Here is a 144,179-nt window from a genome sequence, read left to right on the forward strand (position 1 = left end):
GGCTCACTCCAGAATCAGCGCAAGTAACTGGAAGACGGAATTCTGAGGTTGTGGGGTTAACTGTATGCCCCACAGCAGAAACCGGTGGGCAGGAGATTTCAAGTCGCCTGTCCACCATTACACCCGAAGGCACAGCAGCATATAGAGCTCGGAGTCGCCGCAAGAAGGGACACCTGTAATAAGGCTCAAGTTGCCTGCCATGCGGATATTGTCCTACTAATAGGACAGAGAGAGAAAGTGAGGACCTTGTGTGAAGCCTTAGGCATCAAGGGACTTATACCACAGAGCAGTAAGGAAGACTTCCAACCCCACCTGGCTAGGGGGATTCCGAATCGCTTCCAGGCTGGCCGGACCTCACCATCACCTGTGATCTGTACCCTGGACTGTGGCTGCCTTACACCAGTAAAAGGTAAAGAGACTGCAACCTTGTGTCCTCTAATTCTTTCTGGCACCACACCATCTTTGCCTACTACACCGGGAGCCCTGGGGACTAGGCTTCACCTTTGGGAATAACATCATCCCAGTGGACCCCTTTAAGCAGCGTCGGTCATCCCTGACCGAATACCACAGGTGGTGTCAAAAACAAACTTTATTCTTTATTCACAACAACCCCTTTACAGACCTTCCCGTTAACTTGGATGCCCAGGGCCATGGACCGGTTCGCTGCAACCGTGACCACCCCTTTAACTATCACAGGACCCGGTACCGAGAACCCCCAAGGCCCTAGCGGTCGCACCACCAACACATGAGGGATTGCCTGTTTGTCAGACACTAGAGGTGAAGACAGCTGACGGTGGGGGTGTTAGGTGTCGGACAGCCCCCTACGGCTAGTCATATATAATCTATATTATATATATGTGGTATGCGTACAGCTAAGGATACGGACGCGTACAGCTAAGGATACGGACCCGTGCACATTAGCAGCGTTCTCTGTGAACTGTGTGATTGGTCGCAGTCATATTCACAAGTTTCTTCAGCTTCGACATTTTTTTACAGATGCTGGAAAACTGTAAAACTTAAGAAATGTGCCTTATCTTTTCCCCAGTTCTTCGCTGGGCTTTACGTGTGGCAGCGTACCCGTCCTGTAAGGGCATGGCTCAGGCTGGTACAGTGCCAGTCTCCTGGGTCATAATGGTGGGTTATGTGGCAGCATTGGTCCTGCCCACAGAATGATAGAAGGTGTCACAGGTGGATCACCCACTTGTGGTGGCAGAGCCTCTGGGTGCAAGCAGCACGCCATAGGGCTACATTGCCGGCCACTTCTGATGGAAGCTTTCCTCTGGGCTTCTCCTATGGTGACGTGCGGGGCTGGAGGGAGAGGCAGGTAGAGTGACACCAGGTCGCAGCCGAGGGAGTGGCGGCCGGGAGGGCGGAGGGAGGGACCTGCCGCACTAAGTTTGCCACACAGCAGCCATATTGCAGTAAGGAGCACCCGGGGAGAGCAGGGCACCTCGGGCAGTGTCTGGCATTGGGGTGAGTCTCTGTGCTGCAACATTTCTCCCGTTTACCCTCAGTGAGGAGAATCCGGTGGCGGCAGGTGGCATCAGGATTACGGACCTTTAGTGCCAGCAGCCTCGGGCCAGTTCTCCTTATGCACTAGAGCTGGTGGGTGAAGCACCTGTTGTGGTGAGCCCACCAGTATGAGGAGCTCTCCCCCTGTGTGGAGGGTACTTTACCCCTGGGGAGATTAGACACCCTGTATGGAAAGTAGTCATGACCCTGTGTGGGGGGAGGTTGGCCCTGTGTGGGGGAGTATGACCCTGTATGGGGGGAGTATGACCCTGTGTGGGGGAGTATGACCCTGTGTGGAGCCTACTAACCCTGTGCGGAGGGTACTGACCCTGTGTGGAGGGTACTGACCCTGTGTGGAGGGTACTGACCCTGTGTGGAGGGTACTAACCCTGAGTAGGGAATACTACTGATCCTGTATGGACGTAATGCTCCATATGGAGTACTGACCCTCTGTGGGTTATTGACGCTCTGTGGGGATGGGCTGACCCTGTGTGGGGTAGTGTCCCTGTGTGAGGTACTGACACTGTGCGAGGAATGTTCACCCTCTGTGGAATACTAACCCTGTGTGGTGAGCACTGACCCTGTATGGAATGTACTGACCCTGTGCAAGGAATACTGAATCTCTGTGGAGTACTGACCCTGTGGTGGGTAGCACTGACCTTGTGGGCAGAACTGACCCTGTGTGAGGGGTACTGACCCTGTGTGGGGAGTACCGACCATGTGGTGGGTAGCACTGAACCTATGGTGGGTAGCACTGACCCTGTGTGAGGAGCACTGACCCTGTGTGAGGATTACTGACCCTCTGTGTGGGGAGTACTGACCCTCTGCGTGAGAAGTACTGACCCTGTGTGAGAAGTACTGACCCTGTGTGAGGAGTACTGACCCTCTGTGTGAGAAGTACTGACCCTTTATGAGGACTACTGACCCTGTGTGAGGAGTACTGACCCCCTGTGGGGTGCTGACCCTGTGTGAGGAATACTGACCCTGTGTGAGGAGTACTGACCCCCTGTGGGGTGCTGACCCTGTGTGAGGAATACTGACCCTGTGTGAGGAGTACTGACCCCCTGTGGGGTGCTGACCCTGTGTGAGGAGTACTGACCCTGTGTGAGGAGTACTGACCCCCTGTGGGGTGCTGACCCTGTGTGAGGAGTTCTGACCCTGTGTGAGGAGTACTGACCCCCTGTGGGGTGCTGACCCTGTGTGAGGAGTACTGACCCTGTGTGAGGAGTACTGACCCCCTGTGGGGTGCTGACCCTGTGTGAGGAGTACTGACCCTGTGTGAGGAGTACTGACCCCCTGTGGGGTGCTGACCCTGTGTGAGGAGTACTGACCCTGTGTGAGGAGTACTGACCCCCTGTGGGGTGCTGACCCTGTGTGAGGAGTACTGACCCTGTGTGAGGAGTACTGACCCCCTGTGGGGTGCTGACCCTGTGTGAGGAGTACTGACCCTGTGTGAGGAGCTCCTGCCGTTCCCTCTCCTCAATTACAACTTGGGTATGTTCCCCTGTATACTGGCTATGCATCTACACGCTGCACATGTATATTTATGTTAACATCCTTTTACCCAGATGGCGTAGTAGATTCCATTTCCATATATTGGTTTTGGATATATATTGGGTACTCTTAGTCTCTATATATATTGCATTGAGTTATATGAGGAGTGTTTTTCGTGTCTCCCTGCGGTCCATGGTGGCCATTGGTTGTTTTATCCCTCACTGTCAATTTCCTTTGTTATATTGATTATCTATTTAATAAAGTTTATACTTTTTCATTACATGGATTCGTCGCACCATTTTTCCGCATTGGTTGTTGTCTGGCATAGTGCATAACCCAGGTAGCACGTCCTCTGTGTGCGCAGAGCATGGCCAGCGTCTGAGCCCATTTTATACACTGCAGAGTTAGAAAGTGGCAGAACAAGTTACTTGTCAGACAGGTAGAGGTGGGGCTGCCGAGTGCCTCCATTACAGCCTGCTTCACTTCCACCGCAGAGCATTGCCTCACGCTGAACTCTGCCTAAATAAGGGGTCATTCACCTGGAAGCCACATTGTATTTGTGAGAGACCACTGCCAGTCAGTAAGGCAGAGTGCCCGCACATGGCATCCACCTAGGAGTTGTTATATACTGACATAATGGGGCGTTATTCCTTCCCACATTACCCCATAGCTAGTGCTGCTACTGTGGAAACATTTGGGTGTCTGACAACTGGAGAGTGGCGAAAGGGGGGATATTTTGGTATTGATACGAGGCAGGTTGGCACAATGTGACCTGGAGTTCTGCGTCCCCTATGTGCCAGGGTCCGCTGGGGGCGAATTAATAAGGAGCATGGTAAGATTCCTAAGTGCAGAGCGCGTCCTCATCACATGCTGAGTGGGTCAGCGGCCACCCGAGTATGCTCAGCATTATGGGTGTGGTGGAAGTGACCTTTTAAAGGTTGTAATTGGACTTTCTGCCGCTGGGTGAGGCACGCTCCTGCATAGTGACTTGTCTAACATATGATTCATAGACCTTACCGCAAAACCTTAAATGAGCTGCTTCTCATAATAGTCCTCACATCCTGTAAGGCTGGACTGCAGCGCGTGTCATAAAGACACTTCAGAATCTAAGTTTAGTCCCTTTTTTCTTTCTAGGTGAAATAGTGGTCCTGGAATCTAGATTTTTCTAATTGGCAAGACTTTGAGACAGAACCAACCATGCCAAAACCGGTAAGTGTGCAGGATGCCATCTAATTTCCTGTTTGTTTTCTTACATAACAGAATAGTATTAATTATGTTGTGTCATGTCGGACCCTTATACCGTATTAAAGGGGTTCTCCAAATCGTCAGCTGCTTCCATTGCTTGACTGTTAGGGCTACAGGGATTACATTGGTTGCATTGTAAATGAGAGAGGATCTCCGTGATCTGATATCCCTTAATTTTGTTCTATTTTCTAGTCCGTGCTCATTTCGGGTGGATATGGGATACTTAGGATTTCAGTGGTGCTTAGATCTGCCTCAAGCCACCGTTGTTCTGTGTAACAAATTGGTGCTGTCAAAAACCAATTAGGAAGATTAAAACAATTGGATCGTCATAAAATCAATTATTTGTATGGAATGATTTTTATGACACATGGAAGAATGGGGAAGTGAAGGAGACTTGTGATTGGCTGCGCTGGGCTCAGGTGCCACATTCACTTCCTCATTCTGTAGTGTCAGTGATGGACAGCTCTCTCTGACAGTGCATGTCTTCACCAGGATGACAGCACAGCAAGCTAATGAAGAAAGCTGGATTTACTATTACTTTATGCTGTATAAAACCTTTTTTGACTTGATATACATATGCTGTTTTTAATTCATTTACGTTACCCAGCTTGGAGTGACATTCTGTATTTGCAACATGCTCGGCCTGTAGGTCGGGAGGTATATATAGGCATCATTTCCCAACATATCCAATGTATGTCTCCTATATGTGCCACCCAACAGCCATAAATTAGCATACATTTTTGCAGTGACCCTTTTTTCCCGACTAGCTTCCTATACAGTAAAAAAAAAAGGTATATCAATGCAAGGTATTCCCTGTCCTTCCCTGGGTAAATGGGAGCTGCGATGATCAAAATTAGGCTATGGTCACACTAGCAGTATTTGTTCAGTATTTTACATCAGTATTTGTTATACAAAACCAGGAGTGGAACTAACAGAGGAAAAGTATAATAGAAACATATGCACCACTTCTGTATTTATCACCCACTCCTGGTTTTGGCTTACAAATACTGATGTAAAATACTGACCAAATACTGATAGTGTGACGGCAGCCTTAGTGTTTGGCTTGATTTTTCTCTAATGTATATAGCCACCTTACAGTGACACTGCAAGATAATTGTGATAAAATTACCTTGCCACGTAAACAGGCTAGTACCCTATGAGCAAGCAAAATGCTCATTCATCAGGTGAAATGATCTCTCTAGATCACATTTTCATCCATTACAAATGTATAGTGAAAAATTGCTGTTCACTTTTGATGATTTTTTCTTGTAGTCCTATTCGTATGTGCTCATAATGTTTCTTTAGAGGGCATCACCCACATACAATGAGTGCCGAGCTATAATTCATTTTCTCAACAATAGATGTAACTGGTGGCCTGAATGTTATCAGGATTTGCAAGCTCACACAATGCACCTGTCATCAAAATAAGAGTTACGATTGCCTGCTGACCAATGTAGAATTTGTGTTTGTGCACATAACGAAAGGCTTTTAGACAATGACACAGCCCTGCAATTACATTTGGTCACAAGACTTAGCAATAAAAAAGTCATGTTCCAGTACTGGCTCTGAATCTAGTAACAACAGAACAGAGAGTATTGTGCCAAGTGGTGGCCCAGTGTTGATGGCCACACTCTTAGCAGGACTTAATATTAAAGCATTATATATATATATATATATATATATATATATATATATATATATATATATATATATATATATATATATATTATATACACACTGCTCAAAAAAATTGAGGGAACACTTAAACAACAGAATATCACACCCAAGTAAATCAGCTGTTGTGCAAATGGAATGGACAACAAATGGAAATTATTGGCAATTATCAAGACACACTCAATAAAGGAGTGGTTCTGCAGGTGGGGACCACAGACCACATCTCAGTACCAATGCTTTCTGGCTGATGTTTTGGTCACTTTTGAATGTTCGTTGTGCTTTCACACTCTTGATAGCATGAGACGGACTCTACAACCCACACAAGTGGCTCAGGTAGTGCAGCTCATCCAGGATGGCACATCAATGCAATCTGTGGCAAGAAGGTTTGCTGTGTCTGTCATCTTAGTGTCCCGAGGCTGGAGGCGCTACCAGGAGACAGGCCAGTACACCAGGAGATATGGAGGGAGCCGTAGGAGGGCAACAGCCCAGCAGCAGGACTGCTACCTTAGCCTCTGTGCAAGGAGGAGCACTGCCAGAGCCCTGCAAAATGACCTCCAGCAGGCCACAAATGTGCATGTGTCTGCACAAACGGTTAGAATCCGACTCCATGATGATGGTCTGACTGCCCGACGTCCACAGATGGGGGTTGTGCTCAAAGCCCAACACCGTGCAGGATGCTTGGCATTTGGCACAGAACACCAGGATTGGCAAATTCGCCTCTAGTGCCCTGTGCGCTTCACAGATAAAAGCAGGTTCACACTGAGTACATGTGACAGACGTGACAGAGTCTGGAGACGCCATGGAGAGCGATCTGCTGCCTGCAATATCCTTCAGCAAGACCGATTTGGCAGTGGGTCAGTAATGGTGTGGGGTGGCATTTCTTTGGAGGGCCGCACAGTCCTCCATGTGCTCGCCAGAGGTAGCCTGACTGCCATTAGGTACCGAGATGAGATCCTCAGACCACTTGTGAGACCATATGCTGGTGCGGTTGACCCTGGGTTCCTCCTTATGCAGGACAATACCAGACCTCATGTGGCTGGAGTGTGTTAGCAGGACTGGCCCGCCCATTCCCCAGACCTGAATCCGATTGAACACATCTGGGACATCATGTCTCGCACTATCCACCAACATTGCACCACAGACTGTCCAGGAGTTGGTGGATGCTTTAGTCCAGGTCTGGGAGGAGATCCCTCAGGAGACCATCCGCTGCCTCATCAGGAGCATGCCCAGGCATTGAAGGGAGGTCATACAGGCACGTGGAGGCCATACACACTACTGAGCATCATTTCCTTGTCTTGAGGCATTTCCACTGAAGTTGGACCGGCCTGTAATTTGATTTTCCACTTTGATTTTGAGCATCATTCCAAATCCAGATCTCCATGGGATATTAATTTTGATTTACATTGATCATTTTTATGTTTTATTTCTCTCAACACATTCCACTATGTAATGAATAAAGATTTGGAACTGAAGTAATTCATTCAGTGATATCTAGGATGTGAGATTTTAGTGTTCCCTTTATTTTTTTGAGCAGTGTATATAACTCTCTATATCACTAATAATGAAACTACACTGGGCAGGGCTGTGAAGTACATGGGAACTGATCTGCAGCACCTGAGAGCGGCCACTACACATTTATGGTATCCCAACTCCGATCTTCCATCTGCTGCAGGACCTGCAAGCAACTGAACTATCATCAGCGTTGCCACTTTCTGGATTACCACTGATCTAATATGTCAAAAATATCTAAAAATGGGTTATCAATGTCAAAGTCCTGGACAACTGATTTAAGGATTTATTGAGGTATCACTTGTAAGCTTGATCGCATGAACGTTTGGTCCCGATCATTGCCCAGTGATTAAGGCCTGGGCCACTCTGCATCTTTTTGTAGTGCTGATTGATTTTAACTAATAAGTGACTGCTGCAGTCCACAACTCAATGTATTGCTTCCAGCAGTAGTTCAAACTGTTAAAACAACCTCAGTAATGATTGTACTAAACCCTCAGGGTGGTTGCAGCATTTAAAGATATTAAAAAAGCGCATAGAGACTTGCTCTAGCCTCCATCAGCATCCTTGAAAGAAATGTATTTACACTTTTAGAAAGACCATTTATTTTTCAAGTTCCGTCTTCCAGTTTTCTTTTTATCCTGAATGAATAGGTATGGCTCGGGGATCACAATTTGCCAAAATTCTTTCTTTTCATCTTGTTCCTTCTTTTCTTTTTTAAGGTATTTGTTTTGTGCCTATGTCTCGCTTGTAATGAATGAGTACGTACACCGTTCCGTGTATCATTTGTTGCTATGTTGATGCCTTTACCTCTTTTTAAGCGCAGTTGTCTTTTTACAAAGTTAGCGGAGAGGACAGCAACGGGGGAATAAGAAATCTAGAAATGCATTTTCTGGTGAGACCAAAGAAGATATATAGAAACTCTCAAAAGCTAGCAGGTCGCTTTCTGTAGAAATGAGAGAGCCTGCCTTTTCTAATGTCGGATTTTCCAGATTACATCCTAACAAAACAGCTTACTGCTAACAAAGGGATACATGTTTTGATCTTAGGAGAGACAGTTGTTAATAGGATTAAGCGTGGTTGCTAGGAGCTTGACAGAATACAGTCAAACCCGCATTGTCATGTCTGATCAGAAGTAGTGATGACTGAACATGCTCAGATAAGGTGTTATCTGAGCATGCTCAGGTGCTAACCTAGTGTGTTCGGCATGCTCAAATAATATGTTCGAGTCCCCGCGGCTGCATGTCTCGCGGCTGTTAGACAGCCACAACTCATGCTGGGGATTGCCTAACAAACACTTGTTTTGGATGTAAAACACACACGAGACATGCAGCCGTGGGGACTTGAACATATTATTCAAGCACGCCGAACACACTAGGTTAGCACACAAGCGTACTTGGATAATACCTTATTCGAGCATGTTCGCTCATCACCAATCTGCAGAACATAGAAGTCTAATTATTGCACTGGGTTGAGGCTGGTATATTTACTTTAAAACTTAATAATTTGCAGATAGAGCTGAAGGCAGGGAACTGTTCAAAAAGAATCATACTGCCATTGAGCTATGGATTTCAAAGTAAGCACACCGGTCTCATCAGGTTTATGAGATCTCTTTAATAATATATGACTTTTGTATTGTGAAGTCTGGTGACTTACCCGCTTTAAGTACAACAGTCTATTAGAAAATGCGAGCACTCACCATCCGCTAAAATCCACTTCTTTATTACGACATGTAGTCAAAAGGCAGGACAAATCAGGGAACAAAGGTGATTCCACAAGACGACGGCCGTTTCGCGCTGCCGCGCTTCCACGGATCACTCGTTATTCTAATCTTTAATAATTGCATTCTTGATTCAAACTTTTTTATCCTTTTTTTTTTTTAAGGCCAGGCAATGAAATCTTTCATAGAAATAAATAGATAACAGCCTTAAAAGTCAGATGTAAAACAAAAAATTTCTAGTCACATGGGATACCTGGCCTGTGGGATATGTCAAGCCCTTCCTTAGTCATAGATGTAACAGCAAATACAGGTAGTCCTCGACTTACGTCGTTGATCCGTTCTTACACGGCGTCGTATACCAAATTTCGATGTAAGTCAGACCATACATTCATACAGTACTGTACCATAATAACAGTACAGTACTGCAAACACTTAGCCTATCCAAACACCTATCCTAACACAGTACCCTACATAATTAGGGTGTTATGGCGTGCAGGAGACTCGTTTTCCTTGTGTAACCGGGTACAGTGTACAGTACTGGACTCTATTGCATGTAGTTCGACTTACGACGCAAACCGTGTAAGTCGGAACGAGGCTTTGTATAAAGCGTTGTAACCACGAAACGATGTAACTCGAGACCGTTGTAACCCGAGGACTAACTGTATGGCCAAAGTTTATTTGGTGTAACGACCGCTAATAATGGCTCATGTATAGTACATATAATAATTGCCTTACCACAAATAGTGTTCTTTCAGTGTGTAAAAATATCCGCATTCAATCATAATAAGGAAGGTATGATGTTACCCACTCGTGTACCTGTACAGATATAACAGACAGGAGGCAGAAGGAAGCAAGTGTGGCCCATCATTAAGGGTCACAATAGTAAATATAGGAATCATTTAAAAAATTAACAATGGTGAAACCAGCAAAATGTAAATGGCATTTGGATTGAAACATGTTATATAGTTGTTTATTGCACCCCATGTAAAAGATCTAAACAAACAAGAGAAGGTTTAGCAGCAAATACAAGAAAAGTCTGTATGTGGTGTGACGATGTGCTGGTCAGTGTGTGTCTGTACCGAAATGCTTAATTGCTTAAAAATAACCGAGACTGACATTTTTTTGTCTGTTTGAAGACAAAGTACTATTTTCATGTAAGTATGTAAATAAGCACAATATTATGAACTAGGTCTAATAAGTCCTTTTTTTGGGGGGGGGGGGGGGGTAGCCACTGATTGCTGCTAATCATTAATTGTGTTGCTCTTAGTTTTCGTAACGTTCATGTCATTTACTTTCTACCGGGACTGTACTCTCGTACAAGAGAGAATTAGGTTCTCCTACACAGGAAATAATTGCTGATCTTCTGGACATAATTCTGTAAGTATGGTACTTCAGTTAATGATATAACATGATAACTAATGATTATCCAAAGTATGATACTCTCACCCAGTAACAGAAGAGATATATAGATGAATATAAATTACAATAAGTTTATTAATCAAAATTTTAAACAATTAAATCAAAATAAGTTTATAATAGGAAATGCCTCCGAAAAGTGACACACAGTACACCTGGCATAAAATGCGAAGTGATCCAATAGGTACATAGCATAATGTCAAGCTAATAGATGAAATCATTCCAAATCCATCATCTACTAGTAAAGTATTGTGATTCCCTTTCTAAGACACCTGCCATGACCCTAGATCACCCTCCACAGTCGTGCTCAAAGACGTCCCCCGGAAAGAAAATGCGCCTTGGGGTGAAGGGACGCAACGCCCGGTATTTCTTTGCTCTGGTGACCATCGCAGTATTAAGTATTTATGCCAGCTTGTATAGGTTTTACACTTAGGGTACAGCCGGGGAGCGTGATCGAGGGTCCTGGCAGGTGTCTTAGAAAGGGAGTCCTAGTACTTTTCTAGTAGACACTGGATTTAGAATGATTTCATCTATTCATTTGACACTAATCTATGTACCTATCGGATCACTTTATATTTTATGCACGCCGTATTATGTGTCCCTTTTCTGAGGCATTCCATAGTATAGCCTTATTAATATTCATTTTTTTTTTATAATAAACTTATTGTATTTTATATTCTTTTATGGATCTCCTCTGTTCCGAGAAGAGATCCATAAATTGAAAGTATCCATATGAGCATATCACACCTTGGAAAATGGGTTGTTATATAATTCATTGAATTGCCATGCTTTGACACGCATTCGGACATTTTTGGTTAATAATTCTGAAAGTGTAGACTCCATAAAGAAGGACTCAATTTTGAGAGAATCATTGCTCAGCTATTAGGTCCCCTTGAGTTTGTATACTGTGATTTACTGGCCATGATAAACCAACATGGAACTCTAGTGCCCAAGGTTTAGCTGCAGCGTTATTCTAGTTTTCGTTTCACTTTTCTCTGTAAATGGCAAACTTCACAGTGATCCAGGCAATTAGGAAGATAATGTCCTTGTAAAACCTAGATTGCAATGGAATAGAAGCTCTGAGGATAATCCAGTGATACAGTGATTATTAACAGAACCCAACACATCGGTGAGTGATGACATCGGTATTTCATCACCGAGGTCCCATAAATACCTTCCATATCTTTCCAAACATCACTGTCTTATCAGGTGTTGTAGTAATGGACAGGATTCCAAGACGGCGCTTGTTGCTTGGTAGCAAATCAGTTTCTGATTCATTAACTAATAGAGGGGAAGAATGACGCAGATAAACATGAAAGTGACTACTTTTATAGATTGTACTTGGTGCATGATTCAGTGGGAGTATCGGGATGTGTCCAGCTATGTGTATTGTACTGCATTGATCACACGCCCTAGGTACACAGGAACCAAGTTACCGAAGAATGTGAGGGCAATGTTCAGGGAATGCCAATGGTAAAGTTAATCATAGACTATTTCTGATTGCGGTATGTGTGTATGTAACTATGAGCACATAACATATATTGCTGCAGACTGTAGGAGCCTTTTAGACCATATGTAGAAACCAATATATTACTAGGAATCACAAAGAAATATGTGAAGTAATGACCAATGGTCAGTAACCTATACATTTGTTTAGACTTGACAAAGCCCCTAATAGGCTGCATTTCCAAAATTATGCTCATCGTCTTTATATAGTATTGCAATATTGTTATATTTAGTAGTGCATTGTCGTACTGTGTGAATGTCCAAGCTTCCTGTCATCATGTCAACCTACATCCGGATAGCTAGAGGGGCATAAAGAGAATTGAAAAACTCCAAATCTCTGCTAAAAGAGCACATTTATTCTGATCTCAACTTTTGATCGAATGGATCGATATTTACATGAAACAATTTGACAAATTTTTTTTTTTTTTCGGCCTGGACCATTTATGTAAAGGTTATTCATATTCCTCTCCATAGAGGTGCCTTTGCATGACTTGTGGTATTAAACATGTTTGGTGGTTGTTTAATAGCCTGATTATACGAGCTGAATGCATTTCCCATGCACACAGAATGATCAGTAGTAGTGCATTGTTCTCGGCAGCACGTCTTGCTTACACAGGATGATGTGCTGCCCAAGAACGATTTAAGATAATACATATATAATTTTGGCATTCTCTATTACATACATATATCTATATATTTTAGGCAGGTGTGGGAAAAAGTTCTACAAAGTGAGAAAGCTTTTAAAAATAGAAATTAAAAAAAGTTTATTTTTATCAATTAACAAAAAGAGATCTAGATCAAATGAATATTTGGTGTGACCACTCTTTCTTCAAAACAGCATCAAAACATCACTTCTTCTAGGTACACTTGCACACAGGTTTTGAAGGAACTCATCAGGGAGGTTTTTCACAATATCTTGATATCTTGGAGAACCAACCACAGATCTTGTAGGCAAATTCTTTAATCTCTTCATGTAACAACAGAAAGTCTCAATAATATTGAGGTCACACCTCTGTGTGACTGTATTATCACTTCCGGACTCCTTATTCATCTTTATGCGAAGATTGAAGTTAATTGTTATTTTTTTTATCAATTATCAAAATGATTAACTAACTAAATGTAAAGTGAATGAACAAAATAGAAATCTAAATTACGGTAAATCAATATTTGGTGTGACCATCCTTTGCCTTCAAAACAACATGAAAACATCAGTTCTTCTGTATACTGTGTTTGGCGTTGCCCTGCTACAGAACAAATTTAGAGCAAATCAGACAGGCATGGTATTGCATGTACCTGCCCGTATTTCTCAGCACTGAGGCCACCAAGAAATGATCAACCTTGAGGACCGTAAACGCAGGCCAAGTAAACTGCAGCATATAAAAGAGACATAATGCTTATTTCCTCAAAATCTTCAAAAATCAGAAGATGTTCAGCAGTACCATCAGCTCAGAACTGGCAACCAGTGAGACTCTGCTACACCCATCTACTGTTCAGAGAAGTCTGGCCAGACTTGTTCTTCATGGAAGAATTGGGGCCTAAAACCATACCTTCGTATGTGGAAACAAGGCCAAATGTCTCAACTAGACGCAAAACCATAGGAGCGAGGTGCAGAAAAATGGCATTAGGTGCTCTGGACTGATCAGTGAAAATGTTAAATATTTGTCTATAACAGAATGTAGTATGTTTCTGAGTGGTACACTAAAGAGTGTCTGCAGGCAGCAGTGAATCATGGTGGAGGACCCTTGCAAGTTTTGGTCTGTATTTCAGCAAATGGGGTAGGGGGTTTGGTCAAGATTAATGATGTCCTTAATACCGAGAAATACAGGCAAATACTTATCAATAATACAATACTATCAGGGAGGCGTCTGATTGCCTCCAAATTTATTCTGCAGCAGGACAGTAACCCCAACTATACAGTCAACGATAATAAGAACTTTCTTGATTGGAAAAAGGTTGCAGATTTATCAAAACTATCTAAAAGACAAACAGTCCAAACACAGCACGGTTTTGATTGTACCAGACCTGTGTAAGAAATTAAAGTTGAGCTTTGATTGTGTTTTTATGGACAGCAAAGGCAGTTTTTCTTTTAGGCAGTTTTGATAATTGAGGCCACGAGGAGTCCTGGAAGTGATGACCTAGTTCCCACAGAGCCTTGATGTCAACATCATCAAGTCTCTCTGGAATTACATGAAAGGACAGAAAAATTTGCAAAAGCCCTCCTCCACATAAGATCTGAGGTTGGATCTCCTAGATGTTTGGAACAACCTCCCTGCTGAATTCCTACAAAAACTGTGTACAAGTGTACCTAGAAGAACTGATGCTATTTTGAAGGTTAGGGTTCATTTCCATTTGCGAGAAACACGTCCGTGTCTCGCATGTGAAAACAAAGCTCTGGCGCCAGCTCTTTGGAGCGGAGCGTGCAGCTCCATGTGTTGCTATGCAGCCGCACGCTGCGCTCTGGAGTGCCGGCGCCAGAGCTTGGTTTTCACATGCGAGACACGGACGTGTTTCTTTCAAATGGAGAAGAGCCCTAAAGGTTCATCACACCAAATAGTGATTTGATGTAGATTTATCTGTAGTTCATTCACTTTGTAATTTTTTTACTTGATTATTTTGTTAATTCATAAAAATGAGGCTTCATCACACAGGAAGTGGGGAAATACACAATTGCAGTTAGCTGGTGTAGTTATGGAACATTAGTGAATTTTTAATGCAAGCATATTAGAGATTAGTTTTGATTGCAGCACTAATTAGATTGGGATATAGATAAAAATGTCTGATCGTCGGACCACCCTTTTAACTTCTATTTTTGACACAATTCTTCCCATACCTACCTAATACTTTTGCACCCATATTTACATATGTATATAAGAATGCCAGAATGATACGTGAATTATGTGTTTATTCTTAAATGTTAACGTACTCAGTGCAGTTAATAGGAAGGAAAGTCCCGTAAGAGTTTTTTGGATTGATTTGAGTGATAACACTTTTTGTTACACATTGAATGTCCAAGTTAATCTAGTCTGTTCTCATTGAAGCTGTTTGCATCTGGCTGATGCTTCCTTGTCTTTTGTACAGATTAGTTTCTATGCTACCCAGTGAGCCTCCCACTCTATATACATCTACATCACCACCAGGCTATAAAGCTAGCAATAAACACATGGTGGTGGTTTGGGAGGCCTGGAGAAACTAGCAGGTTTCTTTTAATATATATATTAAAATGTCGCCCTTTAGGTGCATTTACATTGCATTAATAGATTGTCCATTGCGCATAGACTGTCGTTCTCGGCAGAAACTGTCCTGTTTACATGTGCTGCAGAGAACAATTATGGTATTTTTAGGCAAACATAATCATTTCACCCATTGAACAAGCGTTTTGCGCATTTGTCATGTGATTGGCAGCCTGTTTACACTGCCTGATCATCGTGAAATGATAATTGTGCAGTATAAATGCACACTTACGCTGGGGTCACATTAGGGCATCACATCCGATGTGAGAGCTTCGAATGCAATAAACTAAAGACACTCAGCTTCTGCTCTGCTGCGAGTGGGAGCTTAGTGTCAGGGTTCTGTCCTTTGATCCTCCCGCATGATAGAATGACAGCACAGGTGCAGAGGAGACGGAGAAATTAATTTCTCCATCTCCTCCATTGCCGCGGGAATCGCACTGCACTCAGGTGACTCATATGGGTGCGTGCGATCCAAATCTTGCATGCAATCGCAACACGCTCCATTTTTTTTCCATCCGAAAAAAAAACACCAATGAGAACACAAGTTTAGGATTAAATTGGAATAAATGCAGTAATATTTTTAATCGGATTGCATTTGTCCGATTTAATTGCAAGTGGGAGTGAGCCTTTAGATGTCTCCTCTCAAGACTAAAGGTAGTTAAATAACTGCTACTTGTACCCGGCTACTTTTTTGCTGAAAGATAATTTCACATAAGATGGGTTGAGGATAATGTGTGCAAACTTTAACCCCTTCACCCCCGGAGCTTTTTCCGTTTTTCCGTTTTTGTTTTTCGCTCCCCTCCTTCCCAGAGCCATAACTTTTTTATTTTTCCGTCAATTTGGCCATGTGAGGGCTTATTTTTTGCGGGACGAGTTGTACTTTTGAACGACATCATTGGTTTTAGCATGTCGTGTACTAGAAAACGGGAAAAAAATTCCAAGTGCAGTGAAATTGCAAAAAAAGTGCAATCCCACACTTGTTTTTTGCTTGCCTATTTTGCTAGGTTCACTAAATGCTAAAACTGACCTGCCATTATGATTCTCCAGGTCACTACGAGTTCATAGACACCTAACATGACTAGGTTATTTTTCACCTAAGTGGTGAAAAAAAATTCCAAACTTTGCAAAAAACAAAACAAAACAAAATTGCGCCATTTTCCGATACTCGTAGCGTCTCCATTTTTCGTGATCTGGGGTCAGGTGAGGGCTTATTTTTTGCGTGCCGAGCTGGCGTTTTTAATGATAGCATTTTGGTGTAGATACGTTCTTTTGATCGCCCGTTATTGCATTTTAATGCAATGTCGTGGCGACCAAAAAAACGTAAATCTGGCGTTTCGAATTTTTTTCTCATTACGCCATTTAGCGATCAGGTTAATGCTTTTTTTTATTGATAGATCGGGCGATTCTGAACGCGGCGATACCAAATATGTGTAGGTTGGTTTTTTTTTTTATTGATTTATTTTGATTGGGGCGAAAGGGGGGTGATTTAAACTTTTATATTTTTTTAATTTTTTTCACATTTTTAAAAACTTTTTTTTTTTACTTTTGCCATGCTTCTATAGCCTCCATGGGAGGCTAGAAGCAGACACAGCCCGATCGGCTCTGCTACATAACAGCGATCATCAGATCGCTGTTATGTAGGAGAATTGCAGGTGTGCTGTGAGCTCCGACCACAGGGTGGTGCTCACAGCCACCGGCGATCAGTAACCATAGAGGTCTCAAGGACCTCTATGGTTACAATGGAGGAGCATCGCCGACCCCCGATCATGTGACGGGGGTCGGCGATGCGCTCATATCCGGCCGCACGGCCGGATGCGGTAGTTAAATGCCGCTGTCTGCGTTTGACAGCGGCATTTAACTAGTTAATAGCGGCGGGTGATCGCGATTTCACCCGCCGCTATTGCGCGCACATGTCAGCTGTAAAAAACAGCTGACATGTCGCGACTTTGATGTTCACCGCCGGAGCGCACATCAAAGCGGGGGTCCCGACATGTGACGTACTATTCCGTCACATGTCGGGAAGGGGTTAAAGCAGGGCTGTGGAGTCGGAGTTAGGTTTGGTTGGAGTCAGAGTCGGTAGAAATGTACCGACTCCTACTCCAGTTTTAAAAAAATTGTATTAATATTTAATAATTGAACTTTCATATGAATTTTATAAATGTTACTCAAATATATATGTTCTATCAAACTATGAACAACAGTGATAAGCAGTTCTGCTGCAGATAGAGACATTTCTTAAGGTACCTTCACACTAAGCGACTTTACAACGATAACGATATAGCGATCCGTGACGTTGCAGCGTCCTGGATAGCGATATCGTTGTGTTTGACACGCAGCAGCGATCAGGATCCCGCTGTGAGATCGCTGGTCGTTGTTGAAAGTCCAGAACTTTATTTCGTCGCTGGATCTCCCGCTGACATCGCTGAATCGGTGTGTGTGACACCGATCCAGCGATGTCTTCACTGGTAACCAGGGTAAACATCGGGTTACTAAGCGCAGGGCCGCGCTTAGTAACCCGATGTTTACCCTGGTTACCATTGTAAAAGTAAAAAAAAAAAACACATACTCACATTCCGGTGCCCGGCGTCCGCTTCCGGTGCACTCCTCCTGCATCCTGTGTAAGTGCCGGCCGTAAAGCAGAGCGGTGACGTCACCGCTCTGCTCTGTGGGAGATGCCGGAGATGTTCGGCGCTGACACAGGATGCAGGAGGAGTGCAGGGAAGCGGACGCCGGGCACCGGAATGTAAGTATGTGTTGTTTTTTTTTACTTTTACAATGGTAACCAGGGTAAACATCGGGTTACTAAGCGCGGCCCTGCGCTTAGTAACCCGATGTTTACCCTGGTTACCAGGGGACTTCGGCATCGTTGGTCGCTGGAGAGCCGTCTGTGTGACAGCTCTCCAGCGACCACACAACGACTAAACAGCGACGCTGCAGCGATCGGCATCGTTGTCTGTATCGCTGCAGCGTCGCTTAGTGTGAAGGTACCATTACTTCTTGTGTGTCACTGTTCTCCACTGCCCTTATCTAATCTTATACTTGGTTAACCTCATGCTGCCCCAACCCCCCTACTTACAATGTATGAAACTGAAAGTGAAAATGTGTTGCAAATTCTTAGTAGTAAAGCTCCTCCTCTAGACTAGATGTTTACTAGGTGTGCGTCTTCCAAGCATCTCACAGCTGCTACTCAGAAGAGGAAGACTGTAAGAAGTATTATCCTTTCAACAAACTTTGCATCAGTTAACTGTGAGTACATGAGGAATAACAGTATTACTGACCACTATATCAGTTGTACGACCTGGCAATAATTTTGTACAATTGTTTTTAGGAAAAACAATTGTCATTTGGATTGTGAATGCATAATTAAAAACCTGAGAATGTCAAAGAAGCGTCACATTAAATCAGCTGTATTTGAACATTTCACCATCACTCAAGATAGAAAACATTATGTCTGTCAGTGTATGACAAATGATCCAGACGAAAACAAATGCTGTGAAGCCAAGATCAGTGCTTATTCAGGCAAAGATAAAAATGCTCCTACCAGAGCTTCTAATCTAAAGAGACATTTACAGCGCTTTCATCCAGAAGTACTGAAAGCAGAGGATGAGAAAGACTGCATCCAAACCAATGAACCAGTGCCCAGCTCTTCAAGCCAAACAAAGGAGCAGAGAACTTTGCAGCCATCAGTTGCAAGATATTTTGCCAGTGACAAAGTTACTGTGACAATGACAGTAGATACATTTAAAAAAAAGATCATAGAGCTTCTTGTAAAGGATAGTGTGCCTATTTCATTATTTTCACGACCAGCTTTTATGTGTCTGAATGGGGAAATGGCCCGCAAGCTTGATGTTTCTCTGGAGAGAGAGAGAGTATTAGAAAATTAGTAATCGAAGAAGCTTTTAAACAAAAGGAAGAACTTAAAAAAACTCTCAAGGGACGCTTTCTGTTTCTTAAAATGGATGCCTGCACACGTCACAGAGTGAACTATTTTGCCATCAATGTCCGATTTGTTTGTGACAAAAATGAAATAGTTACCAAGACATTGGCAGTAAAAGACACCAAAGCTCATCACACCAGTGAGTTTCTCCTGGTCTTGGGGGAAAAGGTTCTGCAAGACTATGAACTTAAAAAAGAGCAAGTTCTTTCTGTCATAACTGACAATGCTTCAAATATGATAAGTTCTATTAAGCTAATGAATGAGAGTAATGATGGTGACCAGCAGCTAGAAGAACATTCTGGGTCCACAGACACAGAAATGTTTGAAATAGAGGAACACAGTATTGTAACTGAAGAGCAAACTGAAGTTGCTTCAGATGAACAGCAACATGATAGTTTAGATGATCTTGTTGAAACTGTGTCAATACGTTCTTTCATTCATCACATGCGCTGTGTTGTGTATACACTACAGCTGGCTATAAGGCTATGTGCACACGTCAGGATTTCTTGCAGAAATTTCCTGAAGAAAACCGGAAATTTTCTGCAAGAAATCCGGCTTTTTTTAATGCGTTTTTTTTCCCGTTTTTTTTCCTTTTTTTAGCCTTTTTTGCAAGCGAAATTAGCTTGCAGAATGCTAAAGTTTTCCAAGCGATCTGTAGCATTGCTTGGAAAACTGACTGACAGGTTGGTCACACTTGTCAAACATACTGTTTGACAAGTGTGACCAACTTTTTACTATAGATGCTGCTTTTGCCGCATCAATAGTAAAAAGATATCATGTTAAAAATAATAAAAAAATAAAAAAATGGTTATACTCACTCTCTGCAGACAGCCGATCTCTTCAACGGCGTCCGTTCCTATAGGTGGTGTGTGCAGGACCTTCGATGACGTCGCGGTCACGTGACCGCGACATCATCGCGGTCATGTGACCGCGACGTCATCGCAGGTCCTTCACACACACCATCTATAGGAACGGAAGCGGCAGCATGCACCGCTGAGGCGGGAAGACTCCGGGGGCCATCGAAGGTGAGTATATGACTATTTTTTATTTTAATTCCTTTTTTTTTACCAATTATATGGTGCCCAGTCCGTGGAGGAGAGTCTCCTCTCCTCCACCCTGGGTACCAACCGCACATGATCCGCTTACTTCCCGCATGGTGGGCACAGCCCTGTGCGGGAAGTAAGCGGATCAATGCATTCCTAGGTGTGCGGAATCCCCGCAATTCCGCAAATTTAATGAACATGTTGCTTTTTTTTCCGCGATGCGATTTTTTCGCAGAAAAAAATGCAACATTTGCACAAGAAATGCGGAATACACTTAAAATAATGGGAGGCATATGTAAGCATTTTTTTCGCATTTTTATAGCGAAAAAAACGCGAAAAATACTGAACGTGTGCACATGGCCTAAGAGACAGTTTGCAGGAAGGACATGCTGCTGCAATGATTGGCAAGGTGAGAAAATTGGCTACTGTTGCCAGAACCCCTAAAGTTGACTCAATTTTGAAGAGACGTGCTGGAAAAGGGGCAATTATTGATCAAGCGACACGATGGGGCAGTACTTACTTAATGATTCAGCGCTTGGTTGAACTGAAAACCTTTCTTGTAGACATGGCTAACCCTCAACTGACGCTAAATGAAAGTCAGTGGAATCAGGTGACTGAGCTGGAAAAATTGCTAGAGCACCCATTTACACTGACTAAAAAATTACAAGCAGAGGACTTAACTCCAGGTATTTTCTTAAAGGAGTGGAAGAACCTGATGTTTCGCCTGTCCCAAAGAGGAGGGTTAATTGCAAGTGGCTTTGCTACATCAATGAAACGGAGAGAGGAGCTACTATTACAAAATAACATTCTTTTGGCAGCTGTTTATGTAGACCCAATGCATCGGATTCTTCTAGATTATCAACAGCTATCTAAAGGAAAAGAAGCTCTGTTTGAAATAGCAGTAAGGATGAAAGGGTTGCAGGACAGTCAGGAGGAGCAAGAAGAATTTGGTCGTCCTGCCACATCTTCACCCTCATCAACTGATGAAGAATTTAATTTCGAAAAATATTTGGATCACAAGGACCGTGCAAAGCGTTCCCGCATAGAAGAAGAGTCATCCCCATGAAAGAACACAGCCAGTACATTTCAGCAGAATTTTTCATGTGCACTAAAAGAAATTGAGAAATTTGACCGTTCATCAAAAATAACAGTGCAACAAGCGATTCCTCTGTATCCTGACATTGTCAGAGATGTTGCCCGAGTGGTTACTGCTTTACCACCAACCCAAGTTAGTGTAGAGAGGTTGTTCTCTGCTCTCAAAATAATTAGATCAGATTTGAGGGCATCCATGAAGGAGGATCTGACAGAGGCAATACTTTTTCTGAGGACAAATTTATAGATTTCTTCTTATTAACTGCATAACAGTGTTTATTGCATATTTACTTACAAGAGTTTAGAAAAGTTTATAAAAGTTATTTGCTATATTCTAATTGTATTCTAATAAATATAGTTTTTGCTCTAAGTGGTCTGATTACTTATATGATGGTGAGAAACTGAATAAGCACAATGTTAATATTTTACAACAGTAAATTTATTGTTATGAATTGGCCATTTATGAAGGAGTCGGAGCTGGAACCTGATAAAATCCAGGAGTCGGAGTCGCAACTGTGGCTTACCGACTCCACAGCCCTGCTTTAAAGCGCTGGGGAATATGTTAGCGCTATATAAAAATAAAGATTATTATTATAGGACAGCCAAGGGCAATCTACTCCCGTGAAGCCCAGCCACAGACCCTGTGATTTTACCTACAGTGCCTACAAGTAGTATTCAACCCCCTGCAGATTTAGCAGGTTTAATAAGATGCAAATAAGTTAGAGCCTTCAAACTTCAAACAAGAGCAGGATTTATTAACAGATGCATAAATCTTACAAACCAAAAAGTTTTGTTGCTCAGTTAAATTTTTATAAATTTTAAACATAAAAGTGTGGGTCAATTATTATTCAACCCCTAGGTTTAATATTTTGTGGAATAACCTTTGTTTGCAATTACAGCTAATAATCGTCTTTTATAAGACCTGATCAGGCCGGCACAGGTCTCTGGAGTTATCTTGGCCCACTCCTCCATGCAGATCTTCTCCAAGTTATCTAGGTTCTTTGGGTGTCTCATGTGGACTTTAATCTTGAGCTCCTTCCACAAGTTTTCAATTGGGTTAAGGTCAGGAGACTGACTAGGCCACTGCAACACCTTGATTTTTTGCCTCTTGAACCAGGCCTTGGTTTATCTTGGCTGTGTGCTTTGGGTCGTTGTCTTGTTGGAAGATGAAATGACGACCCATCTTAAGATCCTTGATGGAGGAGTGGAGGTTCTTGGCCAAAATCTCCAGGTAGGCCGTGCTATCCATCTTCCCATGGATGCGGACCAGATGGCCGGGCCCCTTGGCTGAGAAACAGCCCCACAGCATGATGCTGCCACCACCATTCTTGACTATAGGGATGGTATTCTTGGGGTCGTATGCAGTGCCATCCAGTCTCCAAACGTCACGTGTGTGGTTGGCACCAAAGATCTCGATCTTGGTCTCATCAGACCAGAGAACCTTGAACCAGTCAGTCTCAGAGTCCTCCAAGTGATCATGAGCAAACTGTAGACGAGCCTTGACATGACGCTTTGAAAGTAAAGGTACCTTACGGGCTCGTCTGGAATGGAGACCATTGCAGTGGAGTACGTTACTTATGGTATTGACTGAAACCAATGTCCCCACTGCCATGAGATCTTCCCGGAGCTCCTTCCTTGTTGTCCTTGGGTTAGCCTTGACTCTTCGGACAAGCCTGGCCTCGGCACGGGAGGAAACTTTCAAAGGCTGTCCAGGCCGTGGAAGGCTAACAGTAGTTCCATAAGCCTTCCACTTCCGGATGATGCTCCCAACAGTGGAGACAGGTAGGCCCAACTCCTTGGAAAGGGTTTTGTACCCCTTGCCAGCCTTGTGACCCTCCACGATCTTGTCTCTGATGGCCTTGGAATGCTCCTTTGTCTTTCCCATGTTGACCATGTTTGAGTGCTGTTCACAAGTTTGGGGAGGGTCTTAAATAGTCAGAAAAGGCTGGAAAAAGAGATAATTAATCCAAACATGTGAAGCTCATTGTTCTTTGTGCCTGAACTACTTCTTAATACTTTAGGGGAACCAAACAGAATTCTGGTGGGTTGAGGGGTTGAATAATAAATGACCCTCTGAAAAAACTTTTCCCAATTTAAAAAAAAAATAAACAAAGAAATAACATTCTTTTTTGCTGCAGTGCATTTCACACTTCCAGGCTGATCTACAGTCCAAATGTCACAATGCCAAGTTAATTCCAAATGTGTAAACCTGCTAAATCTGCAGGGGGTTGAATACTACTTGTAGGCACTGTATATACTCCAATACAGGTGTATTGTTGTTTGTAGAACATTCGATCAGATGATTGCAGGTTCAAGTTCCCTAAGGAAACTAAAGAGTTTTTAAGTTGCCTAAGAAGACTAAAAAAGTGAAAAAAGCTTCAAAATTCAAATCAACACCTTTTCCCCCATTAAATATAAAGATGTGTAAAATAATAAAAGTAATAAACACATTTAGCACCGCTGTGTCAGCTCAGCACACAAAGAACTAGCTATATCATAGGAAAATTAAGTAAGTTGAGGGTCTCACAACAAAAAACACATTTTTTTAATATTTCAACTTGAGTCTTTTTTCTCCAATAAAATATAAAAAAACTGTTTGATATACTGTATCCGTAATTGGACATTTTGCTCCCATTGATGTTAGAGGGGGCAATACACGGTATTAAGAAATGGGGTATGTGAACTTTTGATCAGGGTCATTTGGAGGTTTTGGGTTGTCATTATGATTTAAAAAGAGAAAACATAGTAGTTTGACAATAAATGGCTTCACCCAACCACTAACCATGAGTGGACAAAACGTTTTGGTGTTCTCATTCATATTCTCTGAAAAAAAGGCCAAGAAAGTAAAAATTCTGCCGAGGTATGTAAACTTTTGAGCACAACTGTATGTCTATGAGATTTAAGAAATCTCATGGTTTTTTTTACCTCAGTATTTTGTGCAAAACTTTGGGTTTTGCAGAATAGAGCATGTCACTTTTTCAGCATTTTTCACCTTTTGAAAGTAAAGACAAATGAACCATGAGAAAAATGCAGGAAAAAACTGAACAAAAACACTGCAAAAAACAAGCAAGACCAGCTTTTTTGCAGCAGGTTTTGCTGCAGAAAAAAACGCAGAAAAAACGCAACATGTGAACATAGCCTATAGGTGTGATTTTCCAACCACTCAAGATATGTTCTCTCTCTCTCTAAGGCCGGGGTCACGCTTGCGAGTTCAATGCGAGAAACTCACACAAGTCTCTCTCATCAATACCCGGCACTGCCCTCGGGAATGGAGCATGCGGCTGCATGTATTTCTACGCAGCCGCACGCTCCGGTCCTGAGTACCGGCGGTAGTGCCGGGTATTGATGAAGAAAACACCCTGCAGTGCAATAGCCCTTGTCACAGGGGCCACAAGCGGCCTGTCTGCTTTCCCCACAATGGCTGTGGATCCGTGTATTTGTTAAACAATTTACCATCCACTTTCTGCATGAAAGCAGCAAAATAGTGTAAATAACCCTATTAATAGTTTCCCTATTACATTTCTATATTAAAATAGAGAGAGAAAAATGAAGTTTAGTTTCTCTTTTACACCTTCCCTTTGGAGCCTGTTTCCACCTTCCTGGACACGCCAAATTTCTAATATCTGACTTGTCACTTTATGTGGTAGCAATGCTTTTTCCGATCCCAGTGTTTCTAAAACTACGCTCCCATGATAAGTATTTGGGGAGTTTTTAATGTTGCAAAATTTCTTCACCTATTAGATCAATTTGTTTAATTGCATATTTATTGATTACAGTTTTAGTGCATTTTTGCCACTGCGGTTTTGTCTCATTTTGGCATGTTATTTGTTAAATTAAAGCTGCTTTGTTTTTGATTCTTCCTGCTATTTGGCTTTGACTAAATCTTTATTGATACAGTCGTGTGTGAATTACATGCACTTTTAGTGCGTTTTTTTTTTTTGTGCATTAGATTTCTCAGTGTTACAATATGTAAACACATTAAAGAAGTTGTCCACTACTATTTCATTGATGACTTATGCTTAAGATAGGTCATCAATGTCTGATTGGTCGATCAGCTGTTCACTGGGTCCACGGTGGCCGCCTCTGGCCGGAACTGCTCGATTGCAGAGCTGCTCTGTCTTCTGGTAGTGGCCCCAGCAGGGAACTGCACATCTGCCTCCTATTCAAATCAATAGGAGGTGATGTGCAAGTGTAAGGAGGAAGACCGGGCTGCGGGTACCTGTACTGAGCCGGGTCCAGAACTGTCAAGGCTTCGTCCCATGTTGCCCTGGGGGAAGGAAAAGGGGACCGGACAGGCCACATGATCCAGGAAGAGGGGGCGTGTTTAAGCCGTAAACAGAGAAAAAAGTGCGCAAAGCAACAGTTTCCTGCCGTCAGGAATAGCACAGCAGGGTGAGAAGCACGCTCCACCCCCGAGCCCCGGCGCTGCAACGTACGGCAGCCGACACCTCAGACAGTACGTGTAGAGCGTTCTGCATGCCCAGAGGCAGTTAAGGCTGCGCACATGCAAAGAAGTGTGGGTTGGTTGCAGGTTAGGCCGTGGTACCGTATGCCGGACAGCACGCCTGAGCTCACGTTTGATTCCAGGATTGGTGCAGCCCTCATTGCTTTGGCTGCACGGGCTCATGGACTAGGGGTTCAGAGGGTAAAACCGGAGACCGCCCATTGCCGCCAGAAGCTGGATCGCCGTCTGTGGGACCCCATCTGCGGACACTACTCCGGCCGCTGCCAGTACTACAACCCTCAACGGATCAACTGCGATGGAGAACCATAAGGACACAATAAGTTTGATAATTAGACTGCTGTCATCTTACATTTGCTCTTTTTTCAAAATTAACTGTTTATCTCCCTGTGCAAGGAGTTTTCCCTTTTGTGTTAATTAAATAGTTATATTGTTAACCCTTGCTCTGCCTCCCTTGTGTCACTGTATCCCGCAACCTGCTTACACAAGAACGGCTGATATGCAGCTGTGTCTGGTTTCGGACACCGACCGATCAGACATTGATGATCTAATTGGTCAACAATAAAAAAAAGTATTGGACAACCTCTTTAAGTATTTGCTGCAGACACTTCTGTATCAAGAAGTGTCTCTTGGCAGAAAAAAACACTGCAAAAAAAATGTGCGTTTTGCACTGTATTTCTGTACATTGTTTATTCATTTTTTAAAAGCATTTTTTACCAGTCGTTAGAATGATTGAAAAACGCTGCAAAATCGTTGAAAGAATTAACGTGCTACAAATAGGAAACCGCTTCAAATCTGTAAGGAAAAAATAATCAGTGAGTGCATGAGATTTCAGGAATCTCATTTACTTTGCTGGGACACTAAAATACTATGTTTATTGCAGCAAAAACGCGCAGAAAATATGTGACATGTGAACACACCCTTACACTGTCAGGAGGCCTGTTTGATCCCACTTTTTACATGCAAGTGGCAATACTCTTAATTGCAAACTAGTCCGGCGACAGGTTCGCCATGACAAAAATAGTGAAAATGTAGCCAAAAACGACATGTTGTGTATATACAACCCCTGGTAAAAATTATGGACTCAATGGCCTTGGAGGATCACAGACATGGCACAAAACTAAAGTCATTTCAAATGGCGACTTTCTGGCTTTAAGAAACACTAAAAGAAATCAAGAACAAAAAATGCTAGTCAGTAATGGTTACTTTTGTTTTTAACCAAGCATTGGGAAAAAATATGGAATCTCTCAATTCTGAGGAAAACATTATGGAATAATCATGAAAAACAAACAAACCAAAAAACACTCCAAAACATCACTAGTATTTTGTTGCACCGCCTCTGGCTTTTCTAACAGCTTGCAGTCTCTGAGGCATGGACTTAATGAGTGTCAGACAGTACTCTTCATCAATCTGGCTCCAACTTTCTCTGATTGCTGTTGCTAGATCAGCTTTGCAGGTTGGAGCCTTGTCATGGACCATTTTCTTCAACTTCCACCAAAGATTTTGAATTCGATTGAGATCCGGACTATTTGTGTCTTTTTTCAAGGAATGTTTTCACAGTTTTTGCTCTATGGCAGGATGCATTATCATCTTGAAAAATGATTTCATCATCCCCAAACTTCCTTTCAATTGATGGGATAAGAAAAGTGTCCAAAATATCACCATAAACTTATGCATTTATTGAAGATGTAATGACAGCCATCTCCCCAGTGCCTTTACCTGACATGCAGCCCCTTATCCTCAATGACTGTGGAAATTTGCATGTTCTCTTCAGGCAGTGATCTTTATAAATCTCATTGGAATGGCACCAAACAAAAGTTCCAGCATCATCACCTTGCCCAATGCAGGTTCGCGATTCATCACTGAATATGACTTTCATCCAGTCATGCACAGTCCACGATTGCTTTTCCTTAGCCCATTGTAACCTTGTTTTTTTCTGTTTAGGTGTTAATGATGGCTTTCGTTTAGCTTTTCTGTATGTAAATCCCATTTCCTTTAGGCGGTTTCTTACAGTTCGGTCACACGTTGACTCCAGTTTTCACCCATTCGTTCCTCATTTGTTTTGTTGTGCATTTCCTGTTTTGGAGACATATTGCTTGAAGATTCCGGTCTTGACGCTTTGATGTCTTCCTTGGTCTACCAGTATGTTTGCCTTTAACAACCTCCCATGTTGTTTGTATTTGGTCCAGATTTTAGACACAGCTGACTGAACAACCAACATCTTTTGCAACATTGCGTGATGATTTACCCTCTTTTAAGAATTGAATAATCCTCTCCTTTGTTTCAGTTTACATCTCTCGTGTTGGAGCCATGATTCATGTCAGTCCACTTGGTGCAACAGCTCTCCTAGGTGTGATCACTCCTTTTTAGATGCAGACTAATGAGCAGATCTAATTTGATGCAGGTGTTATTTTTGGGTATGAAAATTTACAGGGTGATTCCATAATTTTTTTCCTCAGAATTGAGTGATTCCATAATTTTTCCCCTATGCTTGGTTAAAAAAGTAACCATTACTGACTACCACATTTTTTGTTCTTGATTTCTTAAAGCAAGAAAGTTGCCATTTGAAATGACTTTAGTTTTGTGCCATGTCTGTGATCTGCTTTTTTTCTACAGAGTCAAACAACTGAATGAACATCCTCCAAGGCTGGTGATTCCATAATTTTTGCCAGGGGTTGTATTAGAAATGGAACTATATATATGTGAAGGGAAGAAACAGCTGCTTTATGTGCTGTAATAACAGTACAGTAGTTGTCATGTGTTGGTGATAATATGAGTGTATACATGTATGATGTTTGCTACAGCAGAGTTTAGAATTAAATTCTACTTACGGTAACTTCATACCAACCTTTGTCCAACTATGAACTCACAAGCTGCTGCACAGGTAATGATTAGTGAGACATGCAAATATCAATGGCTGAAATGGATCCTGTGAGCAGATAGCTAAGGCCCTGCTACTATAGTCCAGAGACATACCCATGTGAAAATCAGCAGTCAGACTTTGTAATCTCACCCTATTGATCGATTGACATTTTACTCGCCATGTGAATGTATCAGACAGCACACCAATTAGATGGGCTTTCTGTTTTCTGAAAAACCCTGTCCCCAAGGGCATTTTGTCTTGCCATCCTCAGGTGCGGTGCTGAGTCTCTGCTCTTGCTCCTTTGCTCTGTAGTAGTCAGTCTGTGAGCTTAGCAGCTCTTCTTGAGTAGTCGGCATCATGTCAGAGCTCGCTAACGTGACACCTGGAGTAGCGGCAGAAACTCAGCCGTGGACAATAGTGATAGGAACTAAAGTACGGTCTCCGCTGTGTTCTTACTCACCCTCCCTGAGTCTCGGCGCTGCTCCCACTATCACGTCTTCAGTTGAGACCCTCCTGCCGACTACTCGAACAGAGTTGCTGAGCTCGCTGATTGGCTCCAGACAATAACAGTGGTAGAGACAGCACTGGAGACAGGGTTTTCTGAAACCTGGCAACCTTCGAAAAGGGACTCTGCCATCACGGAATAACTTCAAACCAAGTACAGGCCTTCAGTGCATCATGACGTCACCAAAGATTTTACGTGCACCTTCCCACCTACTTGTTTTCCCTCTATCTCCACCACCACTTCTTCTTTGGTTGACAGCTCTCGATTCATAAAGATTGTTTTCCATCTATCAGGAGGGAAGGTACCCTAAAATGTTTGGCCACACCTCGGTGCACAGAGCGCCTGTACTTGATCTGTGAGAGTCCCTTTAAGGCATAGCTGAGCCACTGGTTACAGTCGTGACTGCTACAGCACTGCCCGCGTGACTGGCAGAGAGTGACGTGCTGTAGGGTTTTCATTTCATTTTGTCTCTGTCAATTAAGCTGCTGATTTGGGGTTTAAGAGTTTTTACAGACTCTACTGTCCAGGCATTACTTGTCATACAACCATACTTTCGGCGTGCCCTTTTTTTACATGGACTGAATGCCCAAGTGAAAATAATTGCACTATGAACTATTCTCTTCTGTGTTTTGGATGAGACTCACCCATACAAGTGTAGGAGTGCAGAAAAATGATCAGATCTTATACAACTCATCCATGTAGCATCTGTCTTTTATGCACACATTGCAGTTCTTTAGTTCTTTAATAGGATCAGCCCATGGCAGCACAGTGGCTCAGTGGTTAGCACTGTTACTTGCAACACTGGAGTCCTGAGTTCAAATACCCCCAAGCCCCTCACCTGTTGTTCACATCCCTGTCACTTGCAATAATCTGTGGAGGAAGATTCTCATACACGTCAGTGTCCGCACCATAGCCTGAAACGGCTCAGATACATAGAGGAGATACTTGGATTTATCAGATCATAGTATCATTGTATTCAGCTTCCTATGACCTACATGCTCATATAGGAGGGTTAATCCTACTGACAGATTCCCTTTAACCTAGAAGAAAATACAGTTCTCTAACATTTATTACCTTCTGATCCATAACAACAAAGGCCATAAGGATGTAAAAAATTAGACATACGGATTGCAAAAAAATGAAAAATCGTCCCGTTTTCTCGAGAAGAAAATCAAATGATTTTTTTATATGCTCGTGTGAACTTACCAAATAGTGAGAACTTTGTATTTCGGCATACATCTAATATGACAATTACATAATACATTAGATTGGATAAAAATACATAAAAGTAATGTAAGTGCTGTTTATAAAATGCTAACTTGGGAAAATACAGTGGGGCCGCTATATGAAACCATTCTTACAGGTCGCTGGCAACATCGGATGTATAGGGTTTCTGTGATGTATTTGAAATACCGTAATATATCGAAATGATGAGAAGTTGCCAAAAAAGTTGTATGAAAGTGCAGTGTTGACATATAGCACCCTGATTGTTTATAGTAGGGGATACAATATTCCTGATAATACACATCTTGGCTTCTGCAAAGCCTCTTTTTGAGTCTCTACCCACTATATGTCAGTAATTGGTTGACACGGGAGAAGGAGTGTTCATCTTAAAGGAGTTATCCAGACATAGGTATGTGATGACAAGTGATAGGTCATCAATAGCAGATCTGTTAGGATCCAAGATCCAGCCTTGCCACTGATTAGCTGTTTTCTTCCCCTATTCTATTTGCAGCAGGCGCCACTGTCCACTGCTGGGTAGTGCAGCGCCCGCTCTTATTGTTTGCATTGAATCTGTGTTGCAGTAACGGGCTACCGCCACTAAACCTTTATTGGAGCTGTGCTCAAAGTGTTTATATTAAGTTGCCGGTTGGGGCATCTGCTGTTGGACCCCCATTGATCTGCTGTTGGACCTCCACCGATCTGCTGTTGGACCTCCACCGATCTGCTGTTGGACCCCCACCGATCTGCTGTTGGACTTCCACTGATCTGCTGTTTTGGTTACCTATACTGTAGCCAGGCCATCAAATACCTATGGTGAGAAAACCCCCTTCAAGCAACCATTCCGATAATATTTCTGCATCAGAATCAGAGTCGAGCCTGATGCAATGATAATGATGCATTGCCAGAGATTCCAGTGGACGTTGCTTGGTGTTTCTGACTGTCAGCAGCTACACACCAAGGAGCACTTGTGTTTTTATTTTTCAACTCCATAGCAATCTTAGCATTTAATATATCATATATTTCAAATACATCAATTAACTAATATGATTATGGCTAAGTAAGGCTACTTTCACACATCCGTTGGTACGGGGCCGTCGCAAACTGTCGGCCCGACGTACCGATGGACGTTGTGCTAAATTTAGCACAACGTGGGCAGCGGATGCAGTCTTACGACGCATCCGCTGCCCAGTGTGATGAGCAGGGAGGAGGGGCGGAGTTCTGGCAGCACATGCACGGTCGGAAAAAGTGGAACCGACCAACAAAAAAGTTACATTGAATGTTTCTTTGTGCGTCGCGGCCGCCAAAAGCACGACGGATGCGACGTGTGGCCATACGTCGCAATGCGTTGCTAATGTAAGTCTATGGAGAAAAACGCATCCTGCAGGCAACTTTGCAGGATGCGTTTTTTTCTCCAAAACGACGCTTTGCGACGTTCGTCACATGACGCAAGTGTGTAAGTAGCCTAATACATTTTTTGCATTTTGACACTCAATGTGCTGTCCGTGTGTGCAACAGATAGCAGACATTGCCGAAAACATCACAACATCCACTTATCTGACTCATCTGTTGGACGGCACCAGTGCGTGTAATAGGCCCCTCAACCCGTGTGCAAGCATACTGTATGTCTGGGTATGACTGAGCCACGCACTGCTCATTGTAAAGTTGTGCTTTCAATATTTTTTTACTTTGGCTGCTGGACCAGTCATGTGCTGAATGATGTTAACCATTCCATGTAAATTATGGGATGAGTTCTGACATCAGCAGAAAGAGAAAAATCAATGGATTGCTAGATGTAAGGGAGGTCTTAACTAAACACTTTTTTTTTTAAATCCCCCAAACACACAGTTGCCTAACTTAGCAAAGCGTGCATGTCTTCTCAACATAAAGTGAGATAAAGCACCACTCCAGCAGTTTTTTTCATCATAGCGCTGGATTGGGGCCACTAATGTAAGTTCCCTGACCCTAGTATTATACTTACCAGCCTTGCAAACACTGGAGTGATTCATCAGATCACAAACTGCTGGAGACTGACTAGAGCGGCGGAGATAACAGATGAAGACAGTGGCTGGTAAGTATGGTACTAGAGGCAGGGAACTTGGATTAAGGCCACGTTCACACATTCAGTATTTGGTCAGTATTTTACATCAGTATTTATGAGCCAAATCCAGGAGTTGAGCAATCAGAGTAAAAGTATAATCTACTATATAATTGTCTAAGGGTCACTTCCGTCTTTCTGTCTGTCCGTCTGTCTGTCTGTCACGGATATTCATTGGTCGCAGCCTCTGTCTGTCATGGAAATCCAAGTCGCTGATTGGTCGCGGCAAAACGGCCACGGCTAATCAGTGACGGGCACAGTCCGGCGGCAAAATGGCCACTCCTTACTCCCCGCAGTCAGTGCCCGCTCCATACTCCCCCCCCAGTCAGCGCTCACACAGGGTTAATGGCAGTGTTAGCGGACCGCGTTATGCCGCGGTGTAACGCACTCCGTTAACGCTGCTATTAACCCTGTGTAACCAACTTTTTACTATTGATGCTGCCTGTGCTGCATCAATAGTAAAAAGATCTAATGTTAAAAATAATAATAATAAAAAAAAAAGTTATATACTCAGCGTCCGTCGGCCCCCAGATCAGGAACAGGCCTTTCCCGCTCCTCGCGACGCTCCGATGACCGCTCCATGCATTGCGGTCTCGCGAGATGACGTAGCGGTCTTGCAAGACCGCTACATCATCATCTCGCAAGACCACAATGCACTCTTGGGACCGGAGCGCGCGAGGTGCATCGGTAAACGCTTCGCCTTGATCCGGGGGCCAACGGAAGGTGAGTAAAAAACTATTTTTTATTTTAATTCTTTTTTTTAACAGGGATATGATGCCCACATTGCTTTATACTGCGTGGGCTGTGCAATATACTACGTGGGCTGTGCAATGTACTACGTGGGCTGTGCAATGTACTGCGTGGGCTGTGCAATATACTACGTGGGCTGTGCAATATACTACGTGGACTGTGCAATATACTACGTGGGCTGTGCAATATACTGCTTGGGCTGTGCAATATACTGCGTGGGCTGTGCTATACACTGCGTGGGCTGTGCTATATACTGCGTGGGCTGTGCTATATACTGCGTGGGCTGTGCAATATACTAGGTGGGCTGTGCAATATACTACGTGGGCTGTGCAATCTACTACGTGGGCTGTGCAATGTACTACGTGGGCTGTGCAATATACTGCGTGGGCTGTGCAATATACTACGTGGTCTGTGGAGTATACTACGTGGGCTGTGCAATATACTACGTGGACTGTGCAATGTTCTACGTGGGCTGTGCAATGTACTACGTGGGCTGTGCAATGTACTACGTGGGCTGTGCAATATACTACGTGGGCGGTGCAATATACTACGTGGCCTGTGTTGTACACTACGTGGCCTGAGTTACACACTACGTGGGCTGTGTTATATACTGCGTGCGTGGGCTGTTATATACTACGTGAGCTGTGTTATATTCTACGTGGGCTGTTATAAACTACATGGCTGTGTTATATGCTATGTGGGCTGTTATACACTCTGTGGGCTGTGCTATATACTACGTGGCTGTGCTATATACTCCGTGGGCTGTGTTATATACTACGTGGCTGTGCTATATACTCCGTGGGCTGTGCTATATACTACGTGGCTGTGCAATATACTATGTAGCTGTGCAATATTCTACGTGGCTGTGCTATTTACTACGTGGGCTGTTATATACTACGTGGCTGTGCTATATACTACTTGGCCAGCCGCGAACAATCAGCGACAGGCGCAGTCCGGCCGCTTATTGGCGCGGGATTTGAACCAAGCTTCGCTAATTGGTCACGGCCGGCCGAATCCTATGTATTCAATGTATTATTCTAAAATCTTCATAAATAAACTACATACATATTCTAGAATACCCGATGCGTTAGAATCGGGCTACCATCTAGTCTACTATATAATTGTCACTTCCGTCTGTCTGTCTGTCCTCCTGTCTGTCTGTCACGGATATTCATTGGTCGCGGCCTCTTGTCTGTCATGGAAATCCCAGTCGCTGATTGGTTGCGGCAAAACAGCCACGACCAATCAGCGACGGGCACAGTCCGGCGGCAAAATGGCGGCTCCTTCCTCCCCGCAGTCAGTGCCTGCTCCATAATCCTCAGTCAGCGCTCACACACGGATAATGGCAGCGTTAACGGACCACGTTATGCCGCTGTGTAACGCACTCTGTTAACGCTGCTATTAACCCTGTGTGACCAACTTTTTACTATTGATGCTGCCTATGCAGCATTAATAGTAAAAAGATCTAATGTTACAAATAATAAAAAAATAAAAAATCGTTATATATTCACCGTCTGTCGGCCCCTTGGATCCAGAACAGGCCTTCCCCGCTCCTCGCGACGCTCCGGTGACCACTCCATGCATTGCGATCTCGCGAGACGATGACGTAGTCATCGCGAGACCGCAATGCACTCTTGAGACCGGAGCGCGCGAGGAACATCGGTAACCGCTTCTCCTGGATCCGGGCCAACGGAAGGTAAGTATATAACTATTTTTTATTTTAATTACTTTTTTTTAACAAGGATATGATGCCCACATTGCTATATACTACGTGGGCTGTGCAATATACTACATGGGCTGTGCAATATACTACGTGGCTGTGCAATATACTACGTGGCTGGGCAATATACTACGTGGGCTGTGCACTATACTACGTGGCTGTGCAATATACTATGTGGGCTGGGCAATATACTACGTGGGCTGGGCAATATACTACGTGGGCTGTGCGATGTACTACGTGGGCTGTGCAATATACTACGTGGGCTGTGCATTATACTACGTGGGCTGTGCAATATACTGCGTGGGCTCTGCAATATACTGCGTGGGCTGTGCTATATACTGCGTGGGCTGTGCAATATACTACGTGGGCTGTGCAATATACTGTGTGGGCTGTGCTATACTGCGTGGGCTGTGCTATATACTGCGTGGGCTGTGCGATATACTGCGTGGGCTGTGCAATATACTGCGTGGGCTGTGCTATATACTACGTGGGCTGTGCAATATACTGCGTGGGCTGTACTATATACTGCGTGGGCTGTGCCATATACTGCGTGGGCTGTGCTATATACTGCGTGGGCTGGGCTATATACTGCGTGGGCTGTGCGATATACTGCGTGGGCTGTGCAATATACTGCGTGGGCTGTGCAATATACTACGTTGGCTGTGCAATATACTGCGTGGGCTGTGCTATATACTGCGTGGGCTGTGCAATATACTGCGTGGGCTGTGCTATATACTGCGTGGGCTGTGCTATATACTGTGTGGGCTGTGCAATATACTACGTGGGCTGTGCTATATACTACGTGGGCTGTGCTATATACTACGTGGGCTGTGCAATATACTACGTGGCCTGTGAAATATACTACGTGGGCTGTGCAATGTACTGCGTGGGCTGTGCTATATACTGCGTGGGCTGTGCGATATACTGCGTGGGCTGTGCGATATAATGTGTGGGCTGTGCGATATACTGCGTGGGCTGTGCTATATACTACGTGGGCTGTGCAATATACTGCGTGGGCTGTGCGATACAATGTGTGGGCTGTGCGATATACTGCATGGGCTGTGCTATATACTGCGTGGGCTGTGCTATATACTGCATGGGCAGTGCAATATACTGCGTGGGCTGTGCTATATACTGCGTGGGCTGTGCAATATACTACGTGGGCTGTGAAATATACTACGTGGGCTGTGCAATGTACTACGTGGGCTGTGCAATGTACTACGTGGGCTGTTATATACTACGTGGCTGTGCTATATACTACTTGGCTGGCCGCGAACAATCAGCGACAGGTGCAGTCCGGCCGCGAATTGGCGCGGGATTTGAACCACGCTTCGCTAATTGGTCGCGGCCGGCCGAATCCTTTGTATGCAATGTATTATTCTAAAATCTTCATAAATAAACTACATACATATTCTAGAATACCCGATGCGTTAGAATCGGCTACCATCTAGTAGAAACATATGCACCACTTCTGTATTTATCACCCACTCCTGGTTTTGGCTTTCAAATACTGATGGAAAATACTGACCAAATACTAAATGTGTGAAAATTGGCCTAAAGGCACCACTCTAGCGGTAGAGTAAAAACCTGCTGGAGTGGGGCTTTCAACTGCAACTACTCTTTTTTTCATAAATCAATAGTGCAAGTGAAGATAAGAATAATTTATCTTCTTAAAGAAATGTGCTCCTTTCCCTTCTTATCAGTCACTTCTTATCTTTCACCATTCACTCTGCTGTCTACAAATCTGTTTTCAGTCTATAATGGAGAGGAGAAGAGGAAAAGCTGGAGCAAGACAAAAGCAGACAGGTATAAGGAGAAGCTTCTCAGGCTGCTACTGGAGAGGAAAATTCTAATAAATATTCGGAATACAAGTCATATCATGGCCTGAAATACTGTTATTCCACATAAACACGGGCACCGATGTGACCACTTATTTACAAAAGTCTCCTGAAAGTGCAGTTGCACTTTAAGACTGCGGTCAGACGGCTGTCAATTCTGATAATGCATATAACTCTTGGCTCAAACTCTGTCAGAGTCTGATCTGAGGGTCATCTGCGTGTGATCCGATTCTTCAGAATGAGAGAATCACGGCACTGGTGCGGAGAAAATGGAGAACTTAATTTCTCCATTGCCTGAGTCCCAGGATGTCGGACATCCGAGGGCAGTCTGATGTTTCACATGCATCCATAGACTTCTACGTGTGCGCATGGTCGGATCGGATGCACTTGCAGCATCCTGCGATTTATTTCTTTTTTCTCATGCCGAGTTTGCATGAGAAAAAAGCGCTAGTAGGCATTGCCCCATAGTATAACAGTGGGACGAGTGCTATCAGATAAAACCTCAGAGAAAACTCGGCCATATTATACGCTCCTGTGAGCTAGTCCTTACTCCTATGAGAACAAAGATTAAGCAAGTCGAAACTCGAGATGCTGAACCTTCTTTTCCCCCAAATCTGCCATTTACAAAACTACCGTAGATATTGATTGTCCACCGTTGCATGTAGTCAGCAGTGTTCTTTCTACGCTTTTGTTCCAAGCCTCCCCCATGTTGTAATCTGCCTGCCCTTGGATGTTGCAAGCACTAATCGTGTGACAATAGAAAAGGAGGGCTGCGAGACATTCCCCAAGTGCCACATTTCTAGGAGAGGTAAAGTCCAGGTCTCGAATTTCCTTAAACATGGACATTTATCGTATTTGTATAACCTCCTTTTTGACTCCCACCTTTCCCAAGCCTGACTTCATTCCTAGTACTACTTTTTATTACCTAAGTTAATCATTTTCTTGTTTTTCTAATCCAAAAAGTATGCGACACAGCAGAATTTGTAGCCCTCGCTCCTCAGCACTAATGCAAGGGCATGCCTAAACCCCTATGTCTACACGGTAGGTGCACTATGTGCAGGAACAAGACAGAAGGCACATATTACATTGCATACACTGTACGTGGAGTAAGTTTTATTCTAAGACCCTTAGATCAAAGTTTTTGAGCTGAAAGCCCAGTTAGAGATCAATGAACAATCCTAAAACAGCCAAGAAGTGTTAACCCTTGGGGTGCACATGCTCTATTCAGAAATGAACCCCAAACTGCATATTTCCATCTCGCGTCACATGTGTCGGTGAAGCAGTGTCCTAACCTGGATCACAAACCACTCAGAGGCCTATAGTGAGGTGTCAGTCATCTGGAGAAGCTGGCCAGGACTGCATTGGACTAGTCAGGTCTCTCGCTGTAGTCCCCAGCCGACTTTTCATACAATGTTTTCTCTGAAACACCGCACCATTTCAGAGTAAAACCCTACCCCAATATCACAGCCAGGCATGGCTGGTTCCAAAATCCACATAAAAACAGCTCTTAGAATAAAAAAACAACAACACACAACACTCTTTGAAAATCTCTTTACTGATTTCAATGGGAAATCACACTTATGATGCACATTGCTGTTTTTTAACCCCTCAAGGACCTTAGGACACAGCTTTTTTTATTGTCACATCTCAGGAGCCATGGTATTTTTATTTTTTTCTGGGTGAGTTGTAGTTGTCAGTGGCAGTATTTTGGAGTACATATTAGTAATTAGCTAAATTTGGAAACTCTTATACGAGAAGAAATAGAAAAAAACAGCAGTTCTGTTGCAGTTTTCTGATGTTTTAAATTTTCCGCTATTCATGTGCTGCACAAAATAAAGTGTTACGATTATTCATGTGATGTGCACAGAACAAGCGGTGGATTCCACGTTTACCACGTTGCCTTCTATCCTGACCTTTTCCTGTAGGCTAGAATATTACTCTGCTAGACACCGTTTCCACTTTTTCCACTGATGAAGGTCGTTTGAGACTGAAGTGTCTGTATTTATTTATGGACCGCAATTAAAATCCAAAATTCCTTTGAGTGCCAAGATTTTAACATATCTAATTTTATGGCCTGTCCATAAAGTTTCTGGACAGTGGGCAACCCTGCCTCCAATTGGTGCTGCTCCACTAATTCTGGAACAGTTTCTTTTTCTTCTATTGCAAAGTTAGGCTATGTTCACACGTTCAGGATTTCCATCCTTTTTTTTTCCTGACTGAAACTGCAGGTCTCTGCAGAAAACGCAGGTGCGTTTTTTGGTGCGTTTTTGGTGCGTTTTTGGTGCGTTTTTTGGTGCGTTTTTTAGTGCGTTTTTTGATGCAGTTTTGTCTGCAGATTGTCTGTGTTTGACAGAAATAAAGTTTACTGCAGTGGGGGGGGGGGGGGGGGAAAGAAATGATGTCATTTCCTTGTCCAACCCTTTTCTTCTTCCATCCTCCATTTTGGGACTAAACACCAAAATGAGTGGACGTGTTTTGAATGACAGCGCTCCGCGTTTTGCGCCGCATGCGTCACTGCAGCGCACGCATCCGGGCGCAGAGGACGCAGCAAGTTGCATTTTTGCTGCGTCCAAAATCAATCAAAAAAAGGACGCATGCGGTGCAAAACGCAGCGTTGTGCATGCGTTTTGCTGCGTTTTACTTTGCGTTGTGTGTTGCGGCGCCGACGCTGCGGCGCACAACGCAAATGTGAACATAGCCTAAGTGCCACGTGCCACGTATTTCAGTGCCACGTGCCACGTATTTCAGTGCCACGTGCCACGTATTTAAGTGCCACGTATTTAAGTGCCACGTGCCACGTATTTAAGTGCCACGTGCCACGTATTTAAGTGCCACGTGCCACGTATTTCAGTGCCACGTATTTCAGTGCCACGTGCCACGTATTTCAGTGCCACGTGCCACGTATTTCAGTGCCACGTGCCACGTATTTCAGTGCCACGTGCCACGTATTTCAGTGCCACGTATTTAAGTGCCACGTGCCACGTATTTAAGTGCCACGTGCCACGTATTTAAGTGCCACGTGCCACGTATTTCAGTGCCACGTGCCACAATTTAAGTGCCACGTATTTCAGTGCCACGTATTTCAGTGCCACGTGCCACGTATTTCAGTGCCACGTATCACGTATAAGTGACACGTGCCACGTATTTAAGTGACACGTATCACGTATAAGTGACACGTGTCACGTATTTAAGTGCCACGTATCACGTATAAGTGACACGTGTCACGTATTTAAGTGACACGTATCACGTATAAGTGACACGTGTCACGTATTTAAGTGCCACGTATCCCACGAAGATTTTCCATGGAGAACAGACACATCCAGAGATATGTCTGCTCTCCACGGCTGCAGCAACACACTGACAGGAGCCATAGTTCCTGTCGGTGTGTCACTGCGCATGCGCGAGCGAGTTAACCGGCGGTCATTGACCCCGGCTCTCTCGCTTAACGGCAGTGCTGCGTGGGAAAGTTCAACGCAGCTGTACTGCCGTTAACTGAGACGCCGGAGTCATTGAACTCCGGAACAGTACGCGATACACTGCTAGGAGCTTCGCTCCTGGCAGTGTATCGCCGGAGAGCAGCCGATCGGCGTGGGACACTCGTTTTATGGATTCTGCGGACAGGGAGTATGGATTTGATTTTTTATTTTGTGATTTTTTCCTGGAGGATCGAGGGCTTCGCCTACAAGTGTGCTGTTGGTGAGTATATACTCTGTGTTATGTGTTGTATGTACTGTGTGTCATGTATGTGTATTGTGTGTGTTTTGTGTAACTTTACCATTGTGCTAAGTCGCTGGACACAGGGACAACTCTCCCATCCTAATACCGGATGGGAGTAGTAGTCCCATACGGCGACTTGGCACAATGGAGGCACTATCGTCGCATGGGGACACACAGACATACCAGATCAATCAGACGCCCGACATCGATCCCCATGCGACGGTATGCCTCCATGATGACAGTCTTCAGGAACGACACTCCGCCCACGCACTTCCGGCCCCGCACTTCCGCCGGCTTCCCCGCACTTCCTGCAGCTGCGGTTCTGCACATCAAACCGCAGTAAAACCCGCAGATATATTTTTGATCTGCGTGTTTTACTGCGATTTTGACCTCACAATGGAGGTCTATGGGTGCAGAACCGCTGCGGTTCAGGAAGAAGAATTGACATGCTCCTTCTTTTTTCCGGGAGCTATTCAGCGCGGCTTTTTTTTTAAATTTCCGGACCATGTGCACAGTGTGTCCTGTTTTCCATAGGGTACAGTGTACTGTACCCTGCATGGAAAACAGCTGCGGAACCGCAGCGGCAAAACCGCCGCGGTTCCGCGGTAAAAAACGCACTGTGTGAACATGGCCTAAAGCTTCCTCCACCCCAAGTAATGTGTAAATTTTCCCTTCAACAAACTGGGTGTATGCTGAAGTACTTCTATGTGGACTTGGCCATGTCTTGAGAAGAAGAAGAAAAATCAAATGCCCTTAGGGAAGTTCTGTCCTATACGGCCAGTTGTTGAAGGGACAATTTATTTCCAGGGGTCATAACTGTGGAATGGAGGAAAAAAACAAAAACTGTGCCAGAATCCGCAGCAATTGGCGGAGGTACTTTGTTTTTAATTAGGAAATCCAGTGAAAGATGGTCTTTCCTTTTTTAAGATATTTATTTGTAGTCAGTGTGAAAAAAAAAACATTTTAGTTTACATCCCAAGGCTACATAAACAAATCTAGTCCTGGTATTACAGCACTCAACTTGTCCATGGAGAATGAATGGAGCAACAGTGAAGCATGTACTATTCATACACTCAGTGTCGGACTGGGGTGCCAAGGGTCTGTCAGTAACCAACTCCAGGGCCCCACTTTTCAGCTACATGCAAATGTGACATTATTCTCAATCACATTTCTATAACAATGAACTGGGCAGATTGTTACATAAATAAGATGCTGCCTCCGCTTGTACATAGTGAGTCAAGTATATAGTGCCAAGTACTGCCCATATAAGAGGGTGGTGGCCCATCAGTACACAGGGGCCCATGGGAGGATTCGCCTGTTGGCCAGTCCCAAGTCGGCATACACTGCCTTTTCCCAGTGGCGGTGTTTTTCCACTTCACTTGGTTTTTGGGTGTTTGGGGCTTATTAACTAAATTGCAGCATACTGTAGGTATTCTATTCTTTAGGGTTCGCCCACACAAGCATATAACTTGGACGAGTACTATCCAATGTTTTATCTGATAGCACTCAGAACAGTGTTATATAACGGAGCAGCGCAGATCTGTGTTTTTTCCATAGACTATTCTTGTCTGTATTAAAAACGCAGGCAAATCGGGATGGCATTCACTCATTCAGTTTTGCGGGTGCATGTAAATCATTGGACTGCACTCGGATTACACCCCCATCTTCTCACCTGTGCTCTCGGATCAGACTCTGACAGCGTGTCATTAGCATAACTGGCCCGACCCTATGGTCCTGTGAACAAGCCCTTAGGCAGCTTATGGCATTTTTCTCCCATAGACTTCAATTGTTTGTTTTTTTTGTTGTCTTTTTATGTTGCTTTTTTCACATTACAAACCATGTGTCACAAAGAAAGAAGAATCTATATGACCTATGAATCTCGTGACTTGTAATGTTGAAAATGGAACAAACAAATACAAAAAACACTAAAACATCCTGGCATTTTTACATGCAGTGTTAGGCTAATAAAATTGCCGTAATTTAAATACTCCTGCCAGACGACTTCTGTTTTCCTGGTAACCCTAAAACTGCCACTTTAACATGACAAACAAGAAAAGTCCAAAAGTGAAACTTGGTGCTTGGGACATTTTTTCAGCTTTGTAAAATAAAAGCCAGCCTGTCCCAGCCTAGTAAAGGATATCCTGCACACAGGATGTGTTCGCACACGGCACAATGGAGGCTTTGTGTGCGCACCTTTTCTACGAATCCGTATTTGATGTCAATAGATCTTATGCAATCAGTGTAGCGATAACCGCCATTTATACATATGGACGCTGGAGAGTGTCTGTGCCAGACCTCAAATCCGTTTAGACAACAAATAAGTAGGCAGGGAAATATTTTACCCAAAACACACAATACACAACGTGTACATATTCTATACAGTACGGTGCTTAAGGGGGAACTTTCACTGGATTTTTCCTATTTAAACTGAGTGCCTACTCCATTTGTCGCTGTTTCACTGATTCTGGAACCGCGTTTCTTTTTTTTATTGTGCCCCTCAATGCAAAGTTATGCCCCCCTTCCCCGTAATAAATATGACAATTTTCCTTTCATACAGCAGGGCGTATGCACTATACACTGGGCTCTCTGTGGGTATTTGTTTTTTCCCCTTTATGACACAAGTTCTGTGGTATATGCCACTTGGTTAAAGAGAGATGTGCTATACCCATTGCAAAAACTGTAGACTTAATGTCCACTTAAAGGGGTTGTATGTTCAGAGTAAAATTTGGTGGACAGCAGAGGCGTAGAGGCGTAGCTATAGTGGGTGCTGGGGTTTCAGTTGCACCTGGATCCTGAGGCCTACAGGAGCCCAAAGGTTCTTTTGGCTCATATGAGAAGACCAATACTAAAAACGACCTGTCATAGCTGACATTTTGCTTTGGAGCCAAGGAGCTTCAAGTTACGATACTTTAAAATGAAAACCAAAGCAGTACTTTGTTCTGTTTATAGGGCTGTGATGTCTTGTCTACAACACATGGCCAGTATGAAACCACCGATGCCATAGACGCAGCAGCCGCCATGTGTGGCGGACAGGATGCAGCCCTGTAAACATAGACTGATGGGGAGTTGTGGAGGACTCCCACAGATAATAAGTAATGCTTCTATGGTTATTTTAGAGCATTACATGGCGGCCTAAAACGTTTCCCTCAAACTAGACAACTCCTGCAGCCCACACACATATGTAAGAGCAAAGATAGCTGGACCGATTTGAGTGGGCTGGGGGTTTGGGAACCTCCTGACTCCCTGCTCACAGACATATGTTCAGCTATCTGAGTACTTTTCTTACTTTTCAAGTTGTGGGAAAATAAGATAGTGCGTGTGACTTTTTTCCAAAGCTTCTCCTGATGGAAAACGCTCCAAAGTAGGCCATGTCCAATTAAAAGGCTGCAAAAAATGCTTGTGGAAAAATACTTCAAAAACGCCTCAGTGCTGCTTCAGGAAACGAAGAACACCTCCAAAAACGGAAGGAGCAGTTCCAGAAGCAGTTTTCACTGCCTCAGAGCAAAATGTTTTGTGACCATACCCAAACAGTCATTGATTGTTATATTAAAGCAACGGTTTATCAAGCGATTTCTAGTGTAATGCAAGTCACACACAGGAGACTGCGGGCGACAACCGGTGATTGGCGTCCAACAACACAGATACAGCGTACGACAGGGAACATTGATATTTCCTGTGAGAGGCCCATAGGCAGCAGATTGCCCGTACCCCCCTCATATTAGCAGGATTCTCGTCTCCTGACACATAGATCTATGCACAGGTGCTGAGTACTAAGGCCAAGTGTCTTTTGTTTTGCAGCTTCATCTGTCAGTCTGCTCAGGGCTTCAATTTACCAGGTTTTAAAAGATGCGTAGGTGTTTTTAATCCCATCTGCTTTTTAATCCCACTTACCGTACCTTCAGCTTTAACTATAGTCACCACTGCAGCCAGCTCAATGCTTAGGCCAATTACAGGAACTCTTGGGATACGACTTTTTGTTTTACAGATTTTGGCAAATGTGTTCAGATTTGTAATATTTCAATATAAAAGTGGAATTTTCTTCAGTTAATGTAACATATATTTTATATATCAGTATAGAAAAAGAAGAATATGTGGCCAGTTTTTGCTCTCGATGCTCCCCTGAGCATACAACTTTTTATTCTTCTTGTATTTTTTTTACAGAGATGTTTTTAATGTAGCGCTAATTATTACTAAGGGGGCGTGGCCCACGGGATTCTCCGAGGGCGTGGCTTATTACACTCTGAGACATGCCCCTTGTTAGGACCTTAGCTGTTTGCACCAAATATAAAGGGCAATATCTTGCTCATATGACAGATTTAAAAACAAAAAATAAGTTAAAAAAATGGGAATACTCAAGGGAGCAGCAGGAATAAAATAAGAACTTTGAACTAGTGAAGTCCTGGGCCACTTTAAGATGCACAGGAAAATGTCCCAAATCATTGTAACTATTCCATGTCATCCTCAAATAGTAAAGATGCATGTGTTCGCTCGGCTGCCAGCTTGCTCTCCCACACAGGGGAGCGTTTGTCTCGGCCAATTACTCTTTAATTCTCTATGAGAGAGACATTTCTGGAGGTGGCTTATCTCAGAGAGAACAAAAGGATCAGCAGTCCCAAATCAGACGTGCAGGATGCGTCTCTTCCGACATTATCTGTCAATGATATTTGGGGGACCCAATACATATTAGATCAGCCGATGTGTGTGGGGGCCTTTAGTAAACCACTGTATTAATATGATAATTACTCTACGTTTTTACCTGCCTAGACAATATAATACTCGTAGTCCAGCTACCAGTAATGGGACCTCACCCAGCAGTTATTGTCCGTATAACAGGCAAGTGCAGCCAGTATTGTGTTATGTAATTATCAGTAGTAAAGTATAGCAATGAAAGCTATCTTTATTTAAGAGGTCTGTTTGTACATTCATCTCTTAATTTCACTGTATTAGAATTTTAACGTTTTACTGTCATTTTGATAAAATCACAGTTTTATCTGCTGCATATCTAGCAGTTCTGTAAATGCTGAGCTCTGTATAACCTCACCCACACCACTGATTGGCAGCTTTCTGTGTTCACTGTGCATAGGCAGAAAACTGACAATAAGTGGTGGGTGCTGGGTTATATACAGCTAAAGAATATGGAGGACTACATGGCCGGAGGTTTACTGGTCCTCTTGTTGGTAAAACAGTGATTTTATCATATCTACAGCCCAGTAAGTGACGTGTCGCTGGAATCAGGGTCTTTGTCTCTACATTATGCTGCTGTTGGAATAGGTGGCAAAAACCTGGTGACAGGCTCCCTTTAAAGAGGTGTATTTTAATGTATAGCATATCTTTAGGAAAGGCTGTAACATTTCCTTCTCTAGGACCTTGTCTGATCGCAGTAATAAAGTGACCTAGGTCTTTTTAGCTCATACCTGCACACAATGTACAGGGAACAGCAACATATCCACTTTCACTTTGGGGAGCCGTAGTAAATGATGGCATATCTAAGACCATAACATGCTAGGAATGCTCCTTTAAAGACTGCTACAATATACGTCATAAAAGATATGACTAATCATCATAAATAGTTAAAAGTGCAGAGTGTAAAAAACTTTGCTTCCCACAACAGAGGGTTTTTAATTGTATTGTTTCCTGCTTGTTGCTCCTTGTGCCGACATCTGCAGCTGTTTATCAGAGGTGAATGATCTTCTACGCAAGGAGCACAGCACTTACAAGCTCTTTTCAATAGAGCTTGTAAATGGTGCTGAAGCTGACCAGATTTCTGATCAGGCCAGCTTCATTCTGATGCACACAGAGTGCACGCTTTAAGCCAGCGGTGTGTCCATGCTGTTGGTCCAAGCTGACAATCAGGAGCACACCATCCCCTGGCAAGGAGGAAGCTGGGAGGCACAGGAGCAGCGCACTCCTGCTGACAAAGTTGCGAAACCCCTTTTCAGTAAAGTGAGTCAACAACTTTTATGAGTAGCAGCATATGAAAGTACACATTCAGTGAAACATAATCTGTTTGTTCTACACATCGGGAACATCAGGCTTGATGGATTTTTTTTTTAGAATTTTTAGGCATTACATTAATTTACATGGAAGCTTGGCGTGAATCGTGATCCTATGTTATAATTGGGGTATTGTTTTAATCAGTGTGCTATTGGCCCCAATATCGTCATTACTAGGGCATCTGATTGATGAAAAATGTACTTTTACAGGTTAGCGGAATTGTATTCTTACTAGCAGCCCAAATATGATCTGATCGGCATGTGGCCACTCCAAAGCTCCGCCATCGTATGGAGATATTAATTTGCAACTAGTGCTCCTAGTCCAAATGTTAGGAAGAATAAGTGGGACATAGAGTTTTCAGTAGTGTAGTAGTCAAGGGAGCCGGGAAGGGGTAAAAAGCGCTCAGTGGGGGAAAAGCATCAAAAGTGCATGTAATCCACCCCTAAGTATTTCAATAAAGGTTTGTCAAAGCCAAATACCAGGAATGATGAAAAACAAAGCAGCTTTATTTAACGCATGTCGTACCGAAAAGAGTCAAAACCGCGAAAAAATGCATGTAAAAAAATACACACAAACGCTATAAAAAATGCAAGTAACTTAATTTCAATGATAGGTGTAGAAATTCTGCACATCAAAAGCTCATCGTGGGAACCTAGCCTGACATGTCAAGGAAGATGTGTTATAATTGCAAAATGGCCCTGGACTTTAACAAGATGCACCCAATCTATCAGCGCTACAGTCATGGATTTGGCGCCCCTTTTGATCTACATTCTCACAGCTGGAACTTCCAGTAATAGTAAATCTCGCCTATGGCGTCCAGAATACTCATTAGTTATTTTCCACTTGGACGGAAATCTGCACAAAACGTCTGTGAGCGAGTTAGTGACCCAATAACTTTTTAAGCAGCTTTAATATTAAGTCAAAAATAATTCCAAGAAAAATGCCAAGTAATCACTAACGGGTCTATAGCTTTCTTGTTATCCTCCTTAGCAGACTAATACTTACTATCTATATGTTTTTCAATATTTTCTTATTAATGTTATTGTGATTTGGTCATACTCAGCACACAGGGTAAATCTACGGTATTTAATCTACACTGCTGGGAACAGAGAAAATTGAGCCGTGCCTTTTTACTGCACAGCATAGCGCAGGGGTAGGTTAGCTGATTCCCTTGTCTTCCTCTCATTTGGCTGTTTTATTTGAGGGTGTAGTTTGGGAGGTTCAGAGAGGTAGCTGTTAGCTGTTGGTGTATAGGCACCTTTATACACAGACTGTACATAGCTGGAAGGTACGTTTGTCAATCTTTTGCTTTGAGTTGATAATTGTAAACATTTGTAGTTATTTGTAATGACACAATATTTGTGCACTTAGAATAATCATATATATAATATAATATAGTGTATACTGGTAAGATCCCGTTCTGTAAGCCAGTCCATTATTATACTGCCAAGAATATCAGACCTAATATTATTATGCAAGGGAAAGAACAAGAATTTTATCACCAAAATTGCATTCTTAGACCATGTTCACATTACACTTTACCCTATGTTTGAGACTTCAGAAGGGCTTTCCATCTGAAGCCCAGAAAAACGAGATTGGGAGCTTTTCACTAGAATAAGGCAGATGGAGTCACTGTATTCTCCATTTGACCTTTATTCTGGCGGCGTCTGCCCAGAAATCACGTAAGAAGGAGAAAAGTGTCTAACACGTCAAGCAATATGTGCCAAAGTTACAAAATGGGCCTGAATTTTACCGAGATGCACCTGTTCTGTAACACAGCGTGCACTTCAGTCATAAATATGCTGCTCCTTCTGCCTGCATGGTCTACATTTAAGCACATTCTCACACAGTAGTAATAAATGTCATTTATTTTGTCCAGAATATTTTTTATTTGTTCTCCACTGGGATGGCAATCTGCACAATAACGTTTTAGGTAGACAAATAAAATAGTAGACCCAACAATTCTGGGACAGAGGCCATACGACGCTCCATCCGAATCTTTATTTATTTATTTTTTTATAGATTTAGAAGGAGCCCCTAACAAAGCCACGTATGTGGTTTTAAACATTATGTGAACCCAGTCTTAGCCAAAGGAAAATGTTTATGTAATGTCAGACCAGTCTCTAAGCTGCATAATACATTCCTGGCAAAGATTTTTTTTTTATAAAAATGCAAATCTAAGTGCTCACAAATTTGGTGACGATTATTGGGTATGACATGTTTCTAAATTTTAATTGCCACCAGTTCCAGGCTAGTATGAGAATCCATGATGATACAACCAATATTGTATTTATTTAGTATGTATTCTGTATGAACGCATTGATAAGACACTACAGTTTGCTAGAATTAGCTTTAAATGCGTTAATATAATTCAATGTATTTTTTTTTGCCAAAACCTTTTTTCTAATTTGCCTTTTTCTTTTAGTTTTATTGTCTGTTGCAAATAATTAAAAGTATAAAAATAACATGCTTCGGGTCGTATGTATGTACTCATGATATTTGACATCTTTTTTTAATTTCAGGTCAATGTTCGGGTGACCACTATGGATGCGGAGCTGGAATTTGCCATACAGCCCAACACTACTGGCAAACAGCTTTTTGATCAGGTACGCCTTGTGACATTGTAACTTTAAAGTATTTACAAAATTTCGATCAGTATGTTAGCTACTTGCGGACCACCCAACGATTGAGACGTTGGTCCAAGCCACATACTACTCTATAGTGATATTTCAGAACGTCATTACAGCAGCTACATGCCGATCGGGCAGCTACAAGCTGTCAGAGACGGCCGGACCCGACATAGATAAGGCAGAGATGAATTATTACTATCTCTGCCTCCCTGTTCACTGCATGGACACTGAAGGGAGCGCTGGGTATACAGTTTGGGAAGCGTTATCCTCCTCCGATGCTAGCGATGATGTGATCGCTGGGTTCTAGGAGGGAGCAGGAGCTACTAGGTCTTAGCATATCCAGATCAGCTCGGTAGTGAACTCAGGAGGCTGATGTTCCCTGTAATTGGCACTAATGTGTCAGGGGAAATCAGAAATAATAAAAATGTATTCAAAGGCTGAAATGAACCCTCAAAAGGTATTTTAATGACCTTGTAGGGACACAATGAAAGAAATACCTGGAAATAAAAATAAAAGAAAGCCAGCATCCGTCCAAATTGTGTTTCTAGCCCTGCTCCCAACAAAAAAGCACACGGATTACAGATTTATAAAAATAATTCTTACTGAACAGGGAACACTAAATAGAATGTGTTTCAGTGAGCTGTTGTGGCCATGAAAAAAATAACCGTGAGAAACAGGCACATGTTTCCTTTTTTTCTTACCATTTTCGACAAGTATTTCATAGAAAAAAACAATTAGGCCCCACATATGATAAAAAAAGAGGCAAAAATTATATGAATGAACCGAGCAAGAATACAACGTGGAGCTCTTAAAACTGCATGCATGTGGAAAAAATGTGTCTGGTCATGTATAAATGCTGCAGCTGTGGATCATGCATAAAGAACAGTTTAGCCCTAGCCTCAAGGTATTGTGAGTGTAGTACAGGAGGTACGGTACCCTGTGTCAGAGGCAAAGCTCTCACCGCTGTAACATATTCAAGGACACAGACTGCCTGGAATCAGCTCATAATGAAGACAATTATTAATGTTTTGTCACACATCTTGGCATAAATACATAATGTAAATATGTACATATGCGTGTGCTTGTGAAAGTTAAAGAGTAACTAAAAACTTCTTTTTTTGTCATTTTTAAACTGGAAATGTAATTTTGATACTATGTAATAGGGTTAATGACATTGTACAGTTCTCCACAAGCGCTCTTGGATCCTGACACCTGCGCAGCGCTGTCCCTGTGACTGCAGCGTGTTCTTCTCTATATACCCTTGTGTAGGAGAGAACACCCTACAGTCTTGCTAGTCATCGGGGCCACAAACTGCCTGTCTGCTTTCCCCACAAGCACTCTGGTATCCTCACTCCTGTGCAAAGCTCTGGTTGTGCATATGGTATACAGCGGATGAAATAAGTATTGAACACATCACCCTTTTTCCAAGGTGCTATTGGTATGAAATTCTCACCACATGCTAGTAACAACCCATCCGATCCACACAGGCAAATAATTAAAATCATAAATGTCCATAAATTAAGTGTAATAAGAATAAATAACACAGGGAAAAAGTGTGACATTTTTTAATACTGTGTACAAAAGCCTTTGTGGATGATGACAGCTCCAAGACCCTCCTGTATGGAGAAACTAGTTGCATGCATTGCTCAAGTGTGATTTTGACCCATTCTTCCACATAAACACTCTTCAAATCCTGAAGGATCCATAGGTTCTTTCTATGAAATCTGAGCTTTAGTTCCTTCCATAAATTTACTATTGGATTCAGGTCCGGTGATTGGTTGGGCCATTCTAGCAGTTTTTGTTTTCTTTTTTTTTTATCAAGAATGTCTCGGTACATTTGTCCATTCATCGTTACTTCAATTATATGAAGTTTGCCAGGGCTGTATGCTGAAAAACAGTCCCACGCCATGATGTTCCCACCTCCAAAATTCACTGTTGGTAAGGTGTTTTGGGGGTGATATTCTGTGCCTTTTGGCCTCCAAACTTGGTGTGCATTATGGCATCCAAAGAGTGCAATTTTGCTCTCATTTGAGCAGATTATATTATCCCATTATTTCACAAGCTTGTCTAAATGTTGTTGAGAAAACTTTAAACGCCTTGAACATGCTTTTTGTTCAGCAATGAAATCTTGTGTGGTGAGCGTGCACACAAGCCAAGGAGGTTCAGTTCATTACTTATAGTTCTATTTGAAACAATTGTACCTGCTGATTCCAGGTCTTTCTGCAGCTCTCCACAGATCATCCTTGGCTGTTAGACAACTCTTTTGATAATTCTTTTCACTCATCTGTTTGAAATCGTGCGGGGAGCACCTGGCCATGGACTGTTTATGGTGAAATCATGTTCTTTCCACTTCCTGATTATGGCTCCATCAGTACTCACTGGAGCCTTCAATAGCTTAGAAATGCTTCTGTAACCAATGCCATCAGTATATTCTGCAACAATAAGGTCACCAAGGTCTTGAGACAGCTCACTGATTTTACCCATCATGATATTTTTCTAGTGTGACACCTTGGTAATGAGACACCTTTTTAAACGCCATCACTTGAACCAGCTTTATTTTTCACTAAGTGGCAGGATTGCTTTCTAATTACTGATAGATTTCTGTTGGTGCCATGACTTTCCGTGGCTTTTTGCATGACTCTCTTTCTTCATGTGTTCAATACTTTTTGCCTGTGTCATTTCTCATTATTACACATAACCTAATTTATAGACATCTATGGTTTGCTTTCTTTGCCTATGTGGATCGGATGGGTTGTTACCGAGATCTGGTGAGAAATTCATGTCAATAGCACCTTTAGAAATATATTTACTTAGAAAATTGGTGACATGTTCAATACTTATTTCACCAACTCTATATATTATGTATTTACGAAATATCCGTAGTGGGTGGAAAACAATTGCTTTTGCCAAAGCTCCAAACCTTAAAGTTAGGTTCCCACAATGAGTTTTTGGTGAATTTCTGACCATGCATATTTTCGGTTTGCAAAAAACCTCTTACAGATCCATCAAAGTGGATAATATTTATAGAGAGCATGCCCACTGTGCTTCCTATTTACTATATGTAAATTGACCTGTGGTGCATTTTGGAAAACCGCAACATGTCTCTCTTGCGGGCATGCCGAATTTCTTGTGCGGATTTCTCATATTGAATTGCATTGGATGTTGAATATTTTTTTTGTCATAGACAATTACCAGGAAGTATAAAAAACAAAACATGATTGTTGATGAATAATAAGAACAGATTTGTTGCGGAGTTAGGCGCATATTCCGTACCCAAATTTTGAGATGATTCTCAACATGTGAATATGAACTTCCGAGCCCGATGTAGTTAGGGAATCTGCTGATAACTCTTGTAAGTGGCCAGTATTAGGGGTTAGGGATTTGGGCTGTAATATGGATACTCTAATTAACCCCAAAGCATGGACAGAGTGTAAACCTGAACCCGGGTCAGCCTATGATCTTCTGTGGAGAACATGTGAATATGAACTTCCGAGCCCAATGTAGTTAGGGAATCTGCTGAGAACTCTTGTAAATGGCCAGTATTAGGGGTGAGGGATTTGGGCTGTAATATGGATACTCTAATTAACCCCAAAGTATGGGCAGAGTGTAAACCTGAACCCGGGTCAGCCTATGATCTTCTGTGGAGAACATGTGAATATGAACTTCCGAGCCCAATGTAGTTAGGGAATCTGCTGAGAACTCTTGTAAATGGCCAGTATTAGGGGTGAGGGATTTGGGCTGTAATATGGATACTCTAATTAACCCCAAAGCATGGACAGAGTGTAAACCTGAACCCGGGTCAGTCTATGATCTTCTGTGAAGAACATGTGAATATGAACTTCCGAGCCCAATGTAGTTAGGGAATCTGCTGAGAACTCTTGTAAATGGCCAGTATTAGGGTGAGGGATTTGGGCTGTAATATGGATACTCTAATTAACCCCAAAGCATGGACAGAGTGTAAACCTGAACCCGGGTCAGCCTATGATCTTCTGTGGAGAACATGTGAATATGAACTTCCGAGCCCAATGTAGTTAGGGAATCTGCTGAGAACTCTTGTAAATGGCCAGTATTAGGGGTGAGGGATTTGGGCTGTAATATGGATACTTTAATTAACCCAAATGAGTGTAAACCTGAACCCGGGTCAGCCTATGATCTTCTGTGGAGAACATGTGAATATGTCATTAAAATCCCTGTTCATTTCTTCTTTCATCACCCTCTGGTGATTTTCATGAAATAACTACGTATTGTGTATGGCTAATGAGCCTCGCACCAGAAACAATAACCTGCCGAGTGCTCATTTGCAAGGAATCTCTGAGCTCCAGAAGTAATTGTTTTAAGTTTTTGGCTTGACTTTCTTCATAGACCTTACTTTAATTTATGCCTGTTTGCAATTCCAGCCTCCATTAATTCAGCTGTCCTAATTTTATCAAACCCTGGAAAGCTTTTGGCAATTTAAGTAAATTATTTTTTTAACAAATATTGTTCCTTTCTGGCTACATAGTATACATAAGTTTATTTTTCATTGCCATGGGTAAATGACATCTGACTGATGAATCATGGTGAAAACGCCCATTTTCCTGTTGAAAGGATTGCTAATAATGATGAAGGGCTAAAGGGGCATCTTTCTGTTCAAAGTGAAGCATTTTCGTTTGCCCGGGCTCCTGGTTGTTGCGGACTGCTCCTTTTGACAGTCAAGGACCTATCATTCTAGTGGACACCAGAAACAGGTTAATCAAAGTAATATTCCGTTTAATACTTTTCTGTATTGACTCATTTTATTTATCTATTCTAAAAAGGCTTCCTGAAATGATAATAAATGCGTGTTACAGCAAGGTTAGATATTTGTCTGGGATCATATTGAATTTTTGCATGGTGCGGCATGACTGAGAGTGCTAGCACCTGTCAGAGATGTAGAATCACACAGAGGTCCTGTAGGATTACATCCGGTTTAATGAAAATGAAAGTGTAGATAAATATAAAATAAATCATACTGTTGTATTATAGCTGTTTGACACACCCAAATATAAAAAATAGTTGGGAATTCATCAGTCAGAACTGTAATTTTATGTAAAGTTATTTTTTTCTGTCAATTCTGAGAAAAACAATGAAAGTGACAGAAGAATTAAAAGGTATTTCCATTTCGTACATTTATGACATATCCAAAGGATAAGCCATAAATATTTAGTAGATGTGGGTTTGTCAATATAATGTGTCACTATTAGTGAGAAGGTGGTCGGAATTCCCATTCATTTGTAGGGAATGCTGACCGCCACTTCACTGACAGCAGAGCAAATTAGGAACCTGTTCTCAAGATAGACTTGGGTACCATGAAAGGGACCTGCATGGATATGCCACAGGTGTACCAGATGGGAATTCCTCTTTAAATTATACAAAGTATTTCTATATGCCATAATATATTTTCACACGGAACAGAAATAATGGTCAACTCCTCTACTCTGCATATCATGAGATTTTAACAGTATGGGCGAGAGAGAATCACTTTGCCTTGCTGATTTGATGACCTTTGTAATATCAAATTTGAAAATAACTTTAATTAGCTAATCACAAATAAATGTTTTGTCTATGAAAGTAATTACTATAGAATTAAAATAACCTCTGTGTTCTCTCATTAACAGAAACCTCTCCTAGGATGTTAGGAAAGGTGCCTATGAGCATGTGCAGTAGGAAGCTCCGCTGCTGTGACATGTAGATAACATATATCATGTATTTTAATTCAGGAAGACATGGTGGGTAGCAGTGACCAGCCTCTCCTTATCTCGGCACCCCTGGTATCTCCAGTATTATATCAGATAGACATGGTGGGTAGCAGTGACCAGCCTCTCCTTATCTCGGCACCCCTGGTATCTCTAGTATTATATCAGATAGACATGGTGGACAGCAGTGACCAGCCTCTCCTTATCTCGGCACCCCTGGTATCTCTAGTATTATATCAGATAGACATGGTGGACAGCAGTGACCAGCCTCTCCTTATCTCGGCACCCCTGGTATCTCCAGTATTATATCAGATAGACGTGGGCAGCAGTGACCAGCCTCTCCTTATCTCAGCACCCCTGGTATCTGGAGTATTGTATCAGATAGACATGGTGGGCAGCAGTGACCAGCCTCTCCTTATCTCGGCACCCCTGGTATCTCCAGTATTATATCAGATAGACGTGGGCAGCAGTGACCAGCCTCTCCTTATCTCAGCACCCCTGGTATCTGGAGTATTGTATCAGATAGACATGGTGGGCAGCAGTGACCAGCCTATCCTTACCTCAGCACCCCTGGTATCTCCAGTTTTATATCAGATAGACATGGTGGGCAGCAGTGACCAGCCTCTCCTTATCTCAGCACCCCTGGTATCTCCAGTATTATATCAGATAGACATGGTGGGCAGCAGTGACCAGCCTATCCTTACCTCAGCACCCCTGGTATCTCCAGTATTATATCAAATAGACATGGTGGGCAGCAGTGACCAGCCTATCCTTACCTCAGCACCCCTGGTATCTCCAGTTTTATATCAGATAGACATGGTGGGCAGCAGTGACCAGCCTCTCCTTATCTCAGCACCCCTGGTATCTCCAGTATTATATCAGATAGACATGGTGGGCAGCAGTGACCAGCCTATCCTTACCTCAGCACCCCTGGTATCTCCAGTATTATATCAAATAGACATGGTGGACAGCAGTAAGAGCAGCTTTTTCTTACCTCAGCACCCCTGGCATCTCCAGTATTATATCAGATAGGCATAGTGGACAGCAGTAAAAGCTGCTTTTTCTTCCCTCAGCAACCCTGGCATCTCCAGTATTAGATCAGAGAAACATGATGGACAACTAGTGTGAGCAGCCTCTTCTTACCTTAGCACCCATGGTACCTTCACTATTAGATCAGAAAAGCATGGTGGACAGCAGTGTGAGCAGCCACTTCTTATTTCAGCACCCATGGTACCTCCAGTATTAGATTAGGTAGACAGGGTGCATAGCAGTGTGAACAGCCTCTTCTTACATCAGCACCCCAGATATCTCCAGTATTAGATCAGATAGACATGATGGACAACAGTGTGTGCGGTCTCTCACCTCACCACTTCTGGTATCTCCAGTATTAGATCAGAACATACACTGGGAGCACATCTTCCTATACATAAAGGGAGGATGAAGGAGCTTCTACTGTCCAAGGTCACAGGCATATGTCTGAAGATTCTAGGGCACGTTTCTGTCAGTGTTATAGAATAGTGTCCATTTTAATTCTATAGTGATTACATCTGAAGACAAAACAAGTATGATTTGCTAATTAAATGTATTTAGGAGTTTCTTTATAATGCCATTAACTTAAAGGGATATTCCCATCTCCAAGATCCTATCCCAGTATTTAGTAGTTATAGTAATAATAATAATAATGATAATATTAGCAAATACCTCCAATTATAAATGTAGTATAGTCTTTCTGATTCGCTATGTCTCTTTCCTCATGTGCAGGCATTGCAGGACATTAGGTATCCATGGTTACCTCCAATAGCAACTAACTGTCATTATATCAGTGGTCGTAACCATGGATACCTAAGGTCCTGCAATGCCTGCACATGAGGAAAAAAAGAGATATAGGGAATCAGAGAAACTATGCTAATTGGAGGTATTTGCCAATATTATTATTATTACACCTACTACATTTTGGGATAGGATCTTGGAGATTGGAATACTCCTTTACATTATTCATATTTTTCTATTCCTGGAGCAATGATTTAAAAAGGATCTTTCTGGGTTAGAACTGGCCAGTTTTTGTTCTTATTTTATTCCTGCTGCTCCCCTGATTATTCAGTTTTTTTGTATTTTATGCATTTTTATGTTATTTACAAGGAGGTGGTGCTCACAGGATAATAATACAGAGCAGCCTAAAGACACGTCCCCATAGAATCCTGGGGATTCTGTTGTTTTTTTCCTGTAAAAACCATAAAAATTTGCCCTAAATAAAAAAAATCAATGAGGCCAGTTCATCCAAACTTTGAAAAGTCACACATTTTCTGCGCAAAGGTAGTTGCGCATAACTTTTGAGGCTCTTGGTGTTTTCACACCAGTTTGAAGGGGATGGGGCATAGCCACGTCTGCCCATCAAATTCATGAAAAGTGCTGATGTTGTGTATGCCAGAAATGCTATTTTGGTCCCTGTGCATGCCACGGAGGAGATGTGCTCAATTCATTAAGTGGCGTGTATGTCTTAATGAATTTGGTGCCACGTATTTCAGAAAGACTAGTGTAGCACAATTGTGTACCTCTGCTGGGAATACCCTCCGAGCAGTCAGTGAATCTGACACTTCTCCTTCCTTCTGAGAAGTTGTGAGAGCTGCCTGACCCATGTTAACATTGGTCATCACATCAACCTCCCCTATAGCCACTTACCACCCCCTGTACTGCGGGGGCTTTATTGGGGAACGACTGCACTGACCATTCAGGCAGCATTCACACTGCAGGTACGGCTTCTGAACGGGCCAGTGCAGCGGTTTCCCAGTAAAGCCCCCTCAGTACAAGGGTGGAGGTAGCTACAGAGGGGCAGGAGAGTTGTCAGATGCACTGACTGCTCGGAGGCTACTCTGACAGGAGGCAGGAGACAGGACTGGCTGAGAATGTCTGCCATACTTACCAGGCCTGTCATCCTGCCTGTGCCTGATCGCTGAGAAGCTGGGGGCTCTCTTCAGAGTCTTCAGTGCGCTGTGGTCACTCTTCTGTTTGCACTGTGCATGTCGGTGTTTTTCACGCATACGCAGTACAAACTTCGGCACAATTTAAAAAAATCACGGACAGTGTTTTTTTCTGTCAGATGCTAAGAATGGCAGAGAAAAGCATTCGTTTTTTAAGGGCTGTCCGCAAATTTATGGACAATTGTCAACCCACAACACCGGTCAATATTCCTGTTGAAATGTATGTGTTAAAATATATGGACAGAACATGTACTGGATACAGATACTGTATAATACTGTATAATATATATACATATATATTTATATTTCTTTTTAAAGAATATATTATATTTCAGTCTCTGATTTCTTCATGAGGTTTCAGAGAAGTGAGAGGTCATTTTGAATCATTGCATTGGCCACTGCACTCTCTGTTCTGTATATTGTGCCTGTATTTTTTGGGGACCCCCATACAGAATTTGCATGCCTTCTCTGTTACGTGTAATGTTTTCACTTGTTAAGGAATTGATTTTGGTGATAGATATATATAAAGGAACTGCTGATAATGCTTTACACTCATATAAAGCTTTAACATGGACCTCATCTAAAAGTTTCACTATCCTTTTTGGAAACTTCTGATACATCATAGAGACTTGTCCAACATTTCCAATCATTGGTGGTCCCAGTGCAAAGACTCCAACAAAACAAAGAGGGCAGAATCGCTCAACTTTATGCGGTGCCCTTCTTCTTGACTGATCCTTGGAGAGGAGGGCTTAGCAGTGTGCACTCATCTTTTTGAGGCACTATCAAACTCGCTGATCAAATCTTTTGATAAGTCACTGTGATATTTCATAAGTTTTGTAACCTGGTGCTGCAGTGGAGGTAACGCTAGCTTCTATAGATCACCACTGATCACTGGGAGTGACAGCAGCTGGGCAGCCCACCTTCTTACCATAAGATACAGTCCATAGCAGACAACACTGGGAATACTATTGTAACTGAGCATTACTTTCACCTATACATGTGCTTGGGTCTTTAACAAGTTTTCTGTTGCTCCAGGTGGTGAAGACTGTGGGCCTTCGTGAAGTGTGGTACTTCGGACTGCAGTACATGGATAATAAGGGATTCCCGACTTGGCTGAAACTCGATAAAAAGGTAGGCTTGTCTATCAGTCACTGAGTTCAGAAGTCCATACAAAGTGAATTCCTGAGATGTTGTTGATCCTTCAGCTGTCATCATACAGTAACTGTTTAACCAGTGCAGAACTTGTTACACCAATGTCAGTAATTAACAGAGACTTGGGTTGTAGGAAGATATGGATCTAACGTAAAACTCCGGGGAAAATATCACAATTTCTAAGATAGAACCACAAGTGTTGTTGAACGGCCTGAATAAATACGTACATGCATTTTAATGCTGTTTCCTGTTTCCTGTTATTGGGAAATGTAACATCAGATCTCTATGGAAACCCGGCCATGTGCACACCTTGTGGAAAATTTCTGCTGAGCATTTGTTCCCAAATTTGCAACGAATCCACAGAGTACGCATTCCTTACTTGCAGAGCAGCCTTATAAATAGTGTGAGGCCGAAAACAGTCTAGTCGGAATGTGCCCGGGAAGGTGCATTTCGCAGTGTTCATGAAGTGAGGATTCACAAGTCTGCAGTCACATAGAGTGACTGCAGATTTCCAGTTAAGACTACACAACACCTTTAACAATGCATTTCTACTAATGTAGAATATGGCCAGTCTTGAATTCTGTGGCTGTCATATTCAGACTAGTTCGGAGAGCTTGACTGGATGCCGAACGAAGGCAGCTCACTTCTTGTTACCGTATATACTCGAGTATAAGCCGAGATTTTCAGCCCAAAATTTTGGGCTGAAAGTGCCCCTCTCGGCTTATACTCGAGTCATGATCGGTGGTGGGGTCGGCGGGTGAGCACTGTCATATACTCACCTAGTTCCGGCGATCCTGGCGCTCCCCCTGCCTGTCACACTGTCTTCGGTGCCGCAGCTCTTCCCCTGAGCGGTCACGTGGGACCGCTCATTACAGAAATGAATAGGCGGCTCCGCCTCCCATAGGGGCGGAGCCGCCTATTCATTTGTCTAATGAAGCGGTGCCGGTGACCGCTGATAAAGAAAGAGGCTGCGGCACCGAAGACAGGCAGGGGGAAGGAGCGGGACGCCGGGAGCAGGTAAGTATGACATATTCACCTGTCCTCGTTCCACACGCCGGGCGCTGTCTCCATCTTCCCGGCGTCTCTCTGCACTGACTGTTCAGGTCAGAGGGCGCGATGACGCATATAGTGTGCGCGCCGCCCTCTGCCTGATCAGTCAGTGCGGAGAGACGCCGGGAAGATGGCGCCGAGGAGCTGCAAGAGAGGTGAGTATGTGTTTTTTTTTTTTTTATTGCAGCAGCAGCAACAGCTATGGGGCAATAATGGACGGTGCAGAGCACTATATGGCACAGCTATGGGGCAATAATGGACGGTGCAGAGCACTATATGGCACAGCTATGGGGCAACGGTGCAGAGCACTATATGGCACAGCTATGGGGCAACGGTGCAGAGCACTATATGGCACAGCTATGGGGCAACGGTGCAGAGCACTATATGGCACAGCTATGGGGCAACGGTGCAGAGCACTATATGGCACAGCTATGGGGCAATGGTGCAGAGCACTATATGGCACAGCTATAGGGCAATGGTGCAGAGCACTATATGGCACAGCTATGGGACAACGGTGCAGAGCACTATATGGCACAGCTATGGGGCAATAATGGACGGTGCAGAGCACTATATGGCACAGCTATGGGGCAACGGTGCAGAGCACTATATGGCACAGCTATGGGACAACGGTGCAGAGCACTATATGGCACAGCTATGGGGCAATGGTGCAGAGCACTATATGGCACAGCTATGGGGCAACGGTGCAGAGCACTATATGGCACAGCTATGGGACAACGGTGCAGAGCACTATATGGCACAGCTATGGGGCAATGGTGCAGAGCACTATATGGCACAGCTATGGGGCAATGGTGCAGAGCACTATATGGCACAGCTATGGGACAACGGTGCAGAGCACTATATGGCACAGCTATGGGGCAACGGTGCAGAGCACTATATGGCACAGCTATGGGGCAATAATGGACGGTGCAGAGCACTATATGGCACAGCTATGGGGCAATGGTGCAGAGCATTATATATATGGCACAGCTATGGGGCAATGGTGCAGAGCACTATATGGCACAGCTATGGGGCAACGGTGCAGAGCACTATATGACACAGCTATGGGGCAATCGTGCAGAGCACTATATGGCACAGCTATGGGGCAATAATGGACGGTGCAGAGCACTATATGGCACAGCTATGGGGCAATGGTGCAGAGCACTATATGGCACAGCTATGGGGCAATGGTGCAGAGCACTATATGGCACAGCTATGGGGCAATGGTGCAGAGCACTATATGGCACAGCTATGGGGCAATGGTGCAGAGCACTATATGGCACAGCTATGGGGCAATGGTGCAGAGCACTATATGGCACAGCTATGGGGCAACGGTGCAGAGCACTATATGACACAGCTATGGGGCAATCGTGCAGAGCACTATATGGCACAGCTATGGGGCAATAATGGACGGTGCAGAGCACTATATGGCACAGCTATGGGGCAATGGTGCAGAGCACTATATGGCACAGCTATGGGGCAATGGTGCAGAGCACTATATGGCACAGCTATGGGGCAATGGTGCAGAGCACTATATGGCACAGCTATGGGGCAACGGTGCAGAGCATTATATATATGGCACAGCTATGGGGCAACGGTGCAGAGCATTATATATATGGCACAGCTATGGGGCAACGGTGCAGAGCATTGTATATATGGCACAGCTTTATGTGGAGTATCTATGGGGCAATGGTGCAGAGCATTGTATATATGGCACAGCTTTATGTGGAGCATCTATGGGGCCATAATGAACGGTATGGAGTATCTATTTTTAATTTTGAAATTCACCGGTACCTGCTGCATTTTCCACCCTAGGCTTATACTCGAGTCAATAAGTTTTCCCAGTTTTTTGTGGCAAAATTAGGGGGGTCGGCTTATACTCGGGTCGGCTTATACTCGAGTATATACGGTATATTTTTTGAATATCTTATCTGTTGTATATACCCTCCTCGATATTAAAATTGCAACAGTAAGAAGGAAATGTCATGGAATTATGAAGATCACAGAATCGTGTATGAGCACCATGTACAGAAATACAGGCATTTACGCACCTTGGCATGTTGTCATTGAGTTTATTTGTGAAATGTTCTGCCATGCTGATTGCACTTGGACACACAAATCAGCAATGTCTGCTGCTGGCAGCTTCCTTTGCAGTTGCTGACCAATGATGTCCCAGATGTGCTGAATGGAAGATAAGTCTGGAGACATTGCAGACCATGATAGCATTTTTAGATTATGAAAGCTGCTCATATTAGCACAAGAAATATGTGGCCTTGCATTATTGTGTTGGTAAACAGCTGCTGGGACACATTGGAGAAATGGCCATTAGTGTTGAGCGATACCGTCCGATACTTGAAAGTATCGGTATCGGAAAGTATCGGCCGATACCGGCAAAGTATCGGATCCAATCCGATACCGATACCCGATACCAATACAAGTCAATGGGACTCATGTATCGGACGGTATTCCTGATGGTTCCCAGGGTCTGAAGGAGAGGAAACTCTCCTTCAGGCCCTGGGATCCATATAAATGTGTAAAAGAAAGAATTAAAATAAAAAATATCGCTATACTCACCTCTCCGACGCAGCCTGGACCTCAGCGAGGGAACCGGCAGCGTTGTTTGTTTAAAATTCGCGCTTTTACTTGGTTACGTGAAGTCCCGGCTTGTGATTGGTCAGGGCGGCCATGTTGCCGGGACGCGGACCAATCACAGCAAGCCGTGACGAAATTACGTCACGGCTTGCTGTGATTGGTCCGCGTCCCGGCAACATGGCCGCCATTAACCAATCACAAGCCGGGACGTCACGGGAGGCTGGACACGCGCCCATTTTAAAAAGCGCGCGTGTCCAGCCTCCAGTGACGTCCCGGCTTATGATTGGTCACGGCGCCATGTTGCCGGGACGCGGACCAATCACAGCAAGCCGTGACGAAATTACGTCACGGCTTGCTGTGATTGGTCCGCGTCCCGGCAACATGGCCGCCATTAACCAATCACAAGCCGTGACGTCACGGGAGGCTGGACACGCGCGCTTTTTAAAATGGGCGCGTGTCCAGCCTCCCGTGACGTCCCGGCTTGTGATTGGTTGCGCCGCGGTCAACCAATCACAAGCCGGGAGGCTGGACACGCGCGCATTTTAAAATTTTAAAATGGGCGCGTGTCCAGCCTCCCGGCTTGTGATTGGTTGATCGCGGCGCAACCAATCACAAGCCAGGACGTCACGGGAGGCTGGACACGCGCCCATTTTAAAATGCGCGCGTGTCCAGCCTCCCGTGACGTCACGGCTTGTGATTGGTTGCGTCTCCCATGTGACTGCGACGCAACCAATCACAAAGCCGGGACGTAATTTTAAAATCCTTAAGGACCTGAAATTACGTCACGGCTTGCTGTGATTGGTTGCGTCTCCCATGTGACTGCGACGCAACCAATCACAACGCCGGAACGTAATTTTAAAATCCTGAAGGACCTGAAATTACGTCACGGCTTGCTGTGATTGGTTGCGTCCCGGTCACATGGGCGGCACGCAACCAATCACAAGCCGGGACTCACGTAAAGGAAAGAAAAGCGCGAATTTTAAACAAAGAACGCTGCCGCTTCCCTCGGTAAGGTGCAGGCTGCGTCGGAGAGGTGAGTATAGCAATATTTTTTATTTTAATTCTCTCTTTTACACATTTTTACATTAATGTTGTTTCGATACCGATACCCGATATCACAAAAATATCGGATCTCGGTATCGGAATTCCGATACAGCAAGTATCGGCCGATACCCGATACTTGCAGTATCGGAATGCTCAACACTAATGGCCATATGATTTTCAGAATTCCACAACTTTTTCTTCTTGGTGTTGCTATTTCAATACTGAAGATTGTAATGTATTCTACCTTTTGGGATGACACTTATGTTTTATGTGCTTTGACTGCAGGATAGATTCAGGCTGATAGTCATTGGGACTAAGGGTACCGTCACACATTGAAATTTCCATCGCTACGACGTTACGATTCGTGACGTTCTAGCGATATCGTTACGATATCGCTGTGTCTGACACGCTACTGCGATCAGACACCCTGCTGAGAATCGTACGTCGTAGCAGATCGTTTGGAACTTTCTTTCGTCGCTTGATCACCCGCTGACATTGCTGGATCGTTGTGTGTGACAGCGATCCAGCGATGTATTCGCTTGTAACCAGGGTAAACATCGGGTAACTAAGCGCAGGGCCGTGCTGCACTCTGCTCTCACTGTACGGCTGCACTCAGAGCAGGAAGCAGACGGCAAGGGACCTGAAGGACACCGACGGGTGAGTATGTAGTGTTTGTTTTTTTACGTTTACGCTGGTAACCAGGGTAAACATCGGGTTACTAAGCGCGGCCCTGCGCTTAGTAACCCGATGTTTACCCTGGTTACCCGGGGACTTCGGCATCGCTCCAGCGCCGTGATTGCAACGTGTGACCGCAGTCTACGACGCTGGAGCGATGATCATACGACGCTGCGACGTCACGAATCGTGCCGTCGCAGCGATGAAAATTTCAATGTGTGACGGTACCCTAAGGCTAGTTCACAATAATCATGTAGTCTATACAGGCTGTCGATCCGTGGACAAACAGGCAAACCGCTCATTCGTCGGGTGAAATTATTTTCTTATTGTTTGCTCTAAAGCTCATCGTACTTTGCAGCACATCTGTTTACACAGGAACCGCGCTGCCAAGAATAAGGGCAGCCTATGCATACTTAATACTCAATTCTAGATCATTCAGTGCGCCTCTGAATGTCTGACTGCAGAAACAGGCTCACAAACAATCGCCTGCTGGTAAATGTGCACATCACTGAGTGTAGACGAACCATTAGTGTAAACATGGCCGCAGCAAAGCCCATTGAAAACAGCATTTGTAGATTTCACAGCATCAGGAGTGAATAAATAAGTAGTATCAGAGATATGGAGAGCTTCTCATTAGCACATAGGAAGTTATTGGATACCAGATAAGTTTTTGTTAGGAATAGTAATAGTATTTGTCTAAGGGTAAGTTTATGGTAGCCGATGGAGGTCGTTAAATGAAGGCTCTGTGTTTGCTGAACGACTGTAAATTGATAGCCAGTTTAAACAGGCTGGCCTCATTTTCCATCCACACATAACTGTTGGTCATAGCTAGTTCTGCGCACATAAACTGTCATTGTTCTTGGCAGCACGTTTTGTTTACACAGGATGATGTGCTACCGAGAATATTTTTTTTTAAAGTAAGCTTAAAGTAATCATTTCACTCAACAAACAAGCGTTTTGCTTGTTCATCGGGTTATTGACTGCCTGTTTACACTGGCTAATTATTGGGAAACAAGCATTCATAGGAACTCTCACAATAGCTTGCCAGTGTAAATGCGTCCTGAGGTTACAAGGGCATGTTGACTTGCCCGCTTTTGGGGGGCGAACCGATTGTATCCCTAAAAAATAAGACATATCTGGTTTGATCCAATTTGCAGATCAAAATCCCCTATTCAAGTGAATGGGTCCATAAAAAACGGATAGCAATTAAATTCTATCAGATTCCATCTGATCATCTTTTCTCTTATAATGACTAGGAGAAGCTTAGATTTTTGTATTTTATTTTTCTTTTGCATATGTGAATAATGGATTCTACAGTGGTTGTAAAAAATGATGAAAATCGGATCCAGCACCCTGACTAAAAACAATCTGCTATTCTTCAATGCAAAAAAAAATGTCTGAATGAGGCTTTATTTAGCATAGCGATGAGTATAGTTGAACAAAATGGTTTGCAGCCTTGTTGGTAAAAACTCTGCACTACCTCCGACTACCTGTGACCTTCCTGGCATCACTTCTGATTAGTAGGCCACAAAGTAATGACATTGTAGTGGCCTATTAATCAGACGTGCTGGAGATGTTGCAGGTAGTAGGAGGTTCACAGTGCTCTGGTCCAGCAGAAACGGAAAGGCAGTGTGGCCGCTGGGCCAGGGTCCTGCAAATATTTCTAAGAATGGAAATTATACAGCACATGCATCCTTATCTACTGGGACAGATTGGGAATGGTCAAAGAAACTGTTTTATTTAATATTTATGTAATACAGGGAGATTACACTGATCAGCCATAGAATTAAAACCACTGACCAGGTAACATGAAAATCAATTATTATCTTATTGCAATGGCTCCTCTCATAGGGTGGGGTTTATCCTAGAGTTGGAAGTTAGAAAAATGGGAACGCGTAAGTATCTGAAGTACAGATACTGACAAGCCAAATTGTGATGTCTAGGTGACTGAATCGGGGCATCTCTAAAATATGCTTCCTTGTGGGACGTTCCTGGTATGCCGTGGCTATTTCTCACCAAGTGTCCAATTATAGACAATCAGAGAGCTGGCAACATGAACAAAGCTCATTTCTGTTCATTGGGAGAGAAGCATATCTTTGTTTTGATAGTCAGGTCCCCCACAGAAGAGCTGCCCCATCACAAGTTTCTGAAACCGTTAATTCTGGATGTGACGGAAAGATGCCGGAGTGTCCATGTTGACCCCTGTTCACTGCCAAGAGCATCAGAACTGGGTGATGTAGGAGTGAAGAAAGGTGGCCTGATCTGATTAATCATAATTTCTCCACATCATTTGGATGGATACATATATGTGGCTTACCCTGGGTAGAGGTGGCACCAAGATTCATTTTGGGAGGAACTCAAGTTTGTGGAGGCATTGTGATGCACTGAACAATGTTCTGTTGGAAAGCTTTGGGTATTCATGTGAATATTGGCAGATAGGACTATTCCTATCTAAATATTATTACAGGCCAAGAACTTCGCTTCATGGCTACTTTATTCCCTAAGATCAGTGGCATTTTTCAGCTGGATTTATGCATGTCACTCTGCCAACATTGTTCAGGAATGGTTTGAGGCACTTGTCACAGAGATGAAAGTGTTCACTGGGCCCCACTTTGCAACTTATGGGACTAAAAGGATCTGTTACTAACGTCTACAGAGGTCTAGTGGATTCCAGCCTTGATGGGTTGTTTTGGTGGCACATGATGGACCTAGAGAATACTAAACATGTGCTTTTTTATCTAACCCTTGGTGTACCTTGGTCTACAACTATCAGGACCTGTAGTTCAGCTGCTGACTTGCTGGTTTATGCTGTAAAACCAGGAACAATGATATCACACGCTGCACCTCTGAAAATGCTATAAATCACACCTTCCAAGAATAGATGTGACTAGCGCATACAGTTGAGTCATTGCCGCAGCATTACAGCTGATGGTACAACAATGTAATGACCAACTTCCCAACCACTAGGCTACATGATCACATAAATAACTTAACGTTATGTAAAGTTTTGTAAAGCCGATTGGGTTAATGTACGTAGATCTGAAAAGCAAGAAGAGTTGTATTTGCAGTTGTTGCATGTATAGAAAAAAAAAAAAAAAAGAGGGCACGTCATGCACACTGAAGAATTTCATATGATTTATTAAGCAAATCCGTAGAAATAATTCATGTGGCAAAAAATCTTTCAGCCCCTTCCCAACTCAGCCAATTTTCATTTTTACTTTTTTGTTTTTTCCTCCCCTATCTTCCAAAAGTCATAACTTTTTATTCCTCCATCCTCATATCTCCATAGCTGTATGAAGCCTTGCTTTGTGCAGGACGAGTTGTATTTTTGATTGATACCATCCATTTTACTAGATAATCTAATAAGTAAAACAGCAATATTCCAGGAGAGGTGAAATTGTGAAGAAAAAACACAATTCTGATTTTTTTATTGTGTTATTCTGGTGTACATTGTGTGGTAAAAATGACCGGGCATCATGAGTTTCCTTTTATACTCAATTATGGCGATACTCAATTTGTCCAGCTTTTTTAAAATTATTTTAGTGGTGAAGAAAATTTGGAAATTCATATAAAAAAAATATACATATATTTTTTTGTAACACCATTTTCTGAGACCTGTAACATTTTCATTTTTTGGTCGATTGACCTGTGTGAGGACTTTTCAAGCGGGGCAAGCTGATGTTTTTATTTTTACCATTTTGGGATAGATATCATATTTTGATCTTTTATTTCATTTTTTGCAGCATTGCATCGATCAAAAAACTTAATTTTATTGTTTACATTTTTTGTCTGTTCACGGTGTTTACCTTTTAGTTTAATGAATTTTATGTTTTCATAGATCAGATGTTTATGGATGCAGGGATAACAAATATGTGTATTATTATTATAATTACTTTTTATTTTTCATTTAAAATTTTATGGGATTTTTTACTTTTTACAGTATTTGTTAGTCCCTTCAGGGGACTTGACTTGAACCTACAATCGTCTGATCACATATAATATATATACAGCAATGCACAACCGAACCTGTGGTGACAGGCAAAAGGGTCTTCATCTGACCCCCAGCTGCCTTAGCAGCTCATCAGTGCCTTGCAATCACTTTGTGGCAGGAAGATATGTGCGCGAACCGTTGTACCCACATGCTGGAGCGCTGTAATTGCTGCTGTCACAGATTGACAGCAGCATTTAACTCTTTAACATCTCCACCCTTGGCAATTAGAGGCAGATCCTGGCTGTGTGTCACAGTCATTATCTGCCAGGTATGGTGCAGACTCTCATTCTGAGCTTACTACATACACCCACTTCCAATTTGGAAATTGGGAATGGGTTAAAACCAATTAAAAAGCGCATAACAGCACAAAGCTAAATACAAAACCTACCAAAAACATAAGTATTTAGGTAAAAATACCCCCTATCTCATTTAAGATGGCAAACCTGCTACCATCTAAAGGGGTGTGGCCCCAACGCATAGCCTCATGAATGTTTTTCTAATGTAGTAGTATGGCCATACCATTGTTACTGTTGTACTGCAGGCTCTACATGTCTGGTCTGAGGGATGCATTGCTTCCTACTTGTTCTGGAAGAGCTGAGGTTTTAATAACGACTCATTCAAATGTCCAATTTTCACGTACGAGTGCTATCTATGTTTTTCACGTGTAGCACTCGTGCATGTAATAGTCTATAGGGACATTCAAATGGCCGATTTTTTTTCCCTTATATCTGATACTTGTCCGATTTTGATCCAAGGGTCTGATCAAATGAAGAATGCAGAATGGAGAAGAAGGAGATTTTTTTTCTTTAATTTCTCCATGTACAAAAAAATCGGATGACACTTGTACCACACTCTGATCTGTGTCTGATCAAAGAAATCTGTTTGATTTTCTCGTATGTGAAAAAAATGGACTTCTGAATGAGCCCTAATAGTAGAATATATGATGCAGCTTTATGGTATTGATTATGACCACTTACTATTGGGCAGGTATCTGCACAAGAAGTGAGAAAAGAGAACCCTCTTCAGTTCAAGTTCCGTGCCAAGTTTTTCCCTGAGGATGTGTCCGAGGAGCTAATCCAGGACATCACTCAGAAACTGTTTTTCCTGCAAGTTAAAGAAGGTATCCTGAGTGACGAAGTGTACTGCCCTCCTGAGACGGCCGTCCTCCTCGGTTCTTATGCCGTACAAGCCAAGTTTGGAGACTACAGTCGGGAAACACACAAGTCTGGATACCTGAGCTCAGAACGTCTTCTACCACAAAGGTGAGCTCATCTTACATTTCACCATCAGAGACAGCTGGCAAAGAAATAATCTGTAATAATTCAACAGATTTTTCAGTGGGGAGTTGTCGTTGATTTGTTTGGATCGTATTATCAGCACTAAATTCCATATGTTATGACCCTCATATAATCCCAGCTATTATTCAGTAACCATAGGGTTGTGTTATCTGCATCCTTGTAAAATATCCTGTCTTCAAATATTGCTAGAGGGTGGAAATCACATTACAAATAGGATGGGTTTATCAAGCTTAAATTTTGCATGCGCTGAACATTTCTTGTCAGTTTTGCATTCAAAAGACTTTAATTGATTTATTCATCTTTGTGTCCATTTATAAATGTCCATGAATTTACCATGTATGAATGAGTGACAGTCTGCATGATATCTGTTTCCCGTTTTTTAGAGTGTTGGATCAACACAAGCTCTCCCGAGATCAGTGGGAGGAGAGGATTGAGGTGTGGCACTCAGAACATCGTGGCATGCTCAAGTAAGTTTTCTGCAGTCGGTATGTATGACGGCTTCTACAGAATGCATCCCTTATTATACATGGCAATCCACCATCGTATGGAGAGTATTCAGTCTGCAGCGCCATATTGGGGGCTGTATACAGACCGGGAAATAGAAATATGTTCGGGATAAACTGACCTTATTTTAGCTTGTGATCTATAACTTGGGAGATATGAAAGCTTTAGCAATGTACCGTATATACTCGAGTATAAGCTGAGATTTTCAGCCCATTTTTTTGGGCTGAAAGTGCCCCTCTCGGCTTATACTCGAGTCATACCCAGGGGTCGGCAGGGGAGGGGGAGCGGGGCTGTCTAATTATAGTCACCTGCTCCTGGCGCGGTCCCTGCTTCCCGGCGCCCCAGCTTCCTGTACTGAGCGGTCACATGGTACCGCTCATTACAGTAATGAATATGCGGCTCCACCCCTATGGGAGGTGGAGCCGCATATTCATTACTGTAATAAGCGGTAACGGTGACTGCTCAGTACAGGAAGAAGCTGCGGCCTCGGGAAGCAGGGACTGCACCGCGCCAGGAGCAGGTGACTATAATTAGACAGCCCCGCTCCCCCTCCCCTGCCGACCCCTGGGTATGACTCGAGTATAAGCCGAGAGGGGCACTTTCAGCCCAAAAAAATGGGCTGAAAATCTCAGCTTATACTCGAGTATATACGGTACATTGCTAAAGCTTTCATATCTCCCAGAGGGGTAAAAGGCAGAACCCAATGTCAGGCAGGGATGTACAGTGGGGGAAATAAGTATTTGATCCCTTGCTGATTTTGTAAGTTTGCCCACTGACAAAGACATGAACAGTCTATAATTTTAAGGGTAGGTTAATTTTAACATTACGAGATAGAATATCAAAAATAAAATCCAGAAAATCACATTGTATAAATGATGTAAATTTATTTGCATTTTGCAGTGAGAAATAAGTATTTGATCATCTACCAACCATTAAGAGTTCTGGCTCCTACAGACCAGATACACGGTCCTAACTAACTCGTTACCTGCATTAAAGACAGCTGTCTTACATAGTCTCCTTTATAAAAGACTCCTGTCCACAGACTCAATTAATCAGTCAGACTCTAAGGCTGCGGTCACACTAGCAGTATTTGGTCAGTATTTTACATCAGTATTTGTAAGCCAAAACCAGTGGGTGATAAAGGCAGAAGTGGTGCATATGTTTCTATTATACTTTTCCTCTATTTGTTCCACTCCTGGTTTTGGCTTACAAATACTGATGTAAAATACTGACCAAATACTGCTAGTGTGACGGCAGCCTAACTTCTACAACATTGACAAGACCAAAGAGCTTTCTAAGGATGTTGGGGACAAGATCGTAGACCTGCACAAAGCTGGAATGGGCTACAAAACCTTAACCCCTTTCTGACCTCGGACGGGATTGTACGTCCGAGGTCAGATCCCCCTCTTTGATGCAGGGCTCCGGTGGTGAGCCCGCATCAAAGCCGGGACATGTCAGCTGTTTTGAACAGCTGACATGTGCCTGCAATAGCGGCGGGTGAAATCGCGATTCACCCGCCACAATTAACTAGTTAAATGCCGCTGTCAAACCCTGACAGCGGCATTTAACCGGCGCATCCGGCCGGAAATGAGCGCATTGCTGACCCCCGTCACATGATCGGGGGTCAGCGATGCTTCTGTATAGTAACCATAGAGGTCCTTGAGACCTCTATGGTTACAGATCCCACGGCAGCTGTGAGCCCCACCCTGTGGTCAGCGCTCATAGCAAGCCTGTTATTAAGCTACATCTGATGATCGCTGCTATGTAGTAGAGCCGATCGAGTTGTGCCAGCTTCTAGCCTCCCATGGAGGCTATTGAAGCATTGGCAAAAGTAAAAAAAAAAAGTTACAAAAAATGTGAAAAAAATAAAAAAAATATAAAAGTTTAAATCACCCCCTTTCGCCCCATTAAAAATAAATCAATAAAAAAAAAATCAAGCCTACACATATTTGGTATCGCCGCGTTCAGAATCGCCCGATCTATCAATAAAAAAAAGGATTAACCTGATCGCTAAACCGCATAGCGAGAAAAAAATTTGAACCACCAGAATTACGTTTTTTTGGTGGCCGCGACATTGCATTAAAATGCAATAACGGGCGATCAAAAGAACATATCTGCACCAAAATGGTATCATTAAAAACGCCAGCTCGGCACGCAAAAAATAGGCCCTCAACCGACCCCAGATCATGAAAAATGGAGACGCTACGGGTATCGGAAAATGGCGCAATTTGTTATTTTTTTTTTTAAGCAAAGTTTGGAATTTTTTTTCACCACTTAGATAAAAGAGAACCTAGACATGTTTGGTGTCTATGAACTCGTACTGACCTGGAGAATCATAATGGCAGGTTAGTTTTAGCATTTATTGAACCTAGTAAAAAAGACAAACAAAAAACAAGTGTGGGATTGCACTTTTTTTGCAATTTCACCGCACTTGGAATTTGTTCCCGTTTTCTAGTACACGACATGCTAAAACCAGTGATGTCGTTCAAAAGTACAACTTGTTTCACAAAAAATAAGGTCTCACATGGCCATATTGACGGAAAAATAAAAAGGTTATGGCTCTGGGAAGGAGGGGAGCGAAAAACGAACACGGAAAATCCCAAGGTCATGAAGGGGTTAAGTAAGATGCTGGGTGAGAAGGGGACAAATGTTGGTGCAATAGTAAGAAAATGGAAGAAATACAAAATGACTGTCAATCGACATCGATCTGTGGCACCATGCAAAATCTCACCTCATGGGGTATCCTTGATCATGAGGAAGGTGAGAGATCAGCCTAAAACTACGCAGGGGGAACTTGTTAATGATCTCAAGGCAGCTGGGACCACAGTCACCAAGAAAAGCATTGGTAACACATTATGCCGTAAAGGTTTAAAATCCTGCAGTGCCCGCAAGGTCCCCCTGCTCAAGAAGGCACATGTGCAGGCCCGTCTGAAGTTTGCCAATGAACGCCTGGATGATTCTGTGAATGATAGGGAGAAGGTGCTGTGGTCTTTGAGGTTTTTGGCATTAAACTCGCTGTGTTTGGAGTAAGGGAAATGCTGCCTATGATCCAAAGAATACCGTCCCCACTGTCAAGGATGGAGGTGGAAACATTATGTTTTGGGGATGTTTCTCTGCTAAGGGCACAGGACTACTTCACCGCATCAATAGATGGAGCTATGTACCGTAAAATCTTGAGTGATAACCTCCTTCCCTCCGCCAAGACATTAAAAATTGGTCGTGGCTGGGTCCTCCAGCAAGACAATGACCCAAAACATACAGCCAAGGCAACAAAAGAATGGCTCAAAAATAGGCACATTAAGATCATGGAGTGGCCTAGCCAGTCTCCAGACCTTAATTCCATAGGAAATTTATGGAGGGAGTTGAAGCTCCATGTTGCCAAGCGACAGCCTCAAGATCTTAATGATTCGGAGATGATTTGCAAAGACGAGTGGACCAAAATTCCTCCTGACATGTGCGCAAACCTCATCATCAACTACAAAAAATGTCTGACTGCTGTGCTTGCCAACAAGGGTTTTGCCACCAATTATTAAAGGGAAATTATTAAAGGGAATCTGTCACCTCATTTTTCGCATATAAGCTGCGGCCACTACCATAAGGCCATGTGCACACGTTCAGGATTTTTAGCGTTTTTTTCGCGTTTTTTCGCTATAAAAACGTGATAAAAACGCGAAAAAAACGCTAACATATGCCTGCTATTATTTACAAGGTATTCCGCATTTTTTGTGCAAATGTTGCGATTTTTTCCGCGAAAAAATCGCATAGCGGAAAAAAAAGCAACATGTTCATTAAAAATGCGGAATTGCAGGGATTCCGCACACCTAGGAGTCCATTGATCTGCTTACTTCCCGCACGGGGCTGTGCACACCATGCGGGAAGTAAGCAGATTATGTGCGGTTGGTACCCAGGGTGGAGGAGAGGAGACTCTCCTCCACGCACTGGGCACCATATAACTGGTCAAAAAATAAGAAATAAAATAAAAAATAGCGATATACTCACCCTCGATGTCCCGCGCAGTGTTCCCGCCTCACCGCTGCACGCTGCCGTTCGGTTCCTGTAGCTGGTGTGCGGCGAAGGACCTTGCCGATGACGTCACTGTCCTGTGATTGGTCGTGAGCGGTCATGTGACCGCTCACGTGACCGTGACGTCACGGAAGGCCCTGTGCGCACAGACCAGCTATAGGAAGACGAACGGACGCCGCTTATGAGATGTCTGGGTGAGTATAAGCATTTTTTTATTTTTTTTATTATTTTTAAACATTCTATCTTTTACTATAGATGCTGCATAAGCTGCATCTATAGTAAAAAGTTGGTCACACTTGTCAAACAGTATGTTTGACAAGTGTGACCAACTTGTCAGTCAGTTTTCCAAGCGATGCTACAGATCGCTTGGAAAACTTTAGCATTCTGCAAGCTAATTACGCTTGCAGAATGCTAAAAAAACGCGAAAAAAACAGAAAAAAAACGCAAAAAAAAAAATGCGGATTTCTTGCAGAAAATTTCCGGTTTTCTTCAGGAAATTTCTGCAAGAAATCCGCAACGTGTGCACATGGCCTTAGGGGCTTATCTACAGCATTCTGTAATGCTGTAGATAAGCCCCCATGTAACCTGAAAGATAAGACAAACAACTTAGATTATATTCACCCAGGGGCGGTCCGGGTCCGATGGGCTTCACAGGTCCAGTCCGGCACCTCCCATCTTCATGCGATGGTCAACGTCCTCTTCCTTGCTTCCTGTCGCGTCTCAGGGCGTAATTCTCTGCCCTGTTGAGAGCAGATCGAAGTGCTGCAGTGTGCAGGTGCCGAGAAAGCTCAGAGAGGCCCTGCGCACTGCAGTACTTTACTCTTCCCTCAACAGGGCAGAGAATTACCCCTGCGCATGAGACGTGACACAAAGCAAGGAAGAGGACGTCATCGCATGGACCCGGACCTGCGAAGCCCATCGGACACAGACCGCCCCAAGGTGAGTATAATCTAACTTGTTTTTCTCATCTTTCAGGTTACATGGGGGCTTATTTACAGCATTGTAGAATGCTGTAGATAAGCCCCTAATGGTGGTGGCCGCAGCTTATAGGCGACAAATGAGGTGACAGATTCCCTTTAAGTCTCGTTTGTCAGAGGGATCAAATAGTTATTTCTCACTGCAAAACGCAAATAAATTTATGTAATTTATACAATGTGATTTTCAGGATTTTATTTTTGATATTCTATCTCTCAAATGTTAAAATTAACCTACTCTTAAAATTATAGACTGTTCATGTCTTTGTCAGTGGGCAAACTTACAAAATCAGCAAGGGATCAAATACTTATTTCCCTCTCTGTATCTCCCCTGGCACCTGCTGCTTGTGCTCAGTGGGCGCCCCATCCTCCTCGGAGGTCCTGTTCTGCTATCCAGAGCACCTGGTCGCCTGCCGCACAGTCTGCTCCTCCTCCGCCTGTGTGGAGCTGATGTGGGCTCTGGGCTGTGGCTACTGCTCCGTGTGCACCCGGCTGGAGAGGGAATCATGTAGGCTGTACACTGCGCTGATACCCCAACGCCTGCGCAGTTGCAATATGCCATCCATTTACAAAATTGGAATACCCATTTAAATTTACAAACATTAACAATACCCTTTGGCATATTCTTTTCCAATGATATAGTATGCTGAGTTGTTTGCTTAGACTTGAAATAGGCATGTTAGTCTGGAAGAAGCCTCAGGCTGTTTAATGTTCTTTCTGTTAGTCTCCAGTGCTTTTCATGCCAAGACTAGCAAAGTCTGGTAAACTAATCAGCTAGCCTAGACTATAGTAAGTAGAAAATTTTTTCCATGTGACCCCCTGTTTACTGCTAATATTAGATGTTAGATGCTGAGTTTGTGGGTTTAATGCCAATACAGATGCGTCCATCTTTTAATTTTTACTTGGCTCATGATAACCTAACTTGACTGGTACAAAATGATGTTTTTTTCATAAACTGGGGCTATCCGGTGAAAATAAATGATCACTTATCCACAGAATAGGTGATAACTTGTAGATCAATTGGGGAGTCAACCACTGAGAAGCCCACCAATCTGCAGAATGGAGCACTTTTATCTGCCTTAGAATAAAGTGGCAGTGTGCATGCTCCACTTCGACTTTATTAATTTTAATGTATTAATTAATATAATTAATTTAAATTTATTAATTTTCTATGGGATCACTAAGAATTGCACTCGACTTTTTCTAACAGTCCGCATGCATGATGAATGAAGCAGGGGTTGACAATCACACTACTGCTCCACCCTACCTGGGATAAAAGTGCATAATTCTGACGACCTGTGGGGGTCCCGTATACTCTAAATGTTCTCACCTATCCTGTACATAGGTGATAACTTCCTTTTACCAGACAACCCCTTTAAAGCTGGTCATCTAATGCCACTCATATTGGGATATGCGCAGGAAGGATAAGGAGGAACATGTCTGTACTTACTGTATACTGATGCACACAAATATTCTTGGTTTGCAGAGAGGATGCAATGCTGGAGTATCTGAAGATTGCTCAAGATTTGGAGATGTATGGTATTAACTACTTTGAAATTAAGAATAAAAAGGGCACCGACCTTTGGCTGGGTGTTGACTCTTTGGGCTTAAATATTTATGAGCACGATGACAAGTGAGTAGTTCATTAAAAATGTTGTTTTCAAAATAATATTGTTAACTCCTGCACATCTATTATTTAAAAAGCCTTCCTCATAAAGATATTTTCCATCTATCCCCAGTATAAGAGATAAATAGCTGACACTTGCTCCATTTAAGCTCCTCAGGACATGCAGTGAGGAGACTTGAATGGTTGTTGTCCCAGTTATTGAGGAACCAGTGATTCATAGCCTGTGGATGGGTGATATAGATACGTTTATCTAGATCACCTCTCCACCTATATATACAGTATATCAGTGAGTAATTCTGGTGCTATGCTTACAGTAGGGCACACAGTACCATTTACATCGCTGCGACGGCACGATTCGTAACGTCGCAGCGTCGTATGATTATCGCTCCAGCGTCGTAGACTGCGGTCACACGTTGCAATCACGGCGCTGGAGCGATGCCGAAGTCCCCAGGTAACCAGGGTAAACATCAGGTTACTAAGCGCAGGGCCGCGCTTAGTAACCCGATGTTTACCGTGGTTACCAGCGTAAAAGTAAAAAAAAACAAACCGTACATACTCACCATCTGATGTCTGTCAGGTCCCTTGCAGTCTGCTTCCTGCTCTGACTGAGTGCAGCCGTACAGTGAGAGCAGATCACAGCGGTGACGTCACCGCTGTGATCTGCTCTCACTTTCCGGCCGGCAGACAGTCAGAGCGGAAAGCAGACTGCAAGGGACCTGACAGACATCAGATGGTGAGTATGTACGGTTTTTTTTTTTTTACTTTTACGCTGGTAACCACGGTAAACATCGGGTTACTAAGCGCGGCCCTGCGCTTAGTAACCCGATGTTTACCCTGGTTACAAGCGAACACATCGCTGGATCGCTGTCACACACAACGATCCAGCGATGACAGCGGGAGATCCAGCGACGAAAGAAAGTTTCAAACGATGTGCTACGACGTACGATTCTCAGCTGGGTGCCTGATCGCAGTAGCGTGTCAGACACTGCGAGATCGTAACGATATCGCTAGAACGTCACGAATCGTACCGTTGTAGCGATGAAAATGCCACTGTGTGACGGTACCCTTACAATAGCGGCCAAGCAGCTAAGCCTGACAGCAGGTTGGATTTGTATAGCTGTGCCTTGTGATGTAGAGCTGTAATTATCATGCCAGGGGCAAGGATCCCAGTGGTGCACGGTGCCTGTATGTCTGCACCGCTTGGTGAATACTGATGCCAGATTACCCAGACTTGGTCCCTTACTGACTGCTCTATGTAATGAGATGTTTAGGATAATGAATAAGAATATTGTCATTATTCCAGTCATTCTGTGCTGTGGCTGGAATAATGTCTTACTATCAGGTAGCATGAAAGACTAGGTAATTACATGTCAGGATGGCAGAATAAACAAGCAAGTGATTTGATATTATACTGTATACTCCAGTGCAATACTGCATGTAAAGATAGGGGTCTGTATGTGTCTCCATGCAGTGGCTCAGTACAAGGTGTGGTCAGCCCCCTGCCCTGTCTAAAGAAATAGAAAGGAGTACATGAAGTCATTCTTTCGCAAGTTGCCAGCTTTACAGATTCCACCCTGTGGAGAAACAAGGAGTGCCTGTCTGGGTTACGTAATAGAAACTGCCAGGACTTTTTTTTTTTATTATTTGAAATACGGGATACCTACAGAGTCACTATGGAGACACAAACAGGTTCTACGAGCTGCGGGGAGCTGCAAAGTACAAGACGGAGCAGAAAAACATACCTTAGATCACATCGGAAACTCCAAATATGTGGACAAAGCATTTGTTGTTGCCTTTGACTCAGTTCCTAATTGACTCATTTTAACCTTGATTTCCCAGAGCTTGTGGCTAGCAGAGCCCTTATAAATCCAAATATGTTGGTACAGTTTTTAGATTTGTCTAAGCTATCTATCTATTCATCCATCCATCCATCCATCCATCCATCCATCCATCTATCTATCTCATATCTATCTATCTATCCCACATCTACCTATCTATGTATCTTCCTATCCCTTATCTACCTACCTATATGGTTTATATTCCTTTCAGGGGCAGTCAGTAGCAGATTGTCTAATAACTTGGCATTGTGCTTTCAGGAGAGTTTTATATCCATTGTGTTATTCATTGTGTACGTTGCCAAGTACTTTTGTGGCTATCTGCCAGGTTTCACCTGTGAAGTACTTGTGATAAGTTTTATATCAAGATGTCTGTGACTGCATATTTAGCACGTCATGTACTTTGTATGTTAGGTATTCCCAGAAGTTTTGTCTGACTTGTTGAACATTTCTTTTTAACCTTAGCACTTTTTTTATTCCATACACAAGAACTTAGAATTAGAAAACAGGTTTGCTTTCTTCCAGAAACAGGGCCACTCTTGTCTATAGTTTGTGAATACAGTAATTCCATTTGCAGATCATGGACAAGAATGGCACTATTTCTAGAAAAAAAGAAGCAAACATGTTTTCTTAAATGGGTCTGTGTGACTGCAGACTTGTGAATTCTCCCAGGGCACACACTGGACTGGCACTCAAGTATGTGATATGCATTTTCCTGGGCAAAACTTGTCTAGTAGGCACAGCCTCGCTCAATACAAGTTTGTTGAGTGCGTCTGCACCCACTAGATGGGTTCTACCCAGTATGCATATTTATACTTGATTGCCATTCCTGGGACAGATAACGGCGAATGCTCGCAGCGCACGGTGTGTGCGCTGGGAGAATTCACAAGTCTGCAGTCACACAGAGTGACTACAGACTTTTCATTTTAGAACGGGCAACCCCTTTAATTTTCGGCAACCATAATAAGATTACAGTTAGATATGTAACAAATGCGGAGCCTTCATAAAGTATATGCTTTTTTATGCCTTTATAATGTATGGGCTCTTTTTCTAATAATGTACATGATTTTTTTCTATGCTTTTATAACTGTTTTTGTTGATGTGCCATATCTGGGTATTCTCTTATGTAGATTATTTCTTTACCCGCCTCCTGCTTGTGATAGGCGGAAGATGCATCTCATGTTATATGCTGCACATTTTTCACACAGCAACCATAGATAGATCTGTAGATTGTCAGTGTGAGACAGAGTTTTATCATTCAACAGCTGATCACTGTGTGGACTCATGTCTTATATTACTGCACTTATATATGGCAGAAATAATACTACTTAAAGGGACACTGTCACCCCCTCCAGCCGTTATAAACTAAAAGATCCACCTTGTGCAGCAGTAATGCTGCATTCTAACAAGGTGGCTCTTTTAGTTTGTGGTGCAGTTATAGCCAAAATAAAGCGTTTTATACTTTCGCCAAAATACCTGTCTTTAGCCCTGGAGGCAGGTCTTAACCCCCCTGCTGCACATGCCACACTGCCGTCACTCAAGGCTTCTTCGGCGCCGGGTGCCGCCCCCTCCGCCCTGTTTTCAAATCAAATCCAGTGCCTGCGCTGTTTTGTTCTGCCTGGGGCAGGCGCAGTGAGCGCTGCCCGTCTGACCTCAGATGCAGTCTCGCAGACTGCGCCTGTGCGGCAACCCAGCTTGTGAATCCCAGCCCCGCACTGTGTTATGCATTATGCACAGTGCGGGGCTGGGATTCACAAGCTGGGTTGCCGCACAGACGCAGTCTGCGAGACTGCATCTGGGGTCAGACGGGCATCGCTCACTGCGCCTGCCCCAGGCAGAACAAAACAGCGCAGGCGCCGGATTTGAGTGGAAAACAGCGCGGAGGGGGCGGCGCCCGGCGCCGAAGAAGATTTGAGTGACTGAAGTGTGGCGGTTGCAGCAGAGGGGTTAAGACCTGCCTCCAGGGCTAAAGACAGGTATTTTGGAGAAATTATAAAACACTTTATTTTGGCTATAACTGCACCACAAACTAAAAGAGCCACCTTGTCAGAATGCAGCATTACTGCTGCACAAGGTGGCTCTTTTAGTTTATAACGGCTGGAGGGGGTGACAGTGTCCCTTTAAGTGACATATAAGGTAACAGGGAGGATCGAGCTGTGTAAAAATGGGTTGTTGTCTGAGAGCTGCCAGAAGAGATATGATAGGTGATGATCATAGAACGTTCACAGGAAGTCACAGACTGGCCTACCGACAACGTACGGTTCTTTACGGGTGGTTCGACTGCAGATCACATGACACTAAGATTCTGTGTTAAATGTATTTATTTTATTACTGATTAGGCTCTCAGAAGTTAAAAATAGCAAAAATCGGTTTACTCACCCACCCAGCGCCGGTTCTTCACATCTGGCACCGGTCTTTGTTGACAAGATTTAGAAGTGACGTCACAAATACAGCCTATATGCCTGTTGCAGCCAATAAATGGGCTCACGTGTGATGCCAATGTAGGCATCACATGACACCACTGGGCCGGTAGTTTACTAGGAGTGGTCATGTGTGCTGTAGTTGTGACGTCACTGCTGTAGCCTTTCAACAAAGACCATGGGTGTGGATAGCTGCGAAGAGTCTGCACTTGGGCATTGGTGGGCAAGTAAAACTGTTTTTTTTTTTAACGCCTCTGAAAGCTCATCACCATAGAAAAAAAATATATTGACAGACCCTTTTAAGTAGACAATTGCACATACCATTCTATACTATGATACTTATAAAACGCATGTGCTAGAGATCATGCAGTTAAGTATTTCAAATGAAAGCATGCACCTAAACTCCTTCTGTCATCTCTGCACCATTTTCTACCTTGCATCATGTCCAATTTCAAAATTGTTGGCTGTTTTAAGCTCTATTACGGTACACGAGTAATCAATATATTTTTAATTTTATCTACTTCACCTTCTTATAGATTGACCCCAAAGATTGGTTTTCCCTGGAGTGAAATCAGGAATATCTCCTTCAATGACAAGAAGTTCATCATTAAACCAATTGACAAGAAGGCTCCTGTAAGTGTGATCTTCATAAGAAGTTAACATAAAACATGGACCTTTCTCCCCAGATTGTTCGAGATGGATGGAAAACAGTTGCTAGTTCATAATTGGTTCAATTTTTACAAGCTATAATTGGGTATAAATGCAGCTAGTTTACGGGTGTACAAATTCCATTGTATTTCTATCAATAGGAGTAGCAGGCATTTGTCATTCTGATATTGCAATTTAGACCACATCCAGTACTTTAAAGCAACCTACAACCTCAGAAATGGTAACCTCAATTATCAGTGCATTTAACTATGTATTATCTGGGTATAATCCATTTTCTTTTGTAATCACAGGACTTTGTCTTTTATGCTCCACGCCTGAGAATTAACAAGAGAATCTTGCAGCTTTGCATGGGTAATCATGAACTGTATATGCGCCGCAGGAAGCCAGACACTATTGAAGTACAGCAGATGAAAGCACAGGCCAAGGAGGAGAAGACACAAAAGCAACTGGAGCGGTGAGGAGACCAGTACATGACTTTTACTTGTGTAGCAAAGACAGTCTCAACTATTGTGTCTGATATAGCTGATAGTGGTAATGTATGGAGCTATAGTACTCTGTTACTTGGAATATTGGTCATGATTAGAGATGAGAGAATCGACTCACGGGTCCATCGGCCAGGTCGGTAATCTGTGACCACTAGATGGGAGTCCTGCAAATCTCCTTACCTCCTGGCATTTCTGGCTCTTCTTATGAATAGCTTGGCCTGACATGACATCATCATTGAGGTATAACCCCCAGAAGACGTCGCGTCAAGACCGTTAATCAAAAGAAGAGATGGGAATGCCAGGCATTAGAGATGTACAGGCCGCCGTCCAGCTGCCAATAAATTCCTGACCTGGCCGAATGACCGGAGTCCTGTGAATTGATTCTCCCATCTCTAGACATGATGATTAGTCAAAAAGCTTGTTTTAATAATAATAAAAATAATTCACATGGTAAAACTGGAGACACCAAAAAAGCGCAAACAGGGTCTTATCTTATTACCAAGTGGTATAAAATATTATAGGTATGCTCACTTGATGGGGTTGTGACAGTCACATCTCCTACAGAAGCATGTAAAGGCTGCTGCAGGACCACCAATGAGATACATTGCAATAAATGAGGAATACGGTGGTTCAGAGTCCGCGCTTCCCAAGGTTCAAACCATAAGGGAACGTATGGGAATGCATTGCAGATATCAATAATGATTGTAACACACATCTATTTCCAGGTGTTGACTTGGTTAGACCACTGAAAAGAGAGGGCAACTATGATTTACTGCTACTCCAAAAAGAGACCAAATGGATATATCGATCGACCACACCCCTGGTCGTTCCCCACCCCCCATGACATGCAAGCTGTGGCTCCGCCCACCCGAGGTGTTTGAATGCTGTCATCACTTACAGTTAGGTCCATATATATTTGGACAGAGACAACATTTTTCTCATTTTGGTTATAGACATTACCACAATTTAATTTTAAACAAAACAATTCAGATGCAGTTGAAGTTCAGACTTTTAGCTTTCATTTGAGGGTATCCATATTAAAATTGGATGAAGAGTTTAGGAGTTTCAGCTCCTTAACCTGTGCCACCCTGTTTTTTAAAGGGACCAAAAGTAATTGGACAATTGACTCCAAGGCTATTTCATGGACAGGTGTGGGCAATCCCTTCATTATGTCATTCTCAACTAAGCAGATAAAAGGCCTGGAGTTGATTTGAGGTGTGGTGCTTGCATTTGGAAGGTTTTCCTATGAAGTAAACATGCGGTCAAAAGTGCTCTCCATGAAGGTGAAACAAGCCATCCTTAAGCTGTGAAAACAGAGAAAAAACCCATCCGAGAAATTGCTACAATATTAGGAGTGGCAAAATGTACAGTTTGGTACATCCTGAGAAGGAAAGAAAGCACTGGTGAACTCATCAATGCAAAAAGACCTGGGCGCCCACGGAAGACAACAGTGGTGGGTGATCGCAGAATAATCTCCATGGTGACGAGAAACCCCTTCACAACAGCCAACCAAGTGACCAACACTCTCCCGGAGGTAGGCGTATCAATATCCAAATCTATCATAAAGAGAAGACTGCATGAAAGTAAATACAGAGGGTTCACTGCACGGTGCAAGCCACTCATAAGTGTCAAGAATAAAAAGGCTAGACTGGACTTTGCTAAAAAACATCTAAAAAAGCCAGCACAGTTCAGGAAGAACATTCTTTGGACAGATGAAACCAAGATCAACCTCTACCAGAATGATGGAAAGAGAAAAGTATGGCGAAGGCTTGGTACAGCTCATGATCCAAAGCATACCACATCATCTGTAAAACATGGCGGAGGCAGTGTGATGGCTTGGGCATGCATGGCTGCCAGTGGCACTGGGTCACTAGTGTTTATTGATGATGTGACACAGGACAGAAGCAGCCAAATGAATTCTGAGGTATTCAGAGCCATACTGTGTGCTCAGATCCAGCCAAATGCAGCAAAACTGATTGGTCGTCGTTTCATACTACAGATGGACAATGACCCAAAACATGAAGCCAAAGCAACCCAGGAGTTTATTAAAGCAAAGAAGTGGAATATTCTTGAATGGCCAAGTCAGTCACCTGATCTCAACCCAATTGAGCATGCATTTCACTTGTTAAAGACTAAACTTCAGACAGAAAGGCCACAAACAAACAGCAATTGAAAACCACCGCAGTGAAGGCCTGGCAGAGCATCAAAAAGGAGGAAACACAGCGTCTGGTGATGTCCATGAGTTCAAGACTTCAGGCAGTCATTGCCAACAAAGGGTTTTCAACCAAGTACTAGAAATGAACATTTTATTTAAAATTATTGAATCTGTCCAATTACTTTTGGTCCCTTTAAACACAGGGTGGCACATGTTAAGGAGCTGAAACTGCTAAACCCTTCATCCAATTTTAATGTGGATACCCTCAAATGAAAGCTGAAAGTCTGAACTTCAACTGCATCTGAATTGTTTTGTTTAAAATTCATTGTGGTAATGTCTATAACCAAAATGAGAAAAATGTTGTCTCTGTCCAAATATATATGGACCTAACTGTATATGAGTTATAACTGTATCTTTGGGCATGCCCCTTGACAGCACATGCCACATCACCACACCCCCAATCATCACCATTGGTGGAAGAGAGACGCGCCTGTCGCCGATCCCCTCGGCTCTGACACTGAGTGCTATATACAGTGCTATGTCTCCATGCAGCATATCCTCTGAACATATGATCGTCATAAGAAGTTAGCATTAAACATGGACTCTTATCCCTAAATTGTTCTATATGGATGGAGCCCTGAGCCCTTATTGCATGCCTTAATTGCAAGTACTTAAAAAATTTGGAATTGCGAAAGTTAAATTCCTGCTTCAAGTGGTCAAAAGAACAAAAATGGCCATCTAAGAACAACTGATAAATACATTTCAAACCCTGATATCTCCATTCTCCAAATCCCTCCAGATGCTACAGTTCCCTCAAATTAGGATTATTCCAAAGGGGAGTATACTTCAAGCAGTCTTTCATACCAAGCCATTTCTTTTACATATCCACCAAATATTAAGAACTAGGGAGAGGGTGGGGTAGCATCCCAAGTTACCCTTGAAATTGTGAGATTCTAACAAATCTAGTAGTTTATCCCCCTCCCCTCAAAAATGTTTTAGTATTATCGACCCTGCTTACACCCATCCTCTAAAATGCTGAAATTGGGAAGCTAAGTAATACCCAGATATGAGGCAAAGCTAATCCTCACTGATTTTTAAGAGGCTGCAGCTTTTCCAACTTTATTCCGTGGACCCTTCTTTTCCACACTATATCTCTGAATATGTTATACATTTTCCTCAATTACATGGGGGGAGTTATGCAGCACATACGGGATACATGGAATAATGCACATCTTAATAAGGTTCGTTCTACCCAAAGCAGACAGGGTAGTTTTCCCCAAGCGCTCACTTTATTCCTCATCTTGATTACCAGAGGGCTGAGATTTAAAAGGGATATATCTTTTTTTTGGACTAAAGCACAATTTAAAAAAAATAAAAATTTGAAGGAAAATGGGGGAATGGGGTTGCGTCTTATAATCTGACTGTAGCTTACCGGGGGAAGGGGTGGCGGCCGTGGAACGGGGTCACAGGAGGCAGGGTAGCTGCTGCAGGAAGTCGGCAGCGGCAAGAGTGGGGCTATGTTGCGGGTGTTACATTTCTGTACCACAGGAATATTTGACAAACCCTCCCAGAGAGACATACTAAATGAAGCAATATGGACTTTAACCAATTTATAGTCAAGCCCGAAGAAATCCCAAATCTTTCAGTTGTATCTATTATATTTCAGAAGGAGATGTTTGAATTATTACCAGTTCATTGGCGTATAAGGAAATCTTTTCCTTTTTGTTCCCAGACTTACAGTAAATCTCCTGGAATGTCTTCTAATGATGCATGCAAATGGTTCACGTTAATAAGAGGTAAACATTTTCCCTTTCCTATTGTTTGCAATACAGACAACAGCTTGAAAATGAGAAGAAGAAAAGGGAAGCCATTGAGAAAGAGAAGGAATTGATGATAAGGGAGAAGGAGGAACTCATGCTCAGGTTGCATGACTATGAAGAGAAGACAAAGAGGGCAGAAAGAGGTAAGATGTGGAAGTGACCAGGAATATGCATGGGAAAGTGTAAGCTTTTCTCTGTATGGACTATTGATATAAACATCTTTTATTGATAACTGCTTTTCACCAAGCAATAACTAAACTATTTACAGCACCAGTCCAGTGTTTTTTTTTTCTCCAGCGCTGGATGGGTGCTTTACATGTAAGTCCCCTGCCCCCGTCACATATTCACCCTCCAGCGTCTTCACCATTTTTGGTACCATTCTGGTCCCATGGTACCATCTTGTGACAGTAGCTTCCGAATGGTCGGAATTGAGAAGCTACATCACAAGATTTCAGTACAAGTCTATGAGAACCAGAACAAGGCTCTCATAGACTTGTATTGAAATGTGACCTCCGCGCAGGTCCATGAAACGCTGGAGTTGCATGCCGGTTACTTATCGCCGGAGACTGGCCGTAGCAGCGTCGAAAACAGATGAATATGTGGAAAGGTGAGTATCAGACAGGGACTTACATTTGGAGTACATATGGAGCTCCACTCCAGCGGTGTAATAAAAAAGAACATCGGAGTGGTGCTTTTAAGAGTACTATAGAAAAATAAAGTGCTCAAATGAAGGCTTGCTTTCTTGTATTGTATTAACCTCTGTGTGCAACTGCAAGTTATATATAGAGTTTACACATAAACATTATTGGTCAAATCAGTCCTTTTGCAGTAATAGTCTCTCTGTGTGTTTTGGATTTTCTTTTTGGAAATTTGGTTACATTGGAACAGAAAATAGTTTTAGCATGCAAATGTAAATGTACAGAAGCTTTTAAAAAATTTTATTTTTGAGTTTTGCCTTAGATTCATTATTTCTGTTCTTAAACAGAATTATCGGACCAGATCAGAAGAGCCCGTGAGTTGGAGGAAGAGAGACAAAGAGCTCAGTTTGAAGCAGAGAGACTGGAGGCTGAACGCATAGCTGCCCTCCGTGCCAAAGACGAACTGGAAAGACAAGCAGTTGACCAAATGAAGAGCCAAGAACAGCTGGTATGACACAAATCCGTTCTTTACTTTTATCAGACATTTTCCTAAATCATGTGTGAGAAAAAGTTGCCACACTTTTTTGGCAAAATGAGAGGTGTGGTTTGAGGTTCAAGGGTCACACTGAGTGTAGCCTACTTAAATATAGAACTCATTCATGGAGTATCTGGTCAGATGTTTACTTTTGATAGAATGTCAGTACTTAGCCTTGACATCTTGACTTAAGGCCCCGTCACACATAGCGATTTACCAACGATCACGACCAGCGATACGACCTGGCCGTGATCGTTGGTAAGTCGCTGTGTGGTCGCTGGGGAGCTGTCACACAGACAGCTCTCTCCAGCGACCAACGATCAGGGGAACGACTTCGGCATCGTTGAAACTGTCTTCAACGATGCCGAAGTCCCCCTGCAGCACCCGGGTAACCAGGGTAAACATCGGGTTACTGAGCGCAGGGCCGCGCTTAGTAACCCGATGTTTACCCTGGTTACCAAAAAAAACAAACAGTACATACTCGCCTTCTGATGTCCGTCAGGTCCCTTGCCGTCTGCTTCCTGCTCTGACTGAGCCGCCGTACAGTGAGAGCAGAGCGCAGCGGTGACGTCACTGCTGTGCTGCGCTCTCACTGTACGGCCGGATCTCAGTCAGAGCAGGAAGCGGACAGCGAGGGACCTGACGGACATCAGATGGTGAGTATGTACTGTTTGGTTTTTTTTACATTTACGCTGGTAACCAGGGTAAACATCGGGTTACTAAGCGCGGCCCTGCGCTTAGTAACCCGATGTTTACCCTGGTTACCAGTGAAGACATCGCTGGATCCGTGTCACACACACCGATTCAGCGATGTCAGCGGGGCCTCAACGACCAAAAAAAGGTCCAGGCCATTCCGACACGACCAGCGATCTCGCAGCAGGGGCCTGATCGCTGGTACGTGTCACACATAGCGAGATCGCTACTGAGGTCGCTGTTGCGTCACAAAACTTGTGACTCAGCAGTGATCTCGCTAGCGATCTCGCTATGTGTGACGGGGCCTTTATTTTATATTTGAGGGTACAAAAAAGGTCATCAGCAATCTTGAAACATTCACTCAATTAGAAAAACATGGAAGATTTAAAAATGGGGGGGGTTTATACATTCAGAGGTAGAGGGGTATAGAAAGGGGGAAGCCACCTGGAGCTCCCAACCGACCACCACCTTGGTAGCCCAACAGACCAGAGAAGAAAACTAATAAGCAGCACACCATGAGCGCTTTATATTCAATGAAATCTTGATATGTAAACCCAGTATTGTCACAACAAGCATTCAAAAAATTTTCTAATTTGTGGACATTCTAACTTTAATTTCTGTCCTGTCATGGAAACTTTCAGACCACTGCTTCCTCACAGTGATAAAATGGACACACTCCCTTCATTGTGTTGACACCTAAAATTTACAGTAGTCTAAATGAAAAATGTGGATGCAACCAGTGTCAGCCCGCACCAGATTACTAACCTGGTGACAACTAAGTGCCTGAGAGGAATATAACTGTGTTAAATGTTTCCCTACTGTAATTCTTTTAATAGAGAGCTAATAGTTAAAAGAATGCAATGAAATGGTCCTGTCACATAATTCAAACAGCAGCCTGTCTTAGTCACATGTCAAGAAGGGCTGCAGTTTGAAAAAACAGTGTTCCCAAGACCTGTGTCTAAACTGGCAGAGGAGATGTACATTAAGCACACATACTTCTAAGCCCTGAGAAGAAGTATGTGACAGGATAAGATATAAATATTCTTCTCACTGACTGAGCTCAAGAGATCTTTATTCTTCAGCCTCAGTCCTTCATGCTTCATTCCATCAACCAAAGACATTTATTTCTTCTCCTGTCTCAGCCTTAGTCTGGCAACTCTGGCATGTGTGTTTACGATACTAATCTTCTGACATTTGAGACACAGGTCTCGGGAGCATTGTTTCTTCATACTGTAGACATCTTGACAAGTGACTAGGATGGACAGCTATTTGAATTACACAACAAGGCCATTTTATTACATTATTGGAGATCCCCGTTAAGTATTACTCCTTGCTGTATGTACAGTTTGTCAAAATTCCAGCAGATGGTAATTTTGAATTTCTACTTAATGCACATAAATAATTGGGTTTAATTATGACCAGTAATTGTTACTAAACCACCTTCGAGTTAACCAAACACGTCATGAAATTCACCTAAAAATTCACCCGGTCCATTTACTTTGTGTTGTGTTTTGTTACTCTCATAGCCCAGAGGCAATATACCAGTAGAGTCCAGTTTTTAAGTGAGGTCACCTAATATATAGACTAAGGGTACTGTCACACAGTGGCACTTTGATCGCTCCGACGGCACGATCCGTGACGTTGCAGCGTCGCTTGATTATCGCTCCAGCGTCGTAGACTGCGGTCACACTTTGCAATGCACGGCGCTGGAGCGATAATTTCATGACGTAGTTGCGATGTAGAAGTCATACGGGACATTGGGAATATCGTGCACACCTTTGTTACACGCTGCGATCATGCCGCCACAGCGGGACACTTGACGACGAAATAAAGTTTCAAACAATCTGCTACGACGTACGATTCTCAGCGGGGTCCCTGATCGCAGTAGCGTGTCAGACACAGCGATATCGTATGGATATCGCTGGAACGTCACGGATCGTGCCGTTGTAGCGACCAAAGTGCCACTGTGTGACAGTACCCTAAGGCCCAAATAAGAGCGTTCTCATAGAGCAAGTGGTTTGCAGAGGTAAAAATGGACATGCAGCTCATAGGCAGGATCAAAAAAAGAGATAGAAGTCCAAATTCTAACTGATAAAATCTGATATACCGGGCAAGCTTCACTCTCTGATTATAGAGCAATAGGACATTTACAAACTCTTTTTGCTATTATACTCTATGCATTTGTCTTTCCTGTTATCTATTCCATTTCATTATTTTCACTATAATAAATGAATGATAATCATGCCTTTTGGGTACAATCTTTTATTTTACTTTAGGCTTCAGAACTAGCAGAATATACAGCCAGGATTTCCCTTCTAGAAGAAGCAAAAAGGGCTAAAGAAGATGAAGTTGGTGAATGGCAGTTGCGGGTATGTATTTTTAATAGGCATTACTTATACTTTACATTGTCACAATATACCAGTCTCATACTAAATGCTCAGCATTGCTCAACAACTAAAACAAAATCAGCAAGTTTTACTGTACAACTCTGGATGAGAAAATCTATTCTGATGTGTTTTGTCCTGACTGAAGCAAAAAGGAAGCTCTTCAGGGCTGAATGTAACCCTATGGATGTGTTTGGCATACCTGCTGGGAGCTTTTCCCACCATATATGCCAACTTGGCTCGAAATGTGATGTAAACATTTTCTTAATGGATTAGGATTTAGGAGTAGAATTGCAAAACAAGGATCTGTCATCTAGGAGAATTAATCATGCATGAAGGCAACTGTGCACCATACAAAGATAAACTACTTCTCACACTTGGGTAACAAAATGGATAGCAGACTGTTGTGGGTTCAGCAAGGAGTAAATCCTCTTCAATTGAATGTAGAGTGGCCGCGTAAGCTGTTAGAGCCCATCAAGCTAACAAGTCTGGACTCAATAGGGCAGATTTATGAAACTGTCTGCCATGCCCATTACAACTGAATACTATTTCTTTTGGACAGTTTTATAAATCAGCCACTGTTTTTGACAAGTGAATTTTACAATTGTTAAGAGCTGACAAAAGTCTTGATGTGGCACCATTTACACATCAAAATGTTATTTAGCTTTAGCCTTGTTTTTAATCGAAATGTACTTCATTCATGTATTTTTCACTATTGTAGTGTTACGTTTCTTTTTATCTGGTTAACAGGCAAAGGAAGCCCAAAGCGATCTTCTTAGGACAAAGGAGGAGCTGCACATGGTCATGAGTGCTCCCCCGCTACCACCTCCACCAGTATATGAGCCTCCACCAGTCAGGGAGTACGTCAACGAGCACTTGCCGGATGATGGAGTAGAATACAGTGCAGAATTCACCTATGACAATTTCCATGATGACCGCAAAGAGGAGTCGCGCATTACTGAGGCCGAGAAGAATGAGCGTGTACAGAAGCAGCTAATGGTGAGTGCCGATTCATTTGGCCTTTTAAAATATGAAATAAGTGGCAGATTTATCAAGCATAACCTCTTTTGATCATTTACACATAATTCATTGGTTAAATAATTATAGCCCTCAACCCCATTTGTTATTAGATAGGCATCTAGGTCTTTTTTAACACCTAGGCAACATCCGATCCAATAAGCCTATTTTCACAAAACATGAAAGGATTAACTTATTTAGTATCAATATGTCCATAACTGTCCTAATAAATTAAATGTTATAATGTTTATCCCACAAAGAAAATCAAAACCGCAAACTCACATTTTTTTGGTCTCCTCTCTTCCCCAATCAGAATGTAATAAAAGTTGTATGTATCCCAAAAAAGTACAGCTTGTCCGTCAAGAAACGAGACTTCATCATACTACTCTTATTGACATAAAAAAGCTATTTTTCTTTACATTAAGTGTTTATCTGGAACTGTTTTTTTTCTATTGAGCTAAGAACCTATTGGCTGGTAGTTTCTAACGACCTGCCTGTTTTATGCTCTGCTATATCTGCATATATCTGCCTCGGGGAGCCAGCTGTCAACCTTCATGACATTAGCAGTGATGTTCTGTCTACAAAGTAGACCAGAAGACGAAGTGCTGCTCTTTTGACGTAAGCACTGGAATAACTGCCTGAGCCAGCAGAGATCATTGCAGGGCAGAACAGGCAGGCATAGTTAGTAACTACCTGTTTGTCATTTTTTAGTCTCCTAGGTAGAAAATAACCAAAGTCACGGATAATCCCTTTAATTTTTTTTTTTTCATATTTTTCTACTTAAAAAAATGATAAAATAAAAAAACTACAAAAACTGTATTTTTTTACTGCAAAGAGAACATCATAAAAACAAAACCCCAAACAAAATGATGGCTAAAACTGCAGTTTTTCTTTTCATTTCCACCCCACTTAGAATATTTTTCCCGGTTTTCAGTTGATTATATGTCACAAAAAAACCCCAATTCCTCATAAAGTTATATTGAGGGATACATAAAAAAGTGATGACTCTTGAAAGGCGAGGAGAAAAAAAACAAAAGTGAAAAATTGACTGAGTCTCCGAGGGGCTAAATGTATAAATTTCCAAAATTAGAAATATAATTTTTAATTTAATTTCCAGTCATTTTTACCTTACTGTGTAGATTAGAAAAGAAAGCAACATTAATAGCAGAGGTTTATTTTTGCTATGCTGTTATTTTTAAGACTCCATACTCAAACGTTCTGATTAATTATTCCTAAATTTCTCTACCAGGCTTTGACAAGTGAGCTTTCTCAAGCTCGCGATGACAGCAAGAAGACACACAATGATCTCTTACATACAGAAAACATACGACAGGGCCGTGACAAGTACAAGACCCTGAGACAAATCCGGCAGGGCAACACCAAACAGAGGATCGATGAATTTGAAGCAATGTAATGGACTTTGTCACCAGACACAGTCATATCCCCATTAAGGATGGATGTACTCAAAGGTCCATGTGTGATAACATTGTATAGTTGACTCATAATAGCTACAAAAGGAAACAATGTTTTTTTTCTCCACTTTCTACTTTTTTAGACAGCTGGCAGGTCTTTATAGCTACTCGGGGCCAAAATGCATTACGGCTGCCGTATGCAACCGCAGCACATTTTTGCACCAATTATTTAAGATTAGAAGTTTATTAGAAATTTATGTTTATCAAGTTACAAATAATTCATGTTAATATTATGGTGCCAAAAGGCTTGCTGTCTGTGGAGAATTAAAAAATAAATTTTTGTAAGCCTTGATTCAAATTTTGATCTGGTTCGCAGTTTGGCACCTGATTAATACATTGATGCCAATGGGTCATTTGTTTATATTATATTTTTTCACTGTAAATTGCATTGGTGTAATTAAAGATTTCTGGGTGAATATTGTGCCATACTTTTGATCTGTGTAATTTTCACCACCACAAATCTGTATTTACTCCTGGGAACATTTATCTGAGATCAAAGTTTTGAGTGTTAACAACTTAAAATAAAAGTAAAACTATGTTAAATATTTTATTATGACCTTGTGGGTGAATTTAGGTTTGCAGTTAGGGACATATCTTTTACAACTGATAAGATGGCTACATTTTAATAATTCAAACTTTCAATCCCATCATGCTTCAGGATTGATCACAGATTTTCGCCTTGGAAGGTAGTTTTCTGGTGCTCATTTTTCCCTTTTAGTAAGTAGTACATTCCCTATGACCTTTAAAAAGGAGAATGCGAACAGTGACAACCGCGCTGCACGTATTTGTGGCTCACATCAGTGGTTGTCATGTTTTAAGGGGCTGTCCACCCCTAGGACAACCCCTTCTTAAACTATAGGTTCGGCGCTGATAAAATAATAAAGCCTATACTCGCCTCCTGTGGTGTCAGCACTCGCTCCCTCCAAGGCTACGATGCGGTGTTCTGACTGGCACTGGCATCACTGTCTCTGCCTTTGGACAAACTGAACATGAATAAGAAGCCGGGGATCAGCACGGACTTCCTCTTCAGAGACAGTGACACCAATGCTAATTGGGCACCGGTGTGAGGTGTCACAACACCGCATTGCAGCCACATGACCTGGAACTACGCCGGCATGGGAAGTGAGCATAGGCTTTATTATTTTATCAGGGCGGAACAGTTAGTTTAAGAAGGAGTTGTCCTAGTAGTGGATAAGCCCTTTAAGATCTATTGAGCTATTAGTAAATCTGCTTAATTAATTAATAGCGGTTATTATAAAACAGAATCATTTGGAAAATAAACTTGAAGAATAGTTTTTAGATCTGAAAACATGACATGCCCCAGGGTCATTAGAAGAAATATTTTTGGGTTAGCATATAAACCCTATTCATTACAGCAAAGTATGGACCTAGGACTTTTTTCAACCTATATAACTATGTAACTATGGTATAAATAAACGTTAATAAACTTTATATAGAATTTTCTAATAGTTTCCAAGATGTTTCATGTTCATGGGAAAAGAGACATTGTTTGCTGAAACTGGAACGTCTAATAAATATACAGTATTTTCATTTTACTCTTTTAGACAAGTAACAGATAGTTGTAGTAAAATGACAAGTAAAGTTGGTAGTCAAGCATAATAAAATGTGCTGTTCTCCAGGACCATATTAGGTGTAAATGGAGCCTCTGATCTTTTAAGAAGGAGAAATAGTACTTTAATCAAGACCTTATGGAGGTCACCAAGAAGCATTATAATATATAGTAATAACGATTACTGGGATGATAAACATAAAGATAAATGTGTTATTTCAGGTCTGTCTGTTAGGATAGCTCATATTTTTGGTATTAATTTGTATAGCACAAAAATTTCTTCTACAACAGTAACTAGTATTATGCAGGCAGAAGAAACTGACCTAGGGTTTATTTAGAGATCTATATTACAGCTCAGTGTGAGAGTAGAATAGACAAAGGCATTTTACACGCTCATGATTTTGAGAAACTATCCTTTAGTAGGAGCTGAGGTGTCTGGAAAAGGCCACTACACAGTGTTTGAAGGTGTTCAGCTCCGTTCACGAACGCATCCGGCCGCTGATTGCTGCAAGTGTTCAGTGTCTGAATCCCATCAGTCGGATATAGATGACCTCTCCTTAGTGTGTCATCAAAATCTTAAGCATGGAAAACCCTTTTAACACCTGTAATTGGATTAGATCCTGTCTTGGCAATGATGGAAAACAGTTTTCATGAAAGCTTTCAACACCTGATTAAGCCCTTAAGACTCATGCCCATGCTCTTATTATGGCACCATATCAGTTGTGCAGCGCTGTAATGTGGCAGAAATGTTATTTATGGGGATTTGGATGAACATGTTTGTATACATTCTATGTGTGGTTGAAAAAAACGATGCCATGTTCCATAGTATTCTGCATGGTGCGGGACAGCACCCTTCGGCACTCCGGCAGTTGTAAAACAACAACTTCCAGTTCCAGCTTGTGGCAGTCAGGATATTTGAGGATTTGTTGTTTTATTACTACCAGAATGCCAAAGTTAAGTAGAGCCATATTCCCCCAAAATTGCATCCTTGGAACGTTATCCATAAGCTTTTTCAGAGATTTTCTATGATTTCTTCTTTAAACTTTTGGCAAGGAGACCATTTAAATGCGTTATACAGAGCACTATACAAGGAGTACATGGAACTTATATGGTATGTGGAATGGAACACCTTATGGAAACATCGGAGAAAAAATGGATACACAGAGTAGGTGGGGCTTTTTGACAGAATGCCAGTTGAGACATGTTTATAGTGTGTAAGACACTTTAGACTAATGTTGTAAACCTCATGGTAAAATGGTTCACTTACTTGGCACAAGACTTTCAAACAGGTCTAAATCTAATGAGAAGTGTCTCACGCAACATCAGCGGACTCCGTCAGAAGTTTCATCACAGCAGCAATATTGCAGCATGTAGTGCTATTCTTTCAAGGCTACCTCATCCCAATGATTCAAGTCCATAAATGGGGTGCACACGAACATGCCCTAAATGTGCACATAAGCCTGAATCCTCCCAGACAAGGTATCAAAGAGGTTGTTCCCATTCAGATAATCTTTGGCCCCAGATGCAATTTGTTAAAAGAAAATAAACGCCACTGTACTCACCTTCCCTGGTCCATGGGCAAGTGTCCACCACTTCTCCCGGAGTCTGACATTGGTTTCAAATGACAGTGGAGCAGCTAATCAGTGAGCTCAGCAGCTCTGCCAATATAGATGTAACGCCGCCTTGAGAGCTGCTAAGTTCACATAATGGCTGCACGCTGTGGTGACATCAGCCTTACTGACAATGTCAGATACCAGAAGAAGTGTTGGAAACTCTCCAGTGGACGTGGAGAACATGACTACTTGTGTTTATGGGGCTGAACATTAGCTAAAAGAAAAACAACCACTTTAGGCTCCTACTTTAGGCTTGGTTTACACAGGCTACATTTAATGCACATTTGTTTAAGTGGCTTCAATAAGAAACAAGGGTTTACTGCTACATCATGTACGAACCTAGATTGTAAGTATATGCATATTGGCTTCCCTTCTTAATTTTTATTCCAAAAATAAGGAATTTACCCCAATTTCTAAAATTTTAAATTGTTACTTTGCATCTCCCCAAATGATTCTACAGCGTCTTGCTTATTAAAGTATACAGCTGTTCTATATACAGTTGTAGTTCAAGCCGTGGGCCTGAGAGCTTTACATTTTCAAAATTTCTTATATTGTGGCACAATGTAAGAATATAATTGATATTTCTAAAGGGGACTTTAGCAGTTACATTGTGATCAGACATGCAGTTAGTAGTATTTTATTATATGAAGTGTTTTATGTATTAGAGAAAAGGGAAAAAAGTTTGCATTGTATATTTCAAAAATAAAATGTTAAATTTTCTCTACATAAGTACTAACGGAAAATATTTTTCTTCTCTTACAATATTAGAGGGTTCGGAATTTGATTTTGTGTTTGTTTTTTTTTTGCTGCTCGGCAGCTTAATTTTTCTTGATTTTGTTTCTGTTTTCAACTGTGGACTGTTTTATACTTATATACATTATCTACCACTAAGAACATTACTAAAATTTGCCAGCAAAGCACAATATATGGACATCGTGCTTAAAATGTGTTCTGTTTTTTTTTTTTTTTTTTGCTGCTATGATACAAAATAAAGCTTTTAAGCAGTCTTTTTGTTAATTTTATATGCATAGGTTTTGTAATTCCACTTCACTTTAGCTAGTGCTTCGCATGATTTAGTGAAAATGATACATTAATCATCCTTATTCTGTGAGTGATTATATGAAAAAAATATATATATATGTAATATATACAGTATAAAATTGAGAATTATACTATTCTGATGTATTCACCCCCTAATCAGTTGTTTTGACACAAATGTGACTAGGATCTTGTGGTAAATCCTCCACTGGTATGTGAAAAAGATTACAACACCCATTCACAAAGGCGTCGCTAGTGTCAAAGTTCTGGGGCTCCAACTCCAGACATTTTGCCTGGGGCCCCAGATCTCCGGTGATTGTCACATTGAACTATGTCGGCGTCAACATGACACCACAGCAGTTCAATCCCATGATAGAGCAGGAACTTTGGCTCCCTGTTCTATCACTATGGATACTATAAAACTTAGCCTTTAATAGGTTTATTAAAAAAATGCTACAAAAAACTACAAAAGAAAGGAAAAGGAATCCTAGTGCAATAATGTGCCCTAATAACCAACACAGAATAGGAAGACAAAAAAACAAGACAAAAAATACACAAAATGTTAAAAACTGATAGTACTATTGGCCCCTGAGACTGTAACCTCACGGACAGAGGACTGAAACAGACCTCCACTTATGTGGAAAACCGAGGTATATCTCTATGTAGACCAACTCCCAAAAAGAGCCAAAATCAAAACATACCACAGATGGGACAATTCTCAATATTTTGATAGTAATGGTTCCATACAGGGTGTGTCTCTGTGTAGACTAGTAACCCTGCCTAATATTGTGAACCTAAACATATATCTAATATTAAGTACGTATATAAACAATTCTTTTGTCCAATCATATGGTCTTTCAGATTTTGTTACCTTTGGATCTTAATGTTATGTCTAGGGGCTACTTCAAAGTCCATATAGACAATTGTCAGCCAATTGCTTATTCATCATGAACTATAGTTACTATCAGCAAATATAGCAGCATGTTGGTGAGGCTTCAACGCCAGAATCAAAATCATAACCGAAATTATGAAACCATATATATCTCTGTGGAACCACGCTTCCTCATTAAATATTTATGAGCGACCCCTTATGGTTAATTTGCGGTCCTATATCAATTTACCATGAATACTTTATTTAAATGCTGGCATATATAGAACAGCATAATCTTAGCAAGCCCACTGATGTGGATGGATCTCACCGCAGGTTGGAGAGACTTTGCCCTGTAGTGGGACTCTCAAAGACGGTGAGGTGAAGTTGAAGCCTCTGCTATGGATAGCGTCTCCCGACGCATTTCATGAGGGGAGTATAGTGACCTTCATTCGCAGCTTCATTCGCCAAGCATAGTCTCGAATGCTTGCAATTTGTTACCATCTTTTCAGTTAGCCATTAAAAGGTATCAACCACTGAGGACTCTCAATTCCAAATATTATTCTTTGCATTTTGCAGTGAGAAATAAGTATTTGATCCCCTACTAACCAATAAGAGTTCTCGCGCCTACAGACCAGTTATAAGCTCCTAATCAACTCATTACCTGCATTAAAGACAGCTGTCTTACATAGTCACCTTTATAAAAGACTCCTGTCCACAGACTCAATTAATTAGTCAGACTCTTAACTTCTACAACATGGGAAAGACCAAAGAGCTTTCTAAGGATGTCAGGGATAAGATCATAGACCTGCACAAAGCTGGAATGGGCTACAAAACTATAAGTAAGACGCTGGCTGAGAAGGAGACAACTGTTGGTGCTATAGTGAGAAAATGGAAGAAATACAAAATGACTGTCAATTGACAACGATTTGGGGCACCATGCAAAATCTCACCTCGTGGGGTATCCTTGATCATGAGGAACTTGTTAATGATCTCAAGGCAGCTGGGACCACAGTCACCAAGAAACCCATTGGTAACACATTACGCCGTAAGGGTTTAAAATCCTGTAGTGCCCGCCAGGTCCCCCTGCTCAAGAAGGCACATGTGCAGGCCCATCTGAAGTTTGCCAATGGACACGTGGATGATTCTGTGAGTGATTGGGAGAAGGTGCTGTGGTCAGATGAGACAAAAATTGAGGTCTTTGGCGTTAACTCGCTGTGTTTGGAGGAAGAAAAATGCTGCCTTTGACCCAAAGAACACCATCCCCTTTGTCAAGCATGGAGGTGCAAACATTATGTGTTGGGGGTGTTTCTCTGCTAAGGGCACAGGACTGCTTCATCGCATCAATTGGAGAATAAATGGAGCCATGTACCGTAAAATCCTGAGCGATAACCTCCTTCCCTCTGCCAGGACATTAAAAATTGGTCGTGGCTGGGTCTTCCAGCAAAACAGTGACCCAAAACATACAACCATGGCAACAAAGGAGTGGCTCAAAAAGAAACACATTAAGGTCATGGAGTGGCCTAGCCAGTCTCCAGACCTTAATCCCATAGAAAACGAATGGAGGGAGTTGAAGCTCCGAGTTGCCAAGTGGACAATCTCAAAATTTTAATGATTTAGAGATAATCTGCAAAGAGCAGTGGACCAAATTTCCTCCTGACATGTGCACAAACCTCAACATCAAATACAAAAAACGCCTGACTGCTGTGCTTGCCAACAAGGGTTTTGCCACCAAGTATTAAGTCTTGTTTGTCAGAGGGATCAAATACTTATTTCTCACTGCAAAATGCAAATTTATATAATTTATACAGTGTGATTTTCTGGATTTTATTTTTGATATTCTATCAATGTTAAAATTAATAATAATAATCTTTATTTTTATATAGCGCTAACATATTCCGCAGCCCTTTACAGTTTGCACACATTATCATCACAATCAAAATTCCCTATCAGTATGTCTTTGGAATGTGGGAGGAAACCGGAGTACCCGGAGGAAACCCATGCAAACACGGAGAGAACATACAAACTCTTTGCAGATGTTGTCCTTGGTGGGGTTTGAACCCAGGACTCCAGCGCTAACCACTGCGCCACCGTGCTGCCCAGTTAATTAACCTACTCTTAAAATTATAGATTGTTCATGTCTTTGTCAGTGGGCAAACTTACAAAGTCAGCACAGGATCAAATACTTATGTCCCCCACTATATATATATATATATATATATACATGGCCGGCCCCAGGTGGAAAAATCTCAGTGGGCCCCTTAAACCCATACTACAATTCATGAAACACAGGTACAGCAGAGAAATATAGGTACAGTACAATGCAAAGATTTCACTTCTTACATTACATGAGTGATATCAATAGCTCAGAAACTGGACATTATAATCCTCCATACAGTATTATGGGCACCACATAGCGCTCAATACAAGATAATGAGCCCCATATATTGCTCCATACAGAATAATGAGCCCCATATATTGCTCCATACAGTATTATGGGCACCACATAGTGCTCCATACGGAATAATGAGCTCCATATATTGCTCCATACAGAATAATAGACCCCATATAATGCTCCATGTAGAATAATGAGCCCCATATAGCTCCATATAGTATAATAAGCCCCATATAATGTTCCATTAAGTATAATGAGCCCCATATAATGCTCCATACAGTATATGATGGGCCACATATATTGCTCCATAAAGGGCCTCATATAATGCTCCATACAGTATATGATAGGCACCATATAATGTTCCAGTATATGATAAGCCCCATATATTGCTCCAAACAGAATAGGCCCCACATAATGCTCCATATATAATTGGCACCTTTTACTGCTCCATATGTAATTGGCCCACATATACTGCTCCATATGTAACTGGCCTCATATATTGCTCCAAGCGTTAAAAAGTAAAAAAATGAAATACCCTCTCCACATTGGCCGCTGCGGACTCTTCAGCGTTGCAGTCTTCCGGCTCTCTGCACTGTGACTGTTCAGACAGGGGACGCACACTAGTGACGTCTTCACGGTCCCGGACCTGAAACGTCAGAGGATGCGGAAGATGCCACAGCAGTGGAATATGGAGAGGTAAGTACTGCAAGTGCTGGGGCCCAGAGCAAGCAGGAGGGCCCACTCGCAGGCGCTGGCACAGACACCGTGCCCCCAAAGCACGCCAGTGTCCCTGACGGCGAGTTGGCTCCGTCACCTGCTCAGGGCCCCTTTCATGTATCTGTGTGCACATGTTTATGTGAGGCACGTGTACCTATCTGTGGGTACATCCATGTATTCATATGTGGCATTTCAGCTCCATTACAAGTTTGAGAAATACCACATGTGGTGGGGCTGAAGGGCCACATGGGAGCATATAGGAGAATAAATACATTTCATGATGCCTGTAGTGCGGCTGTTTGTTGTATTTCCTCTGGAGGATCCGTCCCTGTCCTGCACCCGCCTGTGATACAGAGTGCTGCCCAATGTGACCCTGACAACGAATACATGCTGCCCGATCCACAGACACCGGCTGGATAATCTCAACCAGGAATGTTTTACTCTGAAACATTGAGGAGTTTCAGATAAAAACATACTTTAAATGCTGTCGTGGAGCGAGCTGCATGGTGGACTAGTTGGACAGACGTGACCCGGTGGCTTCTCCCTCCCGCTGCTAGTGACTGACAGGTCTCTAATCACTCATGCAGGAATACTGCAGACTTGTCAGTCACTGGCAGCGGGTGGGAGAAGCCGCCTGGTCACATCTGTCCGATTTATTCACTATGCAGCTCTGTCCTCAACAGCTTTTAATGTTCTTCTATGAAATGCCGCAGGGTTTCATAGTCACATATACATGGCTGAGATCATGCATTACAAGCTACAGCAGTCATGTGTCTGGTAGAATGGTGACAGAATTAACCCCTTCCCGACATGCGCCGTACACAGGTGGCACCGTGGGAGCTGGGTTCCCAAAAAGCGCTGTACACGTATGGTGCCGCGATCGCGGGGCTCACAATGAGAGACACCTTGATCGGATGCAGGTGCCAGCTCTGTTTGAGAGGTGACACACTGCAGCAAAACCCATGATGGGAGCTAGCACCAATTAACGGTGTTTAACCCCTCTGATGCTGCTGTCAATAGTGATAGTGACATCGTGGAGATCGCACAGGGAGTGGGCCCCCTGTGTGATTCCATAAACAACGCAATCGCATTGTGCTGATGGTCTCCATGGTGACCCCCCAGCCCCAAGATGGCTGTGGGGTCCTTCAGGTAAAGTGGCTTCTCAGTGCCTGCTGAGGCACCTCCTTCCCTGCCTGTCAGACGCTGGTCTAATGCCTTGCAGTGCAGAAGCATTGCAGAGTATCAGATCAGAGATCTGTCTCAATACAGTGATGTCCCAAAAAAGTAAAAAAATAATTAAAATGTGTAAAAATATTTTTTTTAAATCCCCAAATAAACAAGAAAAAAATATGAATCCAATAAATACATCTATCCATGTAAAAAAAAAAGTACACATATTTAGTGTACGACGCGTCCAGAACAACACGCTCTATAAAACTGTCCCACTAGATAACCCCTATAGTGAACACCGTAAAAAATTAAAATAAAAACGAGGCAAAAAACAATCCTTTATCATCATACAAAAAGTGCAATAAAACATGGAAAAATAAAAAAGTTACAGCTCTCAGAATAAAGCAATACAAAAATAATATTTTTTTATAAAATAGTTTTTATTGTGTAAAAGCGCCAAAACAAAAAAAGATATATGTGATATCGCTGTAATCGTACTGACCCAAAAAATAAAGCTGCTTTATCAATTTTACCACATGCGGAACAGCATAAAAAAGAAAAACGAAAAGCTATTCCTGAATTGCTGGTTTTTGTTCACACTATCTCCCAATTGGAATAGAAAGCGATCAAAAAATGCCATATGGCCAAAAATGGTACAAATAAAAAAGTCAACTCGTCCCGCAAAAAACAAGCCATAACATGACTCTGTTGGGCGAAATATGGAAAAATGAAAGCTGTCTAAATATGGGGATTAGTGATGAGCGAACGTGCTCGCCACTATTCGTTACTCGCCCGAGTATCAGTGTACTCGGCAAGCACCGAGCATTTCCGGGATTATTCGGTGGTAACTGGTGTCTCCACCCAGCACTTTTGTTGGACTTTAGAGACCCAATCACGATGCTGGGATTGTCTGACAGGCCATGAAACGCCACAGCCATCTTTGTTGTTGTCGTAGTGATTGGCTTGGCTGCACAGAATCATCCCGAGTATAAAAGACCCGGCGCCGCCCTGCTCACCGCATTCAGCTCCGGTTTCAATGAGAGTAGGGAGAGCTGCTGCCAAGATAGGGTCAGAATCGTGGTTTTTATAGTTAGTGTAGGTCTGCAACTCTTAAATCCACAACTCCTGAGAAACCAACATTCCTTTTTAGGGCTAATTCGTGGGTCCCGATGTTGCAGCGTTAGGCAGGCAGGGCACGGCATATCCACATCAGTGCAAGGCCTGCAGGCACTGTATGTGCGCACATTGCTTCCACTGCATCTCTCCCAAAGCTCCAGAACTGTCTGCTGCTGCAGCTTCTTTACTTTAAACCTAGTTGCAATAATGATTTTTTTTTCAAAAAATTAATCCCCCCCAAAAAAATATAAAAAGGCCACATATTTGCCAGTGTGGTATTTCCGTAACAACCCTCATATATCTGCGTGCTCCAAGTTTGTGCATTGTAGGCCGGTGTACCACTTTTTTTGCTGTCTGATACTCTAATTATATACAGCACTATTTAGCATGATAAAATATAAAAAGGCCACATATTTGCCAGTGTGGTATTTCCGTGACAACCCTCATATATCTGCGTGCTCCCAGTTTGGGCATTGTAGGCCGTTGTACCAGTGTTTTTGCTGCCGGATACTTTAATTATATACAGAACTATTTAGCCTAAAAAATATAAAAAGACCACATATTTGCCAGTGTGGTATTTCTGTGACAGCCCTCATATATCTGCATGCTCCAAGTCTGTTATGTCAGGCTGAGGCCTGCCAGGTGTTTGGGTTTGAAAAATTGAAGATTTGCAGGCATACTGATCAGATACTATTTCGCTACTAATAAATACATTTCTGTTGAGCATTTGAAATAGTGCAGTAGTCTATTTAAAATGGGCAAGGGGCAAGGGATGGGGAAGTGGACGTGATGCTGATGGTGCATGCAGAGGACGAGGCCGTGGCCAAAGTGAAAGTGGGCAACAACAAAGACCCATATCTTCTTGCTCAACCTTCCTGTCCCAGTTTCTAGGGGACCGCAGCACACCACTATTAAAGCCATAGCAGTGTGAAACGGTTGTTGGTTGGATAGCGGATAATGCTTCCAGTCACTTAGCCACCACCATGTCTTCCACACGGTCAAGTCTGAGTAGCCGTGAGTGAGGCCTGGATATTCCTCACACTGATCCTCCTTCCTCTCACCATGACGAGTGCCCTGAGACAACTGATCCCACACTTGGACACTGAAGAGCTGTTCAGTTTTCCATTTCAAGATTTTGAACTCTCGGCCGGTCAACTTGAATTGGGGACAGATGAGATCGCATGTAGAGCTGCCCAAAGCTTTGACCAGCCCTGGTCACAAGAAGGCGATGGTGGGAAAGTGTCAGAAGAGGTGGACAAAGATGAGACACAATTGCCAGAAAATCAGGAGGAGGAGCAGGGTGCGGATGTGGAAAACGAGGTGGTGGATAACTATGTGACTGACCCAACCTGGCAGGAGGACATGCAGACGAGGGCAGCAGCACACATGGGGAAGCAGGCATATCACCTCAACAGGCAGGAAGAAGCAGTGTGGTGGCCACAGACAGAAGGCGTGCATCCGTTCCCCCGTAACACCAACATGAGGGAAGTTGCCATTCCAACGGTTAGATCTTACCGAGTCTGGTTATGTTTTAAAGACTCTGCCGATAATCCCAATCAGGCCATTTGCAGCACCTGCCATGCCTGCATCAGCAGGAGTAGCAAAACAACCAGCCTGACCACCACCAGCATGATCAGGCACATAGCAGCAAAGCACCCGACTTTGAGGGCCGAACCCCAGGCTCCAGGACCGCTGTCTGCAGGTAACACCACTGCTTCTTCTACTGTTTTGCGTAGAAGCAAATCCCCAGTACACCGTGCATGTGAAGATGCCTCAAGTCCTGCACCTGTTGTGGCCCACAGTCAAGCAGCACCATCATCAAGCCCATCCACGTCCTTGTCCCAGCACAGCCTTCAGTTGTCTATAATCCAGTCTTTGGAACGCAAGCAGAAATACCCAGCCAACGCCCCACAGTCCTAAATTCTAATATTTCTCTTCTGCTTGCGCCAGAAATGCTGTCTTGCTCGTTGAGGCGGACGCTTTCCACAACCTGATGGCGGCGGCCATCCCAAGGTACTCGGTCTCCAGTCGCCACTATTTCTCTTGGTGTGCCGCATCGGCATTACACCAGCATGTGTCCCACAACATTACCCGTGCCCTCAACAATGTTGTTACAGGGAAAGTCCTCCTAACCACAGACACATGAACAAGTGCTTGTGGGCAGGGATGGTACATCTCACTGACGGCACACTGGGTTAACATAGGGGAAGCCAAGAACCAGTCGGACCTTGGGATGGAATACATCCTCCCCACGCCGAGGATTGCTGGCCCTATGTCAATCAGGGTTGCCCCCACAGTCTACAGCTCCTGCATCTCCTCCTCTTCCTCCTCCATCTCTGAAATCAACACATCAGTCTGAAGCTGGAGGCACTGCAGCACTGCCTCAGCCAAGCGGCAACAGGCTTTGCTGAAGCTAATCTGCATAGGTGACAAACCGCACAATGCAGAAGAGTTGTGGACAGCGCTGAAAGAGCAGTCAGATGTTTGGATGACACCGCTGAACCTACAGCCAGGCATGGTCGTGTGGGACAATGGGCGTAGCCTGGTGAGCTCACACACATTCCTTGCTTGGCCCATGTGCTTAACCTCATGGTTCAACGTTTTCTAAAAAGCTTCCCAGAGCTGGCGGATCTGCTTGTGAAAGTACGCTGTCTGCCCATTTTAGAAAGTCAGTTACAGCTTCAGCCGCCCTTGCCGTGCTTCAGCAGCGCTTGCAGCTTCCAGCTCACTGGCTGGTGTGTGATGTCCCCATTTGCTGGAACTCTACGCTGCATATGTTGGAAAGGATTTGTGAGCAGAAGAGGGCAGTTGTTGACTACCAACATCAACAAGGCCGTCGATATTCAGTTCAGACTCAGTGGACATGGATGTCTGACATATGTACCATCCTCCAAAACTTTGAGGACTGCACCAAGATGGTGAGCGGCGATGATGCCATAATTAGCATCACCATCCCACTTCTCAGCATTCTGAAATCCTCTCTGCTCACAATTACAGAGGATGCATTGCAGGCAGAGCATGAGTACATGGAGCAAGGAACCATACAGGGAGATTACACACAGCCCAGCCTCATGTCTTCTCAACGTGGACTGGTAGTCAATGAGGAGGAGGAAGAACAGGAGCTACTTTCACGCGCTATAGACGGTACTTCAAACACAGCTGTCATGCCGTCTGTTCAGCCGGGATGGCCTCAGGACAGGGAGGAGGAGGATGAGGAGGAGGAGGACAGCATGGTCAGTCGTCCTGTTGGTGAGGACATGGAAGTCTTGCCTGTTAGCAGTCTGGCATGCATGGCTAACTTTATTTTGCGCTGCATTTCACATGACCCTCGCATTATAAAAATTTTGGGTGACACACATTACTGGTTGGTGACACTTCTAGACCCACGCTACAAGTAGAACTGTCGATCTCTTCTACCAGAGTGTAAGAATTATAGGGGATAACTCAGGAGACTCTTTGCATGGAACAAGACAACCACAGGACACAGTTTTATAAGTGGTAAAGTCTATATTATCACACGGTGATTCAAACAGGTGCAGAGAGAAACTCAAGTCCACAACACTTGGTGTAAATATAAAACACAGCTTAGCAGTCTATAGGAAACTTCAGTGGAAAATGCAATCAAGCAGAAAGTCTATGAAGCACAGTTATTCTTGAGGATACTTGACACGAATAAATCCTTGTCTTAGTCCAAACACAGATAAACTTATAAGGCAGTTAAAATCATATCTTAGCTCATCCAGCGAGGCCTGGTTGATAGTCTCAGGTTCTTGCAGAGCAGAAACAGCTTACATGTCCAGCAAATGCAGATGGAAGTAAACACGAGCAGCAGATGAAGGAGGATTACTGGAACTGGTGTATGCAGCAGGAACTCATAGCAGAGTGGCAGGATCACCACACAGGTTCACAGGAGCAAGTATATAGCCAGGGAGTAATCAGAGGTCAGGAGCTGGATGCAAGGCAGATTACTCTAGCACAGACTGAAGGCTGGGGTGGAGTTTTATAGCAGGAAGACACAATGCACATGAGACCAAAGACGCCATCTTGGAAAAGGGCAGTAATGCACAAAAGGTAAAAAATGTTCAGAGTCCTGACACAGAGGCAGAGAGGTGTACTAAAATGTTGCAGTACCAGAGGGCCCTTGTAGCTGAATTACTTAGAAAATTCCCATGTGAGAACGCTGGCAGCAGACGTCAGAGTTTGTTGTACAACCAAGGAGTCCAAGCAAGAGAGACAGAAGTACAATCCAGCTCAGGCAGGGGAACAATGGCATAGTTCTGGGATAGTTTTCTCAGACCCTCCCATCGTCCCTGGAGAGAGGCAAGGGGTGCTGTCACAAGACGTGCAATGTTTGGGAAGATGCTGAGGGAGTACTTTGCAGGCCGTACAAACATCCTCCGGGATTCCTCTGTGCCTTTTAATTATTGGGTATCCAAGCTGGACACGTGGCATGAACTGGCTCTCTATGCCTTGGAGGTCTTGGCCTGCCCTGCTGCTAGCGTTCTGTCAGAGCGGGTTTTTAGTGCCGCTGGTGGAATTATAACAGATAAGCGCATCCGCCTGTCAACTGAAAATGCTGGCAGGCTGACTCATATAAAAATGAACAAGGGCTGGATTGGGAAAGACTTCTGTACACCACCAAGTGAAAACAGTGAAACATAACCTCAAATACATTCTCTCTTTTGGGGAGGTGTATTCTCATGCACCTCTTCACAACCACACATGGGTATACGCTTCCAGATTTGGTCTGTTTGTTGTTATCCTCCTCCTTATCCTCATCCTCATCATCCATAACCAGTAGAGCACCAGAGTGAACGGATTCCGTGATGCCAAAGGCACAATTTTTTTTTTTTTTGCAAGGGTGTAAATATTATGCCCGTAACTAATTGGAAACCAAAACAAATGTTACTCCCACAGGGGGAAATATCATAAAAAAGAGATGTAAGTCTATTATTATTATTATTTATTTATATAGCACCATTAATTCCATGGTGCTGTATATGAGAAAGGGGTTACATACAGAGTTATAGATATCATTTACAGTATACAAATTTATGATGACAGACTGGTACAGAGGGGAGAGGACCCTGTCCTTGCAGACTTACATTTATCCCATGTATTTTTATATTTTCCATTTTCCCAATCTCTGGACAGTCCTGTTATGAGGTAGTGTATACCTCAACAATAGAAAATTATTTAAAGACTTTTAAATTATGTTATTATTAGTGTTGAGCGATACCTTCCGATATCGGAAAGTATCGGTATCGGAAAGTATCGGCCGATACCGTCAAAATATCGGATCCAATCCGATACCGATACCAGATCCCAATGCAAGTCAATGGGACGAAAATATCGGAATTAAAATAAACCCTTTATAAACTTGTAGGTTCATTCTACATGAAGGAAAACAACTAAGAATAATGTAGGATGTATTGGGGGACGTGGCGGAGATATTAAAGGCACAGAGGTTTAGCCCAATGTAATAGAATAGCAGGATTTTTTTTTTTTTTTATGACGTTCGGCGTTAGAAAGAATTTGACTATGTTATTTTTTTTTTTTTTTATGTCAGATATTGATGTTTCACTACTTCCACGCCCTTCACCTTCTTTTTTACTTCTCCCACGCTTTCTTCTTCATTATCCTCATCATCAGCTTCTTTGACATCAACTTCTTCACCTTATTCATCTTCTTCTTCATCTTCTACCTATTATTTTTTGGGTTACATTGTTCATATTCTTTTTATTTTACTATTATCTTCATCATATTCTACTTCTTCATCATATTCTTATTTGTGACAGGCATTCCCGTAGTTGTTATCTATAAAAGTTTGAAGATTACACCTTCCGTTCTGCCTGTCACAAAACAGTTACATTTGTCCGCGTTCAGTTTGGCCTGCAGCATCAGGCTTTATCCAGGGGCACCACGAGGAGGAACGGACTCACCCCCATACACTGCTTAGTCTTCTTCTGCTTATAATTTAGATAATATTTTTTGCTCTGATATTTTGTGTTATGCTTAATGTTCTTCTGCTATTTGTTCTGCAGCCTCTTGTTCTTCTGCTTCTCGGTCTTCCAGGTCGTCGTCGTCTCCAGGGTCGTCGTCTCCGGGGTCGTCGTCTCCGGGGTCGTCGTCATCGGGGTGGTCTTCAGGGTCGTCGTCTCCGGGGTCGTCGTCATCGGGGTGGTCTTCAGGGTCATCGTCTCCAGGGTCGTCGTCATCACGGTGGTTGTCGTCTCTGGTGTCGTTGTCATCTTAGGGGTGGTCTTCCGGGTCATCGTGTTTAGTCTCTTGAACTTGGAAATGTAGCAGAAGGTACAAGAAGGCTGAGAAAATGCCGAGAACCAGCTGATGGAACTGGAACTCGGATGGCTACCCGAAGGTCCAAGAGCCAATGGAACTACCGAGGACCAGCTGACGTTACTGGAACCCGGTTACTAAGCAGGAGGTACCCGTGCCTGAAAGCACTACCAAGGACCACCTGACGTTGGTGGAACTCGGATACCCAGAGGGAGGCACCTAAGCCAAAGGCTCTGCCCGGAACCAGCTGACGGTACTGGAACCAGGATGGGGAGCAGAAGGTACAAGAGCAAAAGACACTGCCGAGAACCAGCTGACGGTGCTGGAACCCGGATGGGTAGCCGAAGGTCCAAGAGCCAATGGAACTACCGAGGACCAGCTGACGTTACTGGAACCCGGTTACTAAGCAGGAGGTACCCGTGCCTGAAAGCACTACCAAGGACCACCTGACGTTGGTGGAACTCGGATACCCAGAGGGAGGCACCTAAGCCAAAGGCTCTGCCCGGAACCAGCTGACGGTACTGGAACCAGGATGGGGAGCAGAAGGTACAAGAGCAAGTGTCTGCGTGGCTTTTGCAGGACACGATGCCGGCTGCACAGCAGGGGAACAGCTGGCGGTGCTGAACCCCACTGACACATTGGCTGGTGTTTTTCTCTGTGCAGCTAGCAGTACCGGGCCCCAACTGGCGGTGTTGGAGCCCGGGGTCAGCAGGAGGAGGAGAGGGAGCAGAGTGTAGGCCGAAGCCTGCACTGGCGGCAGCTTTTGGGTCTGTTGTGCCTGCGTGGCAGTTGCAGGACACGTTGCCGGCTGCACAGCAGGGGAACAGCTGGCGGTGCTGAACCCCACTGACACATTGGCGAGGTGTTTTTCTCTGTGCAGCTAGCAGTACCGGGCCCCAACTGGCGGTGTTGGAGCCCGGGCTCTGCAGGGGGAGCAGAGTGTAGGCCGAAGCCTAATTGAACCAATTTCAAAGGTAACCTTTAACCCCCCCTCAGGGGTTACAAAGTAGAAGAGCCACAGCTTATGCAGCAGTAGTGCTGCACAAGTCAAAGGTTGCTCTTTTAATTTCGCTCCTTGCACACGCTGAATGAAACACGTCTAACATTTAGCCCTTTATACAGTCAAACGGTGTTGGAGGCGCGAGTTCCCTTTGTAATGAGACGCAGCACAGATGTCAAGAATCCCACCTTGGTGCTGGGTGCAGCCTCCTGAGCGTTGTTATTTGCTGTACAGGAGTCTGTGCTGTCGTGTTGTCCCCTGGCCTAGCGCTGTTAGCGCTGCCCATCTTCTGGCATCATTTAATGTCGGCCGGTGCGGTTCGCGATGACCATGAATCCCAGCCCCGCAGTGTCTTAACATTGTTAAAACACTGCGGGTCTGGGATTCAGGGCCTGGCGCAGCACATATGTTCGCCTCTCACACTCGGGTCCTTACACCCGCTTCAGACTGTGCGGCATCATCTGATCCCTTATCGCATGCCACGGCCATGAAGCCGCACAGTCCGAAGAAGGCGGAAGGAGAGGAGGGACAGGCGAACTGATGCACTGATCATGCCCATCAATCACACCCTCGCAGTCCCAATAAATAAGACACCGAGGGGCGTTGTGTGGGTCAGGGCGGCCGCAGAGGCGCAGCCAGCCAAACAATGATGCCAGAAGACGGGCAGCGCTACCAAGGGGGTTGCAGCGTGTCATTACAAAGGAAAGTCACACCACCGGGACGGTTAAATGGTCACACAGAGGACACATTTCAGACGTGTTTTCAGTTCCACATGTGCGAGGAGAATACGTTTATGAGCCACCTTGCACACATGCAGCATTACCGCTGTACAAGGTGGCTGGATAACGTAAAAACGCCTGGGGGAGGGGGGACAGGTTCCCTTCAATTTCAGTTCTGGTGTCTGCGTGGCTTTTGCAGGACACGATGCCGGCTGCACAGCAGGGGAACAGCTGGCGGTGCTGAACCCCACTGACACATTGGCTGGTGTTTTTCTCTGTGCAGCTAGCAGTACCGGGCCCCAACTGGCGGTGTTGGAGCCCGGGGTCAGCAGGAGGAGGAGAGGGAGCAGAGTGTAGGCCGAAGCCTGCACTGGCGGCAGCTTTTGGGTCTGTTGTGCCTGCGTGGCAGTTGCAGGACACGTTGCCGGCTGCACAGCAGGGGAACAGCTGGCGGTGCTGAACCCCACTGACACATTGGCGAGGTGTTTTTCTCTGTGCAGCTAGCAGTACCGGGCCCCAACTGGCGGTGTTGGAGCCCGGGCTCTGCAGGGGGAGCAGAGTGTAGGCCGAAGCCTAATTGAACCAATTTCAAAGGTAACCTTTAACCCCCCCTCAGGGGTTACAAAGTAGAAGAGCCACAGCTTATGCAGCAGTAGTGCTGCACAAGTCAAAGGTTGCTCTTTTAATTTCGCTCCTTGCACACGCTGAATGAAACACGTCTAACATTTAGCCCTTTATACAGTCAAACGGTGTTGGAGGCGCGAGTTCCCTTTGTAATGAGACGCAGCACAGATGTCAAGAATCCCACCTTGGTGCTGGGTGCAGCCTCCTGAGCGTTGTTATTTGCTGTACAGGAGTCTGCGCTGTCGTGTTGTCCCCTGGCCTAGCGCTGTTAGCGCTGCCCATCTTCTGGCATCATTTAATGTCGGCCGGTGCGGTTCGCGATGACCATGAATCCCAGCCCCGCAGTGTCTTAACATTGTTAAAACACTGCGGGTCTGGGATTCAGGGCCTGGCGCAGCACATATGTTCGCCTCTCACACTCGGGTCCTTACACCCGCTTCAGACTGTGCGGCGTCATCTGATCCCTTATCGCATGCCACGGCCATGAAGCCGCACAGTCCGAAGAAGGCGGAAGGAGAGGAGGGACAGGCGAACTGATGCACTGATCATGCCCATCAATCACACCCTCGCAGTCCCAATAAATAAGACACCGAGGGGCGTTGTGTGGGTCAGGGCGGCCGCAGAGGCGCAGCCAGCCAAACAATGATGCCAGAAGACGGGCAGCGCTACCAAGGGGGTTGCAGCGTGTCATTACAAAGGAAAGTCACACCACCGGGACGGTTAAATGGTCACACAGAGGACACATTTCAGACGTGTTTTCAGTTCCACATGTGCGAGGAGAATACGTTTATGAGCCACCTTGCACACATGCAGCATTACCGCTGTACAAGGTGGCTGGATAACGTAAAAACGCCTGGGGGAGGGGGGACAGGTTCCCTTCAATTTCAGTTCTGGTGTCTGCGTGGCTTTTGCAGGACACGATGCCGGCTGCACAGCAGGGGAACAGCTGGCGGTGCTGAACCCCACTGACACATTGGCTGGTGTTTTTCTCTGTGCAGCTAGCAGTACCGGGCCCCAACTGGCGGTGTTGGAGCCCGGGGTCAGCAGGAGGAGGAGAGGGAGCAGAGTGTAGGCCGAAGCCTGCACTGGCGGCAGCTTTTGGGTCTGTTGTGCCTGCGTGGCAGTTGCAGGACACGTTGCCGGCTGCACAGCAGGGGAACAGCTGGCGGTGCTGAACCCCACTGACACATTGGCGAGGTGTTTTTCTCTGTGCAGCTAGCAGTACCGGGCCCCAACTGGCGGTGTTGGAGCCCGGGCTCTGCAGGGGGAGCAGAGTGTAGGCCGAAGCCTAATTGAACCAATTTCAAAGGTAACCTTTAACCCCCCCTCAGGGGTTACAAAGTAGAAGAGCCACAGCTTATGCAGCAGTAGTGCTGCACAAGTCAAAGGTTGCTCTTTTAATTTCGCTCCTTGCACACGCTGAATGAAACACGTCTAACATTTAGCCCTTTATACAGTCAAACGGTGTTGGAGGCGCGAGTTCCCTTTGTAATGAGACGCAGCACAGATGTCAAGAATCCCACCTTGGTGCTGGGTGCAGCCTCCTGAGCGTTGTTATTTGCTGTACAGGAGTCTGCGCTGTCGTGTTGTCCCCTGGCCTAGCGCTGTTAGCGCTGCCCATCTTCTGGCATCATTTAATGTCGGCCGGTGCGGTTCGCGATGACCATGAATCCCAGCCCCGCAGTGTCTTAACATTGTTAAAACACTGCGGGTCTGGGATTCAGGGCCTGGCGCAGCACATATGTTCGCCTCTCACACTCGGGTCCTTACACCCGCTTCAGACTGTGCGGCGTCATCTGATCCCTTATCGCATGCCACGGCCATGAAGCCGCACAGTCCGAAGAAGGCGGAAGGAGAGGAGGGACAGGCGAACTGATGCACTGATCATGCCCATCAATCACACCCTCGCAGTCCCAATAAATAAGACACCGAGGGGCGTTGTGTGGGTCAGGGCGGCCGCAGAGGCGCAGCCAGCCAAACAATGATGCCAGAAGACGGGCAGCGCTACCAAGGGGGTTGCAGCGTGTCATTACAAAGGAAAGTCACACCACCGGGACGGTTAAATGGTCACACAGAAGACACATTTCAGACGTGTTTTCAGTTCCACATGTGCGAGGAGAATACGTTTATGAGCCACCTTGCACACATGCAGCATTACCGCTGTACAAGGTGGCTGGATAACGTAAAAACGCCTGGGGGAGGGGGGACAGGTTCCCTTCAATTTCAGTTCTGGTGTCTGCGTGGCTTTTGCAGGACACGATGCCGGCTGCACAGCAGGGGAACAGCTGGCGGTGCTGAACCCCACTGACACATTGGCTGGTGTTTTTCTCTGTGCAGCTAGCAGTACCGGGCCCCAACTGGCGGTGTTGGAGCCCGGGGTCAGCAGGAGGAGGAGAGGGAGCAGAGTGTAGGCCGAAGCCTGCACTGGCGGCAGCTTTTGGGTCTGTTGTGCCTGCGTGGCAGTTGCAGGACACGTTGCCGGCTGCACAGCAGGGGAACAGCTGGCGGTGCTGAACCCCACTGACACATTGGCGAGGTGTTTTTCTCTGTGCAGCTAGCAGTACCGGGCCCCAACTGGCGGTGTTGGAGCCCGGGCTCTGCAGGGGGAGCAGAGTGTAGGCCGAAGCCTAATTGAACCAATTTCAAAGGTAACCTTTAACCCCCCCTCAGGGGTTACAAAGTAGAAGAGCCACAGCTTATGCAGCAGTAGTGCTGCACAAGTCAAAGGTTGCTCTTTTAATTTCGCTCCTTGCACACGCTGAATGAAACACGTCTAACATTTAGCCCTTTATACAGTCAAACGGTGTTGGAGGCGCGAGTTCCCTTTGTAATGAGACGCAGCACAGATGTCAAGAATCCCACCTTGGTGCTGGGTGCAGCCTCCTGAGCGTTGTTATTTGCTGTACAGGAATCTGCGCTGTCGTGTTGTCCCCTGGCCTAGCGCTGTTAGCGCTGCCCATCTTCTGGCATCATTTAATGTCGGCCGGTGCGGTTCGCGATGACCATGAATCCCAGCCCCGCAGTGTCTTAACATTGTTAAAACACTGCGGGTCTGGGATTCAGGGCCTGGCGCAGCACATATGTTCGCCTCTCACACTCGGGTCCTTACACCCGCTTCAGACTGTGCGGCGTCATCTGATCCCTTATCGCATGCCACGGCCATGAAGCCGCACAGTCCGAAGAAGGCGGAAGGAGAGGAGGGACAGGCGAACTGATGCACTGATCATGCCCATCAATCACACCCTCGCAGTCCCAATAAATAAGACACCGAGGGGCGTTGTGTGGGTCAGGGCGGCCGCAGAGGCGCAGCCAGCCAAACAATGATGCCAGAAGACGGGCAGCGCTACCAAGGGGGTTGCAGCGTGTCATTACAAAGGAAAGTCACACCACCGGGACGGTTAAATGGTCACACAGAGGACACATTTCAGACGTGTTTTCAGTTCCACATGTGCGAGGAGAATACGTTTATGAGCCACCTTGCACACATGCAGCATTACCGCTGTACAAGGTGGCTGGATAACGTAAAAACGCCTGGGGGAGGGGGGACAGGTTCCCTTCAATTTCAGTTCTGGTGTCTGCGTGGCTTTTGCAGGACACGATGCCGGCTGCACAGCAGGGGAACAGCTGGCGGTGCTGAACCCCACTGACACATTGGCTGGTGTTTTTCTCTGTGCAGCTAGCAGTACCGGGCCCCAACTGGCGGTGTTGGAGCCCGGGGTCAGCAGGAGGAGGAGAGGGAGCAGAGTGTAGGCCGAAGCCTGCACTGGCGGCAGCTTTTGGGTCTGTTGTGCCTGCGTGGCAGTTGCAGGACACGTTGCCGGCTGCACAGCAGGGGAACAGCTGGCGGTGCTGAACCCCACTGACACATTGGCGAGGTGTTTTTCTCTGTGCAGCTAGCAGTACCGGGCCCCAACTGGCGGTGTTGGAGCCCGGGCTCTGCAGGGGGAGCAGAGTGTAGGCCGAAGCCTGCACTGGAGCAAGTTGAAAGGAAACCTTTAACCCCCCCCCCCCAGGCGTTTGTAGCTGGAAGAGCCATCGTGTACAGCACTAATGCTGGAAAAGGTCAACTTAGCTCTTTTAATTATGGTCCTTGCAGATGCTGAACCTAACACTTATGAAATGTGTCCCCTCACAGCGTTCAACCGTCCGGTAGGTGGAACTTTCCTTTGTCATGTGACGCAGCACAGCCGTCATTTCTACCCCCTTGGCGCCGTGCGCCACCTCCTCAGCGTTGTTTGAATCTGTCCCGGAGCCTGCGCTGTTAGGTTACCCCTTGGCCATGCACACATTTTGCGCTGCCCGTCTTCTGACATCATTTGCTGTCAGGCTGACTGCGCCTGTGCGGGTGCGCTGTCCGAGATTCAGCCTCGCGGTGTCGTCTAATGTAATCCCACCGCGGGCCTGGGATCCGTGTCCATGCGCAGTGCATATCCTCGCCTCTCACTCCCCTCCCTACGGCTTCTTAAGACTGTGCGGTGTCACGGCCGTGGCATGCTATTAGGGATCAGCTGACACCGAACAGTCTTTAGAAGCCGTAGGGAGGGGAGTGAGAGGCGAGGATATGCACTGCGCATGGACACGGATCCCAGGCCCGCGGTGGGATTACATTGGACGACACCGCGAGGCTGAATCTCGGACAGCGCACCAGCACAGGCGCAGCCAGCCTGACAGCAAATGATGTCAGAAGACGGGCAGCGCAAAATGTGTGCATGGCCAAGGGGTAACCTAACAGCGCAGGCTCCGGGACAGATTCAAACAACGCTGAGGAGGTGGCGCACGGCGCCAAGGGGGTAAAAATGACGGCTGTGCTGCGTCACATGACAAAGGAAAGTTCCACCTACCGGACGGTTGAACGCTGTGAGGTGACACATTTCATAAGTGTTAGGTTCAGCATCTGCAAGGAGCACCACGAAAAGAGGCACTTTTTCCCTTTGCATCATTATTACTGCTGCACAAGGTGGCTCCTTCAGTAACAAACGCCTGGGGGGGGGGGACAGGTTCCCTTAAATTTAACTTGTTGTGCCTGCGTGGCGGTCGCAGTACACGTTGCCGTATACACAGCAGGGGAACAGCTGACGTTACTGAACCCCAATAACAGAGGAGCGACTGTTGACTGTGCGTACAGCACTTCTGGACGGCAACTGGCGGTGTTGGAGCCCAGGGACAGGTGGAGGAGGAGGAGGTTGGAGGAGGTAGGAGGGATTGCCACACACACAGCAGGGGAACAGCTGACGTTACTGAACCCCAATAACAGAGGAGGGTCTGTTGACTGTGCGTACAGCACTTCTGGACGGCAACTGGCGGTGTTGGAGCCCAGGGACAGGTGGAGGAGGAGGAGGTTGGAGGAGGTAGGAGGGATTGCCACACACACAGCAGGGGAACAGCTGACGTTACTGAACCCCAATAACAGAGGAGCGACTGTTGACTGTGCGTACAGCACTTCTGGACGGCAACTGGCGGTGTTGGAGCCCAGGGACAGGTGGAGGAGGAGGAGGTTGGAGGAGGTAGGAGGGATTGCCACACACACAGCAGGGGAACAGCTGACGTTACTGAACCCCAATAACAGAGGAGGGTCTGTTGACTGTGCGTACAGCACTTCTGGACGGCAACTGGCGGTGTTGGAGCCCAGGGACAGGTGGAGGAGGAGGTTGGAGGAGGTAGGAGGGATTGCCACACACACAGCAGGGGAACAGCTGACGTTACTGAACCCCAATAACAGAGGAGGGTCTGTTGACTGTGCGTACAGCACTTCTGGACGGCAACTGGCGGTGTTGGAGCCCAGGGACAGGTGGAGGAGGAGGAGGTTGGAGGAGGTAGGAGGGATTGCCACACACACAGCAGGGGAACAGCTGACGTTACTGAACCCCAATAACAGAGGAGGGTCTGTTGACTGTGCGTACAGCACTTCTGGACGGCAACTGGCGGTGTTGGAGCCCAGGGACAGGTGGAGGAGGAGGAGGTTGGAGGAGGTAGGAGGGATTGCCACACACACAGCAGGGGAACAGCTGACGTTACTGAACCCCAATAACAGAGGAGGGTCTGTTGACTGTGCGTACAGCACTTCTGGACGGCAACTGGCGGTGTTGGAGCCCAGGGACAGGTGGAGGAGGAGGAGGTTGGAGGAGGTAGGAGGGATTGCCACACACACAGCAGGGGAACAGCTGACGTTACTGAACCCCAATAACAGAGGAGGGTCTGTTGACTGTGCGTACAGCACTTCTGGACGGCAACTGGCGGTGTTGGAGCCCAGGGACAGGTGGAGGAGGAGGAGGTTGGAGGAGGTAGGAGGGATTGCCACACACACAGCAGGGGAACAGCTGACGTTACTGAACCCCAATAACAGAGGAGGGTCTGTTGACTGTGCGTACAGCACTTCTGGACGGCAACTGGCGGTGTTGGAGCCCAGGGACAGGTGGAGGAGGAGGAGGTTGGAGGAGGTAGGTGGGATTGCCACACACACAGCAGGGGAACAGCTGACGTTACTGAACCCCAATAACAGAGGAGCGACTGTTGACTGTGCGTACAGCACTTCTGGACGGCAACTGGCGGTGTTGGAGCCCAGGGACAGGTGGAGGAGGAGGAGGTTGGAGGAGGTAGGAGGGATTGCCACACACACAGCAGGGGAACAGCTGACGTTACTGAACCCCAATAACAGAGGAGGGTCTGTTGACTGTGCGTACAGCACTTCTGGACGGCAACTGGCGGTGTTGGAGCCCAGGGACAGGTGGAGGAGGAGGAGGTTGGAGGAGGTAGGAGGGATTGCCACACACACAGCAGGGGAACAGCTGACGTTACTGAACCCCAATAACAGAGGAGCGACTGTTGACTGTGCGTACAGCACTTCTGGACGGCAACTGGCGGTGTTGGAGCCCAGGGACAGGTGGAGGTTGAGGAGGTTGGAGGAGGTAGGAGGGATTGCCACACACACAGCAGGGGAACAGCTGACGTTACTGAACCCCAATAACAGAGGAGCGACTGTTGACTGTGCGTACAGCACTTCTGGACGGCAACTGGCGGTGTTGGAGCCCAGGGACAGGTGGAGGAGGAGGAGGTTGGAGGAGGTAGGAGGGATTGCCACACACACAGCAGGGGAACAGCTGACGTTACTGAACCCCAATAACAGAGGAGCGACTGTTGACTGTGCGTACAGCACTTCTGGACGGCAACTGGCGGTGTTGGAGCCCAGGGACAGGTGGAGGAGGAGGAGGTTGGAGGAGGTAGGAGGGATTGCCACACACACAGCAGGGGAACAGCTGACGTTACTGAACCCCAATAACAGAGGAGCGACTGTTGACTGTGCGTACAGCACTTCTGGACGGCAACTGGCAGTGTTGGAGCCCAGGGACAGGTGGAGGAGGAGGAGGTTGGAGGAGGTAGGAGGGATTGCCACACACACAGCAGGGGAACAGCTGACGTTACTGAACCCCAATAACAGAGGAGCGACTGTTGACTGTGCGTACAGCACTTCTGGACCGCAACTGGCGGTGTTGGAGCCCAGGGACAGGTGGAGGAGGAGGAGGTTGGAGGAGGTAGGAGGGATTGCCACACACACAGCAGGGGAACAGCTGACGTTACTGAACCCCAATAACAGAGGAGCGACTGTTGACTGTGCGTACAGCACTTCTGGACGGCAACTGGCGGTGTTGGAGCCCAGGGGCAGGTGGAAAAGCAGAGGAACACAATGTAGGCCGAAGCCTGAGAAAGTCGAAAGGGAACCTTTAACCCCCCCCCAAGGCGTTTGTAGCTGAAAGAGCCAGCTTGTGCAGCACAAAAGATGCAAAAGGAAAAGGTGGCTCTTTTCATCATGCTCCTTGCAAACACAGAACTAAACACTTATAAAATGTGTCCCCTGAAGCCGTGAAACCGTCCCGGAGGTGGGACTTTCCTTCGTAATATGACGCAGCACAGCCGTCATTCCTACCCCCCCGCCGCCGTGCCCCGGCTCCTCAGCGTTGTTTGATTCCGTCCCGGAGCCTGCGCTGTTATGTTATCCCGTGGCCAGGCACACTTAGCGCTGCCCGTCTTCTGGCATCATTTGGTGTCAGGCTGGCTGCGCCTGTGCGGCCGCGCTGGCCGAGAGCCCACCTCGCAGTGTCTTCTGATTTAATCCCACTGGGGGCCTGGGATCCATGGACATGCGCAGTGCATATCTGAACCTCTCACTCCCCTCCCTATGGCTTCTTAAGACTGTGCGGTGTCACGGCCGTGGCATGCTATTAGGGACCAGCTGACACCGAACAGTCTGAAGAAGCCATAGGGAGATGAGTGAGAGGTGGAGGTTCAGATATGCACTGCGCATGTCCATGGATCCCAGGCCCCCAGTGGGATTAAATCAGAAGACACTGCGAGGCGGGCTCTCGGCCAGCGCGGCCGCACAGGCGCAGCCAGCCTGACACCAAATGATGCCAGAAGACGGGCAGCGCTAAGTGTGCCTGGCCACGGGATAACATAACAGCGCAGGCTCCGGGACGGAATCAAACAACGCTGATGAGCCGGGGCGCGGCGCCGGGGGGGTAGGAATGACGGCTGTGCTGCGTCATATTACGAAGGAAAGTCCCACCTCCGGGACGGTTTTACGGTATCAGTGGACACATTTTATAAGTGTTAAGTTTTGCGTGTGCAAGGAGCAAAACCAAAATAGCTACCTTTTTCCTTGTGCAGCATTACTGCTGTACAAGGTGGCTCTTTCAGTAACAAACGCCTTGGGGGGGGGGGGGGACAGATTCCCTTACATTTCAGTTGTTGTGTCAGCGTGGCGGTCGCATGACACATTGCCGGCTACACAGCTGGGGATCAGCTGACGTTACTGAAACCCAATAACACTGGGTCGTATGTTTTGACTGTGCAGACGGCACTTCTGAGCCTCAACTGGCGGTGTTGGAGCCCAGGAATTTAAGTTCAGGTGGTAGAAAGATGAACACAACAGGAGACCTGGATAACGTATACAGTGACCTAATTAGTTAATCAGGAGGAGGAGTGGCAAATTCATGCGAGATCCAGGCCTTGTTCATTTTCAGGAAAGTAAGCCGGTCAACGTTATCGGAGGATAGTCGCATGCGACGGTCAGTTAGTACACCACCTGCAGCACTAAAGACACGTTCCGATAATACACTGGCCGCAGGGCAAGACAGCACCTCCAATGCATACTGGCTTAGCTCTGGCCATGTATCCAGCTTTGAGACCCAAAACTTGAAAGGGGAAGAGCCGTCTGGGAGTACAGCAAGAGGGCAAGACATGTAGTCTGTCACCATCTGACGGAACCGTTGCCTCCTGCTGACTGGAGCCGTCTGTGATGGTGTAGACTTTTGTGGCGGGCACAGAAAACTGTGCCACAGTTCGGCCATACTGGTCTTGCCTTGGGCAGAGGCACTGCTTCTGCTCCCTCTTTGTGCAGAGCCTCCACCACTGCCTGGACGCACTGAGCTGCTTTGGAATGCACTAGCAGCACTTCTCTCAGTTGGAATGGAGAAGATGATGGAATTGACCAGTGTGTCTTGGTACTCCCGCATTTTTCGCTCCCGGTTCAACGGTGTGATGAGGCTTTCTACGTTGTCCCGGTAGCGAGGATCGAGGAGGGTGAACACCCAATAATCAGACATGTTGAGAATGTGGGCGATGCGGCGGTCGTTTCTCAGGCACTGCAGCATGTAATCCACCATGTGCTGCAGACTGCCAACTGCCCAAGAAACGCTGTCCCCTGCTGGAGGCGTGATCTCTGCCCGCTCGTCATCACCCCACCCTCGCTGTACACACTGAGTACTGGACAATTGTGTAACTCCCTCCTCTGGACGGATGTCTTCCTCCTCCATTGACTCCTCCTCATCCTCCTCACAAACTGTCCCCTGCCTACGCGTTTGTGAGGAACCACGTGGCGCTGACTGTCCAGAAGATGATGGAAATGGTGAATCCTCATCCTCCACCTCTTCCACAACATCATCCCTTAGCGCTTGCAGTGATTTTTCAAGCAGGCAGATAAGGGGGACAGTCATGCTGACTAGTGCATCATCTGCACTCGCCATCCGCGTGGAATAATCAAAGGGACGCAAAACCTGGCAGACGTCATTCATAGTGGCCCACTCTGTGGTTGTGAAGTCTGTACGGCGCTGACTGCGACTTTTTTGCGCCTGAAGCAGCTGGTACTCCATTACAGCTTGCTGCTGCTCACACAACCGCTCCAACATATGTAACGTGGAATTCCACCTGGTAGGTAGGTCACATATGATGCGATGTTCTGGCAGGCGGTGTCGGCGCTGCAGAGCCGCAATGCGCGCTTTTGCCGTGCTGGAACGCCGCAAGTGAGCACACTCTAGGCGGACCTTGTGCAGCAGTGCATCAAGATCCGGATAGTCCCTCAAAAAGCTCTGCACGACCAAATTGAGCACATGTGCCAGACATGGGATGTGAGTGAGGTTGCCGAGGCCCAGAGCTGCCACCAGATTTCGGCCATTATCACACACTACCATGCCTGGCTGGAGATTCGCTGGCACAAACCACACATCGCTCTCCTGCTTGATGGCATTCCAGAGCTCCTGCGCTGTGTGGCTACGATTCCCCAAAAAAATTAATTTCAAGACGGCCTGTTGACGTTTGGCCACGGCTGTGCTCATGTCGGTCGTAACAGGTACACGTTCATCACGGGTCCATGTGGAGGTGGACTGTGACGGCTCCTGCAGCGATGATTCTGAGGAACTGGTGTAAGAGGAGGAGTCAATGCGTACAGAATGGATTCCTGCAATCCTTGGAGTGGGCAGGACACGTCCTGCGCCACTCGCACGGTCTGTACCTGGCTCAACAACATTAACCCAATGGGCAGTGAGGGAAAGGTATCGCCCCTGTCCATGTTGACTGGTCCACGCATCGGTGGTGAGGTGGACCTTGCTACTGACGGCGTTCAGTAGCGCGTGTTTTATGTGTCCCTCCACATGCTTGTGCAGGGCAGGGACGGCTTGCCTGCTGAAGTAAAAGCGGCTGGGCACATTGTACTGTGGGACTGCCAATGACATCAAGTCACGGAAGCTGTCAGTCTCCACCAGCCTGAATGACAGCATTTCCAGTGACAGAAGTTTGGCTGTCATGATTCTCAATGGCGAGAGAACATAGCCCAGCATATATGAGAACTAGCTCTTGGAAGATGGAAACTATACTGACCATGAACTAAACCTGCCGCACAACTAGAAGTGGCCGGGTAGCATGCCTACGTTTTTTAACCCTAGATGCCCAGCGCCAGCCGGAGAACTACCTAATCCTAGCAGAGGAAAAGACAGTCCTGGCTCACCTCTAGAGAAATTTTCCCAAAAGGCAGACAGAGGCCCCCACATATATTGGCGGTGATTTTAGATGAAATGACAAACGTAGTATGAAAATAGGTTTAGCAAAATCGAGGTCCGCTTTCTAGATAGCAGGAAGATAGAAAGGACACTTTCATGGTCAGCAGAAAACCCTATCAAAACACCATCCAGAAATTCCTTTAAGACTCTAGCATTAACTCATAACACCAGAGTGGCAATTTCCGATCACAAGAGCTTTCCAGACACAGTAACGAAACAGCAGCTGTGAACAGGAACAAAATGCAAAAACACACAAGGACAAAAGTCCAACTTAGCTGGGAGTTGTCTAGTAGCAGGAACAAGCACAGAAGGCTTCTGATTACATTGTTGACCGGCAAGAAACTGACAGAGGAGCAAGGTTATATAGCGACTCCCACATCCTGATAGGAGCAGGTGAACAGAGGGGATGATGCACACAAGTTCAATTCCACAAGTGGCCACCGGGGGAGCCCAGAATCCAATTTCACAACAGTACCCCCCCCTCAAGGAGGGGGCACCGAACCCTCACCAGAACCACCAGGGCGATCAGGATGAGCCCTATGAAAGGCACGGACAAGATCGGAGGCATGAACATCAGAGGCAGTGACCCAAGAATTATCCTCCTGACCGTATCCCTTCCATTTGACCAGATACTGGAGTCTCCGTCTGGAAACACGAGAGTCTAAGATCTTTTCCACAACGTACTCCAACTCACCCTCAACCAACACCGGAGCAGGAGGCTCAACGGAAGGCACAACCGGTACCTCATACCTGCGCAACAATGACCGATGAAAAACATTATGAATCGAAAAGGATGCAGGGAGGTCCAAACGGAAGGACACAGGGTTAAGAATCTCCAATATCTTGTACGGGCCGATGAACCGAGGCTTAAACTTAGGAGAAGAAACCCTCATAGGGACAAAACGAGAAGACAACCACACCAAGTCCCCAACACAAAGCCGAGGACCAACACGACGACGGCGGTTGGCAAAAAGCTGAGTCTTCTCCTGGGACACCTTCAAATTGTCCACCACCTGCCCCCAAATCTGATGCAACCTCTCCACCACAGCATCCACTCCAGGACAATCCGAAGATTCCACTTGACCGGAGGAAAATCGAGGATGAAACCCCAAATTACAGAAAAACGGGGACACCAAGGTGGCAGAGCTGGCCCGATTATTGAGGGCGAACTCCGCCAAAGGCAAAAAAGCAACCCAATCATCCTGATCCGCAGACACAAAACACCTCAAATATGTCTCCAAGGTCTGATTAGTCCGCTCGGTCTGGCCATTAGTCTGAGGATGGAAAGCAGACGAAAAAGACAAATCTATGCCCATCCTAGCACAGAATGCCCGCCAAAATCTAGACACGAATTGGGTCCCTCTGTCAGAAACGATATTCTCAGGAATACCATGCAAACGAACAACATTTTGAAAAAACAGAGGAACCAACTCGGAAGAAGAAGGCAACTTAGGCAAGGGAACCAGATGGACCATCTTAGAGAAACGGTCACACACCACCCAGATGACAGACATCTTCCGAGAAACAGGCAGATCCGAAATAAAATCCATCGAGATGTGCGTCCAAGGCCTCTTCGGGATAGGCAAGGGCAACAACAATCCACTAGCCCGAGAACAACAAGGCTTGGCCCGAGCACAAACGTCACAAGACTGCACAAAGCCTCGCACATCTCGTGACAGGGAAGGCCACCAGAAGGACCTTGCCACCAAATCCCTGGTACCAAAGATTCCAGGATGACCTGCCAACGCAGAAGAATGAACCTCAGAGATGACTCTACTGGTCCAATCATCAGGAACAAACAGTCTACCAGGTGGGCAACGATCAGGTCTATCCGCCTGAAACTCCTGCAAGGCCCGCCGCAGGTCTGGAGAAACGGCAGACAATATCACTCCATCTTTAAGGATACCTGTGGGCTCAGAATTACCAGGGGAGTCAGGCTCAAAACTCCTAGAAAGGGCATCCGCCTTAACATTCTTAGAACCCGGTAGGTACGACACCACAAAATTAAACCGAGAGAAAAACAACGACCAGCGCGCCTGTCTAGGATTCAGGCGCTTGGCAGACTCAAGGTAAATTAAATTTTTGTGGTCAGTCAATACCACCACCTGATGTCTGGCCCCCTCAAGCCAGTGACGCCACTCCTCAAAAGCCCACTTCATGGCCAAAAGCTCCCGATTCCCAATATCATAATTCCGCTCGGCGGGCGAAAATTTACGGGAAAAAAAAGCACAAGGTCTCATCACGGAGCAGTCGGAACTTCTCTGCGACAACACCGCCCCAGCTCCGATTTCAGAAGCGTCGACCTCAACCTGAAAAGGAAGAGCAACATCAGGCTGACGCAACACTGGGGCGAAAGAAAAGCGGCGCTTGAGCTCCCGAAAGGCCTCCACAGCATCAGGGGACCAATCAGCAACATCAGCACCCTTCTTAGTCAAATCAGTCAATGGTTTTACAACATCAGAAAAACCAGCAATAAATCGACGATAAAAGTTAGCAAAGCCCAAAAATTTCTGAAGACTCTTAAGAGAAGAGGGTTGCGTCCAATCACCAATAGCCTGAACCTTGACAGGATCCATCTCGATGGAAGAGGGGGAAAAAATGTATCCCAAGAAAGAAATCTTTTGAACCCCAAAAACACACTTAGAACCCTTCACACACAAGGAATTAGACCGCAAAACCTGAAAAACCCTCCTGACCTGCTGGACATGAGAGTCCCAGTCATCCGAAAAAATCAGAATATCATCCAGATAAACAATCATAAATTTATCCAAATAATCGCGGAAAATGTCATGCATAAAGGACTGGAAGACTGAAGGGGCATTTGAAAGACCAAAAGGCATCACCAAATACTCAAAATGGCCCTCGGGCGTATTAAATGCGGTTTTCCACTCATCCCCCTGCTTGATTCGCACCAAATTATACGCCCCACGGAGATCAATCTTAGAGAACCACTTGGCCCCCTTTATACGAGCAAACAAATCAGTAAGCAGTGGTAACGGATATTGATATTTAACCGTGATTTTATTCAAAAGTCGATAATCAATACACGGCCTCAAAGAGCCGTCTTTCTTAGACACAAAGAAAAAACCGGCTCCTAAGGGAGATGACGAAGGACGAATATGTCCCTTTTCCAAGGACTCCTTTATATATTCTCGCATAGCAGCGTGTTCAGGCACAGACAGATTAAATAAACGACCCTTAGGGTATTTACTACCCGGAATCAAGTCTATGGCACAATCGCACTCCCGGTGCGGAGGTAGTGAACCAACCTTGGGTTCTTCAAAAACGTCACGAAAGTCAGACAAGAATTCAGGAATCTCAGAGGGAATAGATGATGAAATGGAAACCAAAGGTACGTCCCCATGAGTTCCTTTACATCCCCAGCTTAACACAGACATAGCTCTCCAGTCGAGGACTGGGTTATGAGATTGCAGCCATGGCAATCCCAGCACCAAAACATCATGTAGATTATACAGCACCAGAAAGCGAATAACCTCCTGGTGATCCGGATTAACACGCATAGTCACTTGTGTCCAGTATTGTGGTTTATTACTAGCCATTGGGGTGGAGTCAATCCCTTTCAGAGGTATCGGAGCCTCCAGTGGCTCCAAATCATACCCACAGCGTTTGGCAAAGGACCAATCCATAAGACTCAAAGCAGCGCCAGAGTCGACATAGGCGTCCGCGGTAATAGATGACAAAGAACAAATCAGGGTCACAGATAGAATAAACTTAGACTGTAAAGTGCTAATTGAAACAGACTTGTCAGGCTTCTTAGTACGCTTAAAGCATGCTGATATAACATGAGTTGAATCACCACAATAGAAGCACAACCCATTTTTTCGTCTAAAATTCTGCCGCTCGCTTCTGGACAGAATTCTATCACATTGCATATTTTCTGGCGTTTTCTCAGTAGACACCGCCAAATGGTGCACAGGTTTGCGCTCCCGCAGATGCCTATCGATCTGAATAGCCATCGTCATGGACTCATTCAGACTCGCAGGCACAGGGAACCCCACCATAACATCCTTAATGGCATCAGAGAGACCTTCTCTGAAAATCGCCGCCAGGGCGCACTCATTCCACTGAGTAAGCACAGACCATTTGCTGAATTTTTGGCAGTATATTTCAGCTTCATCTTGCCCCTGAGACAAGGACATCAAGGCCTTTTCCGCCTGAAGCTCTAAATGAGGTTCCTCATAAAGCAACCCCAAGGCCAGAAAAAACGCATCCACATTGAGCAACGCAGGATCCCCTGGTGCCAATGCAAAAGCCCAGTCTTGAGGGTCGCCCCGGAGCAAGGAAATTACAATCCTGACCTGCTGTGCAGGGTCTCCGGCAGAGCGAGACTTCAGGGACAAAAACAATTTGCAATTATTTTTAAAATTTTGAAAGTGAGATCTATTCCCCGAGAAGAATTCAGGCAAAGGAATTCTAGGCTCAGACATAGGTGCATGAACAACAAAATCTTGCAAATTTTGTACCTTTGTGGCGAGATTATTCAAACCTGTAGCTACACTCTGAAGATCCATTTGAAACAGGTGAACACAGAGCCATTCAAGGATTAGAAGGAGAGAAAGAGAGGAAGGCTGCAGTATAGGCAGACTAGCAAGTGATTCAATTAAGAGCACACTCAGAACTAGAGGGAAAAAAAAAAAAAATTGTAGCAGACTTCTTTTTTCTCTCCTTTCTCAGCCAGTAATTTAACCCTTTTTTGGGCCGGTCAAACTGTCATGATTCTCAATGGCGAGAGAACATAGCCCAGCATATATGAGAACTAGCTCTTGGAAGATGGAAACTATACTGACCATGAACTAAACCTGCCGCACAACTAGAAGTGGCCGGGTAGCATGCCTACGTTTTTTAACCCTAGATGCCCAGCGCCAGCCGGAGAACTACCTAATCCTAGCAGAGGAAAAGACAGTCCTGGCTCACCTCTAGAGAAATTTTCCCAAAAGGCAGACAGAGGCCCCCACATATATTGGCGGTGATTTTAGATGAAATGACAAACGTAGTATGAAAATAGGTTTAGCAAAATCGAGGTCCGCTTTCTAGATAGCAGGAAGACAGAAAGGACACTTTCATGGTCAGCAGAAAACCCTATCAAAACACCATCCAGAAATTCCTTTAAGACTCTAGCATTAACTCATAACACCAGAGTGGCAATTTCCGATCACAAGAGCTTTCCAGACACAGTAACGAAACAGCAGCTGTGAACAGGAACAAAATGCAAAAACACACAAGGACAAAAGTCCAACTTAGCTGGGAGTTGTCTAGTAGCAGGAACAAGCACAGAAGGCTTCTGATTACATTGTTGACCGGCAAGAAACTGACAGAGGAGCAAGGTTATATAGCGACTCCCACATCCTGATAGGAGCAGGTGAACAGAGGGGATGATGCACACAAGTTCAATTCCACAAGTGGCCACCGGGGGAGCCCAGAATCCAATTTCACAACATTTGGCAATGCCTGCAGTCAGAGCCTGTGCTCGTGGGTGGTTTGATGAGAAAGGCCGCCTTTTCTCCCATGCCTGTACTACCGATGGCTGTAGACTGGGCTGGGAGTGTGTGGATGACTGGGAAAGTGGCGCTGCGGGTGGAATTACAGCGGGTCTCTGGACAACAGGGCCAGAGGTTCTTCCACGGCGATCCTGGGAGGAAGCCGAACCAGCTGCGTGTGAGCTAGAGGAAGAGGCAACACGAGCTGAAGAGGTGGTAGCTGCCGCTGTTGGTTGGCCTACCTCTTCAGTGTGTTTTTCTAACTCCGCCGGGTGCCTGTTGCGCACATGTTTCCACATGTTGGAGGTATTGAGGTTGCTGACATTTTTCCCTCTTTTGACTTTTTGATGACACACGTTGCATCTGACATAGCAAATGTCATCTGCAACTGTGTCAAAAAAGGACCAGGCACTGCAAGTCTTGGGAGCGCCCTTTTTGGCTTTTGGAAGAGACATGCTCCTAACGGGTGCCAAAGCGGAGGCTGCAGGATCCGCAGTCTTCCCCCTCCCTCTCCCTCTTTGGGCCGTACGGGGAATCTCTTCCTCAGAGCTGCTCCCTCCACCTTCCTGTCCCTCACGCCAAGATGGGTCGAGGACCTCATCATCTACACTACCCTCTGCCCCCAACTGCTCCTCCTGGGTAGTCTCAGCAGCAGAGCACGCACCAGTAAGTGGCACCTGAGTGTCATCATCAGCTGATGCGGCCTGCGATGTGGTGACCGGAGCCACTGGCCCACCCGCCTCTTCAGAGGAAGACAGAAAAAGCTGTTGGGCATCACTGCACCCTGCCTCTTCTTCCATTTCTCCAATGCTGCTTGGCTGGCCCCCTGTTTCCAAGCCAAGAGATTCAGAGAACAGAAGTAGAGACGGCTCCTGTCCTGGGCTCTCTGTCTGCCTGGGCAATTTGGCAGGTGGTGAAGAGACAGATGGCTGCTCTCCAGTGCTCTGTGTCTGAGAGGATGTGGCACTAATGGAAGTTGATGCATTAGCTGCCATCCATCCGACAACGGCTTCAATTTGTTCTTCACGCAGCAGCGGTGTACGGCGCTCTGACACAAAGCTACGCATGAATGACTGTTGCCTGGTGAAAGTGGGTGCTGATGAGTCACCGGTGCCCGCAGCAGGCACAGAATCCCCACTTCCCCTCCCTGCTCCGCGACGGCTCCCACGCCCACGTGCCTTACTCACTGCCTTCTTCATCTTGGTTGACTGATAAAGATAAGCAGAAAAGTACTAACGGATTTGTGTGCTTATTCCTGAGCAACTCCTCCTAACAGGTATAAGAAACACTAATTTTCTAAAGTGTGGACTAGACTTTAATATGAGCTAATGTGGCCTACACAAATGTAAAGTGGTGTAACTGGTGTGTTTGGTGAACTTTATTATTTATTTATTTTTTGGGGGCTGAACTGACAACAGATAGAGCTGCAGTCACACGGAGACCGTGCAGACAGACGTAAACGGCGCTATAAGGCCCAAAAACCCTCCTCTACGTTATCCTATGTAGTGTTTTTCCACAAATTAGCTGGAGACGGGTGGAAAGACACTAATAGGATTTTTTTGAAGAAATTAGCAGCAGACTACACTACTTGAAAAAAAATGAAAATTGATTTGGCGGTATGACGCAGTGAACAACCCTGAGCTGGAGACAACCAGGCTACGGCTGCTCACAGACTACAGGGCGAGCTGCAGTCACACGGAGACCGTGCAGACAGCCGTAAACGGCGCTGCAAGGCCAAAAAACCCTCCTCTACGTTATCCTATGTAGTGTTTTTCCACAAATTAGCTGGAGACGGGTGGAAAGACACTAATAGGATTTTTTTGAAGAAATTAGCAGCAGACTACACTACTTGAAAAAAAAAGGAAATTGATTTGGCGGTATGACACAGTGAACAACCCTGAGCTGGAGACAACCAGGCTATAGCTGCTCACAGACTACAGGGCGAGCTGCAGTCACACGGAGACCGTGCAGACAGCCGTAAACGGCGCTGCAAGGCCCAAAAACCCTCCTCTACTTTATCCTATGTAGTGTTTTTCCACAAATTAGCTGGAGACGGGTGGAAAGACACTAATAGGATTTTTTTGAAGAAATTAGCAGCAGACTACACTACTTGAAAAAAAAAGGAAATTGATTTGGCGGTATGACACAGTGAACAACCCTGAGCTGGAGACAACCAGGCTATAGCTGCTCACAGACTACAGGGCGAGCTGCAGTCACACGGAGACCGTGCAGACAGCCGTAAACGGCGCTGCAAGGCCCAAAAACCCTCCTCTACTTTATCCTATGTAGTGTTTTTCCACAAATTAGCTGGAGACGGGTGGAAAGACACTAATAGGATTTTTTTGAAGAAATTAGCAGCAGACTACACTACTTGAAAAAAAATGAAAATTGATTTGGCGGTATGACACAGTGAACAACCCTGAGCTGGAGACAACCAGGCTATAGCTGCTCACAGACTACAGGGCGAGCTGCAGTCACACGGAGACCGTGCAGACAGCCGTTAACGGCGCTGCAAGGCCCAAAAACCCTCCTCTACTTTATCCTATGTAGTGTTTTTCCACAAATTAGCTGGAGACGGGTGGAAAGACACTAATAGGATTTTTTTGAATAAATTAGCAGCAGACTACACTACTTGAAAAAAAAAAAAAAAAAAAAAAAAAAGAACAGTATGAGGCAATGAACCACCCTCCCTGAACTGAATACAACCAGCTATGGATGGCCTATGTGGCTGCACTCAGACTAGAGAGTGGGCTGCACTCACACACACACACACACACAGACCTTGCAGATCGCTGTGAAAACAGCGCTACAAGGCAAAAGCAAGGTGAATAGTAGGTGAACACAGCGGTTGCTAAATTAGCCTTTGGAAAGCACAAAGAAGCAAATCGCTATCTCTAAACTGTCCCTCAGTCAGCAAACAGCGTCCTGTCACTAACTGAATTCACAGCAGAGTGATCGCAAAATGGCGCCAGCGACTTTTAAACTGCATCATGACATCATTTCAGCAGCCAATCACAGCCTTGCCAGTACTTTCATGCCCTCCATGCTAAACAGGATGTGCCCACACTTGGAATCATTCTCATTGGCTGAATTTCTGAATTTTGAATCTGGGAACTTCCGATTCCGGTATCCGATACGGGGCAAGTATCGGAATCCCGGTATCGGAATTCCGATACCGCAAGTATCGGCCGATACCCGATACTTGCGGTATCGGAATGCTCAACACTAGTTATTATGATTTAGCTTTATGTCTCCTCATTGTCCACCACTAGATCACCAGGCTTATCGTCCTCTGGGCTGCTACAGGCAGTCAATTTTTTGGCAAGGGTGTCTCGGATGCCCATAGTATGTGTTTAATAAATGTATCCCCCTTGGGGAAATGTTTGTCAGCCCATAGGCACTTAGTGTATGGGCATTACAAGTGTAGGAGACACAATCCTTTACATTGGGCCTAGGTTTTAAAGGGAACCTGTCACCCCAAAAATCGAAGATGGGCTGCGGCCACCGGCATCAGGGGCTTATCTACAGCATTCTGGTCCGGGGCCTCCTATCTTCATACGATGATGTCCTCTTCTTGTCTTCACGCCGCAGCTCCGGCACAGGCGTACTTTGTATGCCCTGTTGAGGGCAGAGCAAAGTACTGCAGTGCGCAGGCACCCGGATAGGTCAGAGAGGCCCAGCGCCTGCGCACTGCAGTACTTTGCTCTGCTCTCAATAGGCCAGACAAAGTACGCCTGCGCCAGAGCTGCGGCGTGAAGACAAGAAGAGGACGTCATCGTAAGAAGATAGGAGGCCCTGGACTGGACCGTGACGCCCATCGGACCCGGACCACAGCGGGACCGCTCCTGGGTGAGTATAATATAACCTCTTTTTCTCATCTTTCAGGATACATCGGGGGTTTATCTACAGCATTACAGAATGCTGTAGATAAGCCCCTGATGCCGGTGGCCGCAGCTCATCTTCGATTTTTTGGGTGACAGGTTCCCTTTAATGAGGCCTTCAGCAATGTCTCCTCATTCTCCACCACTAGATCACCAGGGTTCACGTGTTCTGTGCTGCTACAGACAGTCAATTTTTTGGCAAGGGTGTCTATGATCCACATGAAATATTTTTAAAAAATGTACCCCCCCATGAGCATGTCCTTTAACTGCCACTACATCACCAGGGTGAACGTGCTCTGTACGGTGAATTTTGGGCAAGCGAGCTGTGATGGCACTATTTTATTTAGTAAAAAAAAGAACCCCACATTGGGGAATTGGGCATTACATTACATTGGGCCTACTTCTTAACTCTGTCTCCTGCAATGTGTCCTTTAACTGCCACTAGATCACCAGGGTGAACGTGCTCTGTACGGTGAATTTTGGGCAAGGGGGCTGTGATGGCACTATTTTATTTAGTAAAAAAAAGGACTCCACATTGGGGAATTGGGCATTACATTAGATTGGGCCTACTTCTTAACTCTGATATAATAAATTTTGGCACTCAACTTGTAGAATGAATGAATTTTATTGGCAGTCACTGGTAGTAAACGTTTCGTTCAATACAGCTGACCTTCCACAGTACAATGCGAAAATTTGCATAACAAATAAATGTACAATCAAAACTCCTGAGAATAAGGATCCTAGATCTAACAACATGAACATAATGCGACACAATCGTGCAGAAATGGTGAGGAAATGGGAAAAGGAAAATGGGAAAAAGGAACGCATTGGAGAAAAAACAAGGGGAAAAATGGAAAATAAAGTCATACCTCACTGCAGTGCATGAAAAAATGGGGCTGAAAGTATGTGGCTCACACCATGGATTGAAGAAGCTCCTAAATGGATCCTAAGGAGTAGTAGTATTGTAAAGTTACTAATAAGTATTAAGAGGTATCAAACGGTTTTGTGGGGGTGAAAAGACTAACCTATAGCTTAGTATTGAATAGAGGTAACTCAATGTAATGGTTCAGTCTTGATCCTCTATAGAATGTGAGGATTGAAATGTATGATGAAAAATAAAAAATAAATGGGTCACATAGAAAGGCCATATGTATAATAGATAATGTACCATATTGGTGTACATCCTACTAGAATTTTTTAGTTGAAGGCAAGTTGGCTTTATGTACCACTACAACGATGAGACCTAAAAGGGATAAAGGAATGCTATAATGTAATCAAAATAATGTACCGTAATCAAGTGAAAAGGGTGTCTTAATAATTGTGAGAGAACACACATGCCCTATATTATCTCATATATTGCTCGGATTAAGGTGATGGACCAATATGGTATTGTCACTGTCTGTGTGCAAAATATGGTGCATGTCACGGAAATAGTAATCGCTCTCTCATGAGAAAAAGCCTAATGAGTATCTCTTACCGGTGGTGGATAGCGGTGTCGCCTGCCAGCCGGGAACGCGGTGTCCGCCGCTTGTTCCAGGGCAGCAGGACTGCATGTCGGCATATGTTTTATGGGCTGGGGGCTGGAACAAGGTCCCAGCCGTGAACCGGAAATGCGCCACGCCTAGTCCGTGCTGCTGTTTGCGTTCCATAAGGGGCAGGAAGTGGCATGGCGGTGTGTTCCACCGCTGTACCACGTTATGATCTCAATGTGATTAGCTATAATGAGTGAAAGTCGTGTGTCTGCGAAATATCGCCATTACAATGCAATGTTTGTTGCACTTGGAAAAATGTATGGGCCAAAATGAACAGGAAAAGCAAAGCAGTGGGAAAAAAAACATAAGAGAGGTAGGGATGGATCAGGAGGTGAACAATTGCGTGACGTCAATTCAATATAGGTGACTCTGTAAAGACAAAATAACGTGTCAATATATATACATACATACAGTATATACATTGGAATTACTACATATTGCATAAACCAATCCTTACTTCCTTATGTATAAATAAAGACAAATCCCTTGTTCATTAACTTATACATTACAATAGATAGATCAATATGGTACAGTATTATATTCAAAGAAAAGAAAAGAGATTGTATTCCCTGTTGAGGCCCCTAGGGGATAGGGTCTCTAATTCATGTATCCAGAATGCTTCCCTTCTTTTGAGGGTCTGGATACAGTTACCTCCCCGTCTGGGTAGCGGAATATGCTCCATCACTTGAAATTTTTATTGGGGTATGGAGTGGTCCGCATTAATAAAATGGTAGGGTAAAGGTAATAAATGTGTTCTTACATCTTATGGTAGATTTGTGTTTACTTATACGATCCTTGATGGGTTGTGATGTCTCCCCAATATAGAGGAGACCACAAGGGCACTTTATTGAATAAATCACGTGTGATGTGTCGCAGGTACTGTAATCTCTTATCTTGTACTGTTTCCCTTAATGTGGATGGTAGAAATGATCACCCTTCAGAACATTGCCACATTGCTTGCAATGTAAGCAATGTTAGGTACCCGTATTAGGGACAGATAAGAATCTCTGTGTGGAGAGTCGTTGTCCCGAGCCGATGTCTATTCTGATGAGAGTATCTCGGATATTACGGGGACGTTTGTAACAGGGCAAAAAAGTCTGTTGGAATTACTGTATTTCAGGGTGTGCCTCTTTCAAGAGGTTCCAATGTTTCCTGATAGTATGATAATTTCCTGATAATATGCACATACGGGTGAAAAAGCGTGAACAAAAGGTACCCGTCCCGTAAGAGGTTGTTTGGGAGATGTGGGTGGTTGTAGAGCATCATATAATTATTCAGAGGGGTAACCTCGTTCTCTGAATGTATGATAAAAACACTCTCTCTCCTCATTTTTGATAGGGTCTGTGACTATGTGTTCGACCCTCTGGAATTGAGAGCGGGATATGGACTTCTTTGTAGAATTGGGATGAAGGCTCTGATAGTAAAGCAGACTATGGTGGTCTGTGGGTTTTACATAGAGATCTGTGCTAAGGACGCCATTATCATCTTTCAACACCATAGTGTCTAAACAACTGATTTGGTGTGTGTCCCTTGTGATGGTGAAGTGAAGACCCGGCCAGGCATGATTAAGTATATTGAAAAACTCATCAATGGTATCAGAGGGACCTGTCAATATGCAAAAAATATCATCAATGAATCTTTTCCATACAGTGCAATACGTTCTGAAGAGGGAATTAGGATACACTATGTCGTCCTCAAAGGATGCCATATAAGTATTTGCATATGGGGGCCCCACATTCGAGCCAATTGCGGTCCCTTGTGCCTGTAAGTAATATGTGTCTTCAAATAAGAAGTAATTTCGAGTCAGGACCACAGTAAGTATATGTTTTGATGTTGGGATCCAAGTCTGATCGAGTAAGTAGACATCTCATGCACTCAATCCCCTGATTGTGTGGGATGGATGTATATAGATCCTTAACATCAAAGGAAACAAAAAGCGAATCCTTGGGAATGGTACCAATAGAGATTAAGGATTGGCACATAGATGGGGTAGGGTCCTGTGACCGGTCCTTTCTAGATACAGAATGCTGTAGATAAGCCCTTGATGCCGGTGGGCTTAGCTCATCTTCCATTTTGGGGGTGACAGGTTCAAATGCACTAACAGGATGCAGTGGACCCATGTGGTTAAAATGGAAACAACACAGGTGCAGCATAACCGATAAGGCAGCCACTCACCAGCTACCAAACTAATGGAGGGGGTGGCTGCTTGGCACATTGCTGCACATAAAAACTTGTATGTGGCGCTGTTCACACAATGGAGATGCACAGCATCCAGGCAGGCCTAGTAGTGACACCCTTCTATTAGATCAGGCGGGCCTGCCCAGCGCTATCCAAATGCACCCCATGTGCACAGACACCACAGTTTACAAGTAGAAAATGGGCCCAACTGCACCCCGAAAAAAGTGCAAAAAACACATAAAAAAAATTATTATGCGAGGTATTAGTTTATATTCTGGCCAAAATACGCAAGCTCATAACCCACGTCAAGGGTCCTCACGCTTATGAGTCCTATCTCTAAACAGCAAAAGCACAAAAAGAGGATTTGGAGATCCTCCAAAAATTAGAAAAAACAGCAACAAGCATCCTCCATTTGTTTGGAGGCCTAGGCAGGTAAGAATCTCTGCCTTTTGTTGCTGTTTTTTCTAATTGACATCAATCATCGCAGCCCTGCACTTAGTAACCTGATGTTTACCCTGGTTACCCGGGGACTTCGGCATCGTTGGTCGCTGGAGAGCTGTCTGTGTGACAGCTCTCCAGCAACCACACAGCGACTTACCAACGATCACGGCCAGGTCGTATCGCTGGTCGTGATCGTTGGTAAATCGTTTAGTGTAACAGTACCCTAAGTCCCATGAGCCAGGGGGTAGGTATATATCAGTGTTGTTGTGCAGGCTTGCTTTTGTTTATTTAAATACTCTAAATATTATATGTTACCATCTGTATATGGACCAAGTTTTCGTGTGTATTGTTTTTAATTATGTTTTAATATTTTTTGTGTGGTGTGCCAATAAATTCTTGTTTCTACAATTGCTTCATTATTGTTTATATGTCCGTGGTGTGCATAGTATAGTGGCTTTTTCTTTTTGTTTCTATATATAAACGTATATCGTGGCACAGCTGTAGTGGTGCTCAAAAGAAGGTTCCCACACCAGAATAATGATATAATAAATTTTGGTCAACTTGTAGAATGAATGAATTTTATTGGCAGTCGCTGGTAGTAAACGTTTCGGTCAATACAGCTGACCTTCCTCAGTACACTTCAAAAATTTGAATAACAAATAAATGTACAATCAAAACTCCTGAGGATAACGATCCTAGAACTAACAACATAAAACATGAAACAACATGACACATCACACATGATTTATTCAATAAAGTGCCCTTGTGGTCTCCTCTATATTGGGGAGACATCACAAGATTCACAACCCATCAAGGATCGTATAAGTAAACACAAATCTACCATAAGATGTAAGAACACATTATTACCTTTACCCCACCATTTTATTAATGCGGGCCACTCCATACCCCAATTAAAATTTCAAGTGATAGAGCATATTCCACTACCCAGACGGGGAGGTAACCGTATCCAGACCCTCAAAAGAAGGGAAGCATTCTGGATACATGAATTAGAGACCCTATTCCCTAGGAGCCTCAGCAGGGAAAACGATCTCTTTTCTTTTGTTTGAATATAATACTGTACCATGTTGATCTATAGTAATGTATAAGTTAATTAACAAGGGATTTGTCTTTATTCATACATAAGGAAGGATTGGTTTATGCAATATGTAGTAATTCCAATGTATATATGTATGTATCTATGTTGACACGTTATTTTGTCTTTATAGGGTCACCTATATTGAATTGACGTCACACAATTTTTCACCTCCTGGATCCCCCATCCCTACCTCTCTTATTTATTTTTTTTTCCCATTGCTTTGCTTTTCCTGTTCATTTTGGCCCATACATTTTTCCAAGTGCAACAAACACTGCATTGTAATAGCGATATTTCGCAGACACACGACTTTCACTCATTCTAGCTAATCACATTGAGATCATAACGTGGTACAGCGGTGGAACGCACCGCCATGCCACTTCCTGCCCATTATGGAACGCAAACAAGCAGCACGGACTAGGCGTGACGCATTTCCAATTCACGGCTGGGACCTTGTTCCCGACCCCAGGCCAAAAAACATATGCCGACATGCAGTCCTGTTGCTCTGGAACAAGCGGCGGACACCGCGTTCCCGTCTGGCAGGCGACACCGCTATCCACCACGGCGGCAATTCCGCAACTCCTGCCGCGGGTATATCGCATACGGAATTGACATGCGTATTCCCGCTAAACACTAGCGTTTTGCAAGCGTAATTAGCTTGCAGAATGCTAGTGTTTTCCAATATGCAAATTGCCTCTTCTGAGAAAAAGAGGACTTAACTCTATAGCGCCACCTGTTGGAAGTAGCGATCCTACAAGTCACAATCAACCCTCTAATGAGTCGTGCAATATGACTTAGGAGAAAATCCAAATCAGTATCTCAATTTGCAGACACGGTGTTTCGGGCTGTTGGCCCTCATCAGTGCGAAGCATGAGAACTGATTTGGCTAGGTGAGAGGCTCTGGACTGGGGTCTAAGGTGTATCGTTTCTCCTTATGGAGAGTGACATACCATCTCTGGCTTGTCAAGGTAAGGAGGCTTATTTGCCATACAATGCTCCTCTGGGAAATTAAATATGCAAATTGCCTCTTCTGAGAAAAAGAGGACTTAACTCTATAGCGCCACCTGTTTTCCAAGGGATCTGTAGCATCACTTGGAAAACTGATTGACAGGTTGGTCACACTTGTCAAACATAGTGTTTGACAAGTGTGACCAACTTTTTACTATTGATGCTGCCTATGCAGCATGAATAGTAAAAAGACAGAATGTTAAAAATAATAAAAAAAAATTATAAATCATAATATTCTCACCTTCCGGCATCCCCGACAGCTTTTCCCACTCTTCGCGATGCTCCGGTCCCAGTAATGCTTTGCGGCATGACGCCAGAAGACGTAGCATGACGCGAGACCGCATGTCATCACAGGTCATTTTCACAAAGCATTATTGGGACCTGAGCTTCACGAGGAGCGGGATAGCTGCGCGGGTCGCCGGAAGGTGAGAATATCACTTTTTTTTATTTTAATTATTTTTTTTAACAATTATATGGTACACAGGACCTGGAGGAGAGTCTCTTCTCCTCCACCCTGGGTACCATCCGCACATGATCCGCTTACTTCCCGCATGGTGGGCATAGCCACATGCGGAAAGTAAGTGGATCAATGCATTCCTATGTGTGCGGAATCGCCGTGATTCCGCACTTTAATGAACATGCTGATTTTTTTCCGGAATGTGATTCCGCCGCGGAAAAAATCGCAACATGTTCACAAAAATTGCGGATTGCATTCTAATAGGACGCTTAATGTATGCGGAGTTTTTTTCGCACTTTTATCGCGTTTTTATAACTAAAAAAAGGCGAAAATTCCTAAACGTGTGCAAATAGCCTAAGAGATACTCATTAGGCTTTTTCTCATGATAGATTACTTTTTCCGTGACATGCACCATATTTTGCACACAGACAGTGACGATACCACATTGGTCCATCACCTTGATCCGAGCAATATATGAGATAATACAGGGTATGTGTGTTCTCTCACAATTATTAACACACCCTTTTCACTTGATTACATTATTTTTATAGCATTCCTTTATCCCTTTTAGGTCTCATCGTTGTAGTGGTACATAAAGCCAACTTGCTGCATTGGATGACTGCTGTGACATTCTCCCCTCAGTAGCTCCACGCTCGTCACTACATTCTCCCCTCAGCAGTTCCACGCTCGTCACCACATTCTCCCCTCAGCAGCTCCACGCTCGTCACCACATTCTCCCCTCAGCAGCTCCGCGCTCGTCACCACATTCTCCCCTCAGCAGCTCCGCGCTCGTCACCACATTCTCCCCTCAGCAGCTCTGCGCTCGTCACATTCTCCCCTCAGGAGCTCCGCGCTCGTCACCACATTCTCCCCTCAGCAGCTCCGCGCTCGTCACCACATTCTCCCCTCAGCAGCTCCGCGCTCGTCACCACATTCTCCCCTCAGCAGCTCCGCGCTCGTCACCACATTCTCCCCTCAGCAGCTCCGCGCTCCTCACCACATTCTCCCCTCAGCAGCTCCCCGCTCGTCACCACATTCTCCCCTCAGCAGCTCCGCGCTCCTCACCACATTCTCCCCTCAGCAGCTCCGCGCTCGTCACCACATTCTCCCCTCAGCAGCTCCGCGCTCGTCACCACATTCTCCCCTCAGCAGCTCCGCGCTCGTCACCACATTCTCCCCTCAGCAGCTCCACGCTCCTCACCACATTCTCCCCTCAGTAGCTCCGCGCTCGTCACCACATTCTCCCCTCAGCAGCTCCGCGCTCCTCACCACATTCTCCCCTCAGCAGCTCCGCGCTCCTCACCACATTCTCCCCTCAGCAGCTCCGCGCTCGTCACATTCTCCCCTCAGCAGCTCCACGCTCCTCACCACATTCTCCCCTCAGTAGCTCCGCGCTCGTCACCACATTCTCCCCTGTCATGATTCTCAATGGCGAGAGAACATAGCCCAGCATATATGAGAACTAGCTCTTGGAAGATGGAAACTATACTGACCATGAACTAAACCTGCCGCACAACTAGAAGTGGCCGGGTAGCATGCCTACGTTTTTTAACCCTAGATGCCCAGCGCCAGCCGGAGAACTACCTAATCCTAGCAGAGGAAAAGACAGTCCTGGCTCACCTCTAGAGAAAATTTCCCAAAAGGCAGACAGAGGCCCCCACATATATTGGCGGTGATTTTAGATGAAATGACAAACGTAGTATGAAAATAGGTTTAGCAAAATCGAGGTCCGCTTTCTAGATAGCAGGAAGACAGAAAGGACACTTTCATGGTCAGCAGAAAACCCTTTCAAAACACCATCCAGAAATTCCTTTAAGACTCTAGCATTAACTCATAACACCAGAGTGGCAATTTCCGATCACAAGAGCTTTCCAGACACAGTAACGAAACAGCAGCTGTGAACAGGAACAAAATGCAAAAACACACAAGGACAAAAGTCCAACTTAGCTGGGAGTTGTCTAGTAGCAGGAACAAGCACAGAAGGCTTCTGATTACATTGTTGACCGGCAAGAAACTGACAGAGGAGCAAGGTTATATAGCGACTCCCACATCCTGATAGGAGCAGGTGAACAGAGGGGATGATGCACACAAGTTCAATTCCACAAGTGGCCACCGGGGGAGCCCAGAATCCAATTTCACAACAGTACCCCCCCCTCAAGGAGGGGGCACCGAACCCTCACCAGAACCACCAGGGCGATCAGGATGAGCCCTATGAAAGGCACGGACAAGATCGGAGGCATGAACATCAGAGGCAGTGACCCAAGAATTATCCTCCTGACCGTATCCCTTCCATTTGACCAGATACTGGAGTCTCCGTCTGGAAACACGAGAGTCTAAGATCTTTTCCACAACGTACTCCAACTCACCCTCAACCAACACCGGAGCAGGAGGCTCAACGGAAGGCACAACCGGTACCTCATACCTGCGCAACAATGACCGATGAAAAACATTATGAATCGAAAAGGATGCAGGGAGGTCCAAACGGAAGGACACAGGGTTAAGAATCTCCAATATCTTGTACGGGCCGATGAACCGAGGCTTAAACTTAGGAGAAGAAACCCTCATAGGGACAAAACGAGAAGACAACCACACCAAGTCCCCAACACAAAGCCGAGGACCAACACGACGACGGCGGTTGGCAAAAAGCTGAGTCTTCTCCTGGGACAACTTCAAATTGTCCACCACCTGCCCCCAAATCTGATGCAACCTCTCCACCACAGCATCCACTCCAGGACAATCCGAAGATTCCACTTGACCGGAGGAAAATCGAGGATGAAACCCCAAATTACAGAAAAACGGGGACACCAAGGTGGCAGAGCTGGCCCGATTATTGAGGGCGAACTCCGCCAAAGGCAAAAAAGCAACCCAATCATCCTGATCCGCAGACACAAAACACCTCAAATATGTCTCCAAGGTCTGATTAGTCCGCTCGGTCTGGCCATTAGTCTGAGGATGGAAAGCAGACGAAAAAGACAAATCTATGCCCATCCTAGCACAGAATGCCCGCCAAAATCTAGACACGAATTGGGTCCCTCTGTCAGAAACGATATTCTCAGGAATACCATGCAAACGAACAACATTCTGAAAAAACAGAGGAACCAACTCAGAAGAAGAAGGCAACTTAGGCAATGGAACCAGATGGACCATCTTAGAGAAACGGTCACACACCACCCAGATGACAGACATCTTCTGAGAAACAGGCAGATCCGAAATAAAATCCATCGAGATGTGCGTCCAAGGCCTCTTCGGGATAGGCAAGGGCAACAACAATCCACTAGCCCGAGAACAACAAGGCTTGGCCCGAGCACAAACGTCACAAGACTGCACAAAGCCTCGCACATCTCGTGACAGGGAAGGCCACCAGAAGGACCTTGCCACCAAATCCCTGGTACCAAAGATTCCAGGATGACCTGCCAACGCAGAAGAATGAACCTCAGAGATGACTCTACTGGTCCAATCATCAGGAACAAACAGTCTACCAGGTGGGCAACGATCAGGTCTATCCGCCTGAAACTCCTGCAAGGCCCGCCGCAGGTCTGGAGAAACGGCAGACAATATCACTCCATCTTTAAGGATACCTGTGGGCTCAGAATTACCAGGGGAGTCAGGCTCAAAACTCCTAGAAAGGGCATCCGCCTTAACATTCTTAGAACCCGGTAAGTACGACACCACAAAATTAAACCGAGAGAAAAACAACGACCAGCGCGCCTGTCTAGGATTCAGGCGCCTGGCAGACTCAAGGTAAATTAAATTTTTGTGGTCAGTCAATACCACCACCTGATGTCTGGCCCCCTCAAGCCAGTGACGCCACTCCTCAAAAGCCCACTTCATGGCCAAAAGCTCCCGATTCCCAATATCATAATTCCGCTCGGCGGGCGAAAATTTACGGGAAAAAAAAGCACAAGGTCTCATCACGGAGCAGTCGGAACTTCTCTGCGACAACACCGCCCCAGCTCCGATTTCAGAAGCGTCGACCTCAACATGAAAAGGAAGAGCAACATCAGGCTGACGCAACACTGGGGCGGAAGAAAAGTGGCGCTTGAGCTCCCGAAAGGCCTCCACAGCATCAGGGGACCAATCAGCAACATCAGCACCCTTCTTAGTCAAATCAGTCAATGGTTTTACAACATCAGAAAAACCAGCAATAAATCGACGATAAAAGTTAGCAAAGCCCAAAAATTTCTGAAGACTCTTAAGAGAAGAGGGTTGCGTCCAATCACCAATAGCCTGAACCTTGACAGGATCCATCTCGATGGAAGAGGGGGAAAAAATGTATCCCAAGAAAGAAATCTTTTGAACCCCAAAAACACACTTAGAACCCTTCACACACAAGGAATTAGACCGCAAAACCTGAAAAACCCTCCTGACCTGCTGGACATGAGAGTCCCAGTCATCCGAAAAAATCAGAATATCATCCAGATACACAATCATAAATTTATCCAAATAATCGCGGAAAATGTCATGCATAAAGGACTGGAAGACTGAAGGGGCATTTGAAAGACCAAAAGGCATCACCAAATACTCAAAATGGCCCTCGGGCGTATTAAATGCGGTTTTCCACTCATCCCCCTGCTTGATTCGCACCAAATTATACGCCCCACGGAGATCAATCTTAGAGAACCACTTGGCCCCCTTTATACGAGCAAACAAATCAGTAAGCAGTGGTAACGGATATTGATATTTAACCGTGATTTTATTCAAAAGTCGATAATCAATACACGG

At 44.6% G+C, this 144,179-nt stretch overlaps 1 protein-coding gene across 1 annotated transcript; it reads left to right on the forward strand.

The window, feature by feature from the left end:
• Window positions 1–1,376: 1,376 nt before the first annotated feature.
• Window positions 1,377–93,460, forward strand: EZR (ezrin). Its single transcript, XM_077289228.1, has 14 exons — window positions 1,377–1,473; window positions 4,141–4,215; window positions 49,066–49,149; window positions 58,901–58,996; window positions 69,354–69,628; window positions 70,048–70,131; window positions 76,652–76,798; window positions 81,584–81,680; window positions 82,007–82,170; window positions 86,189–86,319; window positions 87,162–87,322; window positions 90,319–90,411; window positions 91,177–91,425; window positions 92,693–93,460. The coding sequence occupies exons 2-14, from the start codon at window positions 4,204–4,206 to the stop codon at window positions 92,855–92,857; spliced, it is 1,758 nt and encodes a 585-aa protein (XP_077145343.1). The 5' UTR covers window positions 1,377–1,473; window positions 4,141–4,203; the 3' UTR covers window positions 92,858–93,460.
• The last annotated feature ends 50,719 nt before the right edge of the window (window positions 93,461–144,179 follow it).

The sequence above is a fragment of the Ranitomeya variabilis genome, chromosome 2, assembly GCF_051348905.1.
Source record: "Ranitomeya variabilis isolate aRanVar5 chromosome 2, aRanVar5.hap1, whole genome shotgun sequence".
In the NCBI taxonomy this organism is placed as follows: domain Eukaryota; kingdom Metazoa; phylum Chordata; class Amphibia; order Anura; family Dendrobatidae; genus Ranitomeya; species Ranitomeya variabilis.

Coding starts and splice junctions, on each gene's coding strand:
- EZR (XM_077289228.1), top strand. Junction 70,132..76,651: donor GAACATCGTGGCATGCTCAA/GTAAGTTTTCTG, acceptor CTTGGTTTGCAG/AGAGGATGCAATGCTGGAGT. Junction 76,799..81,583: donor ATTTATGAGCACGATGACAA/GTGAGTAGTTCA, acceptor ACCTTCTTATAG/ATTGACCCCAAAGATTGGTT.